At 50.7% G+C, this 121,896-nt stretch overlaps 13 protein-coding genes and 3 long non-coding RNA genes across 26 annotated transcripts; 7 read left to right on the top strand and 9 right to left on the bottom strand.

Annotated features, from left to right (window-relative positions):
* The first annotated feature begins 9,580 nt into the window (after nt 1–9,580).
* Arl2 (ADP ribosylation factor like GTPase 2) lies at nt 9,581–16,091 on the top strand. Of its 2 annotated transcripts, none has more exons than XM_021638342.2 (5): nt 9,581–9,738; nt 12,715–12,825; nt 12,913–13,075; nt 14,384–14,464; nt 15,660–16,091. In XM_021638342.2, the coding sequence occupies exons 1-5, from the start codon at nt 9,674–9,676 to the stop codon at nt 15,792–15,794; spliced, it is 555 nt and encodes a 184-aa protein (XP_021494017.1). In that variant the 5' UTR covers nt 9,581–9,673; the 3' UTR covers nt 15,795–16,091. The 2 variants fall into 2 exon arrangements, with proteins under 2 accessions (XP_021494017.1, XP_060241021.1); XM_060385038.1 differs by lacking the exon at nt 15,660–16,091 and adding an exon at nt 15,334–15,645.
* A 312-nt stretch (nt 16,092–16,403) lies between these two features.
* Nucleotides 16,404–29,828, top strand: Snx15 (sorting nexin 15). The gene is made up of 9 exons (XM_021638507.2): nt 16,404–16,681; nt 21,179–21,394; nt 24,841–24,876; nt 25,080–25,200; nt 26,256–26,371; nt 26,466–26,613; nt 26,874–27,017; nt 28,472–28,729; nt 29,259–29,828. Exons 2-9 carry the CDS (start codon nt 21,296–21,298, stop codon nt 29,348–29,350), a joined length of 1,014 nt encoding a protein of 337 aa, XP_021494182.1. The 5' UTR covers nt 16,404–16,681; nt 21,179–21,295; the 3' UTR covers nt 29,351–29,828.
* On the bottom strand, nt 18,370–21,185 carry LOC132654624 (uncharacterized). Its single transcript, XR_009592272.1, has 2 exons — nt 20,507–21,185; nt 18,370–18,557 (listed from the first exon to the last, which is right to left on the bottom strand). It is a non-coding gene; the product is annotated as an uncharacterized LOC132654624 (long non-coding RNA).
* A 2,496-nt stretch (nt 29,829–32,324) lies between the features above and the next one.
* Sac3d1 (SAC3 domain containing 1) lies at nt 32,325–35,422 on the top strand. The gene is made up of 2 exons (XM_021638518.2): nt 32,325–33,098; nt 34,824–35,422. The coding sequence occupies exons 1-2, from the start codon at nt 32,342–32,344 to the stop codon at nt 35,318–35,320; spliced, it is 1,254 nt and encodes a 417-aa protein (XP_021494193.1). The 5' UTR covers nt 32,325–32,341; the 3' UTR covers nt 35,321–35,422.
* Nucleotides 35,423–35,549: 127 nt separating this feature from the next.
* On the bottom strand, nt 35,550–47,408 carry Naaladl1 (N-acetylated alpha-linked acidic dipeptidase like 1). The gene is made up of 18 exons (XM_021638516.2): nt 47,209–47,408; nt 46,952–47,124; nt 46,753–46,874; nt 46,282–46,404; nt 40,786–41,069; nt 40,600–40,704; nt 39,789–39,874; nt 39,550–39,669; nt 39,167–39,252; nt 38,994–39,057; nt 38,839–38,906; nt 38,628–38,719; nt 38,449–38,539; nt 36,717–36,798; nt 36,457–36,630; nt 36,293–36,380; nt 36,098–36,190; nt 35,550–35,866 (listed from the first exon to the last, which is right to left on the bottom strand). Exons 1-18 carry the CDS (start codon nt 47,406–47,408, stop codon nt 35,680–35,682), a joined length of 2,238 nt encoding a protein of 745 aa, XP_021494191.1. The 3' UTR covers nt 35,550–35,679.
* Nucleotides 47,409–60,342: 12,934 nt separating this feature from the next.
* On the bottom strand, nt 60,343–67,550 carry Cdca5 (cell division cycle associated 5). Its single transcript, XM_021638457.2, has 6 exons — nt 67,397–67,550; nt 67,139–67,230; nt 66,986–67,051; nt 66,865–66,900; nt 61,653–62,075; nt 60,343–61,496 (listed from the first exon to the last, which is right to left on the bottom strand). The coding sequence occupies exons 1-6, from the start codon at nt 67,440–67,442 to the stop codon at nt 61,416–61,418; spliced, it is 744 nt and encodes a 247-aa protein (XP_021494132.1). The 5' UTR covers nt 67,443–67,550; the 3' UTR covers nt 60,343–61,415.
* A 72-nt stretch (nt 67,551–67,622) lies between these two features.
* Zfpl1 (zinc finger protein like 1) lies at nt 67,623–71,628 on the top strand. 3 transcript variants are annotated; one of them, XM_021638350.2, is made up of 8 exons: nt 67,623–67,747; nt 68,140–68,249; nt 68,526–68,637; nt 69,762–69,955; nt 70,069–70,141; nt 70,215–70,358; nt 70,596–70,713; nt 71,174–71,628. In XM_021638350.2, exons 2-8 carry the CDS (start codon nt 68,148–68,150, stop codon nt 71,358–71,360), a joined length of 930 nt encoding a protein of 309 aa, XP_021494025.1. In that variant the 5' UTR covers nt 67,623–67,747; nt 68,140–68,147; the 3' UTR covers nt 71,361–71,628. The 3 variants fall into 3 exon arrangements, with proteins under 3 accessions (XP_021494025.1, XP_021494024.1, XP_021494026.1); XM_021638349.2 differs by having other exon boundaries at nt 67,630–67,785; XM_021638351.2 differs by lacking the exon at nt 67,623–67,747 and adding an exon at nt 67,890–68,038.
* On the bottom strand, nt 71,604–72,783 carry Tmem262 (transmembrane protein 262). 2 transcript variants are annotated; one of them, XM_021638353.2, is made up of 3 exons: nt 72,069–72,783; nt 71,865–71,964; nt 71,604–71,761 (listed from the first exon to the last, which is right to left on the bottom strand). In XM_021638353.2, the coding sequence occupies exons 1-3, from the start codon at nt 72,240–72,242 to the stop codon at nt 71,685–71,687; spliced, it is 351 nt and encodes a 116-aa protein (XP_021494028.1). In that variant the 5' UTR covers nt 72,243–72,783; the 3' UTR covers nt 71,604–71,684. The 2 variants fall into 2 exon arrangements, with proteins under 2 accessions (XP_021494028.1, XP_060240984.1); XM_060385001.1 differs by having other exon boundaries at nt 71,897–71,964.
* A 1,231-nt stretch (nt 72,784–74,014) lies between these two features.
* LOC132654616 (uncharacterized) lies at nt 74,015–75,456 on the bottom strand. Its single transcript, XR_009592261.1, has 3 exons — nt 75,382–75,456; nt 74,470–74,615; nt 74,015–74,375 (listed from the first exon to the last, which is right to left on the bottom strand). It is a non-coding gene; the product is annotated as an uncharacterized LOC132654616 (long non-coding RNA).
* A 73-nt stretch (nt 75,457–75,529) lies between these two features.
* Vps51 (VPS51 subunit of GARP complex) lies at nt 75,530–84,551 on the top strand. The gene is made up of 10 exons (XM_021638379.2): nt 75,530–75,824; nt 76,284–76,413; nt 80,788–80,934; nt 81,011–81,230; nt 81,339–82,056; nt 82,419–82,634; nt 82,829–83,047; nt 83,387–83,508; nt 83,591–83,678; nt 84,164–84,551. Exons 1-10 carry the CDS (start codon nt 75,597–75,599, stop codon nt 84,422–84,424), a joined length of 2,349 nt encoding a protein of 782 aa, XP_021494054.1. The 5' UTR covers nt 75,530–75,596; the 3' UTR covers nt 84,425–84,551.
* On the bottom strand, nt 80,536–84,179 carry LOC132654614 (uncharacterized). Its single transcript, XR_009592260.1, has 2 exons — nt 84,047–84,179; nt 80,536–83,661 (listed from the first exon to the last, which is right to left on the bottom strand). It is a non-coding gene; the product is annotated as an uncharacterized LOC132654614 (long non-coding RNA).
* A 143-nt stretch (nt 84,552–84,694) lies between the features above and the next one.
* Nucleotides 84,695–89,106, top strand: Tm7sf2 (transmembrane 7 superfamily member 2). 3 transcript variants are annotated; one of them, XM_021638380.2, is made up of 10 exons: nt 84,695–84,880; nt 85,234–85,430; nt 85,519–85,573; nt 85,816–86,010; nt 86,090–86,193; nt 87,764–87,883; nt 87,971–88,139; nt 88,325–88,405; nt 88,481–88,603; nt 88,781–89,106. In XM_021638380.2, exons 1-10 carry the CDS (start codon nt 84,829–84,831, stop codon nt 88,939–88,941), a joined length of 1,257 nt encoding a protein of 418 aa, XP_021494055.1. In that variant the 5' UTR covers nt 84,695–84,828; the 3' UTR covers nt 88,942–89,106. The 3 variants fall into 3 exon arrangements, with proteins under 3 accessions (XP_021494055.1, XP_021494057.1, XP_021494056.1); XM_021638381.2 differs by having other exon boundaries at nt 84,725–84,934; XM_021638382.2 differs by lacking the exon at nt 85,519–85,573 and having other exon boundaries at nt 84,722–84,934.
* Nucleotides 89,107–89,489: 383 nt separating this feature from the next.
* Nucleotides 89,490–92,929, bottom strand: Znhit2 (zinc finger HIT-type containing 2). Its single transcript, XM_021638452.2, has one exon. It carries the CDS (start codon nt 90,850–90,852, stop codon nt 89,536–89,538), a length of 1,317 nt encoding a protein of 438 aa, XP_021494127.1. The 5' UTR covers nt 90,853–92,929; the 3' UTR covers nt 89,490–89,535.
* A 147-nt stretch (nt 92,930–93,076) lies between these two features.
* Fau (FAU ubiquitin like and ribosomal protein S30 fusion) lies at nt 93,077–94,715 on the bottom strand. 2 transcript variants are annotated; one of them, XM_021638344.2, is made up of 5 exons: nt 94,565–94,715; nt 94,242–94,324; nt 93,989–94,133; nt 93,395–93,450; nt 93,077–93,249 (listed from the first exon to the last, which is right to left on the bottom strand). In XM_021638344.2, exons 2-5 carry the CDS (start codon nt 94,314–94,316, stop codon nt 93,124–93,126), a joined length of 402 nt encoding a protein of 133 aa, XP_021494019.1. In that variant the 5' UTR covers nt 94,317–94,324; nt 94,565–94,715; the 3' UTR covers nt 93,077–93,123. The 2 variants fall into 2 exon arrangements, with proteins under 2 accessions (XP_021494019.1, XP_021494020.1); XM_021638345.2 differs by having other exon boundaries at nt 94,242–94,339; nt 94,565–94,648.
* Nucleotides 94,716–94,752: 37 nt separating this feature from the next.
* On the top strand, nt 94,753–98,316 carry Mrpl49 (mitochondrial ribosomal protein L49). Its single transcript, XM_021638396.2, has 4 exons — nt 94,753–94,905; nt 95,474–95,624; nt 97,075–97,199; nt 97,292–98,316. Exons 1-4 carry the CDS (start codon nt 94,828–94,830, stop codon nt 97,436–97,438), a joined length of 501 nt encoding a protein of 166 aa, XP_021494071.1. The 5' UTR covers nt 94,753–94,827; the 3' UTR covers nt 97,439–98,316.
* Nucleotides 98,224–105,367, bottom strand: Syvn1 (synoviolin 1). Of its 4 annotated transcripts, none has more exons than XM_060384902.1 (16): nt 105,229–105,367; nt 103,898–104,046; nt 103,592–103,684; nt 103,353–103,505; nt 103,211–103,259; nt 102,715–102,818; nt 102,029–102,155; nt 101,835–101,934; nt 101,689–101,754; nt 101,477–101,593; nt 101,232–101,395; nt 100,826–100,957; nt 100,592–100,747; nt 100,326–100,512; nt 99,445–99,596; nt 98,224–99,375 (listed from the first exon to the last, which is right to left on the bottom strand). In XM_060384902.1, exons 2-16 carry the CDS (start codon nt 104,027–104,029, stop codon nt 99,266–99,268), a joined length of 1,842 nt encoding a protein of 613 aa, XP_060240885.1. In that variant the 5' UTR covers nt 104,030–104,046; nt 105,229–105,367; the 3' UTR covers nt 98,224–99,265. The 4 variants fall into 4 exon arrangements, with proteins under 4 accessions (XP_060240885.1, XP_021494069.1, XP_021494070.1 ...); XM_021638394.2 differs by lacking the exon at nt 105,229–105,367 and adding an exon at nt 104,846–105,045; XM_021638395.2 differs by lacking the exon at nt 105,229–105,367 and adding an exon at nt 104,276–104,406.
* Nucleotides 105,368–121,896: the final 16,529 nt, after the last annotated feature.

The raw sequence follows: 121,896 nt of genomic DNA, 5'->3' as shown, positions 1-121,896 counted from the left end.
CTTAAATCACACGTATTTCTAGGAAGCTCACTGGAACTTCTGGAGGAGGGCAGGAAGTGTAAAGAGTAAACAGTGGAGCTGCGCGGGCAGCTGGGACCCCAGCTCCTACATTCTCCCAAAGCCTGTTGCCTTCGTGACCTTAGCCAATGGGCCTCACTTTGTCTATAAAACAAAAATCCCAGGCTGGACAGATGGCTCGGTCGTTTAGAGCACCAGCTGCTCTTCTGAAGGGCCCAGTTCAAATCCCAGAACCCACAAGGCAGTTCACAATGGTCTGTTACTCCAGTTCCAAGGGATCTGACACCCTCAAACAAACATAGGCGGAGGCACAAGATAAAATGATAATTTAGAACATTTTTTTTCTTTTTCTTTTTCTTCCAGAGCTGAGGACCAAACTGAGGGACTTGAGCTTGCTAGGCAAGCGCTCTACCACTGAGCTAAATCTCCAACCCTAAAACAATTAAAAAATAAAAATAAAAAGCCCGCTGGGCAGTGGTGGTGTACACCTTTGATCCCACCACTCAGAAGGCAGAGGCAGTTGGATCTTTGTGAGTTCAAGGTTAGCCTGGTCTACAGATTGACTTCCAGGACAGCTAATGCTACACAGAAAGACCCTGTCTCGAAAAACCAAAAAATATAAACAAATGAATGAATGAATGAATGAATGAATGAAGTGAAAATCACCTCTTTGCCAGAGCTATCATCATGACTAAAGCCACACATGGATGGTGGTCACTGGTGAGCTCAGGAAGGGTGAATCCCCTCGTTCTTGTCCTCTGAGAGCAGCCAGCAAGGGTTAAGGAGCAAGCACCCAGACACCTGACTGGGTTGGAGCAGAATGAAGACTGCCCATTCCAGGGAGGCCAGCAACTCACAGGCCCAACACGAGATGCTGCCAACCTAGCACCTCACAAGTGCCAAGAGGGTAAGAGATGGATGGGGAGCACCTGAGCCAGGCGGGTGGACAAGCGGTCAGAACCAGAGGACTCTAAAATTGTCTATCCAGTCTCCCGGCTTTATAATTGGGGAAGCTGGGGCTCAGTAAGAGGAGGGGAAAGTCAGGTCAAAGTGGCAAAGCCAAGGAGCCTCTGGTTCTGCCGCTCTCAGCGTGCTCTTTGTACGTGTGTGTGCAAATATGCAGAGGTCAGAGGTCGATCTCAGTGTCTTTCTCAGTCCTCTCCACCTTGTTCGGTTTATTTTATTTCACCCACCTTCCCCCATTGTGCGTGTATGTGCCATGTGTGCAGGTATGTTTGTGGAGACCAGAAGAGGGGTCAGCTCTCCCAGAGTTTGAGTCACGGGTGGTTGTGAGCCACCCAGCTTGGGTCCTGGGAACCAAACTCAGGTGCTCTGTGGGTGCAGTAAACACTCCTAACCACCGAGCCATCTCTCCAGCCACTTGACCTTGGGCCCAGGACAAGTCTCTCACGGAGCCTCGGCCTCATCTATCAGGCTGAGCTACAAGACCAGTGGGCCTTTGGCTAACGGTCACCAGGCCCTGTGTGAGTTTTGTTTGCTTGTCTGTTTGTTTTGTTTTGTTTCGGTGTTGTGGGTTGTGGGAGTCTAAGTCCTCATGCTTGCACCGAAAGCTCTGAGCTGTCCCCCAGCCCTCTTCTTGTCCCATGCTCTCTTCTTGTTCTTCACTGACCCAGCCCTCCCTGTTCCTTCTATCCCGTTCTTGTCACTAGGACACAAACCCTCTGTCCCTGGTCTTACTACTCAGCAGACTCTCTGAACACCTACACATGGCAGATCCTGTCTTGGGCAACTGGAAACATCTATTTAAGAATAATCCAAGGTCATCCTTGGCTACAGAGCAATTTGAAGACAAACTGGGTGACATGGAACCCTGTCTTTAAAAAAAAAAAAAAAACAGAACATGCAGGGACTGGAGAAATGGCTCAACGGTTGAGAGCATTGGCTCCTCTTCCAGGTGGACCCAGGTTCAGTTCCCAGCACCCACATGGCAACTCACAACTGTCTGTAACTCCAGCTCCAGGAGTTCCAACATCTTCATACAGATACACATGCAGGCAAAAAAAAAAATACCAGTGCACATAAAATTAAAAACAAAACAAAACATGCCTATAATCCCAGCACTTGAGGAGGCAGAGGCAGGAGCATCTCTGTGAGTTCGAGGCCAGTCTGGTCTACAACGCAAGTCCAGGACAGCCAAGGCAGCACAGAGAAACCCTGCCTCCTTTGTACAGAAACGGTAGGGCTGGAGCGATGCCTCAGCAATTAAGAGCACTTGCTGCCCTTCCGGAGGACCTAGTTAACTTCCTAGCACCCATGTAGGGCAGCTCACAACTGCCTGTAACCCCTGCTCCACAGGACTTAATGCCCTCTTCTAGCTTCCACAGGCACCCAGGCATACAGATGCTGCACAGATACATATACGGGACACGTAAAATAAAAACTATTTAATTTACTTTGGTTTTTTGCGACAGAGTCTCACTATGTGGTTCTGACTGTCCTGGAACTCACAGAGATCTGTCTCCCTCTGCGCCCCCACCCCCGACCCCCAGTGCTGGAATTAGAAGTGTGTGCCACCATATCCAACTAAAAAAAACTTCATGGAGTCATGTTGGGCTTGAGGATGTCGTTATTGTTTTTGGATGAGACTGAGTCTCCTGCAGCCTATTCTGGCCTCTTCCCTCAAAGCTGCTGTGTAGTTGACAATGACCTTGAATTTTTTTTTTTTCTAGACAGTTTCTCTGTGTAACTCTGGCTGTCCTGGAACTCAATTGACTTTGAACTCTTGAGCCTCCTGACTACGTTTCCCAACTGCCAGGATTACAGGTTTAAAGCACCATTCTCAAATCCTTTGATTAAGATACCGACTGGCTGATTGACTGACTGACTGACTGACTGATCACCTGGGATGCTGGAGACTTACCCCTGGGCCTTATGCATGGCAGGCAAGCACCAGATCACTGAGCCAAAGGCCAGGCAATGTCTGCACAAGAACATATAATTTAGGACATTGGACATCTGAGCAAAGAAAGGAGAGGCACTGGGCGGCAGGAAGAGCTGGCTAGTATAATCAAGGCCCATATGGCATTAACGTGGAGGGAGCAGTAGGCTAGGACTTAGCTAAGGGGCCAAACATTCAAGCTCTAGCAGATGTGCTTAAGCTCTGGAGACACAAACTGACAAGGTTAAAAGGAGCCTGTGGAGCCAGGCATGGTGGACACAGGTAATCCTGGCACTCAGGAGCAGCCACAGCTCTCTGGGTGATGCTGTGTGGGTGGAGACAAAAAACCGCTTCTGCCTCTCAAGTTGCCAAGTGAGGCTCGGCAAGGAGGGACACCTGGGACAAAGCCATTCCCACTCAGTCATCGGCCGGCCCTTAGGCGTCATCAGCAACTGTGACCCTGTGACAGCTTTGTTCTGGGTGGGGTGCTGTTGTTATTACTTTAAAGGCTATCTCTGTTGCTGGGTTTTAGATTTATGGGCTTTGTTTTTTTCTTTTCTTTTCTACGGCAGGGTCTGTGTAGCCCTGGCTGTCCTGAAACTCCCTATGGAGACCAGACTGACCTCAAACTCTCAGAGATCTCCCTGACCCTGTCTCTCAAGTGCTGTCCCTAAAGGTGCAGGCTGCCACGCCCAGCACGACCAGTTTGTTTTGAAACAGGGTCTCACTCTGTAGCCCAGGCTGGGTTGGGACTCACTATGTAGCTCAAGCTGGCCTCAAACTGGTGTCCATCCTCCTGCCTCAGCCTCCTGAGTGCTAGGATTACAGATACGAGAGATACTGCCCCTCTACAGTCTTGTTCTTAAGGGAAACACAGGTAACAGATGAACTGGGTGCAGAATTGGCTGCTGGCAAGGCTGAGGTTTGAGCACTTCCGAGCTCCGAAGGCTCTGGTGAGGCCTGAGGCTGGCATGTGCCTGCCAGTGTCTGGCTGAGGGTGAGTAAGCACTACTTTCGTCACCTGCAAGTTGGATCGGATGCTGCTTGTGCCGCCCACAAGACAGCTGGGCCGAGACCTGTTGTGAGGATGTTTGAGTGCTCTGACCTGTCTTCTGAGACACGTGACAGAGTCTTGGTGGTGCACACATCCGCTGAACAGTCAGGAACAAACCCTGGTGACAGGGTTTGCCCTCGGACACTGGGGACTCTCGGGAGATGAAGGGTGGAAGTCTTCGAGCAGGCCAGAACAGGACTGGTCCATATGCAGAAAGCGTTTCAACATGCAGGTTGCCCGTTCTACCTTCCAGCTCTCTGCTATATAACAGGACAAAGCCTGCGTTTGAGTGTGCTGCCACCAAGTGCTGGCTGGTGCCGACTTTATGGGCATGTGACATGAAAAATAAGACTCGCTCACATGTCTTACCAGAGAGGAGATCAGGTTTTCCTTCTTTTTTCGTCACTCCCTTACTCAATACTTATTTTGGTTCTGGTGGCTTAACACGAGGCTTTAACAGAGAAACTCCACCACTATGCAAGCCTGTCCCCAGCCCTTGTAGCTTTAAATATGCTAATATGAGCATCACTGTTCTCCCATCCAAGTACTAACCAGGCCAGACCCTGTTTAGCTTCCAGGTTCAGAAGAAATCAGACGTTCATGGAGGTCTTAGAATGAAATAGAAAACTTATTTAAGGTCACCTTAAAATCGGTGTTTAGAAGTCGGACATGGTGCATGCCTATAATCCCAGTACTTGAGGAGGCAGAAGCAGATGGATCTTGTGAGTTCAAGGCCAGCCCGGTCTACAAAGCCAGTCTAGGACAACCAGGGCTACACAGAGAAAGCCTGTCTCAGAAAACAACAACAACTGAGAGACCAAAAGATAAATTAGCAGCTATTATTAAGATCTGAAGTAGGTACCTAAAGAAGTCTAGTAATGCCCTGAGGGGAAGAGCCACCTCACTGCATTCTTTCCCCACCCACTAGAGATACAGTTGCTAGGAAACTGGACCCCACCCCCACCCCCAGGGAGGAACAACTGGTCATTAATGGTCTGGGAACCTTCCTATAGCCAATCGATTCAAAATGTAGCATTTTGACCAATAGATGCTTGCCAGGCAGGAATCGCCCCTGCCTTGGGCATGCTGGGATGGACCAGAATCTTTAAATCACCCAACTAACGGGGTGGGGGCGGCGCACTCAGCTCCCACGGCTTCGGCAGTGGGTGTGTGTGGGCCCAAGCTGCAGCTTATAATTTACAATAAAAAGACCCTCATGTATTTACAGCGGGGTCTAGTAATTTCTGGTCTTTTGGGGTTCGTGAACTGGGCAGAACACAACAAAACAAATAAATGAGTGAATAAATAAATGTTTAGATATAAAAAATTAATAAAAAAATTCAATGTACTTCTGATGCTTAGTGTTTAGCAATTTTCATTTAAACAGGGGTCCTTGAGTTCTGGTAGTTTTTATTTTCCAGAATAAAAGGTTGGTTATGTTCACTTCTGACCTCAGAGGTGACAGGGGAGAAGAGCAATCTTTGCTTTACCCATTTACAGTTTTGAGAGAAGTCGCACTCTGTCGTCCTGTCCTGCTGGTCCTGAAGTCCCGGCTCAGGCTACCTTCTAGCCACAGCAGCCCTTGAACTCCTTCCAGACACTCCAGCCCCAGCATGCACTAGCTACAGCATCCAGCACAGCTGTTTCCCTCCTCGGGGAACCAGAGCCCTGCTCAGAGCCTCAGGAACCCGGCCTCTGCCCACAGGCCACTTCCAGAGTCCTCCCTTCTTCAACACCGGCTGCTCCCAACTGTGGGGATTTGGTTACGCTGTTTTGTTCTGTGTTTTGAGACTAACTCTTAAATAGCCTGGGGTAGCTATTCACGCTCCTCTAAGTAGCTGAGGATGGACCCTGAAGTCCTCCTGATCCTGCATCCACCTCCAGAGTGCTGGGATTTGGGGCCTGAATTGTCACATTCCACTTGGCTATAAGAATTTCAAAATTTTAGCTGGGCAGTGGGGGCACCGTCTTTAATCCCGGCACTCTCTCTCTCAGAAAACCAAAAAAGAAAAAAAAATCCAACATTTTTTATTTTTCTTGTGGTAGACCCCTAAATACACACACACACACACACATTTGAGAACACATCTATGGTCACAATTAAATAGAACCCCGGCTCTGTATAGTTTCTTCCTGGTTCTCTAGGATGTTTTCCAAGGGTTCTGAGAACACCCTTTTCTCCTTTCAATGAGGCAAAGGGAAAGACCCAACCTTGGTCTTTTTCTTTTCTTTTTCTTTGGTAAGTTTATGCATACTACATTGAATTTCTACCCAATCCCCACACATGCTTCTTCAGCTCTTCCCAGACACTCCTCTTTAAAAGCTATTCTAGGTGTAGAGTGTAGCTCAGTTGTTAAGAGTGCTTGCCTAGCATTCATAAGGCCCTGGGTTCAACCCCCAGCACCCCATAAGCCTTAACTGGTAAGATACACATTTGCAATCCCAGATTTGGAAGGTGAAGAAAGAAGGATCAGGGAGGTCAAGGCCGGCATAGACTACAGGAGACCCCATCTTACAAAACAGAGGGAGAGATGGTGCCTCTGTTGACATCACTGACTGTCCCATTCTCAGCCCCTGCACGGGGATCATAAGTGACCATAACTTTAGTTCCAGGGGCTCTAATGTCCTCTGTGGCCTCCAGGGACACCAGGCACTCACATGACGCCCAGACAAACATGCAAGCAAACATTTACATATAAATAACTGAAACAGTAAATTAAAACAAAAATTTTCAAAAGCGAGCCCCATAAACATTGGGCCAGACACGATGGACCAGCCTATACTCCCAGCTCTTGGGAAGTGGGAGGAGGATCAAGAGTTCAAAGTTATCCTCAGCTGCACAGTGAGTTTAGCGCCAGCCTGGACTGCCTGAGACCCTATTGCAACAAAGCAGGAAGATAAGAAGGGGAGGGCACGGCTGAGAAGACTGACTCTTTGGGCCAGGGAGGAGTCTCAGCTGGTAAGAGCAGTTGGGGAGCAAGTCTGATGCTGAGCTCACTGCCTGGAACCCACATAAGTGTGTGAGGAGAGAATCAGCTCCCAAGCTGTTCCCTGGCCTCCAGTGGTGCGTGTACGCACAACACATGTGCGCAAACACACACACAGTGAACTGTAGTCGGTCTTTTACTACTTTGTGGCTTCTTCTTTCTTTCACCATTCTCCACCTGCCTTTTCTTCTTCCAGTTCAAGCCCCTAACGCTAGATTCAAGAGAAAAAAAGAAGAGGAAAGGGGACTATGTTATCACTAGCCTACTTCCTGCTGATTAGGGGCATCAAGCTCCTTGGGGCAAAATTTGATCTTCACTGTCAGAATATCTAATTTCTTGTTTCTTCTTTGCCCACGGCCAGGTAACAAACCACAACCAACAACAATCAATGACACCACTGTAACAGCATGGTCTGCTGCTTCATATTTGACGGTTAATTATTTTGCTCCCTGAGGTCTGCTTTCGAGCAGACACTCGCGTACCCCAAATGGCATCTGTAACCTTACCTGAGAAACTGTTCCTGATTGGCGGAATAAAAGGCGGAATAAAAGGAATAAAAGGAGGGCAGGGCAGAAGTGAGAAGAATGAAGGTTCTTGGGCTTTGGGGACGAAAGGATCACAGGAGGACAGGTACCGGAGAAGAAAGGAACATAGTCTCGATGAGATAGGTGAAGAGCCATGTGGTCTGAGGAATTGACTCTGAGGATCCGAAAGGAGAGAAGCGGCCCAGATGGAGAGCATAAGCGAGTATGTATGGAATTATAAAGGGGAAGTATCCATATGAGAATGAGGAGAGCAGAAGGCATGGGATGGGGGCTGGGAGATTACAAGATAGCTAAATGGAAATATCTGCCCAGCTCCAAGTAAAATAAGGTGTGTATTAAAATACAACAGGTGTCTGTGTTTTTATCGGTTAGGAGGGCAGGTTAGAGAATACCACTGTAATAATTATAGGCATTTATAATAAACATTAGCAGCTAATTTTATATTTTTTACAAAAAACAAAACAAAAAACCTATTGGGGCTCTAGCATTTATATTTATTATATAGCATTTATTTATATACTCTCTGAAAAGTCCCCAGAATTCCAAATGTCACACAATTGCAAAAGCTATCTGCAGCTGGCAAAACTACATCTCTGCTAGAGCACAAGGCAAATCACAGTTGCTTTGAAGGAGTCTCATATCACTTCATGTGGGATTAAAACGAAAAAAAATTTTTTTTTGAGACATGGTTTCTCTGTGTAGCCTTGGCTGTCCTGGACTGGCTTTGTAGACCAGACTGGCCTCAAACTCACAGAGATCCTCCAGCCTCCACCTCTCAAGGTGTTATGATTACAAGCAGGTGCCACCATGTCCAGCTGCAACATTATAATATTGCTGTGAGTTTTTTGTTGTTTTGTCTGGGATTTTTTGGTTATTATTTGTATTTTTTGGTTATTATTTGTTTTGGTTTTTCTGAGGGTTTCTCTGTAACTCTGGCTGTCCTGGAACTCACTTTGTAGACCAGGCTAGCCTTGAACTCACAGAGATCTACCTGCCTTTGGCTTCCCAAGAGCTGGGATTAAAGGTAAGTGTCACCATGCCTGGCTTGCTGTGTTTTTGTTTTTTGTTTTTTTTTTTAATAATTTATTTAATTTTATATGCATTAGTGTGAAGGTGTGAGATCCCTTGGAATTGGTGTTACAGTTTTGGGCTGCCATGTGGGTGCGGGGGAATTGAACCCGACTCATTTGGAGGAGCAGACGATGCTCTTAACCACTGAGTCATCTCTTCAGCCCTCGCTGTTTTGTATTTTTTTTTTTAAAGAAACCAAAATTCCAAAATTCTCACTACATACATACAATAATAATAATAATAGTTTTGTTTGTTGTTTTTTTTTTTGTTTTTTTTTTTTTTGCTTTTGTTTTTTGAGACAGGGTCTCGGTATATGTAGTCCTGGTTGGCCTACAACTCGATATTTGGCCAGAGTGGCCTCAAACCCACAGAGGTCCACTTGGCTCTGCTTCCTAGGGAGTTAAAGGTGTGTGCCACCTCAACCAGCCAGTTTTATTCTAACGGCTGGAATCGAGCTTCCCAACCCGATAGCATCCTGGACGGGGCAACCAATCCTTTGTGCGGGTCTGATCGCTGCAATGCGGGGAACTTAGAGCTCTAAACGACCGTGGTGCCACTGAACGACCCAAAGGCGCCCCTACTGCTCGCCCATTTCGAAAGGGCTCCTAGAGGGCATCGTCACCCTGGACTGAAAGCACGGAGCCATTTCCTTCAGAGCCCCGGACCAGGGTCCACCTGTTCTCTCTGTCACTAGCAAATGTGGATAATACAAGTCACAGGATGCGCGGGAACCGGGCCACGTTACGGTTCCCGAGTGATGCGTCAGCCCTTTGTGGAAGCAGGTTCGGGCTCCTGGCTCTCGGGTCTTCGCTACCCAAACGAGCTCCAGCTCGAGAAGGTCAGCTTCGCGTCCCCGACCGAGGCCGAGGTGTCTGAAGGCTCGGGGTCCGACGCCCTAGGCCACCAACCCTCAGCCGTTCGGAGGCGAAGGGTTAACGCAGCAGGCCGCAAAGTCACCGCCGCGCCGCTAGGGGGCGACGTCCCACCGCCGCGGTCACGTGACCTGGAGGGCGGAACCAAGCGCCCGGCTGGCCAATAGGAGTGGGGAGCGGGGTCCTGGGACTGGAAGAAACGGCGGCCCGGAGGGGGCTACGGGATCATGGGGCTTCTGACCATTCTGAAGAAGATGAAGCAGAAGGAGCGAGAGCTGCGGCTGCTCATGCTGTATCCTCCGAGCGCCCGAGCGGTCGCGAGGGTAGCGGGCCCCGCCGGGTGGGCGGAGTCGGGCGCGGGGGCGCGGCCGCCGTAGGCACCCGCTGCCGGTGGTGCGTCACGCACGCGGCGCTACCACTGCTCGTCGCGGTGCCGGGGTGGGCAGTACCACTCTGCGGGGCGGGGGGTGGCGTCCCAGGGCCGGCTCGGTGGTCTCAAGGCCAGGCCTAGACCGGGGACTCCAGTGTCATTGGCAGGCGCGACGCCGTGGGGGTGACTCGGACGTTAGGGTCCGAGCGTGGGCCCCGCTCCTCCCCGGCGCTGACCCCCACCCCTTTGTCCCCGGTGTTCGGCCCTGGCGGCTCCTGTAGGATCGGAATCCTGGGGGCGTAAGGACCGCCTAGGCCCCTGCAGCTAGTCGTGGACTCCGTTGGCCTCAGGTCCAACTGTCACTCAGCGTCCCAGCCGACCTACCATTGAATTAACTGGTGCCTGCATCACCCGCCGTCCGCTGTACCTGGCAGCCTAGACGTCAGCGAGCCACAGACTGGCAGAGGGAGAAGAGGGAAATTAATGTGCATTTAGAACTTTACGACTCCTGTCTGTTTTAGACAGTTCTGAGAAAGACACTCATTAGATGACTATGGAGCACCCACTATGTTAGGGAATGTGGCAAAAGAGGGAAACGAAGAAGCCTGTATTGTGGCTATGCTGCAGTGGAAGAGGAGGAAAAAATGTGATAACGCAAGTAAATGTGTAGTGTGGGTAAAGAAGAGTAGAGTCCACAGTGGTCAAAGAACATGCCAAGATGGTAATTGTTGATCGAACACTTGAGGGAGGTAGGGATAGGGAAAACTTAAGCAGGTGCGGGTGCAAAAGCTCTGGAGGAGGATGAGACTGCCATTATTCAAGAAAAGTCGGGAAGTAGAGCGTGGCTGGAGAGAGGGCGAGCCCATGGACTGAGACCATTTTGGCAGCTGTACTATGAAAGTGACATGGTGGCTTGGACCATGATGGAAGTAGTGAGGTCATGGAAGGAGGGTATTATGACAATAGTGCGGATAAGCCCCGCTGCTAGATTGGAGGAGAGGAGGTGAAGTTAAGCCTCAACTCCTATCTGGCCAGAGTAATCAGAAGAACCAGGAGTCCTTTGCTGGGATAGGAAGCTGTTCTAGGAGAGGAGCGGGTTCCTGGGAAGACACCAACCCTAACAGGGCAGGTAGGTGGCAGCCGTCAGCCTAGAAATGACTCTGAGATGAGGGGCACAGGGATCTGGGAGAGGACCAACAAGAGTGGCTGGCAGTGCTGGAGTGGAGTGCAACCCGGGCCACCTGAGCAACAGAGAGCAGTGAGGAGGTCGTTGGAGACCTAGCTGGCAAGGCGAGGCTCAGGAAGCAGCAGTCTGATAAGAGGAGACTTAAGAAAGCAAGAGGATAAGTAAAGATGGCTCAGTGGTTAAGAGCGCTTGTTGCTCTTACAGAGGGGGTTCAGTTCCCGGCATCCACTTGAGCCTCACAGCCCTCTAACTTCAGTCCTGGGGTCCTGATATCCTTAGTGGGCACTGTGCTCATATGCTGTACATGCATACATGCAGGTAAAACTCATAAAATATTAAAAATAAAAAACGGACATGGCATGGCATACCTTTAATCCCAGCACTCGGGAGGAAGAAGTAGGTAAATTTATGGGCTCAAGTCCAGCCTGGTCTACAGAGTGAGTTCCAGGACAGCCAGGGCTATGTAGACCTTATTCTTAAAACAAAAATGCAGGAAAGGTCCAACGTGGCAGTAAAGGCCTGGAATTCTAGCGCACAGGGGGGCAGAGTCTGGAGAACCTCCACAAGTTTGAGGCCAGATAGCAAGGCCCTGTGTGGGGGAGGGGGTGCAAAAGCAAGACGATGGAGGTTGGTGCGGATGAGTGTCAATGCCTGTTCTCAAGATGCTCTGTAGAGGCAAGCTGGGACTGACTCACTAGCTGATAGGGCAGTGAGTGAAGACAGGGTTCTGCTGCTGCGTGTGAGATGGGAGTTGTCCGCTAATGAGGAAGATACAGGAGAGAGACATCAGGAAGGGTGATCAGTGTAGGAAGGGACAAGATAGTCAGGGATAGCTTTCCAAAGCTAAAGTTGGGCAGCAGAAGACAAATACTCTGCTCACGCCCTCTCGCAGCTGGGTGTCACTGGGCAGGGTCCAGTGAGCAGGAAGAGGTCCTGACTGCAGAGCTTGTCTCTTCCCGTTCACCCTTCAGTTCAGGCTTTGGCTGCTGCTCCTAGTTCTCTCCTGCTGTTGAGCTCGCCCATTGGCTTGTTCTCTGCAGATCATTCCAGAAACAGGTGAAGGTGGTCGCCACCTCTAGATACTTGCACTTGGTTCTTCAAAAGGCTGGGTCCATCTATTTGGGGCCTCAACACCCCACAGGGCCTTATCTGGACCCTAAGCTGAAAATCACTCCTTCCCTCACTGGTTTCAGGTACCCAACTTTCTCTTCCGCTTTAGTCTTTAATATTTTTTAGACTTATTTATGCATGTGAGCACTTTGCCTTTATGTATGTACGTGCACCCTATTGAGTGCCTGGTCCCCAGAGGCCAGAGTTTGGTTGCGAACCACCGTGGGGGTGCTGGGACTGAACCCAGCTCCTCTTGACTGCTGAGCCATCTCTCCAGCCCCATTATTTAGTCTCTTGCTAGTGTTTAAGTTGCATGAGGGTGGAGACCCTGAGGGGCCTGGCACATGATAGGCCCTCAATATTTGTTGCATAAATTATGGTACTTTGCTAAACGCCTGGCTCCTAGCACAGGTTACTTTGAGTTGGCCAACATGATAAAATTCCATTTTCATGCGTCCACATTTGTCTCAAGCCAATTATGAGCCAGGCATATGCTCAACTTGTTTCAGTATACGGTAGGAAATAGTCCCCAAGAGGGTGGTCATGTGATGCCGAGTCCTCCAGCAGAGCTCAGGGACTTCTCCTTAGCCTTTGTGCCCTAGTGGCCTGGACAATGCTGGCAAAACAACCATCCTCAAGAAGTTCAACGGAGAAGATGTGGACACCATCTCCCCAACCCTGGGCTTCAACATCAAGACCCTGGAGCACCGAGGGTGAGAAGGGTCACTGAAGGCCACTAGGGGCTAGGGAAGGTAGGGAGGGCAGGACCAGCCTGACCTTCATTGCCCCTCCCTTCCCAGATTCAAGCTGAACATCTGGGATGTGGGTGGCCAGAAGTCTCTGCGCTCCTACTGGCGGAACTACTTTGAGAGCACGGATGGCCTCATCTGGGTGGTGGACAGTGCTGACCGCCAGCGCATGCAGGACTGCCAGAGAGAACTGCAGAGCCTGCTGGTGGAAGAGGTGTGCCCTGGGCTTCAGGAAGGCACAGAACCTCCCTCAGCCTCAACTTCCATATTCCTAAAATAATTAGGCTAGTCTTGCCATTTGTTATAAAAACTGAAAGATGTTTCGAGACAGGGTTTCTCTGTGTAGCTGTCCTGGACTCACTTTGTAGACCAGGTTGGCCTCCAACTCTGAGATTGGCCTGCCCCTGCCTGAGTGCTGGGATGACAAGCGTGCTCCACTTCACCTAGCTTAAAAGACTTTATGGTTTGACACAGGCTTTTACTCTGTATCTCAGACTGGCCTTAACTGGCTGAGGCTTGAACTGCTTATCCCCCTGCCTCGCCTTCCCAAATGATGTGCGTACAACATATCACAGGTGTATGCCACTATGCTCCATTATTGGCTATTTATTTTGACATGGTTTTTTGGGGGGAGGGGCAGTGGAGGGGTGTTTAAGATCAGGTTTTCTTAGGTAATTCGGGCTGGCTCCAAAACCATCCTCCTGCCCCAGCCTCGTAATCCTCATGCCAGGATTACAGCTGGCACCACCAATGCTGGGGAATGAGCAGCTCCTTAAGCTGCAGGCGCTACTTGGACACTGCCTTTTCCTTAGTGTGCTCCGACTGTCCCGGGGCCTGAAACTCGTTGCCACACTTCAGTTAGCTGAAGGCCAGGGCAGTTTTGAGAGGGTCCGAGGGAGCTGTGAACGGCTGTGCAGGAACCACAGGAATGCACGGGACTGTGAGGGTCACATAGACACATGCCGCTGGGATGACCTCGGCCCCTCCTGGAGTACCGAACAGGTCTAGAGAGGTCCCTTTGTTGTCGGAGGCTGAGCCAAGGCCCAGCAGGGCTAGGCCCCATTAGATTTCTCTTTGCACATGGAGAGATTCTACAAACGCACCAAGGGGAATAAGTAGATAGAGAGGCCAATGGGGCAGTCTGCTGAAGTACAATTGAAGGGTTCTGTGGACTGGGAGGAGGGGCAGGTGATTCTATACCAAAGTCCCCAGGGCAGGCCCCCAGCACTCTCATGCTATCTGTACATGGCCAGAGCTACAGAGGGCTTGGGGGTCATTGTGGGCAAACACTCTCTCCCTCATTAAGGAAGAGGAAACTGAGGCATGGAGGGAAGAGATGCCCCCTGGGTGGTAGCTAGCCTTAGTAGCCCTGCCCACTTTGCCTACCCCACCTGCCCCTCCCCTACAACCTGGAGCCCTGTTCCTGACCCTGCATGCTGACCACTGACCTTATGGCTTGTAGAGAAGGGATCAAGCGTACCCTAAGCCTCCTCTACCCCCAACCTGTCTTCTCTTTCCCCAGCGCCTGGCTGGAGCAACTCTCCTCATCTTTGCCAACAAGCAGGATCTGCCTGGAGCACTGTCCTCTAATGCTATTCAGGAGGTGAGTCAGGCCCCATTTGCAGGCTGGCCGAGTAAAGGGTCTTTTTAATTTTACTTATTTTTGGCCTTCTGAAACGGGATTTCAGTAGCCCTAGCAGGCTTCAGACTTACTAGGAAGCCAAGCGACCTTGAACTGCTCCTCCTCCTCCTCCTCCTCCTGCCACCTCTAGAGCTCTGGGATCACAGGTGTGCACCGCATGTCCGGTTCCTGCAGTGCTGGTGACTGTTCCCATAGCCTTGTGCACGCTAGGCAAAACCCTCTACTAACTGAGCCACATCCCCAGGCCTAGTAGGTATTTTTTTGAGGTGGGATTTCTGTAGCCTGAGCTGGTCTAGAACATACCATGTAGCCCAGGCTGGTCTCAAACTCAGCAGCAGTCCTCTTGCCTGGAATTCCAAACATTCGCCTCCGTGGCTGGCTAATAATTGGTATTAAAAGCAATTATTAGCTCCTACCGTGTGGCAGGACCTAAGCAGAGCCCTGGGAATCTGATGCTTAAGAGGGCAGAGCGGCCCACAGTCTGGGAGAAGGCAGACCTATAAAAATAGGTCATTTCACCGGGTTCTGGCAGCCAGACTGTAGTGAGTGCTCTCCATCTCGAGGTTACCTGCATGGACTCACAAGTTTCATTCTTCATTTGTACAACAATCACGTGAGGGTAAAGCAGACACAGGCTAAGTAACCTGTCCAATGTCACATAGTAGGTAAAACAAGCCAGGATTGTGTGTCATGCTGCCCCAGCCCTGGAGCACGCCTTAACTGTGACTCCAGCGGGCTTAGAATCTTGGTTTTTATCCCAGAGGGTTTGGTGTCACCCTTCCTGCCTCCACCTCCTCCCCCACCCCCCCACCCTGTGTGCTGTATTATAGGTGTGCCGCACCACACCTGGCTTTTGAGTCTGGCTGTCACCTTTTAACTGGCTGTGTGACATGGAAGGGTGCAGAGCCTCTGAGTTGGATTCCCTCCTTGGCAAAATGGACCACACCGTCCCTGGATTGGAAGGCCGTAGGCAAGAGATGAAATGGTTTCTGTAGTCCCTGCAAAATGCCTGGCTCCTAGCACACACTCAGAAAGCAGCCCAAGCTGGCTTTCTGTCACTGAGTAGCGCTGCTGTGTAGCTACAAAGGCACCTGCCGGGTGACTGGGAAAAGACAGGCCGAGGCCTGCTGGTACCACCAGTCCTTTATGCCCCCAGGCCCTGGACCTGGCCTCCATCCGCAGCCACCACTGGCGAATCCAGGGCTGCAGTGCTGTCACCGGCGAGGACCTGCTGCCTGGTATCGACTGGCTCCTTGATGACATCTCCAGTCGTATCTTCACTGCCGACTGAGCTGCTTCAGTGTCCCCAGCTCACTGTCTAGGCCCTTGTCTTCCTCAGCCACCAGCCAGGAGGGAAGAGCACCAGCCGGCCAGACTAACACTCCCTACCCCACCGTGACCTGCTGCTGCTACTGCTGCCCGCTGCTGCTCCCCCTGGGCGAGGGCTGTCACCCTGGTTCCCAGAGTGGCCTGCAGCTGCCATGCCAAAAGGAAAGGCTGGGAGGGACTCTGTGCTGCTACCAAGGTCCTGGGTATCGCCTCTGTCCGGCAGTAAGAATAAAGCACTCCTCGCCCAGTTCCTGCCTGAGCCAGTTGTGAGTCACTGACTGGAGCGCTCACCTGGGATGCCGGCTCTAGAGGGCCCAGATCGGAGCAGAGGGGTTAGCTTCAGTCCTATCAAATGAATATGCTCAGGGCTGGGCTGGCTGTTGCCATCTGCAAGAGGCCAAGCAGGCTTCCTAGAGGAGGTGACCTTAAAACAGGGACTCAAGGAGAAAGATGTTTCTGAGAAGGGAGTGCCAATTCCTGCCTTCATCAGTACGAGTTACAAAACACTTCCTCCCCGCCCCATCCTGGGGCTCACAGATAGCTTAGATTCAGTTCCTAGCTTGCCAGTGCAACCAGGAATACCGTGCGGTGGGCAGTCTGCACAGCTCTAGGAAGCTGGATCCGAAAGAGCTCCATAAAGGATTGCGGTGCAGAGGAGAGGGCACACAGGTGGCCGGAGCAGCCTGCAACTGCCAGAGCCTGATGTTGAGAGCACTGGAGGCTCCTAGCCAGGCTGTCCTCAGCCACTGATGGCTCCGTCCCAAGAGCTACCAGAGGCTAAGCGCAGGGTCAGCCCGACTCCACAGACTTACGTATTCCTTCCACAGGACGAGCTGAGCCTCTGGCAAGGTAAGTGGCTGGCTCAAAGCCTGCACATGGGACCTGAACCCAGCCACCTGGCACCAGCATTCTGCCACCTCTTGTTGCTCATGTTTGAAATCGAAATGCCCAGGGAAGAAGCTGGCTGGAGGTCCTGACGCCACCAAGCCCAGCAGACTGTGTCCTGGGGTCTGTAGGCACTATTTTTTAGTTCTATTTTATTTGGGGTTTCTTAATGCCGCTATCTCCCTTCCAGCGCCCCCACCCAACACTAAGGAGGAGAGAAAGAAGGTTAGAAGGGAAAGGGGACGTAGACTTCTCTAGACTTAGTTCCAACTGGTTAGGGTCACTGGGTCCTTGGGGAAAATACCAGTCTCGGTCATCAGGATACCCAGCAATCCAGCAATGGCAAACGCAAGATGAACAAGCAGCCTTCTTCCTCGAAACCCTTACCCCTTCGAGAGCTAGGCTCTCATATTTATACTCCCTGCCAATCCTTGGAATTAAACTCTCTACAGCTGGCAAAGATCATGTGCCTCTCTGAGCCCACACAAGGCTGTTACCAGCTGGCAAAGACCACGCCCCTCTCTGGGCCACATGAGGCAGTCATCAGCTGTGGACAAACTAAAAGTAGCTCCATACCCCATGCTTGGCACAAAAACGAAAACCTGTTTACATAACATAACTTGAGTTTTTAAAGAAACCAAAACTTCCACTACAGTTAACTAAAGGGAAGTGACACACTGGGCTTGCGCCCCACCCATGCCACCTCTAGAGAGGCAGGGGCCTGAGCAAAACCTGGGTCCTCGGGGAGGGAACACAGGCGTCTAGTCTTTCCAGACAGGCCTGATGTGGATCTGCCGAGGAATTTAAAGAGCCTTCCCTGCCCAGGTTCAGCTCTCCCAAGACAGGTTTCTGCCCCTCCCCTCCTTTTCTTCCTCTTCTGCCTCAAACCATTTGTTTTTTCAAGAAAGGGTTTCTCTGTAGCTCTAGCTGTCCTGGATCAGGCTGGCCTCGCTTCTCAGCCTGCCTCTGCTTCTGTCTGAGAATGCTGGGATTACAGCCATGCACACTGGGCCAGGCTTCAAAACTTTTTTTTGTGTGTGTGTAACCCAGGCTGGCCTAGAACTCATCTGCCTCAGTCTCCCCAGTGCTGGGATTACAGGTTTGTACCACCACTCCAAACACAGTTTTCTTTGTGTTGATTAAATTGCACAGCACCCAGGAACACACTGTTGTCTCAGGCTCTGGGGAGAGTCACCCAGGATGACAGCCAGAGCCTGGAACAGGCCCTGCCATACTAAAACTAGATACCAGCAGGCAGCCTTGTTTGGCTCAGTTGTTTTAGATTAGCACGATGCTCACCGTCCTTAGCCAGAGCAGCCTTAGCCAGGGCAACTTCTGGGAACCTTGTCTACTCTTGTCAAAATCCCAGAAGAGGCTTAAGTTTATGGTAGATTGCGATTCGAGCAATAAGCCCCCATCTTCCAAGCTGGCTTGTTATTTTAAAAAACACTCTGCTAACAGGGCAGGGGTGGTGCACGCCTTTAGTCCCAGCGCCTGGGAGGCAGAGGCAGGTGAATCTCGTTGAGTTTTAGGCCAGCCAGGTCTACAGAGTGAGTTCCAGGACAGCCACGGCTACAGAAAGAAACCCTGTCTGAAAAAACCAAAAAAGAAAAAAAACAAAACCCAAGAAGAACCACAAAAAACACTGTGTATGTGTGTTGAGATAAGGTCTCAAGTCATCAGCTTTATTGGGTGGCAGCGGCAGCTGTCCTTTTCTCCAGAACCTGAAGTCAGCGTGCTCTCGATCCCATCATGAACCCAGAGACAACCGTGGCTCTGCCACAGAACTCTCTGATACCTGGGCTTCTGTCCATCTGGTGAAAGATCATGTCAGCCCCTGCTAATAGGAATAAGCTGGCGTCAGATGCATCAGGAGCACCAGGTCAGTGTCAGCTCTGATTGTGATTTGAAACAATGGGAGCTTAAGCATTCATACCCTGAAGCAAAGGAGTCACTCTAGTACCAGCTCTCCTGGGCCCCAAGCAAGTAGGGAGAAGTGAATTAAGCACAGAGGACAGAAAACAGCATTATGGTCATCAAAGGACTGAGGAGAGAGCAAGTGCTGAGATGGAGCCTCATCTCACAGGCAATGGGCAGGAGCCATGGGCACAAAGCAGCTGCCACCTTTCCCTGCCACTTCTGCTGGCATCCGGTATACCTGGAGATCTGTGCAGGGCCAGGAACTATACTGCTCCAGACAAATAAGAGCTTAGCAAGGACAGGGAGAGGCAAAGAGAATCAGGAAGCTAGGCATAGCCATGCACACCTGTAATCCCAGCACTTGGGAGTGGAGGCAGGAGAACAAGGAGTTCAAAGACACTCTCAACTACACAGAGAACTCGAGGCTAGCTGGGGCTAGGTGAGATGCTGCCTCAGAGCTGAGAGAGAGAAGTGTGCCACACATATCTGAGGAGACTAGAAGAGGGTGTTGGATCGTCTGGAGCTCAGTTACAGGCAGTGTGAGCTGCCAGCCATGGGTCCTCTAGAGAAATAGCAAGCACTCTTTAGCCACTGAGTCTTGTCTTTAAGCCCCCTGACAATCCTTTCTGCTCCCATGAGGAATGGCTTAGTGAAATTCATTCTGATAATGTCAGTTGTCTCCAAGTACATGCTAAGCCAGGAGGGAGCATTCACACTCCCAAATCCTTCAAATTTATAGGTGCCACCAGCCACAGTCTGGGCATCACAGGTCATCCTGTGGGTGTGTGGCTGTGTGTGTGTGTTCGGGGGTGGGGGCCAGAGTGCTGCCCTGGCTCTGTATCCTGAGCACCAATGATGGTCATGAGGGATTTGCTCCTCTCTAATTCCCACAGGGGCGTATCACCCATGACAGTGGACCCACAGTCAGCATTCTATTTAAGAAGGTCCTGGGGCTCTGCCCATCTCAGTAGCCCTGTGGTGGTTTGAATAAGAATGGCCCCCACAGGCTCATATATTTAAATGCTTAGTCATCAGGGAGTAGCACTATTTGAGAAGGATTAGGAGGTGTGGCCTTGTTGGAGGAAGTGTATCGCTGTGGGTAGCCTTTGAGGTTTCAAAAGCCCAAGGCAGGCCCAGTATCTCTCTCTCTCTCTCTCTCTCTCCCTCTCTCTCTCTCTCCCTCTCTCCCTCTCTCCCTCTCTCCCTCTCTCCCTCTCCTGCCGGTTGATCCAGATGTAGAACTCTCAGGTACTTCTCCACACAGTGTCTGCCTTCATGCCACCATGGTGATCATGGACTAAACCTCAGAAACTGTAAGCAAGTCCCAATTAAATGGTTTGGAGTTTTTGTTTTTGTCTTGCATTTGTTTGTTTGTTTTTCAAGACAGGGTCTCTCTGTGTAGCCTTGGCTGTCCTGGAACTAGCTCTGTAGACTAGGCTGGCCTCAAAGTCATAGAGATCCATAAGCCTCTGCATCTCCAGTGCTAGGACTAAAGGCATACACCATCACACCCAGCACCTCCTCAGATTTTTCAATGGTTCTTTTATCTACTCTTTCCCATTTGAAGATGGGATTTCTGCTAGTGGTGGAATGTGCAGGAATCTACGTGTTTGGTGATAACATGTTGATATGACTTCCTCACCAATCTGGCTTTGACCTGGTGTTGGTTTTTCACCATACCTGTGTTCTGCCAGCATGACCCTTGGTCAGCTCTATTATAGTAGACACTGTTACAAGTCCCAATTTCCATAGATAAAAAACTAGGTGGAGCCAAGGCCATACAGAAGAAAGGAAAAAAAAAAAAAAAAAAAAAGGAAGAAAGAAAACTAGGTGCAAGCAGTTAAGGGAGGAAAATGTGGTGATGCTTACCTGTGATCTCAGCATTTGGGAAGTGGAGAAGGGAGGATCAGAAATTTAAGGCTAGCCCCAAGTCCATAGTGAGTCTGAGGCCAACCTGGGCTAACATGAGATCATCACAAGGTCCCACCTCCTGAAATTTAAAGCAGTAAAGGGGAATTCAGACAGCTGTAAGCCTTATGACTTGAGAGCCTCTGTCACTTTCCAGCTGTTTCAGCGTCAGAAAATGTCAGTCACCCAGCCAATCCCGCACAGGGATGCAGGGAACTTAACTTGGCTGTCTGGCCCATTGTGAACACAGTGAAAGTCGCGTGGGTCAGGCCCTGTGCCAAGCACCTGTAGATCCAGCTACTTAGCAAGCTGAGGAAGAAGGATATTTTTAAGCCCAGAAGTGCGACTGGGCAACACAGCCAAGACCGTAGCTCAAAAGAATTCATAAAATAAGTAAGAGGCGAGATAGACATAAAGAGAAGGAGGGGAGAAGTTTCGCAAGTCTTTAAGAAGTGTGTACGTTGGGGTAAGATGAACTCAATCACCCGCCCCGGCGTCAGCTGGTAAAACCTCCCCCAAACAACCAATCCTAATTCTCTACCCAGATCTCCGCTTTACCAATGACCTAGAACTTGTCAGACACTCCCTTAGCCACGCCCCTAGGCCAAGAACAGCTGTGTCACTTGCGACTAGGTCCCTGGGCCTGGAGGAGAAGAAGGGCTCGGGCCGGTTCCGGGCGGTGGCAGCGGGCTGAACGCGCGGAGCGGGGCCGGCGTGCAGGAGGAGGAGTCGGCGGCCAGCTCCGCTGTCATGTCGCGCCAGGCCAAGGACGACTTCCTGCGGCACTACACCGTCTCGGACCCCAGGACCCACCCCAAGGGTTACACGGAGTACAAAGTAACCGCGCAGGTGAGCGGGACCCGGCGAGGGGAGCGGTACCCGGGTAAGCGGCCCGGCGCCCACGGTGTCCCTTAAAGGCATAGAGCTGCTGGGAGGTCGCGGTTTGGCCTACAGAAGTGGGTTTCCCCTTTAAAAGGAGCCGGAGGCGGCCGCCTCACCACCCGGGGCGGGGCTGAGGGTCGTTTTTAAACGCGCGGACCACTGCTCTGCCGGGCGCCGGTGCCCCTGCCTCATTGACTGTGCTGGCAAATGCAGTCAGTCTTCAAGTTTCTTAAAGCAAGAAAACTCCGGGTTAGCCCAAATACTCCTTCTCTAATCGCTTGGAGTAACTTGATGATTAGCTCTGCTTCATCCGTAAAAACCCCTCTATCTTATTTATTTATATTTTTTTGGAGACAGGGTCTCTCCACTCAGCCCTGGCTGTCGTGGAACTCGCTCTGTACACCAGGCTGGCCTTGAACTCACAGATACCCCTGCCTCTGCCTCCCACGAGCTGGGATTAGAGGCCTAGGCTGCCATGCCCAGCTATGAAAAGGTCTTTCAAAGAGTTTTTCGTTAAAAATACATTTCTGTGGTTTAAAAAACTCAGGCAATTCAAAGAGTGAAGTCTGGCATCTTCAGAGCTCTCCAAGGAAGTCAATAAAAGCTGAAGCTGGTGTTTGTAACGATAAAACTTAAAATGAGCATGTAGAGAGAGACCTGGGAGAAACTGAAAATAAATCCGCACGAAAGAATGCTTTCAGAATTTTACTCGAGGCCTCCAGCGGGAGAAACAGGGTTGCTTCCGGAAGGCTGACTGTATTTTTTCTTGTACTTAAATTTTTTTCATTTTGTCACCTGTTAAAAGAAAGCAAACACATAAAAGTCCCTCTCAGAGGGTCTAAGCCAAAAGAATCCTACATGTCTCCAGTGTGCTCAGCCCAAAAACTTGCTTCTTCCCCATGCCAAAAAAATACAGAGTAACTGTCTCTAGAAAGATGGCCGGAGGGTAGGATGCAAAAGCATTTGTTAGCCTTTTGTATGTCTTTCTGTTAGCTTTTGAGACCTAGTCACATGCCTTACACATGCATTTTATTTCTTTTTTTCAGTGCTATGGTTGAACTCAGGCCCGTCCACGTGCTAGACAAGTGCAACACACACACACACACACCACTCTCAAACTCAATATGTAATTGAAGATGATCTGAACAGCCCCTCCCCTTGAGTGCTTGGGTCACATGTGCCAGAACATCCCATTGGATGATCCTTGTCTTTTATTTAAGAAAATTATTTACTTCTTCCCTACCCCCCCCCCCCCACACAGGATAGGGTTTCTCTGTGTAGCCCTGGCTGTCCTGGAACTCTCTGTTAGACCAGACTGGCCTGGAACTCACAGAGATCCTCCTGCCTCTGCCTCCTGAGTACTGGGATTAAAGCTGTGTACCACCATATTTTGTAATGTTTTAGTTTTTGTTGTTGTTGTTGTTGTTGTTTCGTTTTTTGTTTTTGTTTTTTTCCAGATACAGAGTTTCTCTGTAGCCTTGGCAGTCCTGGACTCTGTTTGTGACTAGGCCTCTGCCTCTGCTTCCCAAATGCTGGGATTAAAGGCATGTGCCACCACCGCCCAGCCAGATTCATTTACTTTTATTTTATATGTGTGAGTGTTTTGCCTGCGTGTATGTATGTACACCAGATACATGCCTGGTGACCCCAAAGGTCAGAAAAGGTTTTGAATCTCCTGGAATTGGAGTTAGACACTTTCAGTCTGCCATCTGAGTGCTGGGACCCGAGCCCAGGTCCTCTGCCACAGCAGCAAATGCTTTTAGCTGCTGAATCATCTCTCCAGCCCCCTTAGTTTTGATTTGTGTGTATGTTCGTGGGGATGTGTTTCCCAGCTTGCTTGGATGCCTGTGGAGGTCAGGAGAAGGAACATTAGATTGAATCCCTGGAGCTGGAGTTAAGGTTTTGAGCTACATACCATGGGTGCTGTTCTGGGCACTGACCTCTGGTCCTTGGACAATCTGGACAAGCTCTTAACTACTGAGCCATCTCTCCAGTCCCCACCCTTAACTCTTAAATAAGTATCTTAATCATGTTTGATTTGCTGGGGTCTAGAAAAAATTGTTTTGAAAACTGCTAATGATTACGAACTGTACAATCTTACTGTAAAACATCTATAAACGTAACAGTGAAAACCAAGTATTCCTTCTGTCTCGGGCCAATTCTGTTCTTCTAGAGTGCCCAACCCCAGTTGACTTCGTCTATCTTCTTGGTTCTGTGACCTCAGGGCTCCTCCCTTGAGGAACTGAATCCTGGGGCAGACTCTCACTTTTTTTTAATGATTTATTTTTCTTTTATGTGCATTGGTGTCTTGCCTGCACCATGTCTGAGTGATGTTGTTGGATTCCCTAGAACCAGAGTTACAGACATTCATGAGCCACCATGTGGGTGCTGGGAATTGAACCTGGGTCCCCTGGAAGAGCAGTGCTCATAACCACTGAGCCTTCTCTCCACCCCCAGACTTTCTTTAGAGAAGCGGAGCTTTTTGTTTTCTGAACATAGGAAATGGCCCTAGGAAGGAATTAGGAGAAAAGTTAAGTTGAGAGCCAGGCCTGATGGCACATGTCTTTACTCCCAAGCCCTCAAGAGGCAGAAGCAGGCAGATCTCTGTGAGTTTGAAGCCAACCTAATCTACACAGCAAGTTCTAGGCCTGCCAGAGCTACATAGGGAGACCTTGCCACCTCTCTAATAAATAGATAGATAGATAGATAGATAGATAGATAGATAGATAGATAGATAAAAGACCAACATTAAAAACATAATAAAGTTGACTATGGGGTTACCTAGATACATAGTCCATATCCTCACTTTATTTTTATTTTTTCCAAGACAGGGTTTCTCTATGCAGCGTTGGCTGTCCTGGGCTCAACTTTGTAGACCAGGCTGGCCTCGAACTCACAGAGATCCTCTTGCCTCTGCTTCCCTGAGTACAAGGATTACAGGCATGCGCCACCGCGCCCAGCTCAGTATCCTCAGCTTTATCAGGTGAAGATATGGGTGTACTATTGGAAAACTTCTCAAGGAGCTGAGGATGAAACTCAATGGCAGAGCGCTAGCTCAGATCTCAGGAAGTCCTGAGTTCAATTCTTAGTACCAAAAATAAACAATAAAATAGCTGAGCCTAGTTGTGCATGCTGTAATCCCAGCATTTGGGAGGCAGGTTGGCGGATTTGGAATACATAGCCAGCCTCTGCTACTAGGTGGTTTGAGGCCAGCCTGGGCTGCGTGAAACCCTGTGTCCAGAAACCCAAAAGAAAACTGGCTCCAAGCCTTAAATCCAGTAACTCTTCTAACAGCAGGCATTTTCCTTTGAGGGAAACTAGAAGGCCCTTGAGACTTACTCAGCTTTTCAGGGGCAATCCAGTGTTACGTATCAGGCTCTGGTCTAACCTGGCTCTTGCCTTTCCTTTCTCAGTTCATCTCAAAGAAGGACCCAGAGGATATCAAAGAGGTAAGGATCCTGGGAAAGAGGGGCCTGTTCCCATGTCCATATCCCAAATTACTAAGCTTGTAATAGCTTGTATCTTTAAGGACCTGCCTCCTTTCTTGGTGGAGAGGGTGTGTGCAGTCCTTCTTGGCCCCTAGGACACCCTGAGCATGGGAAGGCCACTTTCCCCACCTTGATGGCCCAGTCAAGTGTCACATGCCTCATAGGTAGTAGTCTGGAAGCGATACAGTGACTTCCGTAAGCTCCACGGGGACTTGGCCTATACTCACCGCAACCTCTTCCGCCGCCTAGAGGAGTTTCCGGCTTTCCCCCGAGCCCAGGTGTTTGGTGAGTACTGAACCTCTGGCCTCGGTGTGCAGGGAGATTTAGGCAAAGGGGCCTTGGACTGGTGGGGCTGGTGAAGTGTGATCTTGTACCCTGAACAGACACTTCAGGAAAACTGGATGAGCCTTCTGAGATGCTCTCCTTGAAATATGGGGAAACTGAGTCTCAAAGCAACCTACCCCTTATTGTGTGTTGGGCTATTAACATTCCCATCAAGATGAGGTTCAGCAAAAGGGCCTTTGTCTGAGCCTTAGTCTGTTTTCTGCTGCAATTAACACAATACCACACGCTTGAATGCATAGTTATTACAGAAAAAAGGCTTATTTTGACATAGGGCTCTGGTCCAAGGTTCAGAGGCCACATCTGCTGTTGGCTCTGTTGCTGGCAGAGCCCCAGGTTGGCAGGGAGCATCACATAGGCAGGGAGGACATGAGTGACAAAACTAAGCTAGTTTTTATAACAGAGAACCCAAGAGTCCATTAGGTCTACATAGCAGGTTCCAGGCCAGCCAGAATTATATAATGAGACATGGTAAAAGAAGGAAAGAAAGAGGGGCTGGAGAGATGGCTCAGAGGTTAAGAGCACTGCTTGCTCTTCCAGAGGTCTTAAGTTTAAATCCCAGCAACCACATGGTGGCTCACAACCATCTATAATGAAATCTGGTGCCTCTTCTGGTGTTCCGGTGTACATGCAGACAGAAAAATTGTATACAAAATAAAAAATAAATATTAAAAAAAAGAAAGACAGAGAGAAAGGAAGGAAGGAAAGAAAGAAGAAAAGAAAGGCATTTCTTGCTTCCCTGTCTATGTACCCTTGAGAACAGGGAGCTTGTTTCTCTCCCTGACCTGAAGCCAGCAGGAAGCAGGTTTCATTACATGTCTGGAGGAAGACTGAGATGAACAGGGAGGGAGATGCCTTTAGGAGGAGCCAGGGAAGGCTCGTGGGAGCATGGGGGGCCAGCAGGCTACTCGGCACTTGTCAGGCAGAACCAGGAAATGTGGGCTTGGGGACCAGAAGCCCCTGTTATCACGGCTGCTCTCCTGTCCCTGGGTCTGCAGGTCGGTTTGAAGCCTCCGTGATTGAGGAGCGGCGAAAGGGTGCAGAGGACTTGCTGCGCTTCACAGTGCCCATCCCTGCGCTCAACAACAGCCCCCAGCTCAAGGAATTTTTCCGGGTAAGGCCATCTGCTCTTCCCCTCGCTCCTCCATAGCTTCCCTCCCTCCCAGCATTCCTGACTCCTCTCCCCTCCTGGACCTTGTCTCCTGCAGGGTGGGGAGGTGACACGGCCCTCTGAGGTGTCCAGGGACCTTCGAATCCTGCCACCCCCTCTCATCCCTACCCCACTTCCTGGTGAGGCCCGACTACTCCAGCCACTGCCTGCAGAAAGGAGGGGCCAGGAGGAGTTGGAGGTGCCAGGTACAACAGGTTCAGCGAAGGGAGTGAGTCTCAGGGAAAAGCAGGGGTGGGCAGTTCTCCTGCCCACCTGTGGAATACCTCTGAGCAGGTCCTTTTTCTTTTCTGGGCTTCAGTTTGCTCATCTATCAAACAGTTCTAGACCTATTTGTGGCCATGTCTATATCCATGGTTGCTGCAAGGATTAAGCGAGATGGAGATTGTCTTTTGACAGCTGAGAAGGAGTAAGTGCAGGCATCAGTGTCCCCCTGGTCTCTCCTCAGTGGACCCCCTACCGTCCAGCCCTGCCCAAGAGGCCTTGGATCTTCTCTTCAACTGTGACAGCACCGAAGATGCATCCAGCTCTCCAGCTCGAGGTCCCCTCTCTGAGGCTGAACTTGCCCTTTTTGATCCTTACTCCAAAGAGGGTAAGGAGCAAGGGTGGGGTGAGAACAACTAAGGGGCAGGAAGGGAGTTCATGCCATCTTGTAGGCCCCTTGGCACTGCTGCCCTGAAGCCAGCTGGCAGCCTCCATGGCCACGAGAAGCTTTGAGCAGCTGTGGAGGGGGAGCGGAGCCCTCCTCTCTGCACACGCTCTGGGTAGCGCAGCATCACAGGGTCACATGCTCATGGACCTGCTGCAGCTGGCTGTGGCAGCATACACCCAGAATCCCAGCACTTGAGAGGCAGAAGCAGAGGCAGGAGGATCTCTATGAGTTTGAAGCTGTTGTGATCTTCATCACAGTCCAAGTCAGTGAGGGCTACATAGCCTCAAAGACAAAGCAAAGCAAACAGAAAACGAGGCCAGAGAGGACCCCCAGTCAATGGGGCAAGGTCTGGGCCTGAAGAGCAGCAGGCCCTGGGCTCCCACAGTGACCTGGGCCCATCAGAGTTAGGCTGGTTTCCCCATACAGGTCATGGCACTGAACTACTCACAAGTCCCCAGCAAAGAAACACTGAAGCTTGATCCACTCATGCTGCGCCTGCAGCTGGGGTGTTCGGTGGCTGAGCTGGCTGGGGACGCAGCTCAGCTGGTAGAATGTTTGGCTAGCATGCACGAAGCCCTGGCTTCAATTTCTAGTGCCACATCTAAAAACAGAAATAAGGGCCTTCAAGATGGCTCCACGGATAAAGCCAACAAGCCTGGAGACCTGCACTCACATGGTAGGACACAACAGGTTCTGGCAGTTGTCCTCCAACCTCTGTACACACACATGTACACACACATAGACACATACATATAGACCCACATATATACATACACACATTAAATGTAAACTTTTTTTTAATGGGCGGGCTAGATATGGTGGTTACACACCTTTCATCCTAGCACTCAGGAGAGGCAGGCAGATCTGTGAGTTCAAGATAAGCCTAGTCTATGTAGCAAATTACAGGATAGCCAGGGTATCTGTACAGGATAGTCTTTTATTAAAGACCCTGTCTTTAATAAAAACAAACAAAAATGGTTAGGTGACACACGTCTGTAATCCCAGCACTAGAAAGGCAGAAAGATCAGCAAGATGGCTCAGAGGGTGAAAGCACCCTCCTTGTGAGCCTGACAACCCAAGTTCCCTCCCTAGAACCCACCATAGATGAAAATACAACTCCCCAAACCTGTCCTCTGGCCTCCACCTGGGTGCCAGGGCACACCCTCACCCTCGCTCTCACGTGTGCAACAAGAACACACTAAGCCTTTCCAAAAAGCTCTGCCAAACCAATTGCGGTCACCGCTGCTCTGCTCTACTCAAGTGAGTTCTGGCTTGTCCAGGCTCTTCCATGGGGGCCAGTTTGGGTCCTGATAAACAAAATAAGCCTGGAATGGGCAACAGGCCCTGGGAAAGAGGGGGCCCAACTGGTCTAAATCCTCCCTGTTTTACTGCAGACAGGACAGGCCCCAGCCCCACCCACACAGGTGAGCTGGCAGCCGTGGAGGTGCAGTCCAAAAGGCTGGAGCAGGAGCCCTGGGAGCCAGGAGGACAGGCGGAGGAAGAGGCTGAGGCTGGAGCGCCTGCCCCAGCTTACCTAGGCCAGGCCACAGAGCTCATCACTCAAGCCCTGCGGAATGAAAAGGCTGGCGCCTATGCTGCTGCTCTCCAAGGCTACCAAGATGGGGTGCACATCCTGCTTCAGGGAGTCTCGGGTGAGTAGGGCGGTAAGGAGGAAGGGAAAGTGAAAAGCAAGGGGCCTGGGGAGATGGCACCACGGAGGAGGTGCCTGCTGTGCAAACATGAGGAACTGAATTAGAACCCAGAACCCACACGTGGCGTGCAAGAGCGCGCACTAAGGAAAGCAGGTGTTCCTATGGCATGATGGGAGACACATACAGGAGAATCCCTCAGAAACTCAAGGGCTGGTGAGCCTGGCATATGCAGCAGAGAACAACAAAGAGACCCCATCTCCGATACGGTGAAGGAGGAGACCTACAGCTAAGGTTGTCCCCGTATCTTCACATGTTCACTCTCACACACATGTGAAATATTTTAAAGGAAAAATAAGGATCAAGAGCCTTTGTTTCTCACAGGTCAGCTGGAGACGTTGGGCAGACTTCTTCCTTAATTTTCTTAATAGCTTCATAAAATGTAACAAAGACACACTAGGGCCCAGGGCAGGGCAAAGGGCACGTTACAGCCAGCGGTTCTGAAGGTAGCTGTGCCATCTGCTTTCTACAGGTGACCCATCCCCTGCCCGCCGGGAAGGTGTGAAAAAGAAGGCAGCGGAGTACCTGAAACGGGCAGAGACCCTTCAAGCGTACCTGCCCTGAGCGGGGACCCTTCCTGGGATGTCGGCTCCAGCACTGCCAGCCTCCTCCATGCCTCTCCTGGGGACCTTGCCTCGTCCGCTGCTCTTGTAACCCCAGGGCCGTATCTGTTAACTGGATCAAGTGTGAGAAAAGCTGAGGCTTATCACCTCTGACCTGCCTGCCTCCTTGGAGTCAGACGTGACCCTCTGGTCCTATCTGCCTGTTTCATGTGAGTGGCATCTGGGCCACTGATTTGTCAGTTCACCCTTTAGAGCCAGCATCTGTAGCCAGACCTGGCCCACTGCCTTTTTTCTAAGGCCCTCGAGATACAAGAGATTTTCCTTTTCTTTCTTTCTTTTCTCTCTCTCTCTCTCTCTCTCTCTCTCTCTTTCTCTTTCTTTGTTGTTGTTGTTAATGGTTGGAAGGAAAAGGATTCTTTGACAAGTGAAAAATTTATAAAATCTAAATGTGTGTGAATAAAAAATGTGTCAGAACACAACCAAGTCCGTTTGCTTACTATTGCCTATGGCTGAGTTTACTTAAACCAACAGAGTTGAATTAGCTGTGTCTAGCAAATCATACCTAACGTGTCACAGCCATCTCTAATGGGAACAGTAAAAGTCATAAAGGCAGCCCAGCAACCTCACAGAGATCCGGCAAAGCTAAGCAGAGTGAGGCAGTCGCTGTGTGCAATCTCCCACTCTTTTGGCCTTGATCTCTATGTGCCCCATGTTTAGGGGGCTTTCGTTATTTGTACAACTTGGGGATATTGTACTGATGGAAGTTTCCTTATGAATCTGAAAGAATCAGACTAACTTTGTAACCTATGTTTCTTTTAATTGCCTTGTAACTTATATTTGCAAGTTTTAGGCCCATGTTAATTAAAGCCTCTTAGTGCTTCTCCAGAGAACTGAGGAATGTAAAAGTTCCTGACATTACCCATCTGTGAGGGCAGAGATAAGGAAGAGAACAAGCAGAGATCTCTACTAAATGGAGAAAAAAATCACCGGCTGGTGCCGGTGAGATGGGCTTTGTTTGGAAACTAGGCCAAATGGCCCCAATCCTTCTCCTGACCTTTGATCCAAAGCCTGAAACCCCCACTCCTCAGAACAGACATGGGATGAGTTAATCACCCTCCCACATTTAACTGTGGATGGCAGGAAATTCCAAACTGACTTAAAGATCAGATATTTACGACAGGGCTGACTGGACCTAAGGGTGACCAGAACTGACCAATTATTTTAAAAGTTAAACACTTCTTCCAATCCTAAATTGCCAAGAAGTCCACCCCAGGAGATTCCCGCCTTGTGTCTTTTAAAAACCTAAGCTCTTTGTCTCCCGGTGCCACTCCTAGCTGATCAGCAGGGGTGACCCCATTGCAATGGTTAGGAAGAGTGAGTCTCTTGCGTTTTTGTATCGATGGATGATTAGTTTCCTGAGTTCTCTTCATACCTTCTTATATTTAGGCTCTTGCTGGGCCTAACAAATCATGCCTCCTCCCAGGACTACTGCTTCTACACTTCCCCAGGAATTTGCTGACCATAGTACCCCTCCTGCTTTAGGGCAGTTTCCTTATCTGGGCCTATTTGAAGGTCTTCCTTATGCCCTGGAGGTTGTGACTCCAGTAAATATGCCAGATACCTCCTTATGGGGCTCTGATTCCAAGATAGTTTTGGCACATCTTGTCCCTGCACTTACTCAGGAGCAGGATAATCAGAACAGAGTGAACTTTAAAAGGTAATATTAGGCAGACCAGAGAGGTTGGCAGCAGACCAAATTAAAAGCCTCTTCCTACTACTGATGGACAAAGAATGGTGTGGATAAATGGTAAAATAAATAAAGTATTAAGACCTCCCCTTCTTAGGACTGGAGAGATGATGGCTCAGAGGTTAAGAGCACTGGCTGCTCTTCCTAGAGGTCCTGAGTTCAATTCCCAGCAACCACATGGTGGCTCACAAACCATCTATAGTGAGATCTGGTACCTTCTTCTGCCTTGCAGGCACACAGGCAGGAAAAACACTGTATACATAAATCTTAAAAAAAAAAAAAAACAACCTCTTTTTCCTAGGAAAGTGAATTTGGACAGGACCACCGTGGTATCCTATGATTAAGGAACAAAAAAAAATAACAAAATTAGACATATAAGTTCTACAAATACATAAAGCATAAATATTGTATTATGGCAGAAAATAAATAATAACGAACAACAACTTGCATTTTGACCATTAAAAGTAGATAATAAACGCTTGGGACATGACAATCTGCCCAGGCTGGCTTGAAGATTTTCTTTCTGTCTAGCGTCCTTGAAACCACAAGAACTACCAGGCTGAGAATGCGCTGTCCTGCTTTAGCAAAATGTGCCCTTGAAACTACAGTATTGTTAAAAGCTGGGTTGTGGGGTTGATGAGGGAAAATGGCTGTAAGAGATTATTCTGTTCTGTCGTGGTTTATTAATAATAATAACTAAATTTACGACCAAGAGGAAGTTAAAGCACGTGTCCAGGGACAAAAATGATATGATCCATGTTTTGAAACAAACGTGCATCTATCTCTGCCTACTAAGTTCTGTATAAGTAAAGAAGCACCCAGACTGCCAGTGAGTCAGGATATAAAACTCCTCCTGATCCCCGTGCCCTACCCAGTCCTCCCTCACCGGCTCTTGCATCCACCCTTTTTCAGGCCCAGACCCCAACAGCACTTATGTGTGGCCCACGCCTTTAATCCGGGAACTGGAAGGTGGATCTCTATTGAGTTCAAAGTCCGCCTGGTCTATATAGTAACTTCCAGACCAGGCAGAGCTACATAGTTGTTTGTTTGTTTGTTTGTTTTAACTATTACGTTAAAGAGACGATGGGTAGATACGCAAAGCAGTACTACTTATTTGGAAAGCCCCAAGAGCAGAAAGCTAAAGTTCACCAAATCCTAGAACCGGGGAGGTGTGGCCTCATCCCTGGACTACAAACCGGTGCATCATGGGATGACTTAAAGGGGAAAAGCCAAGGCCCGGCGCGGATGACGATGGGAGGCGTTTCTAAAGCCCGCGGGAACAGCCGTGTACCTGCCTTCTCCAGTCTGGGAATATCGGGTGAGCCGGGGTGGGCCAGCCACACCGGGCCCCGCGCGTGTTCCCCGAGCCCACGGCAGGATGCAGCGCCGCGCGATGCTGAATGCGCGTCCTCTGCCCACAGCCCTGCCATGTCCGGCTGCAGATTGCCCACGGGCCTGTGCCCAGACATGTGCCCGGCCTCTGAGCGCGACCGACGGGAGCGCGAGCGCCGCCTGCACCGACTGGAGGTGGAGCCGGGCAGCCGAGGGAACGCGCCCAGAGCCGACCCGCGGCGCACGGTGAAGGAGTACAGCCGGCCGGCGGCGGGCAAGCCCCGGCCGCCGCCCAGCCTGCTGCGGCCGCCCCCGGTGCTCCTGGCCACCGTGCGCTACCTGGCCGGGGAGGTGGCCGGACGCGCCGACGCGTCGTGCGCGGAGGTGGCGGGCTTCGTGGCGGACCGCCTGCGCGCCGTGCGGCTGGATCTGTCGCTGCAGGGCGTGGGCGACGCGGAGGCGGCGGCGGTGCTGGAGGCCGCGCTGGCCACGCTGCTGGCGGTGGTGGCGCGGCTGCCGCCAGAAGAGGCGCGGGGAGCCGCGGACCCGGTGCTGCTGCAGAGGCAGGTGCAGGAGGCCTTCGGTTCGCTGAGGCGCTGCTACGCGCGGGGCGAGGCCCCGCACCCCCGCCAGGCCGCCTTTCAGGGCCTCTTTCTGCTCTACAACTTGGGTGAGTCGGGTCCCAGAGAGGGAAGGGTGAGGATCTGAGGATCTTCAGGGAGAAGCAGTCCTAGCTTTGGCTGCAAAGCGTAGCCAGGGCGTACGGACAGCTTCCATCCCTTAGCAATAGCTTCTCCTTGGGAAAGCCAGTTCGGAAGAGCTGTCGAGTCCCAAATCAGGTTGTTTTCTCCCTCATTGAGGTGGAGGGAGGTGGGATGGTACTGAGAGGGTTGGCCTAGAAAGCGCTTTCCAAAGTTTTTTAAACTACTGGCCCATGAATGAGTCTGACAGGAGTTGTTGAAAGGTTTATTTAAAGAAAATCCAATGGGCATGGTGGATGGTGCCTTTTATCTGAGTACTTCGGAGGCAGAGGCAGATTCTTTGGTGATTTTTATATGTGGATACAGTGTATTTGGATCATACACACACGCAGTGGCTTTTTGTTGTTTTTCTAGACAAGGTTTCTCTGTGTAGCCTTGGCTGTCCTGAACTCACTTTGTAGACCAGGCTGTCCTTGAACACACAGAGATCTGCCTGCCTCTCAGAGTGCTGAGATCACAAGCGTGTGCCGCCATGCCCCAGCTACACAGTGACTCTTAACTTCACTAATTTACAAAAGTAGCCTAAGGTTTCAGTGGCCAAAGGAGGCTAGGGCAGAAAGTCTTCCTCTAAAAATGACCTTTCTAGATAGAGAGGAAAGCCAGCACTGAAATCGTTTCGATACTCTATTGAATAATGATTATTAGTTGGGGCCTTTTTGTGTTTTCCATACAAGTTTCTCTGTGTAGCCTTGGCTGGCCTCAAACTCACAGAGATCCTGCCTCGGCCTCCAGACGACAGGTGTGTGCTCCCTGGGCTCTTTGGGGACTTTTTTAATACTCAACCCTACCTCCCAAATAATTGACACAGAGACCTATTTATTCAACAAGCTTTAACCACTATAACTGGGCAGATACTCATATTTCTGACCCAGTTATGCTAGTCTGGCTACTTCTCAGCCACAGGTCTGTTAACTTGCCATCTTGCCTGCTTCTGTTGTATCTCTCTGTCCTCATGCTGTCTTCTCCCTCTCTCTTACTTATCCTCCTCTCTCTTTCTCCCCTTCCCTCACTAGGATCAGAAGTTCAGCCTTCCTATCTCCTCCGTCCAGTCTTTGGCTCTTCAGCTTCTTTATTAACCAATCAGAGATAACTGGGGAACATTCTTTACACAACTTTGAGGCTGGAGATTCTTTAATAACTTGCCCGTGTCTGCTGTAACGCGATCTCAGTGCACAGAAATCAGCATCTGAATACACAGAGCACAAGACCAACCCCCGACAATACTTTACAGCAGTGGGAAACCCAAGTCAGAAATCTTAGGTTTGAGTCTAGCAGGAATAGCCTGTGCTCTAGGGCAGCCTCAGGCAAGCCTTTAAGTTCTTTTGGCCTATGTCCCCTGTAAATGTAAAACTTCTGCCTTGTAAGGGTTTAGACTGAAGGAGGTCTGGTCTTGTGGCACCTCAAAGAGACCAGAGAAGGGTGTGATGGCTGGAAGAAGGAGAGAGGAAGTAGATTAGCCCCTCCGAGGGGATACAGCCCGAGTTGGCAGGTGGATAGACCCAATTTCTGGAGCTGATCTTGTCTGGGGCTAGACGAGGTGTGCAGGGCTTGGGTCTGGACGGGTGGCATGTGCGGTAAGCCTAATCCGGGAAACATCAAGCATCTTTGTTTCTTTCTGCTTCTGGCCCTCCTAGGCTCTGTAGAAGCCCTGCAGGAGGTTCTACAGCTGCCTGCCGCCCTTCGAGCCTGCCCGCCCCTTCAGACCGCCCTGGCTGTTGACGCTGCCTTCCGTGAAGGCAACTATGCTCGGCTGTTCCGCCTGCTTCGCGCCTTGCCCTACCTGCAGAGCTGCGCAGTGCAGGGCCATATCGGCTCTGCCCGCCGCAGAGCCCTGGCCCGCCTGGCCCGTGCCCTGAGCACTCCTAAAGGACAGACCCTGCCTTTGGACTTCATAGTACAGCTTCTGGTCATGGATGGTCTCCGAGAAGCGCAGGACCTGTGTCAGGCCCACGGACTGACCTTGGATAAAGGCAGAGTTGTATTCCTGAGGGGCCACTACTCTGAGGAAGGACTCCCACCCCCGGGGACCTGCCACATGTTAGTGGAAAGCAAGCTGCAGGGACATACCCTGGAGGAGGTGGTCATGGCGGAGGAAGACAAAGACATGTACAGACCAGGATCTCCAGCTTGAGAGGATTTCCTCTCCCCAAGGACTGGATCAGAGCACTGTGGGTTCCTTTTCATGATTCCCAAGCAATAAAAGAACTTGTTTTATTATGATTCCCAAACAATATCAGGAACTCGTTTGACTTCATCTGTTTGAGGGTGAAGAGGGGAGATAGAGCAGGGAAAAGGAAAGCAGGCTGGGCAAAGGCCTCAACACTCTGCTTTGGGCCCATGTTTCACCCACTACCATAAGCAGTCGCCTCAAAAGCTTGAGAGTGTTTCCTGGTTGTATCTACTGGCCTCAGAAAGGACTGGGACATACCCCAAGCGAAACAGGTATAAGAGGTACAAGATAAAGAAAAAGCCCAAGCGACAGAGCTAGGGTCAGAGGTCAGCCACGGGTTCCAGGGTGGCTGCTGCACCCTCCAGGGCTGTCACTACGATGCTAAGCTGCCTCTGTACTTCAGCCCAAGCTTCAGATCCGGAGTTGATGTCCTGGGCCCTAGCAAAAGCATTGGCCAGACCTGGGAATGTGGCAGTGGAGCCTGTGTTGGGTGCCCAGAGCACGTGGCTGAGGAGAAATGACAAGCTGAGGGTCAGTGAGAGGTTGTCTGGAACTCGGCACTGTCCATAGGCACACATAGAAACTCCTGGTGATCTCTGAAAGCGAGGCCTCAAGCAGTGCAGGGTGGGCCTCGTTGCCCAGCCAGCAGTGAAGGGGCTCATGCAGTGAAGCAGGAAACATCTTCGGGTGTGGGGTCACTGTTCCAGCCCCCTCCCAGGTGCTTGGGCGAAAGCTCACCTATAGTATCGCTCCTCTGGGAAAGCCCGAGGGTTCAGGAACGCCCGTTCCAAGAGCATGAGCTGGTCATTGACCATCCGGACCTGCAAGGGACTGGAGACCATGTGGGTCACTATGCAAGCCAGCAGTCCAGCTGCTAGCGTCATGTGTCCCCGAGGGTCCTCTCCCAGACTCCTGCCCACTGCGGTTGCTCACTCGGGGCTGCTCTTCCTCAATGTCAAGATGCGCTGGTGCAAGGCCAAAGCTGCTGCCTCAAACCTCTGTACTGCGGTCTCCAAGGGCCCTGAGGGGGGAACATCTGGCTTAGCCCTGCCTGGAGATCCAGGGCTCCCCAAGCTTCCGTGCTGGAGTGTGCGTACCCAGGCTGATGTTGTGCTGCTGTAACAGAGAGCCGAGGTCCTTCTGGGCGGCCTGCAGGAAACTGTGTAGTGTCTCGCTATAGTCGCTGACATTGAGCGGCAGGAAGAGGCTGTCGCTGAGCCGGAGAAGCACACTGCCAGCAGTCCTGGCCACAGCTTGATGGCTGCTGAAACCTGTGGAGGGGACACAAGGCCAGGGTTGAATCTTCAGCCTATCCTCCTGTCAGCCTCAGAATGCCCTGTCCCTGTCCCCTCCTCACCAGGGTCCAGAAACTTCTCCACGTAATCAAATGTGTCAAAAGCCGTGTGGTAGGTAGGGTAGATCCGGGCTGAGGTCTTGCTCTAGAGGAATTAGGAAGAGGGGGTAGGCTTGGGGTGGGAAATGGGTACCCACAATGAGCTACACTGTGTGAGCTGTGTAAGCACAGCCTCAGTACTTATCACATCTGGGATGTGGGCTTCAGAGGAGGAACTGAGGCTCAGGAATTAACACCCCAGCTATCACCCAAGTAGAAAGGGGGAGGAGCCTGGGACTTTGGTGTCTGATAATGGGAATCCCAGCTCTACCACCCAGGGGCAGCAAAGGCAGGGGGAAAGGGGATTTAGAGCATCCACTTAAGACGAGCAGGCCAGATTCACTGTAGCTCTTACTTTAATCCCCACAAGTGTGAATCTTCTTAGTTCCCTAACATTTTTTGAGGGGGGAGGGGGTGGCGAGACAGAGTTTTTAGCTGCAGTCTTGGCTGTTCTGAACTCACTCTGTAGACCAGGCTGACCTCAAACTCAGAGATTCCCCTACGTCTTCTCCCAAGTGCTGGGATTAAAGGTGTGTGCCGCTACTGACTGGCTCCTAACGTTCCTGATTAGTGCTGATGACCACACAAGCATCTCCAAACTCAATTCTGCTGAGTCACTGCCGTCCTATAACTGACTGACAACGGTCTTTTCCTCCTCCTGAATAACCAAAACAAGTATTTGAGGAGTACAAACCTGCTCAGGGAGGGTAGGAAAGGCAGCCTGTGTTGCCCAGCGTGAACAGCTGGTTCTGATTGTCAACTTGATACAGACTAGAATCTCCCGATACAGACTAGAATCACCTGGGAGGAGTCCCAGTAAGGGACTCTCTAAATCAGGGCAGCCTGTGTGCATGTCTGTGAGAGTCTTGATTGTGTTTGTTGAGGTGGGAGGGCGGAAGAGACTGGCCAGCTTGAGTGTGGTGAGCATAGCTCTGGCAGGCCTTGCCCTTTCCCCACGGCCCTCCCTGTCTGCCTTGTTGAGAAATGGTTAGATTGCGTTCCTAAAGCTAGCCAAGGTCTGTTCCCTTACTTGGCCACTTCCTCCTCCTGAGGCTAACCACCAAGGTCCACCTATCAAAGTATTTAGGTCCAGCAAGCAAAAGCCCCCTTTGGCTGCCCTAATCAACATGCTCATTTAAAATTAAACACCTCATCCTAACATGGGGTTTCCCCTTTTGCCCTTCAGAACTGACATGGCCCTAGGTGTCTCGTCAGCCTCCTTCTTCCTTGTCCTCTGTCTCCTCTCTTTGTCTCTTATTCCCCACCCTCTGTTGCTCTGGGGCAAGTCTATTTTGCACTGAAAACTTGGTCTGGGGTCCTGGGCCAATACTTTTCCTTTCAAGGATCATACTGTGGGTAGCACCATTCCCTAGGTCAGGGATGGAAAAAGCACTAGTAATTGTGCTTTTACTCATTCCCTTCTGCTCATTAACTGTGAAGGTAATCAAGTCTCTGGAGCTCCTGCCTCTGTGACTTCCCTGCCGCCATGCACTAGGACCTGGATTTGTGCTAAAATAAGCCCTTCCTCCTCCCAGCTGCGTTGGTCAGGGTATTTTCTCACAGCAACAGGGGTGAAATCTAAGACACACGCCTGACAGCTGCTTAGTGAGCGAACCCGATCCGGTCTGCACTAGAGCCTCCCCTGAGGGGTGTTGGCAGAGGTACTGAGAGGGGAGTGGAATGGCGGAGTCCTCACCCGGTCGTAGGTGTAGGCCAGGTCCATGGAAGAGATGCCCAGGAAGTGAACGAATGAGGCGTAGTCGCTGCCTGCACCCAGTGTACCCATGCTAGAAGAGGGAGGAGGATAGCATTGGAGGGTGCCCGGTGGACATGCTGGGCCCGTGGTCCTCCTGCCTGTCCGGTTTCTGGGCTCACCTGGGAACCAGGCCGTACACTGGACTGCTGCGGTTGGTGTATCGGATCCAGTTGTCATAGATGCTGAGGCCGCTGGGACCTGGTGCACTGATCTGGCACAGAGAGAGTCATCTGCTGGCTCAGGAAAGCCAGCTTCAACAACCAGGCCCCAACCTCCAGATCAACTGTGATTCTTGGGCCCCGTCCTACTACCCCCCCCCCCCCCCCGCACCTCTTTGGTGGCAGAGAAGATCAGGCTTTGTACAGGCGGTGTTCCCTGTGCCCGGAGGGTAGCATTGGCTGTGAAAGGAAGCAAAGAGGCCTGTTCAGACCCAGCCCCTCCCTTCCTTTCCCAAGCCTACTCCCAGCTGCCTGAGCCTCCCATACCGAACACGGAGATGTCAACATTGATGTAGGTCACCGTGCGCTCCTGCAGCTTGCTGAGGAACTCCTGTGCAGAAGGAGGTGGACAAGGAGGTGGGGAGGCAGGAGGAGATGGCCTCGGCCCTTTGCTGCCTCCTCCAAGGACTCCTGCCTACTCCTTTGTGGGCCTCACTCACCTCTGTGAATTCCGTAGAGCCGATGAGCCCGAACTCCTCCGCCCCCCAGCTGGCGAATATGATGGTTCTGCGAGGTCGCCAGGTACCTGGAGAGAAGGCATGTGGGGTCTGAGGGCAGGGTCCTCTGACCCAGGGTGACTTAGGGAGTAGGCTGAGGACACAGGAGAGAGGGAGAAGCCTGTGGCTCCTGACTCCCAGGACACACAGGAGGCTCCTGGAGATGGCTGCATACATCAAAAATTTGTTCCTTGAGGGCAGGGGCTGGCACCCAGGTATTTATGTCCCCAGAGCTCATGGCCTGGCTCAAGTGAGGCCTGAAGATGAAGAGAACAGAAATGACTCTGGGGCTTCTGGGGAGTATCCAGGAGAGAGGATGGCCTCACCCTTCTTTAGCAAGGTCCCCAGAACTCGAGAGATCTCCAGGAGGACAGCGGTGCCGCTGCTGGGGTCCACTGCCCCGTGTACCCAGCTGTCTCGGTGGTTTCCGTAGATCACATAACGGTCTGACGGGAAGACCAGAGTCAGAGCGGCAGAGAAGGGACAAGAGAGGGCAGGCAGGCCAAGGTGGGCAAGGACCCAGGGAAACTTGAAGAGGGGCAGGATTTGGTGTAAACAGGCTCACCAGGTTCCACAGCCCCCTGGATGATTCCCAGGACATTGGAGGAGCTTCTCAGCTCCAGCTTGTTGTGGACATTCACTTTCACCTCACTAGGAGTGGGATGAAGGATGTGGTTAGAATTTAAGCCCTCCCCTGTCCCCATGTCACATTCAGTACAGGCAGTAAATATGGTCTGCTCAGGCTCTGCCTATAGGGTGCCATGCCTTTTAAGGCAAGTCTGTCTGTTCTGGTGATGCTCCAGCACTGAATCCTCAGGGGAAGGAGTGCTGGGTACTCAGGTAGGGCAAGAAGAGGTCATAGCTAGCTAGAGAGGGAGCTGAGCAGCCAGGGACAACCAGGGTAATGAGAGGAGCAGGCAGGAAGGAGGTTGAAGGTGTCCATCTCTGGGTTGGAAAGTGGGGCTAACAGAGGGAAGGCAGCACGTCAGTTAATTGCCCTGTAGGACTAAGAAAGGCAGTAAGCGAAGCTGTCCCTCCTTTGGCTGGGAGCCTCCTTGGCTTGGGAAGATGGGACACCTAGTGGCCAGGGATGCTCAGATGGGGAAGCTGACCATGGCCAGGAGTGCCCTGCACAGCACGCTCAAAGAAGGGAGTGGCTGAAGGGGGAAGTGGGTGGGAGGGGCAGGGAGACCCCATGGGTTCAGGTGGGTCACGGTCATTTTAATGAGCTTCTTCCAAAGACTAAGCCATTCTGGAGAGGGTTAGGAGACCACCTTCTTGAAGAGGGAAGAAGGAAAGTCAGGAAGAGGGTATCGGGTATCAAGGGGAAAAGGGGGGCTAGGGGGCAGGGAAGGAAGACAGAAGACCCGCCTCACCTGCCTGCTGAGAAGTTTCCATTCTGCTTGAAGCCTGGCCCCAGCTTGTAGTCACAGCCCAATGCTCCCTGCCAGGAGGCTGGGGCAGAGGTTCCGTTGAGGTTGCTGGGGAGGAGACAGTGCCTGTGAGGTTAGGTTTGGTATCTGCAGGTGTCCGGGGTCAGGACAGGCTAGGCACAGGCTCACCACAGCAGGTCTTTCGCATCCTCAAAGCCTATAGGCTGGGCGGGAATTGGGGGGAATCCAGAGATGTTGTGACGGTCCAGGCGGAAAGAAGAGCGGTGGGCTGGAAGGTAGGGAGTCAGAGGGTCCCCAAAATACTCATAGTAGGAGCCTCGCTCCACACCAGAGGGGGGCAGGCCCCAGGAGTTCGGAAAGGTTTCACTGGGCAAGCTCTTCCCGTCATTGATATCAGCAGGGTCCGTGTACACCAGCAGTCCTACCACTCCGTGTTTGGCAGCATTGATGGCCTGCAGAAGGCAGAGAAGGCTGTGTGACGGGTGAGGACAGGCTTGCCTCCTCCTCTCTTCTCTACATGGAAAGCAGAATTGCTCCGTCTTCCCATGAGCAAGATAATATTGGTGCAAGACACTTAGGTAGAACTACTTGGTCCAGAGGGGATATCCAGCTGGGAAAATGGGAGGCATCCTGTGATGGAATACTGTGCAGGCATATAAAAGAATGAGGTATAAGTCATTTGTGGTGGCTAAAGCCTGTAATCCCAATACTCAGAAGCAGAGGCACAGGACCGATGTGCAGTTGAGGCTAGCCTGGACTACAGAGTGATACTTAGTCTCACCAGTGCTTGAGATTATAGGCAAGTGCTACAAACTTTCCGGGCTGCTGGGAATAGGATTTAGAGCCTTGTACATGCTAGGCAATCATTCAACCTACTGAGCCACATCTCCAGTCCAACAATGGCAGGTTATTCTGCCTTGAAAAGGAATAAAGTCCTTATACAACCTCAAGGAACCTTGAAGTGTTAGGGTAGGTGACATAAGTCAAATACAAAAGAATCCATATTGCAAGTAGGGTTTCTGCACATCTTGGATCCCAGGATTCAAGAGACTAAGGCAGGCAGATCCTTGGGAGTCTAAGGTGAGCCTGGTCTATATAGAGTTCTTGGACAGCCAGGGATATAGAGAGAGACCCTGTCATAATAAACAAAAACAAAACAAAAAACCCATAAATGTTGTATGATTACATTTGTAACCCCATCACAAAGGGATGCCCTCTTCTGGCCATGGAAAGCACCTATACAACATACACATACATAGATAGATACATAAAAAACAAATGTCTGAAGTCCTTTGTCATTAAAAAAAAAATTAAAAGTTGGCAGGGCTGGAGAGATGGCTCTGTGGCTAAGAGCACTGGCTGCTCTTCCACAGGACCTGGGTTCACATGGGAACTCGTAATCTATAACTCCAGTTCCAGGGGACCTAATGCCCTTTCTGGCCTCTGTGGGCACTGCATTTACAAAACACTCATACACATCAATTAAAATTTCAAAAGAAAATGGAGGGTTGGAGAGATGGCTCAGAGGTTAAGAGCACTGGCTGTTCTTCCAAAGGTCCTGAGTTCAATTCCCAGCAACCACAGAACGGCTCACAACCATCTATAATGAGATCTGGTGCCCTCTTCTAGCATGTAGGCACACATACAGGCAGAATACTATATAAATAATAAAGAAAATGGAATTGAGGTTATCAGAGGCCTGTGGTGCAATGAGAGGAGAAATTGTTAAATAGAATTTAGCTTCAAAAATAAAAAGACTAAATTGTAGTGGCCCACAAATTTTATTTTATTATCATTTTTAAATTTTATGTCTGTGTGCGGGTGTCAGATCCCCTGGAACAGGAGGTACAGACAGTTGTGAGCAGCCATGTGAATGCCAGGATTTGAACCTGGGTCCTCTGGAAGAACAGCCAGTGCTCTCAACCACTGAGCCATCTCTCCAGGCCTGGTGAACCACACTTTTAATTCCAAAACTCAGATCTCTTTAAGTTTGAGGCCTGCCTCATCTGCAGATTGAGCTCTAGCCAGGGCTGTTGCACAGAAAAACCCTGTCTCAAAAACAAACAAACAAAAGAGAAAGAGAAAGAAAGAGAGAGAGAGAGAGAGAGAGAGAGAGAGAGAGGAAGGAAGGAAGGAAGGAAGGAAGGAAGGAAGGAAGAAAGAAAGAAAGAAAGAAAGAAAGAAAGAAAGAAAGAAAGAAAGAAAGGAAAGGAAGAGGGGGATTTTCCTTTCAGTTGTATCTGTGTATATGTGTCTGTGTGTCTGTATGTGAGTATGTACATATGAGTGCCAGTGTCTGAGGAGGCCAGAGCTGCCAGATCCCTCTGGAACTAGAGTTTTAGGTTGTTGTGAGCCCCTGACGTGGGATATGTGAACTGAACTCAGGCCCTCTGCAAGAGCAGTATGTACTTTTTAAAAAACACTAATTCCTTTTGTATAAGGTTCTTTTTGTTTGGTTGTTTCTGTCTCTGCAGTACTGGGATTTGAACCTAGGACTCTGTGCATGCCAGGCAAGCATTCTGCCACCAAGCTATAACCCTGACCCAAGCAGTATGTACTTTTAATAGCTGAGTTATCTCTAGAGCCCCTGGAATGTTGATTTTAAATAATCCTAAAGCTCAGAACATAGACAGTAATGATGGTGCACACCACCAGTGTTCTTAACACACTGTAGACTCTAAGATGGTGACAGAAAAACCAGGCATGGTGGCTCACAACTGTCATCCTGGCATTCAAAAGGCTGAAGCAGGAGGATCACGTTGAGTTGGAGGTAAGCCTGGGCTACATAGTGAATTCTAGGCTAGCCTGGTATAGCAGCATAAGACCTCAATCTTCCTACACACCATTTAGAAAAAAGATAAAGGTTGGGCGTGGTGGTGCACACCTGTAATCCCAGCACTCAGGGAGGCAGCGGCAGGTGGATCTGTGTGAGTTTGAGGCCAGCCTGGTCTACAAAGAAAGTCCAGAACAGTCAAGGCTCCACGGAGAAACCCTGTCTCAAAAAAAAAAAATAAATAAAAAAATAAAACTAAAAAAGAGAGCGATACTAGCAAGAATATAACTTTGTCGGTACAGCCCTTTCTGAGCATGGACAAAGCCTTCGGTTTGATCTCCAGCACCATATAAACCAAGCCTGACACACACCCGAAATGTCAGCCTGTGCTGTATGGAGGCAGCAGACAGCGGCTACTCAGGGTCATTCGTGAGCTACAGAGTAAACTCAGTGCTAGCCTATGCTACCCCAGACCCTGTCTCATAAACAAACACATAAATAAAAATGTAAAATGAAAAGCAGAGGCTGGAGTGTAGCTCAGTGGCAGAACGCTTTTGAAGAATGTTGTTTTCCAAGAAGATCTGGCCAAGAAAACAGAACTTCCAATGATCTCAGACAACAAACTATCTTACATTAGTAAGAAAAAAAGCAGGAGGCTCTGGAGAGATGGCTCAGAGGTTAAGAGCACTGGCTGTTCTTCCAAAGGTCCTGAGTTCAATTCCCAGCAACCACATGGTGGCTCATAACCATCTATAATGGGATCTGGTGCCCTCTTCTGGAGTGCAGACACACATGCAGGCAGGGTACTGTATACATAATAAATAGATAAATATTAAAAAGATAACACAGAATGCTAAAGAAAAAAAATTCTTTGCATGTAACCCTGTAATTCTAGTTTTACCTTCAAAAGGCACTGGACCCTGTGCTGGCTACGTTTTTGTGGACTTGACACAAGCTGGAGTCATCTGAGGAAAGGAACCTCAGCTGAGAAAATGCCTCTATCGGATCAGCTATGGGCAAGTGGGGGGGGATTCTTGCCTAGTGATTGATACGGAGGGTTCAGCACATGGTGGACTTCCATACTCCTGGTCATGTGATCCAGCTTTAAAAAAGCCACACGGAACAAGCCGGCCAGTGACATTCCTCCATGGTGTCTGATTCATCTCCTGCATCCAGGTTCCTGCCTTGAGTCCCTGACCTGACTTCCCTCGGTGATGGACTGTGACCTCAGAGTTGTCAGCTGAAATAAACCCTTCCTCCCTAAGTTGTTTTTGTCATGGTGTTTATCACAGCGATAGACAGAAATCCTGACTAGGGGGCTAGAGAGGTGGCTCAGAGGTTAAGGGCACCCTCTGCTCTTCCAGAGGTCCCAAGTTCAAGTCCCAGCAACCACATGGTGGCTCACAACCATCCATACTGAGATCTGGTGCCCTCTTCTGGAGTGCAGGTGTATATGTAGACAGAATTTTTGTATACATAATAAAGATTAAAAAAAGAAAAAAGAAAAAAAAACCCGAGTGCATGTGCGTGTGTGCGTGCGTGCGTGCGTGTGTGCGTGTGTGTGTGTGTGTGTGTGTGTGTTTATGCAAGAGTCTGTACACATGTACAGGAGGCCAGAGGTCAGTGCCAGGTGTCATCCTCTATCCCTTTCTACCTTCTCTCCCTGTAGACCAGGTTTGTCTCAAAGTCATGGAGAGGCTCCAGTCTGGGTTTAGAGGTGTAAGCCACCATGCCTGTTTTTTGTTTGTTTGTTTGTTTGTTTTGTTTTTGTTTTTTTCCTGACTTGGAAAACACTGTGTAGATCTGGCTGGCCTGGAACTCACAGAGATCTTTCTACCTCTTTAGGGACTTAATCCCCTCTTGGGGATTAAAAGTGTGCTTCACTTCAACCTTATTTTTTGAAATAGGCTCTCTCCCTGAAATCTAGAGCTCTCAATCCAGCTAGACGGGCTGGCTTGCCATCCAGTGAGCCCCAGGGTCCTATAGGACATGTTACTGATGGTCTGCTTTGGTTAACCCCACCCCAGGCCCAGGAGTACAAAAGTTGCTGTGAGCAGACACTAACTAGACTCTGGGCCTGAGCTCAGCACCCAGAAAAGGAGTGGACTTTACAAAGGATGAAAGGAGAGAGACACAAACAAAGCAGGGCTCAGGAAACATGGCTGGCTCCCTACTGAGCTCCGGAATGACTTCCTGCCTGTGTTTCTCCCCTTCTCATGGTATAATCTCCTGGCTGGGGAGGAAATGCCAGTTTTTAAGACATTAGCCTGCTGCTTTCATGGAACACCAAGTCTCTGAATAAAACACAACTTAGAGATTCAACTCCTGGACTGGTGAGGCGGCGTAGCAGGTCAAATGTGTTCACCACCAAGCCTGATGACCTGACCCTAGTACACACATAGTGGGGAGAGAGAGCTGACCCCTGAAAGTTGTCCTCTGTTTCCACACACAAGGAACATTCTTCCCTTCAAAAATATATAAATCAAATAAACAAATAAATAAAATAAAATGAATAAGCAAATGTAAAAAAAAAAAAAAAAGGTTAACAAAGATTTTTTTTAAACCTTTACACTTTCAGCAATGGGGGTGGGCAGGGAGGCACATTTTTAATCCTAGCACTCGGAGGGGGCAGAGGCAGGTGGATTTCTGTGTGATCGAGATCAGGCCGGTCTACATACTGAGTTCCAGGACAACCAGGGCTTTATGAGACAGAGAGAGAGGCTCCTGGGGCCCCCGGCAGTGTGACCGAAGGTGTTCAGGTGACAAGGATGACCGCACCTCACAGCTCCGCCTCTTCCCAGTGCTGCTTCCTATCTGCTCTCTCCCTCCTGTTTTCCTGTCCATCCCTGGCCCTTCTCCATCCAGACCTCAGCATAGTGAACGTTACTCACCTTGGCCCCACGCCCTACGCCTCCATAGCGAGTCAGGGCGATGGTGCCACTGAGGTTGATGCCCCGAGCCTCTAGTTCCTTGAAGTCCTCTTCGGAGCCTCGGTTGGCATAGACAAGGAGTCCCTAATCCCAAAAGGGGAGAGCTGTAGAGGCAGGCTTGGCCAAAGGCAGGTAGAAAGGGGTGCAAAGATGGAAGAGCAGCAACAAGAATTTTGGTTCTGTTTCTCCACCTTACCCAAAGCTGTATGCACCCTCTTCTCTATCCAGGGGTGCGATACAAGATTTTGGGCAGGGACTGCTAACTAGCGTGTGTTGATGGACTGACTGACTGACTGATGGAGGCTAGGAATAACAAGAACATGTGTAAGATTAAGGGCGGGGGGTTGGGGTTCCACTTGAAGCACACTCTGATGTCTAGGGGACCAAGAAGAGACAGAATATGGCGGCAGTGGCGAGGGGTTCCCGGCTCACCTTTGGGGTCCCAGGGGGAGCATAGGCAGCATAAGGTTGCAACACGCTGGGCCCCGCCTGCTCCCCAGTCAGGTTCTTCTCAAAGGGTTGGAAGGAATGCAAGACCGTTCCGCTGGGGCCCACTGTGCAGGAAAGGCAGAGTCCGTACCACGCCTAGCAGCAGCCCTCACCACCCCGCCATTCCTGGACAGGACCTCACCGACTTCCACGCTGTTAGGCTGCTCCTCGCTGGGGAAGGAGAGCAGGACCTCATACTCGTAGGTCTTGGCTACGTCCAGGCCAGTCAGGGTATCCTTCCAGCGCTCCAGCACCAGCTGCACCAGGGCCTCATCCCGAGGGCTGGTGGCCACATGTGGTTCCTTGGAGAGTTCTCTGCAGGGTGAGCCGGGGAGGTTAGTGTGTCTCAGGGGAGGCCTCTGGCTGTCAGCGGTTCCTTAGGGTCGATCCGCTTCTCACCGAAGGTTCTCTCGAATCCTGCTGGCATCCAGTTGTTTCATTATGGAGTCAAGGATCGCCAGGTCCAGGCCCTGGGAGTCTGAAGCACTGGGGGCCCGAGGGTCGGTTGCTTTGGGGATGGCAAAATGGCCCAGAATGATCCCTAGCCCCAAGAGGGCAGCAGCCCCAATGCCCACCCCCAGTATTTTCACCCAGTGCATCCTGTGGAAACAGCCTGACAATCCTGGCTGGGCTTCCTTATATATTTGGTGTTGGGCTGGTTAACCATTACTCAAGGGTGGTGCTGTTCTTTTGCCCCTGTGCTGACAAGCCAGGGGACATCTTGCAGTGCCAACAAGGAGTGGACACCTAGACCACATTTCGCACTGTTCTCTTGAAAGGGCCCTAGGAAGGAACCAGCACAATGCAGGGACACCACTACCGGCAAAGGGAATGGTCCTTCCAGTTTTGCAAAACTGAAGGTCAGTTTTGCACATCAGGCCTGGGAGTCAGGATCCCCAGTCTACACAGGGCTCTGCAGACTGCCCTGCTGTGAGCACCATTACCTTCTGTGTCCTCCCTGGGGATGTTCAGTACTGGTACCATGCTGGCTTGAGCAGATTTTTTATTTTATTTTATTCACTCATTTATTTATTTTTAGTTCAACTGATGTCACTTTGCTAGACAAGTTGTGAGATGTTAGACAACCCACTTAGCTTCTCAGAGCCCGTTTTCTTTGCTAGGAGATGGTGGCGATGGAGACCTTCTTTACAAAACCTTGCTGATGTCTCCTTGAAGCAAGATGCCATCCGTAGAGACGCTTAGCCCCGTGTCAGAGCATGAGAGGAGGGGAAGCTGGCAGGATTTTCTGTTTCTGCCCCTCAGTTTGTGAGAGGAGATGGCGATAGGTCTTCTCTGCCTACAAAATGAACCAATTCAAGCCAAATTAAAGTATAAAGGAAGGGGGTTGGGGATTAGGTCAGTGGTAGAGCGCTTGCCTAGCAAGCGCAAGGCCCTGGGTTCGGTCCTCAGCTCTGGGGAAAAAAAAAAAAAAAAAAATATATATATATATATATAAAGGAAGGTTTATTGGGAGCAGCTTTCACGAGGGTTCATAGTTCCCAAGGAACCGGGGTGAAGGAAATTGCCATGCAGAGGGAGACAGAAGTGGGGGCAGAGAGGGAAAGAAAGTGCTTGCGTAGAAAGAGGAGACAGAGGGAGAGAACCAAATACATAGTGAAGAGCCTCTGGGGGAAAGGAAGTCCCTGGGCTGGAAAGTTCTGGTAGGGACTGAGGGATGCTGGGAGAATCTGGAGGCCAGGTCTGCTTTGGTATGTCAAATTGGTGCCCCAGCTGCTTGTCCTGCCAAGGTCAGAATCCCAACTGAAGGGACCCACATCCCCAAGGCAAAGCAAGGTTCTCCATCCCTAGATGTGGAATGTACCCATCAGTCTTTCTTTTCAAAGACAGAATCTCATTGTGTAGCCCTGGCTGGCCTCTAGAGCAGGCTAGTCTCAAACTCACAGACATCTGCCAGCCTCTCCCCTTTCTGCTGGGATTAAAGGCTGCACCACCATGCTCTGTCCTCATTCATCCCATCTGTCCCTCCCCCAATCCATCTCCTCCTCCATCCTTTTACCCTCCCACCATCCCACCCGCCTCTTTACCCATCTTCTTCTCTAGCCTTCCACTTACACACTTATCCATCCACCCATCTTTATCCCCTCCTGTGCTTTCACCTTCACTTATGCAGCTCTAGGCCAGCTTCAAGGCAGGCCCTGGGGAAGCAAAGTCCAGCAGGGCTAGGAAAGATAGACAGGCTTGATGATTATCAGGGTCCAGGCTATGGCCTTGGGTCTTATCAGAAGATTGTTAATTTGGAGAGCACACAGCTTCCTTAAGAGGAATGGGGGGGAAGGGGGTGGAATGACAGTTGCTAAGGTTAGTTGATAAGCTGAGCCACAGAGGTCCTGATGACACCCGGGGCATAGCCACACCCTGTCCTGGAAAGATTTAGTTCTTTGAACACTTGAAGCCAGGGTGGACGCATAGACAAGAGTGAGTGTGTAGCTGTGCTTGGGTACGGCTTGTGCCTCAGAGCATGGTGGACCACATCTGTATTCGTCACATTTGAGAAACCAACTCAGGCCTGGCATGATGGGACCTGCAATCACAGCCCCTGGGGGGTGGAAGCAGGAGGACTGGAAGGTCAAGACCAGCCTAGAAAACAGTGAGTTTGAGGCTAGCCCCTGAGACCCTTCACAAAAAAAAAAAAAAGGGTTGGGAGGAGGGCTCAATCAGTGAGGTGCTTCTATTCCAGGGTGAGGAGCTGAATCCCATCTCCAGTACCTCTGTAGAAGGTTGAGTATAACCCTAACATGAGGACTGGGGGAGTGGGAGGGGAATCCTCAGGGTCTGCTGGCCAGCCAATGTAGCTGAATCTGGGAGCTCTGGGTTCAAGGAAAACCCCTATCTCAAAAAATAAGATAGAGGGACTGAAGAGCTGATTCAATTGGTGCAGGACCCAGGCTCAGCTCCCAGAACCAACATGGTGGCTCACAACCAATCCCCCCTAACGCCAGTTGCAGAGGATCCGACTCTCTTCTGACCTCTGCAGACGCCGGCATGCACACGGTGCGTAGACACGCATGCAGACAAAACACCCAGACAACAAAAATAAATCTTAACGGGCCAGGCAGTGGTGGCGCACGCCTCTGATCCCAGCACTCAGGAGGCAGAGGCAGGTGGATCTCTGTGAGTTCAAGGCCAGCCTGGACTACAGAGTAAGTTCCAGGAGAATCAAGTCCACCACATAGAAACCTAGTCTCAAAACAAACAAACAAACAAACAAACACCCCCCAAAACCAGTTATTTAGATGGAAGTCAGAGGACATCCTTTGGTATTTTTATCCTTTCATTTGGAGGTCAAAGGCAGGCCATCAGGCTTGGTAACAAGTCCATCACCACTAAGCTTCACTGGCAGCTCCTTCTCCCTTAAGCCCACAGACCATCTCCCCACCCAGCCCTCAGCAGACCAGGGCTTCCCAGATCACTGCTCTGACAGTCTCCTAGCCCTGGCCCATCCCCTTGTCCTGCCTCTTGGTATCAAGGCAGAACAGGCAGTCTCCATCTGAGGTCAGCCTCCACCCTGGGACCTGAAGCACAGCCTCTTATAACTCAAGGGTGTGTCCCGGCCCCAATTGTGCCCCAATCCTGTACACAAGCACCCACACATAGATGTTCAACCTGTGTGCATGTATACATGATACGAAAACACATATGTTCATCCTACACCCCCCCCACACACAAACAAAAGGAAACCCAAACCTACTTCTCCTGGGCCTCTCAAGCCAGGCAGAGGGCAGGTAATAACCAGAATTCAGTAGGAAACATCACACTGAATTCCAACAGGAGCCTCTGCCCTCAACTACGTTATAGATAAAGTCTGTCCAGTCGTGGCACCACAGCTGCAGAGGCCTCAGCTGTGATTAGAGCAGGAAGCCGGGGTGAGGCTGCAGCTCTGCTCACACTTAGCAGCTGTCCTGTCGCAGTCTCTAGGCAGGAAAGCACCAACCGGCTCTGTGCTTCCTGGGAGATGGCACCAGAGTGGACACAGGGCAGTTGGTCAGCCAGCCCGGTGTCTTGACGGGAGCAGTCTGGCCTTCCTTTGAGTACCATGTCTGGGGGAGCCCCATGTGACCTGAGGCCCTGCGGAGCTGTCACGGCGGGCTTCCCTGTGGGACTTGTGTTAGAAACGGACTTTTCGCCGGGTACTGCCTGCCTGGTGGTGTCAACAGGAGTGGCCACAGGGCTGAGTTTAGAAGAGTACAAGCAGAAGCTGAGGTCTGCAGGGCAGGTGGGTTACTGACATCTGTACCCCTGTGGCTGAGAGCTGGCTAGAGGCTCTCTTACTAGCAGCCTGGCCACCTTGGTAGTGCCTAGCAGCCCACTAAAAATCCCCAGTGTTTTCCTTATTTAGTTTATATTCACTCTGCTTTGAAAGGAAGTGGGGCACAGACCTCCTCAGTCTTATCTGTTTCTAAGTTCCATCTTGTCTCTTACTAGGTAAGGAAAGTAACTTTTAGCTGCCTAACAGGACAGTTTGGCTGTGAGTTTCTGGAGTGAGAGTTCCCACCCAATGGGAAATTGAGATATGCCATTAGCAATTACAAAAATGATGTCATGCTCAGAAAAAGAGGCCTGTTTACGTAGAAGTGGGATGGGACAATTGTTGCTGACAGTGAAATCCTGAGGAAGAGGATGTGGTGTGGACCACTCATGACTGAGGTGGCAAGAGCTTGGAATCACTGCTGGAGACAAATGTGTTTCTTTTGCATCAGGAATTGGCTGCAGGCTAGAAAGATGGCTCAGCTTGCCACGCGAGCCTGGGCTTCCTAAGCTCAATGCCTGGAGCCCACATAAAGGGGAACAGAGAGACCTCTGCGCCTAGTGCTCTCTGACCTCCGCAAGCATCGTGGCACACGTGCCTCCCCCTTATTGTTAAATATAATTTTAAAAATTACCCCTTATTAATGTCAACCAATCAAAGGGTCCAAAAGGCTTATGAGTATTTTATTATCTTGCCCAGAACCCAAGTATTTAGTCTTCAGTCCTATTGGATTATACTTCAAGACTGAGCCAATCTAAACTGAGTAACGTGGATGCAAGCGAGGTGGGAATATAATTATGAAAATTTTGTAGACATTGGGAAAATGTTTTGTATGCAATAAATGATAGCCTCTAATAAACGTGGGAGGATTAAAAAGTGAGTTATCATTTAGCTGTTGGACAAAACTTTCCTGGTCAACCTCAGCAGTGGGTCATTTTCTTAGGGAAAAATGCTAAGACTGCTCCTTGTACAGCTGGGCCACTGGTCAAGGACTGGCAGGAAGCAGGTGACCGGGGATGCCTGGGACCCCCTCCAACCAACAGGTGAAGATGGGGTCTCTGCAGAAATGTACTGTAGAATAAAGCTGACACAGGTTCAAGCTGCCTCTCAAGTGTGTCGCTCAGCTACTGTGCTTGGAGCAATGCCTAGGCTACTGCAATGTCAACCCGAGGGAGCAGGGGGCTGGGGGTGTGTGTCAGCAGTAAAGCACTTGCCTTGGCATAGTGAGGCCTTGGGTTTGGCTCCCAGCACTGGGCGTGGTGGGAGAGTACAGCCGATTAGAGGAGGAGCCACCTTCTGGAAGGTGTCTGCAGGCATGAATGTCACCTGACTCCCACCCCCCTCCTTTCTAGTTTTCTGTCCTCTTTAAGCTTTCTTAGAGGATTGGAGAGGAATTCCAGCTCAGGCTCCATAAAATTAGATTATTTACCTAAAGCGGATTAGGATGCAACTGACTTTTCAACTTTTCCCTCCCACAGCTATTCACTCTCCCTAGAACCCTACTAACCCTTGATTTGCTCTCTCTCTCCTCCTGCTTCACTCTGTTTTCTCTACCCTCCATCCCCTGCTAGCTTCCCCTCTCTTGCAGATGGTCCTGGCCATGTTCAGTCTACTTCTTTCTCTCTCTGCTCTGGACTCTTCCAATCGCCTCTGGCTGTTCTCTCGCTCATCTCCACAATAAAGCTTTTCTCTTAACCGCATCATGGCGTGATCATGTCAGTTTATACAGCTGTCTTTATTATTGTCCCACTCTGTAGGTCGGGCAGGTTAGCTGGCCTGAGAGCTTCTGGGATTCTTCTTTCTCTGCCTCATGCTGGGCGTGCTGGGATGCACAGCCACTCATGCTGTGCTTCCCACTGTTAGGTCAATTCTGGAAATCTGAATTCTGGTCCTCTGGTTTGAGTGACCAGGGTTTTTACTCCAGCCTCACCTCCCAAATCCAGCTTGGGAAATTAGGACTCCCTTCACAAGCACATTCTCTCTCTCACTTTAGGAATTGTGGGAGTCTAGTGAGGCCCCCAGGCTGGAGCATACTGAAGGGCAAAGATCTCAAGAAGCCACAGACCAAATCTAAGTGCATCTCCAGGCCCTTGGGAGTTCCTACCATCTTTCTGCTTCCCACCCATGATCTACAAAAGGGTGGTGACTTGTCCAAGGTCACAGGTGGGAAGGGGTTCTTCCCAGCCTCCTTAGAGTCTGTCTGCACCCTGAAATTACAGCCTTGATCCTCAGGGGTGAGAGTACAACCCCTTCTTGTTCCACCCCAGAACCTATCATAAGAACATCCTTGAGTGAGTCTGAGGGCCAGGCTGTCAGGGTTAGGAAGGTCCAGAGACCTAGCTCTCCTCAGAGCGGCTGGATGTCCACCCATCCAAGTGCCAGGCCCATGGATGCTTGATTCTGCAACTTAGTGGGGATCTTTATTGCTGGTGCTTAAAGAGGGGCTAACTGGTGGAGCAACCTCCTGAGGAGATGTCCATTCTCTGGCCTCAGGCCCAGCCAGGGTTGACTGACATTCCTGTGAGACACTATCTCCTGAGAATAGGGTGGCTGCTGGCAAAGGTATGGGAGGCTCAGTGGAGTTGTGCTGGGTGGAAGCCCTCTTCAGCTGCATAAGAGCCAGAGCTTCCTCCTGAATGCTCTGCTTCCTCTTGTGTGATCTCTATTTTCTCCTGGGTGTTCCTTCTTTCTCCTGGACGATCTCTGCTTTCTCCTGGGTGATCCCTGCTTTCTCCTGGGTGATCCCTGCTTTCTCCTGGGTGATCCTGCTTTCTCCTGGGTGATCTCTGCTTTCTCCTGGGTGATCCTTCTTTCTCCTGGGTGATCTCTGCTTTCTCCTGGGTGTTCCTTCTTTCTCCTGGGTGATCCTGCTTTCTCCTGGGTGATCTCTGCTTTCTCCTAAGTGATCCTGCTTTCTCCTGGGTGATCCCTGCTTTCTCCTGAGTGATCCCTGCTTTCTCCTGGGTGATCCCTGCTTTCTCCTGGGTGATCCCTACTTTCTCCTGGGTGATCTCTGCTATCTCCTGGGTGATCTCTGCTATCTCCTGGGTGATCCCTGCTTTTTCCTGAGTGATTCCTGCTTTCTCCTGGATGATCCCTGCTTTCTTCAGGATGTCTTTTGCTTCCTTCTGGTTGTCCTCTGCTTCCTCCTGGCTGTCCTCTGCTTCCTTTTGGGAGAGATTAGCTGCATTCTGGATAAGCGGAAGTGTCTCTGGAGTCAGAAGGTTGTCTGGAGTCCTCAGAGCCTCCCCCAGGTGCTCATACAATGAAGTAGGCTAGGACAAAGGGTTGCAGGGCCTGAGGTGGGTGGCTGACCAACAGGACTACCTTCCACCCCAGGAGCAAAGGGGTGAGGCTGGGTGTAGGGAAGAGCCAAGGCAAAGGTATGGCTCTGGGGCTGAGGTTCTCACCAAGTTTTCTAGCTTCTCTTGAAGGGCCAGGTGTGCCCTTTGGGTACTGTTCAGTGCCTCCTGAAGCCTAGGGTAAAGGAGAGGTTCCCTGAGTGTCAGGTTCTTTTCCCAGTCACCAGTCAACCCTCCTTTACATACACTTTCTGAATCTCTGTGGCTCGTGCCTCCATAGGAGGCCTGAGTTTTCCACATCACCATTACAGAGGAAACTGTTCCTCCCATATAACGTGCATCAGCAGCTCAGAGGGACCAGTCCTGCGTTTTCTCTTTCTCTCTCTTGTTGTTTTGTTTTTGAGACAGGGTCTCATTAGCTCTGCCTGGCCTGAAACTCACTGTGTAAACAAGACAGGCCTCAAGGACACAGAGAACTGCTTGCCTCATATCCCTGGTGCCTGGATTTAAAGGCATGGGCCACCATGCCCAGCATTCTCTATTTTCTTTAAGATTTACTTACTTCAGCCAGCCAGTGGTGGCACACACATTTAATCCCAGCAGAGGCAGGCAGTCCTCTGTAAATGCAAGGCCAGCCTGGTCTACAGAGTGAGTTCTGGGATAGCCAGGGCTACACAGAGAAAGCCTGTCTTGAAAAAAAAGTGTGTGGAGTGGAATTGCTTATTTCTAGTTTATGAATGCTTTGTCTGCTCCTGTGCCTGGTGTCCTCAGAAGCCAGAAAAGGGGGGCAGATCCCATGAAACTAGTTATAGGCAGTTGTACACCTCTGTGCAGATGCTGGGATCCAAAATTAGTCCTCTGCAAGAGCAGCCAGTGTTCTTAACTGCTGAACCATCTCTCCAGCCCCTTCTCTTTATTTTTATTTCATTTTAAGTAATTAATTAAATAGTTTTGAGGAAGTCTTATATCACCCAGGCTAACCTCATGCTTACTCCAGAGACAAGGATGCCCTTGAACTATTGGTCTTTCAACTTCCATCTCCCAGGGCTGAGTTTATGAGCACGCACCAGAACTCCTAGTTTATATAATATGGGGATTGGCACCACAGCTTCCTGAGCCACAGCAAGTGCCCAACCAACTGAGCTACATGCTCAACTCTTTATTCTTTTTGTCAATGAGCCACATATTAAAGATTTGTTATTTATACAGCATTCTACCTGCATGTGTGCCTGAACACCAGAAGAGGGCACCAGATCTCTTTATAGATGGTTACGAGCCACCGTATGGTTGCTGGGAATTGAACTCAGGACCCTTGGAAGAACAGCCAGTCCTCTTAACCTTTGAGCCATCTCCTTAGCCCTCATTCTTTATTCATAACAAAAAAAATCAAGTAGCCCACCTGGCCTAGAATTCTCAAAGAGAGGATGATGTTGAGCCCCTCGTCTTCTTGCTTCCACCTCTAAATGCTGAGACTGTAGCCACTCACCCACACCCAACTCTTCTTTAGCAACAGACAGGCTACTTATCAAACGTCGGCTGCAATCTCCATGGAGCAGGGCCAAAGGCTGGCCATCCCTTTGAGCTGTATCAGGGCTGGTTCAGGACTGAGTGTGGCTCCAGGTTGGTGAGAATTTCTAGTATGAATCAGCCTTGCTTGAGAGCTCAGTGCCAGCACTGTGAGTGGAAACTTGCATTGCTCAGATACAGGGCCAAAGGCAGGGGGCACTAGAAGAGGCATCACATCCATCCCTGGACCTTTGTTGCCAGGCAAAGTTCAACAGACCCCAAGCTTCACCGGCTGACATCACAGAACAGAACCCCTCCACTAGCTGGGCCAGCTACCTGTTTAGTTCCTCTACACTTAAAGAGTCTTCAATATGCTAGGCTCCTGCCACTCAGCCGTGGCTGTGGCCACTAGCCAGTGGGACAGATCCCGACCCTGTAAAATACTTCTGCTTTGGAGGTGAGGGACTTGACAGGATAAAGACAACAGAGAAGACAGGCAGAGGATTCGGGGCAAGTGAAGACCCAGAGCCACAGTGGCGGCCCCAACCCTCAACTAAGGCTTCAGCAGAACTGTCTTCATCATCCTGTCCTGCAAACTCTTCCCCACGTGTTCCCGAAGCTCACCTTTGGCACTCCATCTGCAAATTCTCCATTTCCTCTGTGGTCCGCCTAGGGCCCCAGTCTTCTTCACTCAGGTACCGGCTGTCCTCTAACTCTGTGTCCCTGGGGAGGTGAGAGTCAGACCTCAGGGTCTGGAGGTCAGGTGTGTGCTCCCAGCCTGGGATCCAGCCCCCCTCCCCCACCCATCTGCCCACCCCCATCCACAGAGTGGACTTTCCTGCTGTTCAGCCCAAAGCTTAATCCTAGCACAAGTTTGCATGGCCATGGGCAGGGGTTACCCTCCACTCCCCTCAGGTAATACCCACTCACAGACACACACCCGTTCAGGCAGCCTTACGTTTCCGAATCTTTGTGCTCAGGAGTGTTCAGGAGTGTGAACAGGAATGTGACGGTGGGTTCCAGCTCCGAGTCTGACTTTTGCTCTGAGGGTGGCTTTACAGAGAAGGTGCCTTGGTTGACTGAAATGGCATGAGGCTTCCAACCCAAGAGCCCAGCCCTCCTTCCCCTTCTTGCTCTTTCCATCTCTCTGCTTCATAAAGAATTGATCTCTGCACCCCTCAGCTTATGGGGAGAAAGCAGTAGAAAGGACAGAACAAATGAGATTTGTCTCCCAGGGGAGGCCCTCCAGCTGGTCAAGGACCCAAGATGGCCCACAGGGAGGAGTCTGAGGATCAGGAGTATGGGTTTTGGCCCAGGCTAAGAAGAATTTCTGTAGCCTGCCTCTCTCCCTTGCCTTCTGTCTTAGGGTCATCAGTAGATGGGGGAGCCCCCGGGGCTTGCTGTCACCTCCACGCTGGGCTCACTGGAGTCCCCAGGTTCTTCTACCTCCGACTCAGCAGGCTGCATTGCTGTTTTCAAGACCTGCTTGGAGTGGGCGCTCTGTCTGCCTGTAGGAGACTGAGGGAGACACAGACCTGGTTGGTGACCCACTTCCCCCGTCCCATTTGCTTGCCTTTTGTAACAAGCTTGGTTTTCTTGGGATAGTAACTGGTCTAGGTAGTAATATCTAGCACCCATTACCAGCTCTATCCAGCAAGCCAGAGCCCCCCAAAGCTAGTGTTGCCAGACCATAGCCCAGCCCAGGTGGTAAAGCCCTCAGCAAATACAATACAGGATGCCCAGTGTTGATGGTTCACCTTGACAATCTAGAATCACCTAGGAGACAACTCTCCCGGCATGTGTGTGAAGAAGATCCTAGAATGGGTTAACCAAGGGAGGAAGACCCACTCGAGGATGTGATGGCACCGTTCACGGGCTGGGGTCCTAGACAAAATGAAAAGCAGGGAGAAGTGAGCATCGGCCTTCATCTCTCCCTGCATCTCGAAAGCAGTAGCGGCGTGACCGGAGCCCTCAAGCTCCTGTTGCCATGACGCCCCTGCCACAGTGGACCGTCTCCTCAGACTGTGAGCCAAGATAAATCCTTTCCTTAAGCTGTTTTTTGTCAGGTATGTTGTCACAAGGAAAGAAGAAATCAATACACCCAGTTTTCAGTGTTTAAAAGAGTTTATTACCACATGGGCAAGCGCAGCAGGAAAAATGTGCACAGCCCACATGCGGAGGTCAGAAGACAACTCGCGGGAACCGGTTCTTTTTTTCCCACCGTTGACTTCAAGGAATAAACTTGGGGTGTTAGGTTTGCTTGGTAGAGGCTTTTACACTCTAGGTCATCTCCAGGAGCCACAACCATTCTCCAGGGTATAAATTCAATTATACCCACAAAGTGAATACTTTAGGCACAGCTGTAGTCTTAGTACTTAGCAGTGGAGGACGGAGGAGAAAGAATTTGAGGCGCCCTTCAGCTAAATAATGACTTAAGGCCACCTCAGGTTACTTGAGATCCTATCTGGGAAAACAAACAAAACGGCAAAACCAAAACAGGAAAAGAAGTGCTGTAACAGAGGATCTCAAATGCCACCTTTGACTTGCTTCTCAGTGCCCACCTGACACTCAAAGAAGGATTCTCTACAGAACTGTAGGATTCCTTTAAATATTATTGCTTCCTCCTCAACCTCTATATTCTGTTTTTTTGTTGTTCGGTTGTTTGGTTTTGCTTTTTTGAAGGGAGTTACCTGACAAAATTCTGTTTACCTGAAGCTTTGGTAAAATCACCAGATAAAATACAGGGTATTTGCAGGGCAGCAGTGGCACACGCACTTGGGAGGCAGAGGCAGGCAGATCTCTGTGAGTTGGAGGCCAGCCTGGTCTACAGAGTGAGTTCCAGGACAGCCAAGACCCTGTCTTGAAAAACAAAAAAAGAAAGAAAAAAAAAAAAAAAAAAAAGAAAAATGGGACATTGGAATTTCAGGTACTGAATCATTTCATGTAAGTGGTACTGGAGCTCCAACCCAAGGCCACGTGTGTTAGGCAAGCGCTCTCCCACTGAGCTACAGACCCTGAAGGATTTCTAAGCACACAAACACATCTCAAACAAGACAGCATTGCAGAGCATGCGCTTATATTTAAAAGGTTTGTGTTTGTTCTTGTCTTTGAGACAGTCTGGTGTAGCCCAGGTTGGTCCTCAACTCATCGCACAGTGGAGCATGGCCTGGAGCTCCTGCTCCTACCTCCCACCCCCCCCAGGTGCAGGGACTGCAAGGGTGCGCCACCACTGCTGGGTGAAACATTGTTTTCAACCCCATATCATTTTCTCACGCAGAACAGTTCCCTTTTTAAGGGATTGCAAACTTGTCCCCACTGCTGTTTTCCCATGAAGTTCCTCTAAGTTCCCTATCTACTCTGAGGGTGTTTCCTACTCTCACAGTATAGCATGTGATGTCCCATCTATTGGGATGGAAATAATAGCACTTTTCAAGGCACAAGTCTGAAGTTACCTGCCAACCCTGTTCTCCTTCAGTACTGCCATGATGGTACCCATGAATGTCCTGGCTGATTTCTCAAGAGAATCAAAAGCGTGGCCAATGCCAGGTCTTTACAGGTCATGCTCCAGTCAGGGGCCAGCTGTTTTTTGTTTGTTTTTTTTTTTTGTTGTAGTTTTGTTTTTTCTTCCAAGAAAGGGTTTCTCTGTGTAGCTCTGGGTGCCTGGAACTCTCTGTAGACCAGGGTAGCCTTGAACTCAGAGATCTGCCTGCCTCTGCCTCCTGAGTGCTGGGATTAAGGTGTGAACCACCAAGATACCCCTTGTTTTAAAGGATTAAAGGCATGTGCCACCACCTCCAGCCAGTGCCATTTTAAATCATGATGCAGATACACTTTGGTATACAACATGATAGGGCAAAGGACATAGCTCAGTGGGTAAAGTTCAGATCTCCAGAACCACATAAAAGCCAGCTGTGGGGGGTGGCATGTACCTGTAACCCTAGAAGCAGGGAAGGGGTGAGACAAACAGATGCAAGATCTTGTTGGCCCACAGGTCTAGCTGTGACAGTACTCTAGGTTCAGAAAGTACATTAGAGGAAATGTAATGACCTAGAATCCATCAGATGAACTAGGACACTCACATCTGCACAGCAGCCCTAGGAATCCCATCTTTGGTCTGCTTCTCAGAGGCACCATAACCCAGCTGCTAGGCTGCATTTAGGAGGGGCTATAACACCTGAGCCACAGGCACCTATGTTGGAGGGAGCCTGAGGAAAAGGGGAACTGGGCTAGAGGGGGCTGATTCCATATACTTCTGGAAAAGAGTGATTGACAGCTACTCCAATCCAAGTTCTCTCCTCCTGGGCCTCTTTCCAGAAGTCCTAGCTCAGGGAACAGAGTTATTGGAGGAAGGCCAGGCTGGCAGCTTGTACAGGTGACACAAGCCAAAGACAGGGATGGCATCCAGCGCTTCACCAGTGGCTCTGTGTTCAACCAAATAAAAAACAGTCTACAAAGAGATGGAAACTTCTAAAACGTTTATTTGAAATTAAACCACCTTTTCCTTAGGCTGTACATTAGTTCCTCAAAGACAGTAATTCAGCATGATGTAGCGCAGGGCCCACAGGAATCAGTAAGGACAAATCCTTCACAAGTGTTCTGCTAAAACCATCCTGGAATAACAGGTTGCTTGCCTGAAGCTTCTTTTCCTATGAACTTGTTGAAATTTCAAAGTCCAATGGTCTTTGAAACCGAATCTTTTACCATAATTGACAGTAGGTGGTAGGCAGAAAGGAATTCCCCACAGACCATGGTAAGTTCATTTTAGGTCCCAGCAACCCCCTTGGGAATGGTCTCACATCAACAGTGAAATAGCCAAGCTCACAGCAAAAGCTGCCATCAGTGTTATAGCTGTCTGGCACATGAGAAATGATTTCCAGAACTTTCTAAGTGTAGCTGCAAAAAGCCACATCACAGAGCCAAGACTTGTTTAAAAAGAAACAGATGTGGGTAAAGGGCGGGCAGTCAAAGTAGAGGCGGTAAAGCTTATGTTAGCGGCACCCAGAGGCCACACTCTGAAGTGTACCCACTTTGCCCTAAGCAGCAGTACCCCATTCACCAGTGTGTCAACAGAACAGACACAGAGCAGTCCCTATATGACAGACACGTGGGTTAAAAACCCCTACTGTGACTCCCTCCATCTTTCACATCTCAGGCTCCACAGACTCAATGTCCAGATCCTTGCTCATGAGTTTAACTGTCTCCCTGGCCTGTGAGTTCTCTGAACTTGACAGAACCAAACTAGAAAACAAAACCCCTTTACTGGTTGGTGGTTGGACTCCCAGCCACCAACAGAGAGCAGCAGCAGAGAGACAGCCCAGGACTGAACCTGTTTATGACAGAGCTGGCTCAGAGCAGATGTGGCTTCTCACCCCCACCACCGTGAAAGTAAAAGTCCAGGGTAACTAGTCACAAAATAAAAAGGCCAGTAAAGAGGGCTCTCATGTCTTGTTCGACTCAACAGGCAATATGTATAGGAAGAGAGGAGGACCTAGCCCATTCATCTTATTCAATAATTGGCATCCCAGTTCATCTCATTCAATCAGAAGATCAAACTGCTCAGCAGCTTCAAATTCAGCATTCATGGCCATAGCCCACTCATCCAGCTCTGATTTCTGGTGGAGAGAAATGAGGACACATGAGTGAGAAAAGCAGCCAGGCCGACATGCTACCCACAGCCTCATGCGTTGCCTTCCTTCCAGAGCCAGAGCTGAGTCCTGGCCCCACACACCCCGCTTGTACAGCTGCAGGAGGTCCTGCCCCTCACTCACCAGGATCTCAGGCACCTTCTTCCGCTTCACTTTCGTGACTGGGGGAGAGATTCCGGGGAGTGTTGTGTCCGGAACCACGGGCTTTGCAGGCTCGTCTGGAATCTTAATTAACTTTGAACCCACGACAGGTGAGAGTCCTTGCAAGGCTTCAGGTCCTTGCAAGCCAGGGAAGGACCGGCGGCCAGGGGTGGAGGTTGAGGCAGAGGTGCTGCTCCCAAGCCGACTGTATGAACGCCTGACTTTCTGAGACATCTCCAAGTCTCTGGCATCCAGCTCTCCTTCCCCAGAGTTAGACTCAGCATTCTCAGTGCGCAACACTAGGGTGTTGGCGGAAGCACCAGGGACAGCACAAATCTTAAGGAGTTCCTCTTCAGTGGCTACCGTGAGGGGAGGGCTGTTTTCTTTTTCCAACTTAAAAGAGATCTGTATCAGGACAAGAGACAGAACCATTGTCAGCTAGGGATTCAGGTTGTTTTTTTTGTTTTAGTTTTTTGAGACAGGGTTTCTCTGTGTGTAGACCTGGCTGCCCTGAAACTCACTCTGTAGACCAGGCTGTCCTTAAACTCAGAGATCCGCCTGCCTCTACTTCCCAAGTACTGGGATTAAAAGCGTGTGCGACCACACCTGCCTAGGGATTCAGGGTGGAAAGTCTGCCCACAGGACACTCATGTCTAGTTCTGAGTATTTCATGGAGCTAGGGATGGGGCACAGGGCCTTGCCCATGGTCAGCAAGTACTGTGCTGCAGAGCTCCATCCCCAGAGAGGCACAAGCCTTCGGCTCTATGCCCAGTGTTGGGAAGAAAGAGACAGCTATCATTGTTCCTGAGGAGCTGCACTTGCTGCGGCCGCCACTTGCTAGCTGACATAAAGTCTCAGCATATCTAAACGGCTTGGTGGCCTAATTGCTTTGCCTGCATCCAGCCTCGCCCTCTATGGGCCACAGCTGCCACATAGCTGCTAAAGATTTTTCTAAAATGTTCATTTGGCCAATAAATAGCTATTATTGATGGCCTGTCCTATACCAGGGAGTGCTTTGAGTACTGTGACTACATCAGGGAAAACAAAGTCACTGCTACTTCTGCTCTTCCATTGTAGCATTAAAAACTGGGGTTGTTAAAGTGGCGTACACCTTTAATGCCAGTGTTTGGAAGCAGGCAGATCTCTGATCTCCAGAGCAAGTGCCAGACCAGTCAAGGGCTACACAATAAAATATGGGGCAGGCTGGAATTGTAGTCTCACTGAGAAGAGGACATGAGGTACAATTTGAAGGTGAGAAGAGCTGTGTCGACATCTGAACAGCGCTCTAGGCGGTAGGAACGAAAGGTACAAAAGCCTTGAGGACATGGCACGCCAGCCAGGGTCAGGGAATAAAAGGGGCCAGTGTGGATGAGGTTGGGAAGCAATGATCAGAAACTGAAGATAAAGAATGGACGTGGTATTACAGCACACTGCAATACCTTTGTGTATGTGGGCCGCCACAGACTCTGACTCAAGGCAAAAAAAAGCCACAGCCAAGGTGTGCCCAGCCAAAGCTTCGCCTGACCTATGTACCTGGGGCTAATACGTTGGCTACTCACTCCCGCCCCCACTCTATGTTCCAATAGCTGCTCCTCAGATAGGCTGCTTTTGCCTGGCATCCAGATGAACCCAGACTCCCATCTGCAACTAGTACGCCACAATGTCCTTTTTTGTTTTGTTTTTTTGAAATGGGGTCTTGGCTGCCCTGGACTCTTTTTGTAGACCGGGCTAGCCCACAACTGTCCCTTTTCCTTAGTGCTGGCATTACAGGTGTGCACCACTGTGCCTGGCCACATGCCCCTCTTATGTCTAGTACACCAATACAGCTACCCGAAGTTGTCCTGCTTAACTTACCAGCCAGAAAGGGGAGCTGCTTGAGGATCAGGGGCTACCAGATAACTAGCTAACTTTGCCAATGCCCAGCATGTACAACAGAACCTGCACACCAGAGGCTCAATGAATTAATGGACAAGAAACTTGGCACCTAGTTTTCTAGAGGCCAAGACCTAAAAAAAAAAAAAGGAACTAATCCAAGGACATCTATGCTCTAATACAAGAAAGAATGTAAAGTAGTTATAATTAGAGTGGAGAAAGACATCAAACATGCAAGGAAGTACCGTAACAGGTATTGATAAAAATATTCCAGAGAAATGTGTCAGTGATGGCATCAGAGCAGCCAGGAAGATCTGTGGGAAGAGGTGTATAAATGGAAGCTTGTCCAGCCATTATCTTTTCAGGCCTTTAGCATCGTAACTCTGCCCCTTGTCTTAGGACTCCAATGAAATCACTCCCATAACCCCAGAAAAATCTTTCTTTTTAATAGTGGGGAAGGGAGGAGAGGGAGAAAGAGGTGGAGGGGAAGAGAGGAAGGAGAGAGCCAGAAATGTTTCTAAACCCTCCAGCTTTATTCTGTAGTACCTTGGTTAAAAGCTGGCTGGGAAGCTGGCTGTGGTGGTGCATGGCTTTTATCTTAGTATTCAGGAGAAAGAGGCAGGTAGATTTCTGAGTTTGAGGCTAGCCTGGTCTATAAAGGAAATTCCAGGATAGGGCTGTTACACAGAGAAACCTTTGTTGCGGGATATCTGATCCTACCGTGAACCCAATATTGTGAACTGTAAACCCTGTTTCTTTGGTATGGTTGAGCCCTATTACACACCCTTAACCCAAGAGCCTTCTGTACACAGGACTTAGTAAAGTTAACTCTAGGGAAAGAGGTAGAGCAAGAAAACAGCTGACAGAGAAAGTGGAGGGACTTTCAAGTTGAAGGGTATTTAAGACAGGGTGGAGAATGATTTATTAGTCCAAGATCTAGCTTTAGGTAAGGTTTCAGCTCCTCAGCTCCCTGGCTTTTCGGCTCTGAGTAACAAGCCTTTGGCCTTGTTTTGTTTTTTGTTTGTTTGTTTTTGGTCCTTTTGCTCCTGTGCTGTGAACTGAGCTAGTGGCTAGTGGGCCTTTTGTTTTTTTTCTATCCAGACCTGAGATAAGGTTAGCTTGTTACTTTCTCTGCCTCTTGAATCTTTATTGGTAAAATAGAAAAGTTGGGATTGTCCTTCTTTTAAACAAGAAAACCTTGTTTTAAAACCCTTCCCCCACAAAGGAAAACAACCAAAGGCTGGGTTATCTCAGCAGTAGGGGACCTGCTTAGCATGGACCTGAGACTGTGTCCTGGGATTGGCCTCCAGCACCACACATCAGAATAACACATCAAAGTGGGCACCATGCCTCACGTCTGCAATCCTAGTACTCTGGGGCTGAGAAAAGAAGACAGCCTTGACTAAGAGTACCAAGCCAGCCGGAGCAACACAACACAAGAACAAACTATCACTGGGTACAGTTGTGTACACCTGTAACTCCACTTGGGAAGTTGAAGTTCAGGAACTCAAAACCAGCTTTAACCACATACTAATATCAAGGCCAGGCTTGGCTACATGAGACCCTGTCTCAAAAACCAAGGTGTTTATGGGCAAACAGAAGTCCATAATAAGTTCTGTTAAAACTGTAAAAGCCCTACATATAACTAATCTTTTACTTTCGCTTCTTTGGCTTGGTTTTTTGAGACAGGGTTTCTCTGTGTAGCCCTGGCTGTTCTGAAACTTGCTCTGTAGACCAGGCCAGTCTCAAACTCAGAGACTGCCTGCCTCTACCGCAGCAGTGCTGGGATTAAAGGTACGTGTCACCACCACCCAGTCTCCCTTACATTTGTGTGCACTGTTGGGGGTTGGTCTGATGCTATGTATTCTAATGCTAAGTACTGACCTCCAAGATCTGCAGGCTACCCACAGGAGCACATTCTGACGTATTGACACAAGTGATGTTGTGTAAACCATGCCCCCCAGTTTAAAGTTGGTTGCTTAATAAAATTAGCTAAGAGCCTGTTAATGGGGCAAGAGGAGTGTGATGAAGCTTAGGTTCATGGACTTGGGGGTCAGAACAGGACCCCAAAGGACATTATAGCAGGGCAATATGGACCATGAACACAAAGCCATGAGGGCTGGCACGATGGAACAGAAGCTCCTCAGGCAAGAACAATTATAGCAAATATTTTGGGGTATGTGGCTGGGAAATAGCAAAAAAGCACAGAGGCTTGAGGTCTGCTCAGTTACTGTGCTTTAAAGCTTTTAGAAATCCAAAAGGTCTCTGTCTTGATTATTTGGAAACTAGCTGGGGTAGGAAAGCCCTCTAGAGTCTAAAATCCACTTCCACAACAATGTACATGCTCATGGAGGCTTGTGTAGGGCCTTGGATACTCTAGAACTCAAGCTACAGAAGTTTGGGATCCATCTGATGTAGGTACTGAAAACTACTCTCAACCACTGAGCCACCTTTCTAAGCCCCTAAACATAACATCCTACAACCATAAGTGCTGAAAGCAAAACATTTTTTTTTCTCTTTTGTTGCTGTTTTGTTTTTTTCCAATCAGGGTTTCTCTGTGTAGAACTTGCTCTGTACACCAGGCCTCTGCCTGTCCACCTCTGCCTCCCAAGTGCTGGGATTAAAGGCATGAACCACCTTGCACGGCTGTTGTTTTATGACACAAGGTTTTTCTGTGTAAACCCTGGCCATACTGGAATTGATTTGTAGGCTAGGCTAGCCTCAAACTCACAGATCTGCCTGCCTCTTAGCCAGGAGCTAAGGCATGTGTCACCACAATTGCCCGATGGCAAAATGATTTACAGAAGACCAATGGTTAAGGTATAACTCAACTTTTTAAGAAAAATAGTGAAAATGTCCAGAGCATAAAGAACGAACAATGAATGACATATGCAGACAGTAAACAAAAATGGTCATTATAGACAGTCCCGGTGGCATGCACATCTTTTAATCCTTGCTCCCATCACTAAGGTGACTGGTCTGTGGACCTCTGTGAGTTTGAGGGCAGTCTGGTCTATAGCAACATCCAATAAAGGACAACAGTATTACACAGTGAGACCCAAGATGACAACCCAGGCTTGTTTAGCTTAGTTCGCCTATCCTCTAAGGCGAACTGGATCTCACACCACAATTAAGCAAATGGAGCTGGGCACGGTGGCACACACCTTTAATCCCAGCACTCAGGGAAGCAGGAGGAGTCAGATCACTTTGAGTTTGAGGCCAGCCTGGTCTACAATGGGAATCCAGAATAGCCAAGGCTACACAGAGAAACCTTGTTTTGGAAAAAAAAAAAAAAAAATTAAGAAGATGGAACTGAACTCACCCTAGGACTCCTGCGAAGTGTGTGGAGAGCTGGGGCCTGTAAAGATAACATCAACTGATTAATCCAACAGCTTAGCTCAGTTGTTACATCTCTTTCCCAAATCCCTCTCTCAGCCCCTCACCTCTACTGAATGAGCTACGATCTTCTTCAAGACGATAGTCTTTCTGAGTGGAACCGAATGAGATGCCTGAAAAAGGGGGTGGGAGAGATTACCAATGAGCTTTGCATTAGTTCAAAGCAGTCCAGGTCAGTACCGGAGGACCTCGGATCTCACCTTCGGCCAGATTTCGGGTAAAATGTTCGGGAGATCAGAGCCAGATTTCCGCTGCAACCTCTTCGAAGGCTTAGTACGTGGAGTCCTGATCTCTGGAAACGGAGACATGTTTAAGTTAGGGTTGAACAGCGCCGAACGAAACAAGATGCTCGACGAGTTGGGAAAAGCGGAAGCCGTTTCTCAACAACCACTTTGGGGCGTCTTCTACCAGAGGCCACAAGTTTCGTTCCTCGTTGCTCCCGCGCGCCCTCCGCTCACCAGATCGCTGGGCGGCCCCTCCGGATCGCGTTCGCCGCTCGGACATATCTAAGTTCGGGCTCGCTCTTCGCTGCGGGCACCAACTCGGGCTCGCGCCAAACGAGAAACTTGCCGCCGCAAACGTTCAAACTACCCGCCTGTCGAGGGAGGAAGCGGAAGTGACGCCAGGTAGGGGGCGGATCCCGGAATACCCTTTGGTCATACAAGCGTTACGTCTGGCGTAAAGCAGAGGCGTGGCCGGGCAGCGCCGTGACGTCATCAGCGTGCGCCGCACCCGGAAGAGACGTGGCAGCGGAGGGATAATCCGAGCGGCCAGAGCCGACGCGAACAGAGCTACCGCTATCGGAGTGGGTGAGCGCAGTCCCCGGCTTTCCGCGCTTTCCACTACGGTACGCACTCGTCGCGGCCGGTATCTCAGAGGTTCCCTGAGACCCAGAACGGGGTTGGCCTGATGGGGGCGGAGTCAGGAGGAGGTGGGGCCTTGGGGGCGGGGCTGGTGGTATTAGAGTTGTTGATGGAGAGGTCTTCTAGGGGGCTAAGTCCTGATGGAATGAATGAGGGGTCGTTTGTGGTACGATCTGTGCAAGGGGGTGTGGCCTTACCCGTGGTGAGGCAGTAGGCTACAGTTTGGTGTTTGGACAGGTGTGGACTGGTCTGGGGGATTCAAAGAAGAAATGAACTGGGTTGTTGAGGACAAAGTGGCAGTCACCAGCACTTTCTGCTAACTCAGATCTCCTCCCTAGGATCGGTCATGGGACTTTGCAAGTGCCCGAAGAGGAAGGTGACGAACCTGTTCTGCTTCGAGCACCGTGTTAACGTCTGCGAGCATTGTCTGGTAGCCAATCACGCCAAGGTACAGCGTTTAGAGCAGTGGCTGTGCGGGGCACTGGGTGGACAGGCAAGATTGGCTACTTCCAAATCCATGAGGGGGCTCTAGGCTAGCTTGTAAGCTCCACAAGGACAAGGACTTGGTTTATGTTGCTCTCTGCTAGGCCTTCAGGCGGTGCTCAGTAAATGTTGAACAGATGAAATTATGAGTCTGATGAAAGAAGCAATGCAGTTGGGCCTTGGAGTGGTATGTTCATCGAAGAGCCTGGACATCAGTTGTGACATCTTTCTCCCACTCTAGTGCATCGTGCAGTCCTACTTGCAGTGGCTACAAGATAGTGACTACAATCCCAATTGCCGCCTGTGCAACACACCCCTGGCCAGTCGGGAGACAACCCGTCTTGTCTGCTATGGTGAGGCCTGGGAACTAGGAAGGGGCCTGGAAGCCAGAGCCTCAGATCCTGATTCTGTTGGGTCCTTTCCTGCTCTCTAAGCCTAGGCAAGCCTTTTCCCTTCCTAGGCCTTAGTGTCTTTCTTAATAAAGTTCCTACTATCCTGCTCAGCTAGCCTTGTAGTGCTGGGGATGACTATGAGCTGTGGCTATGAGTAAGATCCACTTTTTTGGGAACGTTACTGACTCATTTAAGACTGAAGGGAGAGGAAGCTTCCCAGATTACAGTTAACTAGAGAGAGTCAGTAGTCACAGCTTGGTGTAAAAGCTTAAGATTTTCAAGGTGCTAGTCCAAAAGGGGCAGCTTCACCTGTGTTTCTCTGTGTGAAATTGTGTGTACACTCATACAGACGTACACCTTGATTGATGCTTGTGGTTGAGGGAATGGGTGATGAACAGATATGAACACATGTGGAATGCATGATGACATGAGGGTGATGGTTTTTTAGTGTTAGTGGACATGAATGTACAGATCTGGATGTCTTATGTGTGTGACAACCAGTGTAGGTTGAGGGAATGACTTTTGGGTTTGTTTGTGTGTTTATAAGCATACATGTATTTGTGCCTCTCACTATCTGCATGTATCTGTGTATATGTTTGCAAAGCTTCCCTGAAAGTATTCTTGTATGTAGTATGTTTTTTTTTTCTTTGTTGTTTTTGAGACTGGGATCTCATGAGCTGACCTTGAATTCTCCTGCCTCCACCTCCTAAGTGCTAGGATTGTGGGAAGCTGCCACCACACCCAGCCTAAAACTATTACTGTTTAGCCATAAGCCCAAGGAGTATGACTTCAGTCCCAGAGAAGACTCTTGAAAGGGTAGAAGGCACTTTCTTCCCAGCCACACCTCCTCTCTATGGGCCAGCCGAGTGTGTAGAATCTACCTTGATTTAGTACAGTGGTGTTAAGAAGGCTGCTTAGGGGCCTGGGATGAGGAGGAAAAGGAATGATCCTAGGCATCCACATAGATGTCCTATCATTCCTGCAATGAACTTGGGGTCGGGGTTATGTGCATTGCTTGGCCTAGGCTAAGAGCCTAAAGCGTTGTGTCTCTCATGACTCTCCTTTCTTATTTCATGGGTCCTAAGATCTCTTTCACTGGGCCTGCATCAATGAACGTGCTGCCCAGCTGCCACGAAACACGGCGCCTGCAGGCTACCAGTGCCCCAGCTGTAATGGCCCCATCTTCCCCCCAGCCAACCTAGCTGGCCCAGTGGCTTCAGCACTGAGAGAGAAGCTAGCTACAGTCAACTGGGCTCGGGCAGGACTGGGCCTCCCTCTGGTGAGAGTCCCTCTGTCTGTCTGACCATTTGTTTGTAAGAGCCTCACCTGAGCCAGATTGGGTGGGTCGGCAGCAGGAGTGGACAGGCTACTGACTTAGGTTCCTCTCTCCAGATCGATGAGGTGATAAGCCCAGAGCCCGAGCCCCTCAATTCCTCAGACTTCTCTGACTGGTCCAGCTTTAATGGTAAGTGGTGGTCTCCATCTGCTGTCTGGACCTTGCCTCCATGCTCCAATGACAGTTCTCTCTCTTTTCACAGCCACCACCACCCCTGCGCAAGAGGAGACAGATAGCACTTCTGTTGCTCCAGCTTTCTACAGCCAGGTTCCCCACGCTTCTTCCCCAAAGTGTCCTGAGCAGCACACAGTCATACACATGGGTAGCACTGAAGCCCTGACACACGGTGAGCTGGGGAATTATCCCAGTCAGAGAATAGGGCGAAAAAAGTGGGTGATTTGTGTGGAGGGAGCTCAGGAGCCCCATGTGGAATGGCTCTTCCTCACTTCAGATATTGCCTCCCCACAATTGCCAAGATACTCTGTGAGGTGGGGAAGGGCAAGGGATCCTTCATGCCACCTGTCCCTGTGCCAGTGGACAAGTTTGTCTGAGCCCATTGATGCTGGTGTTTCTATCCCTATAGCCCCAAGGAAGGTATACGACACACGGGATGATGACCGAACAGTAGGCCTCCATGGAGATTGTGATGATGACAAATACCGTCGCCGGCCTGCTCTGGGCTGGCTGGCCCAACTGCTCAGGTATGCGGAAACACAGTGGTGGGGTGTCAGAAAGAAGAGGCCTCACGATGGACAATTTGATGACAGTGGCACTTGTTCTGGGCACCAACAGCACCTGGTACCAGGGCCTTAGTGAGGCCCTGGCTGGCAGGCAGCCTTAGTATACTGTGTCCTCTCCAGGGACTGTGCCCTTTTCTCCTCCAGGAGGTTTGGACTTGGGCTCTGAGGCCCCTGCATGCTGTGATGCCACCTCATTTATAAGTGTCCCTATTATAACTTATAAGTGTCCCTTTTGCTTAACATGTTCAAGCTTCAGGATGATTTGTGTCCCACTGGTTCAGGCTTCATAATAACCCGATATGATGGTGAATACAGGAGTACTGGATGACCATTCACAGTGCACAAAGATAGTGACTAAGGATTCTCTCTGTGCCAGGGCAGAGCCCTGGGCCTGACCTGACTTTCTCCTCATTCCTCTTAGGAGCCGGGCTGGGTCTCGGAAGCGGCCACTGACTCTGCTCCAGCGGGCAGGGCTGCTGCTCCTGCTGGGGTTGCTGGGCTTTCTGGCCCTCCTCGCCCTTATGTCTCGACTCGGCCGGGCTGCGGCTGACAGTGATCCCAATCTGGACCCGCTCATGAACCCTCACATCCGTGTAGGTCCTTCCTGAGCCCATGCTCGCTTTTAGGGCTAGGTCGGGACCTAGAGTCCTAGGGAGAGAAGGTGGGGAGGCCTAAGGGCTTTTCTCCACTCCTCTCCCTCAGTCCTGAGACACTAAGATCCCCTGGGCCAAGACAGATGGAGCCTGAGGCTACAGGCCAGGTCTGTAGCCCTATTCATCAAATTGGTCTTCACCTGCTTGCCCCTGGGTTTCCATCTGCCTGCTTCAACCCTCAAAGGAGCAGACAGGTGCAAATAAACAACAGACTTTATTAAAACATCTGAAGCAGCTTTTTCCATCTCCCTTCTTAGTCCCGTCCCCAGTCCCGAGGCCTCAGTGGCTCTCCTCTCGGTAATTGATGGCCAAAAACTCCAGGGACAGGCGGTTGAAGAACATGGCTCCATTGAGTACTGGGTGGAGGAGAGAGCCTATGAACTCAGCATTTTTGTCCCCTCCTTGCCACTTCTCAGGGTTTCAGAACGCCCCCTCCTTGTAGCACAGCCCTCCACTCACTCAGGATGGTCAAAGCAAAGCACCGAAGAAACTTGTCTGTGCTCATCTCTGCGTAGAGTGACCCCATGGCAGCCCAGCAGATGCTGATCACCTGGGAGAACTGGAAGACCGATCCAGTGGGAGAGTAGCCCCCCGACACAGCAGACAACTCCATCAGCCCCTTGGCTGTCCCCAGCCAGCCCGTGAGCCCCACCCCTGACCTACTGTCAGCACAACCGTGTATCGGAAGCTCATGCGGTCATAGTGGTGGGTGACACAGAAGTTGTGAACATCACTGGCAAAGACACCCATGTGTATGAAGAAGAGCATGAGTGCAGCTACACTGAGCATCAATCCTGGAGGGAAGAACAACACGGCGACGCGGTCCCGCCACCGCATCCTGGTCACGGCCTAGTTTCCTGTCAGGCCCCAGAACTGGAGTAAGTGGTCATTGTTCAGGCACAGCAAAATCCTGCTATTCTAGGGTGTTCTGTGTGAGGGAGGCATTGGAGAGGGCAAGGTTCTAGAACATCCTGATCCCAACAAATAGAATGTGTCTGGGTATTGAGGATGTTCCATTGTGGAGGGGTGGGCAAAATGTGCTGAGTGGCAGGAGCCTGTGGTGTAAGGAGGAGACAGCAGCACGCACCCACCATTCCATCCTCTGCACTTTGTGGGCAGCTCGCTGTCCCCAGGGGACACTGTACAGGGAAGAGGTGAGGGCTCAGCCAAGGTGTCGGAGCATGTCCCAGCTCCACAGCAAGTTTAAAGCAGGTGAGAGATTGGGGCCTAAATGACTAGAAGGCTCTCCCAAGTGAGGGAAGGCTTTGGCCACATCCCAGGCTCTCTGAGTTAACACCACTTGTCACCATCAACTTCAATGAGCAGAGACAGGAAGTGAATGGAAACTGCCCTTTCTTTAGATAATACACTTAACTCCCCCCACCCCTCCCAGAAAATCTGCCTCCCCCTCCCAGGCTGGCCACCAGCTATCAGAGGGAACCAGGAACAGAGCAAGATGGAGTCTTCCCGGTCCTTAAGATAGTCAGCCTTGTCTTTGAAGTTGCATGGTGTTGGTGCCTCCTGTCACCTGTGTGCAGTGCTAGTTTACATACTCCCATGGCCCATTTTTTCTATAGTATGAAGGACAAACACTTTTAAATAATACTAATTAACTTAGAGTTGGTTCCATTTGAGACAAGGTCTTACTAGGCAGCCCTGCTTACCCTGGAACCCATTTTTGTAGACCAGGCTGGTCTGGAACTCACGGAGATCTACCTGCCTGGATCAAAGGTGTGTGCCACCGTGCCCAGCCTCATTTATTTTAGTGGGTGTGGTACAAGGAGAGGGTTCACATGCCACAGTGCCTATATGAAGGTCAGAGAACAGCTTTCAGGAATCCTCTCGACTGCTGAGCCATCTCTCCAGCCCTTTGTATTGTTGCTTTATTCAGATTTGCTAGTTCTCATGTAGCCCAAGCTGGCCTCAAACTTAATATAAGGATGACCTTGACCTCCTCCTGATCCTGTACTCCTAAGTGTTGGGATGCTAGCTGGGTACACAGGTTATCACTATGCCTAGTTTGTTGGTTTGTTTGTTTCTCTTTCTTTTTTTTAAACTTTAATCTTTTTTAAATTTATTTTTCTGGGCGTGGTGGCTCATACCTTTAATCCTAGCACTCAGGAGGCAGATGGATCTCGGAATTCTAGGCCAGCCTGGTCTACAAAGAGTTCCAGGACAGTCAGGGCTCCACAGAGAAACCCACTCTTGAAAAACCCCCAAAAGATTTATTTTATTTTTTTCTGTATGTATGAGTGTTTTGCCTGAGTGCACATGCGTTTCTGTTCCTCATGGAGGCCAAAAGACATTGGATCCCATAGGACTAGAGTTACAGGCAGTTGTGAGCCTGGGAATCGAACCTGGGTCATCAGGAAGAGCAGCAAGTGCTTTTAACTGCGAAAACATCTCTCCAGCTCAAATTCACTTTCTTAAATTATAGTTTCATAGGCTGAATGAAATTTTTATATGTACAGTTTTTAAATATCCCACTGAATAAGAAGTCAAGAAAATGTTTTGGTCCAAGATCAAGTGAATAAATGCTTTAGGTTTTATAGGCCATTTAGACTGTGACAAAAGCAGCCATAAATGATATGTCAAAAAATGAAGCACTGGACATTTAAATTTATTTTGCTGGGCGTGGTGGCTCATACCTTTAATCCCAGCACTCAGGAGGCAGGGGAGCAGATCTCTGAGTTCGAGGCCAGCCTGATCTACAACAGTGAGTTCCAGGTCAGCCAAAGTTACATACTGAGACATTGTCTCAAAAGCAAAACAAAAACAAATGAGAGGTGGGGAAAGGGAAGGAGGGAGAGAGGGAGAGAGAGACAGAAGTAGAGAGGTGTATGGGTTGGAAAGACTCATGAGCTTGGTGGTGAAGTGTGAGTGTTGCTCTTCCAGTTTGACCCCCTTTAATAGTAGGAAGCTGAAGCAAGTAGCACTGAGGGGTCCATGGCCTCTTCTGGCCTCAAACATCTGGATACAGAAATACACATAATTAAAAACAAATAAATATGGGGGGCCGAACGGATGGTGTATTAATTTTAATGCCATTCAGAATTATTTTTACCTGGACGGCAGCTGTGATGGCTGTGGTATCGCATACCTCTAGTCCTAGCACTCAGGAGGCAGAGACAGGAAGATCTCTTGAGTTCAAACCAGCCTGGTCTACAGAGCCAGTTGCAGGACAGCCAGGGCTAAACAGAGAAATCCTGTCTGAAGAACAGGATTATATAGTAAAAAATTTTATATCATAAAAATTATATCATTTAGGGGCTACAGTGATGGCTTAGCGTGACTGCGCTAAGTGACTGCGCTTTCAGAGGACCGGAGTTCAATTCCCAGCAACCACATGGAAGCTCACAACTGTCTGTAACTTCAAGATCTGACACCGTCGCACAGACATACACTCAGACAAAACACTAATGCCCATAAAAATAAACCATAAAAATGTTATTATTTAGAATAAAAAAATCCTGGTTTACAGATTAAAAACAGATGGCAGTCAGTGTTGGGTCTTCAGGAAGTCCTGGCAGCCCACCACCCTATCAGTCCATCCTCAGTAACGTTTACATAGGAAATTGTGGGTAAAGTCTCAGTTTTTTCCATTTAACTATATCCTAATCTGACCTCATTCCCTCCTCTCTTGGTAGTGTCGCCTCTACATTTTTGTCTAAGTCAGAAACTCAGGAATTATCCTCAACCCCAACTCCTCACTTAACATCTTTCACCAACTACTTCATGTTTGTAAGATCTGTTCTGTAAGCGCCACAGAACAGAGGTTCTCATATTGAGCGAGAGCAGAACTCCTTGGAGACACGGTCGCTAAAGCCATAGTGCAGGCTACTGAATGGACACTTCATCCTTGCACCCCCTTCTGAAGCATATTCCCTATTTAGAGCCCGTCTAGTCAATGTGGGCACATATCCCCTGAGTGTCTTTCCTGTGGGGATGCAAGACTGGGATGCCACGACTCACCCACCTTCTAGCACAGCAGTCACAGCTGCTCAAGCAGCTGGAAGCCCAACGAAACCGCTACACTCCTAGGGGACAAGCGCAAGGCGGAACTTTAGTCCTACGCCTCCTACAGCTGCCGGGGGAACTTTTCATCTGAAGGACCGCCTTGTTTCACCAACTTTAGGGCTGCCGGAAGTGCCTCCCTTCCCAGCCTCACCCTCTTGTGTTGAGGTTGGAGCTATGGCAGCCGCAGCAGCTGTGGGAACTGGCCTGGAGTCTGGGCCTGGGGACTCCCCAGAAGGACTCGAGGCTGACGCTCCGGAGCGTCGGCGGAAGGCTCACGGGATGCTGAAGCTTTACTACGGCCTCTCGGAGGGGGAGGCGGCGGGGCACTCCGCGGGACCTGACCCCCTAGACCCGACAGATCTCAATGGGGCGCACTTCGACCCGGAAGTTTATCTGGACAAGGTGTGTACGGAGTGGGTCGAGTCCAGACCCCCAAATACAATGGACCCTACTTAAATCATGCCCCGGTTTTGTTGCTGTGGTACGGGGACCAAGAGGAGAACAGTCCTTACCACGCAATATCTGGAGGCTAAGGAAGTGGGTGCCAGTTAGGCCTGACCTGAGGTGATACGGGGTCTGAGGTCTTGATGCTAACGTTTTGATAAACCCGGGTTAGTGGGCGTGGCCATGCTCTGACAGGTGCAAGGCTGGGCTTAGCTGAGCTTGAAGACTTTGAAAACTGACATATCCCAAATTTACTCTGATCTAGAAACCCGTGAAGTATGCCACTTATAAGTTCCATATATGGAATTCCTGGTAAGGGTGGAATCCCGTGTCTTGCATGGAAAACAAACTAACCTAAGGCAAAGCAGGGGACATGGGCGAGCACTAACCACTGCATACTACTGCCTGCTTCTCTAGCTGCGTAGAGAGTGTCCTCTGGCCCAGCTGATGGACAGTGAGACGGACATGGTGCGGCAGATCCGGGCTCTAGACAGCGACATGCAGACCCTGGTCTATGAGAACTACAACAAGTTCATCTCAGCTACAGGTGATCCCACCGGGCATACTTTTCACAGTCTTACACCTTTCCCTGTGCTGAGAAAAGCAGGGATTAAAGGAGATCGTCCCAACATCAATCCACTGTCTTTGTGATCACATGATTATAGAAGTGATGGCTACTATGGGAGGGTTGCCCTAGGGACAAGAGGTGGAGGGAAAGGGTAAAGGAATTCCTGAAGCACTTAGGAAACACCAAGAAGTTTCAGTATGCTTTAGTTTTGTTTTGTTTTGCGTATGTGTGTGTACATGCAAGTGTGTGGGCCACAACATATGTGTGGAGGTCAGAAGACAACTTTCAGAAGTCAGTTCTCTCCTACCGTGTGGGTCCCAGGGACTGAACTCCAGTTAGCAGGCTTGATGGCAGGCATATTTACCTGCTGCTTAGGCATCTCAGAGGCAATTAAAAATTAAAAAAAAAAAAATGTTAGCATTAACTTTTGTTTCTGGTCTTTGCCTTGAAAGTGGAATTGTTACTCCCTTTCTCCAGCTATGTTTCTTAAGATTTGGTAGTAGTAGTATTTAATTATGGGGTGTGTGTGCAGTTCATGTGAAGGCAGGTATCCATGAAGGCCAGAGATCAGAAGTGTTGGATCCTCTGGAGCTGGAGTTACAGTCAGTTATGAGCCACCTGAAAAAGATGCTCAGTACTGACTCAGGTCCTCTACAAGATCAGCATGCACTCAGACACTGAGCCATCTCCCCAGCCCAAGTACCGGACAGGTGAGCTCTCCTCACAGTACCTTCTGTCTTGCTTTCAGGAGATACACTTGGGGTTTGTGTAGGAACACTAAACCACGTGTGCAGGAGGCAGACAATAGAGAATGTCACATCTTTGGGGTTGTGTCCTCTCCCAGTGTCACAGTGGTGGCTGTTCAGAGAGTAGGTACTCGTCTGCTAATTCGCTAATTCTAGCCTCAAGATAAAGAGAGATAGTGATTTCTTTTTGTTTTGTTGTTTTGGTTTTGGTTTTTGGTTTTTTGAGACAGGGTTTCTTTGTGTAGCCCTGGTTGTCCTGGACTTGATTTGTAGACCAGGCTGTTCTCAAACTCACAGAGATCTGTCTCCTTGAGTGCTGGGATTAAAGGCATTCGCCACCTCGCCCATCAAGATAGTGATTTCTGTGCAGAGAAATTTTCCATAGGAATTTTTCCAATATTGCATTTTCTCATTTGTTGACATATGTATAGTGTTTGACAGTTATCTGTTAGTAATAGAGATGGCTTGAGGTTTTTTTGAACTTTTTCTAAGGAAGGAGAAAAATCATAAAGTGTGTACTACAAGAGATGAGATTATTAATCTGCAAAGACTACAGAGTTTTACACTTATTCAAGAAGTATGCTTGTACCTGGGCCTGGTGACTTACATCTTTAATCCTAGCACTCAGCAGAGGCAGGCAGATCTCTGTGAGTTCAAGGTCAGCCTGGTCTACAAAGCCAGTTCAGGACAGCCAGGGCTACACAGAGAAAAAAAGAAAAAGAAAAAAATATGCTGTCACAGGCTACAGACACCTATAATCCCAGTATTTCAAAGGCTGAGGAAGGAAGAGTGTCATGAGTTTGAGGCCAGCCGAGCCTACATAGCAGTAAGTTTGAAATAGCAGATCTGAGTGTGTTAGTGCACGCCTTTAATCCTAGCACTCGGAGGCAGGCAGATCTCTGTGAGTTCTAGGCCAGCCCAGTCTTCAAAGGGATGACAGCCAGAGCTACGTGGAGAAACCTTGTTTCAAAAACCAAAGACAACAGCAGTAACAACGAAAACAAAAATGAAAAGAAGAAAATAGCAGAAGAATGAGCAAATCTGAAGATAGGTCCATTGAGATTATCCAGGATGAAGACTAGAACGTAAAAAAAAGGAAGTTGAACAAAGTGGGCATAATGAAATACACATGTGGCCTGGGGAGATGGCTCAGAGGTTAAGAGCACTGGTTGCTCTTCCAAAGGTCCTAGTTCAATTCCCATCAACCACATGGTGGCTCACATCCATCTATAATGAGATCTGGTGTCCTCTTCTGGAGTGCAGGCGTACATGCAGTCAGAACACTGTATACATAATAAATAAATCTTTAAAAAAAATGAAACACACATGTAATTCCAATACTATAGAGAAGTAGAGACAGGAAGTTTAAGGGCAGTCTGTGCTTCAAGAGACCGTCTCAAAAACAATATAAAACAAAACTCTCAATTGATTGGTTATGTGTAGATGTGTGCTGGGGATGTGCTTCAATAACAAACTACTTGCCTAACATGCAGAAATCCCTGGGTGTGGCTCCCTGACCTTGCTGTTTCAGGTACCCAGTTGGGATGGTTCAGCAGGTAAAGGTGCTTGTTGCTGTGCCTGACTACCTGAGTTCAATCCTTGTGACCCATGTGGTAGAGCAAGGGAACTGACTCCCTCAGGTTGTCCTCTGACTTCCACGTGAGTAATATGGTCTGCATAGGTACTCACGTGCACATGGCATCTTCCCATCTCTCCAGCCCCATGTTCTCCTTGTTTTTAAAGTAAAAAATAGTTGTTAAGGCCAAACATTATGGTATATACCTTTAGTCCCAGTACTTGCAGAGGCAGGAGGATTGCTGTGAGGTCAAGGCTGGCCTGGTCTACATAGTGAGTTCTAGGTCAGAACTACATAATGAGACCCTGTCTCAAAAAAAAAAAAAAAAAAAAAAGATAAATTGGGTATGGTGATGATAGACTGTAATTCCAGCATCTAGGAGACAGACACAGGCAGATCACCGCAAATTGGAGGCTTGCCTGGTCTGCATGGCAAGTTGCGGACCAGCCAGGGCTACATAGCAAAACCATGTCTCAAAAATCCAGAATAAAAAGAAATGTTAAACTTGGGTTGTGGTGGGGTTACAGAAGAGGGCAGGGCTTGGGGCAGTGTTGGTGATGGTCAAGAGACAGAAACGAGAGGCGGCAGAGGCAAGAATAGGGGGATTGACGAAGTGACATGTTACAAAGGTTCTTTTAAATTGTTGATGTCCAAGTAGTGATAGGAAGGGCACAAGAGGAGACCGAGAGGTGTGGCATAGTGGAGTTGGCAACTGAAAGGTGAGATTTGGTCTTCTAAGATGGGATTTGAAAAGAGACAGAGAGGCTATCTAGAAGCATTACGGAGCCACGCCTGAGGCATTTGCAAGGAAAAATGGCCTTCTCACACAGGTTTCAGTCTGGGTAAAAGGGAAAGGACTTTGTAGAAGGAATAGCCCAGTGACGATCTGGGCCATTTGGGAAGCAGGTCTGAGTGAGCATGTTTCTTGTCTATCCTGCTGTATGCAGGGATCACGGGAGTGAGCACTTAGGTGGTCCCTCGCCTTTGCAAAGCTGATGTTCTTTATTTTGGTTTTTCAAGACAGTGTTTTTCTGTGTAACCCTGGCTGTCCTGGTACTTGCTGTATAGACCAGGCTGGTCTTAAACTCACAGAGATCTGCCTGCCTCTGCTTCCCAAGTTCTGGGATTAAAGGCTGCTACCACCACCTCCTTTTTTTTTTTTTTTTTTTAAATGTGTATTGGTGTTTTGCCTGCATGTATGTCTATGTAAGAATGTCAGATCTTGGAGTTACAGACACTTCTGGGCTGCCATGTGGGTGCTGGGATGTGAACCTGAGTCCTCTGGAAAAGCAGTGCCCCCAACTGTTGAGCCATTTCTCCAGACCTGCACAACTTATGTTCTACTGAATCAGAGGTTCTGGCCAGTGAGAAGTGTCTCTGGCTGTTGGTGAGACCTGGCTACCGACTGATGGGAAAGATTGGTACTAGGTTCACTTCGGAGGGTTCTCAAAGAATAGTTCTGTGGGTCCATCATCCTGAGAGGATCAAAACAGAGAGGAAGGTGAAATGGGAATTTATTCTTCACTTGGCTAAGCTGGGGTTAGAGCTGGTCTTCCACATTTGAGTCCTAGTCAGTGACTCCAGGATTCTATATGAAAGGACAAAAGCAGGGAGCCAGGAGGTCTATGTAGCAACCTCTGTTAGGCTGAGAGGCCTGGAGCTTTGAGGTGTGTATATACATATAGGCTTGGATCTGGCACTGATGGTGCCAGGGACCAGTTCCCTCCCGGGGATGAAGCTGAAAAAGAAAAATGGAGAGCAAGTTTGGACAAAATGGAGTCAGTCAGGACAGTAGCTGGGTGCTTTTTATTTTTTTGTTTTTTGTTTTTTTTTAAAAACACGTTCCCTCCAATTTTAAGTAGTCTCAGCCTCTCCCTTCCATACCAGGGACAGGGGTAAGCAGGGCTTATTATACCAACAATAACATGCTGTGGCCAAGATCCAAGCCATTTCAGGCAAATCACTGGTACCAGTGAGAGCTGCTCCTCTCTGCTTTAGTCACTTCCGTTTCACTCTGTTGGCTCCTTTTAGACACCATTCGGAAGATGAAGAATGACTTCCGGAAGATGGAGGATGAGATGGACCGGCTGGCCACCAACATGGCAGTGATCACCAACTTCAGCGCACGCATCAGTGCCACACTACAGGACCGGCACGAGCGCATCACCAAGCTAGCAGGTAGGCGCTGTGCTGGCCAGGCCCTGCAGCCAGCCGCCCTGGGCTCTGCAGCTCACATGCCGTTCCTGTGCCCTAGGGGTGCACGCGCTGCTGCGAAAGCTGCAGTTCCTTTTCGAGCTGCCCTCGCGCCTCACCAAGTGCGTGGAGCTGGGTGCCTATGGACAGGCCGTGCGCTACCAGGGTCGTGCCAGGGCCGTGCTGCAGCAGTACCAGCACCTGCCCTCCTTCCGAGCTATCCAGGATGACTGCCAGGTCATCACAGCCCGCTTGGCCCAGCAGCTGCGGCAGCGCTTCAGGTGTGGTTTGTGGGCCTGGTTCTCGTGCTTCAGTCACATCAAGGGTGGCCCACATTCTGTCTCTCCTGTGGCCCACCAGCCGCCCTCACTGCATTTTCTATACCACAGGGAAGGTTGCTCGGGTGCCCCGGAGCAGGCCGAGTGCGTGGAGCTGCTGCTAGCCCTGGGTGAGCCGGCCGAGGAGCTGTGCGAGGAGTTCCTGGCAAATGCTCGGGGGCGGCTAGAAGAAGAACTGAGCAGCCTGGAGAACGAGCTTGGGCCCTCCCCTCCCGCCCCCGACGTGTTAGAGTTCACTGACCGTGGCGGCAGTGGCTTCGTGGGTGGCCTCTGCCAGGTGGCAGCGGCCTACCAGGAGCTGTTTGCTGCTCAGGGCCCTGCTGGTGCGGAGAAACTGGCAGCCTTTGCGCAGGAGTTGGGCGGCCGCTACTTTGCACTGGTGGAGCGGCGGCTGGCACAGGAACAGGGTGGCAGTGACAACTCGCTGCTGGTGCGGGCACTAGATCGCTTCCACCGGCGCCTGCGAGCACCAGGGGCCCTGCTGGCCGCTGCTGGCCTTTCAGAGTCAGCCACGGAGATTGTGGAGCGAGTGGCCCGGGAGCGCCTGAGCCACCATCTGCAGGGTCTGAGGGCTGCCTTCCTGAGCTGCCTGACAGATGTTCGCCAGGCCCTGGCGGCACCTCGCCTGGCTGGGAAGGAAGGCCCCAGCTTGGCTGAGTTGCTGGCCAATGTGTCCAGCTCCATCCTGAGCCACATCAAGGCTTCTCTGGCCTCTGTGCATCTCTTCACTGCCAAGGAGGTGTCCTTCTCCAATAAGCCCTACTTCAGGGTATGTCTGTGCTTGGGCTGTGATTATTCATTTGCTGACTGGCCCGCCAGCACCCTTTTACTAGGGCTTGGTGAACTAGGGACAAGTCACCAGAGCCCAGACAGCCCTGCCCAAGTACTCTGGATGTAGATTTACCTTCTCAGGGGGCAGTCTGGAGGAGGAGACACTATGCAGCTGGGTTAAAGACAGGGGTATCGGGGACCTCATGCCTGCCAGCCCTGCCACCTGCTGGGCAGGGAAGCAGGATGGGGTTATCCTTTAGAGGAGGGTTTCAGGCAAAGGGCAGGGACAGTCCCATGTCTGGCTTTGCTGAACTCTGTCCTAGGAGAGGACTGGCTATGGATCTGGGCCTCCCTTCACAGGGCGAGTTCTGCAGCCAGGGAGTCCGAGAGGGCCTCATCGTGGGTTTCATCCGCTCCATGTGCCAGACAGCCCAGAGCTTCTGTGACAGCCCTGGAGAAAAGGGAGGTGCCACTCCACCCGCCCTGCTCCTGCTGCTCTCTCGCCTCTGCCTGGATTATGAGACGGCCACCATCTCCTACATCCTCACACTCACTGATGAACAGTTTCTGGTGCAGGTGAAGTGGCTCAGGAGAGGAGAGAGGGAGCTGGGAACACAGGAGGCTGGAGAGTCTGGTTGCCAGAACCAGACTGGCAGTTTGTACCCATCTCAGCCTCCATCTTTCCCAAGATTTGCTCACCTCCTACCTGGCAGTGGCCTCTGTCCTGTCACTAGTTCTGACAACCTTTGTCCTGTGCTTTCCTGGCTTAGGATCAGTCTCCAGTTACACCTGTGAGTACACTGTGTGCGGAGGCCAGAGAGACAGCACGGCGGCTGCTGACTCACTATGTGAAGGTGCAGGGCCTAGTCATATCGCAGATGCTACGCAAGAGTGTGGAGACGCGGGACTGGCTCAGTACTCTGGAGCCCCGGAATGTGCGTGCCGTCATGAAGCGTGTTGTGGAGGACACCACAGCTATTGACGTTCAGGTGCTGCCTCAGGCTGGCTGGTGGAGCCTTGATGCATGCTGGGGTCCTGGATAACTGCTCCAAGACCCGAGACGAAAGGGGTCTGGCTGTACTTACGCTGTACCACTAGAACCCCCATTTCACACCTATAGGGATGTGGAGGCCCAATGTCGCCCAGAGAGTTGGAGCAAGGGTGGGCTGAGAATTGGGTTTCAAACTAATTCTTGCCCTGCCTGCGTTCGTTACACCTTAGGCAGGATGTAAGTTGTGACCATACGTATGGTTCTTTAACAAGTAGGTAAGGGCATTTTCTGCTAGTACCCCATGCTCTGGCCTGGCAGCACCTCTTTTCCTCACCAGGTGGGGCTCCTGTATGAAGAGGGTGTCCGCAAGGCCCAGAGCAGCGACTCCAGCAAAAGGACCTTCTCTGTGTACAGCAGCTCCCGGCAGCAGGGCCGCTATGCACCCAGCTATACTCCCAGGTCAGGCCAGGAGGGGAGCCTCCCTGAGAGAGGCGAAAGGGAGGGTGTGCAGAGTGGGCTCTGACTCCCCCCCACCTTCCAGTGCTCCGATGGACACCAACCTCTTGAGCAATATCCAGAAGCTGTTCTCGGAGCGGATTGATGTGTTCAGTCCTGTGGAATTCAATAAGGTCCGAAGAAGTTCCTTCTCATTTATATCCCAGGGAGCCCGAGGACCCCATCTGAGCTTAACTAAGGGTCACTCTGACCATCTAGTCTCTGTCTCTAGGGCTTCTAGCTAGTTGTCGACCCAGCCTAGATGCTGACTTCAAGGCTTCTTTGCCCTTATCTCCAGAATAGTCCTGAATCTCCGGGGATTCTCAGTCACGTTAAGACCCACACCCACAGCCCCACACCCCCAGCAGCCCAAGCTCAGGGACCGCTTTCCTCCATTTCTACTTTGTAGTCAGTGACTCCTGATCATACTCATGCCGCCCCCTTCTCTGATCTGACCACTGGGGCTTATAAGCCCCCATCCTTTATGGCGGCCCCTCCTTACCTGAGCCCTGGAAATTTCTGTCTTACTTTGTCTCCCTTGCTTACGCTCAGAATTTGGGTGTATGCCCCTCTGCGAAGGCCTGCAGTCACTGAACAGCATGCCCGTGTCTACCCGCAGGTGTCGGTGCTCACTGGCATCATTAAGATCAGCCTCAAGACGCTCCTGGAGTGTGTGCGGCTGCGCACCTTCGGGCGCTTCGGGCTGCAGCAGGTGCAGGTGGACTGCCACTTCCTGCAGCTGTACTTGTGGCGCTTTGTAGCTGATGAAGAGCTGGTGCACCTGCTGCTAGATGAGGTGGTGGCCTCGGCCGCCTTGCGCTGCCCTGACCCCGTGCCCATGGAGCCCAGTGTTGTTGAGGTCATCTGCGAGCGCGGCTAGGCCCTGCTGGCGCAGTCACGGGGCAGCCCCATCTCCCTGCCCTGCCCTCCCTGTGCTGTTCTCACCCTGGCGGCCCTCCCCGCTGGCGGGTTTGTGGACCATTCTAATAAACTTGTGCGCCCTCCTCCTCCCTCTTGCCTGCGGGAATGGGACCGGCTAGGGGTTGGGTCTCAGCTGCAAAGCTTCTGAAGCGCCAGCACGGGCCCCGCCTCCCAGCGCTGATTGGCTGCTGTGCTGGGCCCAGGATGGGCAGAGGGCGCGTCCCTTTAAAGACCGCTTGACAAGAGCAGCGGCTGTCCACCATAGAGTCCACACAGATGCGGACGCCTAACTGGGCTTTCGGGATGGGTCGGGCTGTGTCTCTTTGATCGACTTTTGTGAATCATCTCTCCCCGGCAAAGATCATGACTCTTCGTGAGGCCTCCCAGGCCCCTCTGGAATTCGGGGGGCCGTTGGGTAAATAGGAAGGTTCGGGGCGGAGGCTGAACCGATGCTCCTTAACGGGAGAGGGTAGGATACGAGCTGAAAGGCTTTGGGGAAGTCTGGCAAAGGGACTGGGGTGCACGGGCGGAGGAGTGTCTGCAGGAAAGGGGGGACTGGTGCTGACAGCTGCACAGTAGGGAGTTTGTGCAATGAACGACGAGCCGGAAGAGCAGGAGGATGGTCCTGGGGAGGGCAAGGGACCAATATGAAAATCAAGGTGGAGTATGGCGCTGGGAACCTGCGAAAGCAGGCAGGTAACCCGAGTCGCCTGTACACTTGAGAAAGCGCTGGGGAGCGGTCATGTGACGCAGTGGCCTCCTCCCCAGGCGTCGCAGCGATGCTGGTCCTGTTACCTGCCACTGTGTTCCACCTGCTCCTGGTGGCCCGCTCTGGCCCGGCGCGCCTCCTGGCCCCACCACCATACCTGCCTGGCCTGGAGGAGCTCTGGAGTCCACCTGCTCTGCTGCTATTGTTCATCTGGCTCGGCCTGCAGGTGGCGCTCTACCTGCTGCCTGCGCGCAAGGTGTGCGCTCTGTTCTAACTCTGCAGGGAGGGCTCAACCAGGCGGAAAGGCCTCCCCAACCCTTATAAGACCTGCCCTGTACCCGCAGGTGGCCGAAGGGCTGGAACTGAAGGACAAGAGTCGCCTGCGCTACCCTATTAATGGTGCTTGGGGCTTCCCCTCCTCCTCTTCCCTGAGTCGGAGTTTTCAGGGGTTGGGTTGGGTTCCAAGCATACCGGGAGGTTCCATGAAACAGCACTGACCACATGCTCCCCTGTGGGAATCTGGCTGTTTCCACCTCTTTTGCTGCTACTCAGCTCCAAGCCAGTGGCCTCCCAGAACTATGTGTGTGTGTGTTGGCTGTGGGAGTATGCAACCCCAAGGCTCATTCTATGTTGTCGTTCAGGCTTCCAGGCTCTGGTGCTAACAGCCCTGTTGGTGGGGCTGGGCCTGTTAGCTGGGCTGCCCCTGGGGGCACTCCCTGGAATGCTCCTGCCCTTGGCATTTGCGACCACCGTCACCAGCTTTATTTTCAGCTTTCTCCTCTATGCGAAGGCATTGGTAGCTCCTGCCTCGGCCCTGGCTCCTGGGGGAAACTCAGGTGAGAAGGGTCCCAGTGAGGTAGGGGTGAGGTGGACGGGATTCCACCTGTTGTGTCTTCACTCTCTGTCGTTCCCCAGGAAATCCCTTGTATGACTTCTTTCTGGGACGAGAGCTGAACCCTCGCCTTGGTTCCTTTGACTTCAAATATTTCTGTGAGCTGAGACCTGGCCTCATCGGCTGGGTATGGCAGGCATGCTGGGTTTAACAATGCTGGTCTTGAGCCAGGAGAAGAGCAGGGTGGGCTGGCATTGTTGGGTGGACAGCAATTGCCATTCATTCATTTGGCAGTGTGTTGCTATGAACCCATGTGTTTTGTTTTGTTTTGTTTTTGCTTTAGTATTAAGACCAAGAGGGGTGTGTGTGTGTGTGTGTGTGTCTCTCTCTCTCTCTAAGTTTTTCTCAAAACAGGATTTCTCTGTGTAGCCTTGGCTGTCCTGGACTCTTTTTGTAGACCAGGCTGGCCTTGAACTCACAGAAATCCTCCTGCCTCTGCCTCAGAGAGTGCTGGGATAACAGGCGTGCACCATCATGCCTGGCACCAAGATCTTAATACCACATCTTAAAAAAGGAGAGAGAGCATTTGGCTGGCATGCATAAAGCCACGTTCCACCCCTAGCTAGCACTACAAAACTAAATAGATGCAGAATGACAGTGATGATAGGCTGAGGGGGGAGTGAAGCAGGCAGGTTGCTGGGAGAGCAAATGCAGCTTTGGCTGGAGTGGTCAGGCACAAAACTGACTTCAAAGACAGTGACCAAGTGTTGCTTGAAGGGCAGCAGCTCAGTGCCCCCAGTGGATTGTCAGATTTAACAACTTGTCATTGGTGGCCCTGACAACACACCAGCTGTTCTTGTGTTAAGTGGATGGTGGTGGAGCCTTCCAAAGGGACTCAGCCTGGAGGAGATCCTACACAGAGGCAGCAGGGCCAAGGACCCTCTATGAACCTGAGTTTAGGTTTGGTTTGGTAATGAAACAGGTCTAGGATAGCCCAGGCTAGCTCAAAATCAATGTCCCCTCCACTTCCCTCAGCTACTCAAGTAACTAGGATTACAGTTACTGGAATCCCACCAGGCCTGGTCCCACCTTGGATCTGGAGGCTGGACTGCCCACATACGTACCAGACTCTAAGGTTATTTTTTCACTGGTGAAACAAGATGGAATGAAGTTTCCTTCTGAGATTACTGTGAGGGCTGGGTGTAGTGGCGCATACCTTTAATCCCAGCACTCAGGAGGCAGAGGCAGGCAGAGCTCTGTGAGTTTGAGGCCAGCCTTGTTCGTCTACATGGTTCTAGGCCAACAAAAGGCTACTTAATGAATGATACTCCTTCTTGCTTTTGTCTTTTTTTTTTTTTTTTTTCTGGTTAGGAGTACCCTTGAGGAAAAGAACCACGTCAGTATGTCAGTATTACTGTAGACTACACTACTTAGTCCACTGGAGCTACTGAAACGAGGGTGCAATGACAAGCTAATCCTTAGCTCTTCAAAACATAATACTGGTTTTCGTATAATCGGCAGGCCCCGATTATCCCCGTTTTTCACATGGCAGTGGGAAAGTGTTAGCAAAAACACACACTCTGCAAAGCTCAGACTCAAAAGCAGGAGTTTTAAGGCAGAATTGCAATCTAGTGTCCCTGAGTACAGGACCTAGATTCATCCGTGTGAACTGAGAGTTGGGAGAAGGGGAGAGATTGGCACTGTTCCGCTCAGATGCTCCCATTCAGAGACAATGGCTTTGTCCCCACTTCTGTCAGGTCTTCATTAACCTGGCCCTGCTAATGCAGGAGGTGGAGCTGCGGGGGAGTCCTTCACTGGCCATGTGTCTGGTCAATGGCTTCCAGTTGCTGTATGTGGGTGATGCCCTCTGGTATGAGGTGAGGCTGCATTGGGCAGGGAAGGCAAGAGGGGATCCTGAGAATGTCATCTGGCCTAAAGTAGAGTGTCTGGGTCCTTCCCTGCAGGAGTCTGTCCTCACCACCATGGACATAATACATGATGGTTTTGGCTTCATGCTGGCCTTTGGAGACCTAGCCTGGGTACCATTCACCTACAGCCTGCAGGCCCAGTTCCTGCTATACCATCCACAGCCTCTGGGGTTGCCCATGGCCTTGCTCATCTGCCTCATTAAGGGTCAGTAGGAGGGTCCTTCATTTCCCGTTTCATACTTTATTCAGTATCCATCAGGTAGGTCCAGGACCTGATGTTCCTCTAAAGCTGGGAGATGGCTCCCAGTTATCATAGTTGAGCTTGACAGGCTTTCGTCAGTTAGGCAAAAGGCTGACTTCTCATACCACTTGCTCATACTTTTCCCTCAGTTATTGGTTACTACATCTTCCGTGGGGCCAACTCCCAGAAAAACACATTCAGAAAGAATCCTTCTGACCCCAGTGTGGCAGGTAAGCTGGGTTTTTTGGAGGCCATGGGTGAGATGAACAACTTTGGTCCCCCGTTTCATTAGCTATCTTCCCCAGGTCTTGAGACCATCCCTACTGCCACAGGGAGGCAGCTGCTGGTGTCTGGGTGGTGGGGAATGGTTCGTCACCCCAACTACCTGGGAGATCTCATCATGGCTCTGGCCTGGTCCTTGCCCTGTGGTGAGTGGATTTGGGAATGGGTCAGGTGTGCCTGGTGGAGGGAATAATCAGTGAGATGGACCTAGTGCCTCACTACAGACACCGGGTCTCTTACCGATGAACCCGGACAGCCTGTGTTAGATGTGAACGCCCTTATAAGCTGGCATGGTGTCTGACCTTGCAGCCTACTCCCTACAGGGGTGTCCCACCTGCTGCCCTACTTCTACCTCTTCTACTTCACTGCCCTGCTGGTGCACCGGGAGGCCCGAGATGAGCAGCAGTGCCTCCATAAGTATGGCCATGCCTGGCAGGAATACTGCAAGCGTGTGCCTTACCGAATCATACCCTATGTCTACTGAAGCAGATCCATCGACCAGCTCTGGCCTGAACGCACTGGGAGAAGGGCCTGCACCCAATTTTACCCAGCAAGAATGACCAGCCTCAGAACAGAGGTTTAAAGCGACAGGGAGCCACTGATCCCAGAGGGAATTAGTTTTCCTTGTTGGATAAATGTTTTCAACCTTGCTGTGTTTTTCTTCTGTCCTGGGGTTAGTGACCTTCGGGGTACATGGAGGAGGCTAACTAACCAAGGAGAGCTGAACAAGCTGAAAAGTGGTGTGTAGGTCCAACGAGTCTGGCTGGGTGAAACAAACGGTTTGTCTCAGAAATGGGCCATCCAGACCTACCGGGTGTAGCTCAGTTTTAGAGTGCTTGCTTAGCATACATGAAGCTTTTGATTTTCAGCACTGCATAAATTAGCAAGGTGGCGAAAACCTGCAATCCTAGCACTGTCAAGGTTGGGGCAAGATCAGAAGTTCAAGGTCATCCTCAACTAGTAACTTCAAGAGAAGCGAGGACAGGGCCCCATTATACACCATCTTTAAAGAAAAGAAAGGTACCGCCAACGTTTGGGCAGACCAGTCACATTTTTATTAATGATATAGATACCCTGCTCAGCCAGGGAGCTCCTCAATGAGAGTCCTCGGAGCAGGTGGCACTGGGCCTCCCCACAGGCGCTCCAGCTCTCCAGTAAGGGACGCCATCTCCTCGGCTGTTACTGCATGGGCTCGGTGGGCCCTGGCACAGTCTAGAGCCAGGGGTGTGAGGGCGGCCTCATTTTCGTTGGTCCACGCTAGTAGGAACTGGCACTTTTTCCGGGCCCGGTAAAGTCGATCCCGCTCTTCGCCAACCACAGCCTGTTTCCGGGCTCGGCCCAGGGTCCGAGCCAGGTGACCCAGCGCTGTCAGCGTGTAGCCCTTCTGATTGATAGGACCCTCGCCCAGCAGGATACGGGCAACCTCTTGCATAGCACCCCGAGTGCCCAGCGGCCCAGGTGGGTGCTCGCCCGCTTCCAGCACGTGTGCTGCGGCCTGCAGGGCTTCCTCCGTAGAGTCAAAGATTTGCTGGGCTCCCAGGGCTCCGGAAACATCGAGCAGCGTGGCACAGAAGTCAGAGAGCAGCGCGTCGTCGTCCCCTCCATGATACAGGGCGAGGGTGTGCGCGTACGCGAACAGCACATTGGGCAGCTGGAAGCGCACGAGCGGCGAGGGCGGGCTGCGGCTCAGACTAGCCAGCGCTGGGATACGGTCGGGCACTGCGGGAGGCCTCGCGGCCCCAGAGTTTTCGGCAAGTGCTTCCTCGGCGGCGGCATCATCCACGGATCCCAGCGTGGTCCTCGCAGGGGCGGGCTCTGGCTCCGCAAGATCCCTGCCTGGGGCACCATCCAGCTCCTCCAGAAGACGCGGGCCGGCCCCGCGGTCCCACCACCAGGGCCGCCAAGGCGGCAGAAGACGTCCGGCTTCTCCACGGCTCAGCAGCCGCTCGAACGCCGCCTTCTCGGCTGGCGCCAAGCGTTCCCAGAGTCCAGAAAGGCCGCTCGGCCGGGTGCGGGGCCCGAGGCCTGCTTCCTCCGGCTCATCCTCGGTCTCGCGCTGTTCACGCAGCCGGCGTAGCGCGCCGGCCAGCCGGCTGGGCGAAGCGCTCCGGCCACGGAGCTCCCGCAGCACCTGGTCGCGGTAGAAGTCTTCCGCGCAGGCGCCGTGCGCTCGGTAGCAGCGCAGCGAGCAGTAGGGAGCGTTGCAGCGCGGGCAGGTGTAGCGCGCCGGCAGCGCTTCCCCGGCTGGGCAGAAGCCGCAGACCCCTGCGGGCTCCATGGCAACTGGCGCCGCATGTCCGGTACCACATAGCCGCGGCAGCTCCGCCACTTCCGGCGCTTCTTCGGTTATTTCCGCCTTTGTGCGTGGAGGTGACGTAGCCTTCTTTCGGCACATTCCCGAGTCTTCTCGGTAATTTTCGTAGCTCTTTGGGCAAGCGTACAAGTCCACTGAGCTCTTTCCAGCAAGTTGGCTCGCGAAATTCGGAAAAATTATTGTTCCCTGTGGTTGTACCAAATGGTACAAAAATAAACTACCTTTTAAGCAACAAAACCAACCACCAACAAAACAAAACAAAGACAAAACACCAGAGTCGTAGCAGGACGTAATAGCCTTTAATCCCAGAACTGGGTTGGCAGAGGCAGGATGGTTTCTGTGAGTTTGAGGTCCAGGATAGTCAAAGCTACTTAGTGATGCCCTGTCTAGAAAAATATTAAAATAATTTTATAATAATAAATCCACAAGAACCAAATAATAAACCAGTCATGGTATCAAACCTGGAGATCAAGATGAATTGTTATCAATATATCAAATTGAGAGGCCGGCCTGGGCCCATGTGAGACCCTCTTTCAAACAACTAAAACAAAAAATATTAACAAGCTTGTCCTGATGTCACACACCTTTAATCCTAGCACTGGGTAGTCAGAGGCAGGGGATCTCTGAGTATGAGGCCAGCCTGGTCTACAAAGCAAGTACCATATAGCCAGGACACGGAGAAACCCTGTCTTGAAAAACCAAACCAACACATAGGCAAAACAAATGCCCTCAAGTTGCGCTCAACTTCAATTCCTATTATGAGGTCTATTAAATAGATAGGTTGAGGGCTCTGCCTTACTGGATTGATGAATTAATGGATTATCTGTAGGGTGAGCCTGTGATAGAATTCAAACAAGCCTATACTTCATAGGCTGGTGTCCAGTCATAATGGAAAACGGACCAATACAAACCCAAAACCTGACTGACAAAGCCCCCAGGAGCCTGCATCTACCCAACACCACTTGTCCCATTTCTGCAGTCTGGTTCACCTCAGCTCTCCTTTGGCTTCTTTCCAGTCTCAATAATCATATCCTCACTGGGCCTTCTCTAGGCCTTTTTTTTTTTTCTTTTGACAGGGTCTCACGCTTAGGCTCCCTCAAACTGGCTCTGTAGCAGAGGACGATCTTGAATTCCTCATCTTCCTGCCTCAACCCCCCAAATGTGATTACAGGCATACACTTTTAAGCTTTTTCTAGGGTCTTTGTTTTTTCTGTGTGGCCTTGGCTATCCTGGCCTCACTTTGTAGATTACGGTGGCCTCAGAACTCAATTAAAAGTGTGTGCCACCACGCCTGGCTTCTAGGGCATTTTTAGGAAAACAAATGCAGCTCTCCCCTCCTGTACACCACTTGGGTTTTCAGTCACTACAGGATGTTTTTTTTTTTTTAGTTAGGGTTTTTCTGTATCTGGGACTGAGTGCTGGGATTAGATGCCGCTACAATCTGGCCATAAGCAGATTTTCACTGTGTAGTGATGGCTCAGCTGGAATTAACTATATAGACTGAACCAGCCTCACAGATCTACCTGCCTCTCTGTGCTGGGATTAAAGGTGTGTGCCACGGTGTCTGGCCCACCTCTACACTGCAAGTCTGGTATGCTCATCTACAGCAGCTACAACAGCACTTGGGAGTCTGGGGAGAGGGTCCCGAGTTCAGAACCAGTGGGCTGCTGCAGTTTGGACCTCAAGTCTCACCCCACAATACACCAGAAGGCTGTCTTAACTTTCACACAAATACAGGACATATCCACACCCATTATGGTACAAAAGCAAAAGGCTCAAAGAATCTAAGGCAAGTTGTCATTCACATTTCTCCAATGGCCTAGACACTGGCCTGAGAGCATTTTAGTTTGATCTGCACAACTCTTGGACAGCAGAGGTTTGAACAGAACAGATGGGAGTGCTGTCCAAACTCAGCCTTACTCCATGGCTACGCTGCATTCTAAGAAGCGGCAGATTCTAAACACAGAGGAGCAGAGTGGGCTCGGGTGCACTGGAAGTCCGTTCGTTTCTAGGGTGGAACCATTAATCAGCTGCTCTTCTGTGAAACTGCAGGGCACCATGTTCCTTGAGTTTTGGACTTTGGTTGGTTGAGACAGGGTCTCTATGTAGCCTGGGCTACCCTGAACTCACTTTGTAGACCAGGATGGCCTTGAACTCAGATCCACTTGCCTCTTCCGGACTATGCGTACTATCATCACCAGCAGCTGCTAACAGTCTAATTTACCCTTCCTGATGACCAAGAGTCACTTCACTAGCCTAAAAGTTGTATTTCTCTCCCAAAGCCTTAGAAATGAAAGCAGTAAGGTGCCTGGGGAAAGTGGCTTTATTAGAGTGCCAGAATCACAATAGGACTTAGGAATTAGCATTAGGGCCCTTCTTCTTGCCAAAGGTGGGCACGACATTGACAAAGCGACGGTTGTACTGCATTCGTCGCTTGGCCCGACCTGTCTTCTTCTTCTTCTTCTCCTGTTTGGCCACCTGGGAAAGGGAAGGACTGATGAGACACTGAGTGATCTTTCCCATGTCTGGCATCCTTCCCACCAGCTCCTCTCCATGAAAAGAGAACACAGGCAGGAAATTGTGATAGAAAAAGCAAAGTCCAAACATCTATCCTGTCACTCACCTTGGGAGTTTGACCTCTCACTTTTCCAGCTCGAGCCAGGGAACCATGAACTTTACCTGTGTGGGTAGTGGGAGAAAGGCAGCAGGTGAGTGCCACGCCCAGGACAGCCCTTCCTCCCTCAATCTTAACCTTTTAAATGATACGTTGGGCCTAATAAGTTGCAGAGCTATCCATGGTTGGCTCCCTCCTCAGTGTCACCAGGGCCAATTTATGTAGTGCTGCTGGGTGGTACACACGAAGGCAAGGATTCAACAAACCGAATTACATACTTAAGTAACATTCTATATAAGACAAAGACAGGAGCACCCTGAGAACCTAGTAACCAGAACTTTGATATATATATATCATATATGTAACTCCACCCCTCCTGGCAGGGTTTCTCTGTGTAGCCCTGGTTGGTCTCGATCAGCCTGCCTCTGCCTGCCAAGTGCTGGAATTAAAGGTGTGCTACCGCTACGTTTCACATTTCAATGGGGACACTGAGAACCTGTGGTTAGAGACTGTGAACTAAAGATCCTGGAAGGCACCAGTGAGAAACGAGCTGTCACAAGCTATAACGGTTTTTCTTTAGTTCCCGGTGAAAGCAGCACTCACCTCCCAGCATGCGGCCTGCTACTTCCAGAGTGGTCAGGGCCTCTACCCCACACTGGCCTAGGGTGGCCTCATCCTCCAGCGGCGAGCCTGCCAGAAGCACGACTTGATCTTCGGGGGCAATGCCTTCCAATAAGGCCACATGAGCCTACAGGCAAAAACAAAAAAACAAACCCCCACGATGTTTAAGGGTAGACAAATTTTCCCCGCAGGCCTGGGGATACAAGAGCAGTTGGGTGGAGCATCACACACTTACTTTGATCTGGGCGACCGTCTCCTGGCCGGTCACCTCGAGGGTGTGTAGATCCTGGGCGCGGACAAAGAGCTGCATGTTGGCGACTGAAGGAAGAAAGGCTTTTGAGAGAAGGAAAGAAGCAACCCAGGAGAAAAAGAGGTCAGGGGATGGGGAAGAGAGGCAGGCCACTGCGCCTCCTCACATGCTGGGCACGCTGGGGATCTGGACGAAGGCGGAGACAAGGCCCGCAGAACGGCCCTTGTCCACTGCCCACCCCACATCCTTTGAGCCCGCACACGGCTTGTTACCGAGCGCTCCAGGCCTAGCCGTCCCCCACGTCTCACCTAACTCACGGACACCACCGCTGCTACCGCGAAGATGGAGTCAAGAAAGAGGAAGAGGCTGGGCCGCGCACGTCCTCACCGCCTGCTGCGTGTTACGTCACTGCTGCGCGACCGCGCGGATGGCTGGTGTTTGTACCGCCCACCGCCGTTTTAGCCCGCCCCTTACGCTTTACGCAGGCGTTCGTTCCTCTTGGGTAGCGCGCAGGAGGGGGCGGGGCGGGGCCGGTTGCGCGCGCAGATGACTCTCGGTTGGGCAAGCCAAGATGGCGGCGGCTCTGTTTCGAGCTGCTCTGCGGGATTGGAGGAGCTGCGTCCCGTGGAGCTGCAGGAGACGGCAACTGGTGAGAGCTCAGAGCTGAGGGCAACAGGCTGTGTGTGAGCCTCACGGTTACTTATGACAACCCTGGACTTTGTATTCCCTCACGAGGCCTTAGTTTTCTTGTAGATTCCGGTTGACATTTGTCTCGAGGGTAGATGTAGGGTGGAGAGGGCAGGTGGCTGGGACGTCTGGGTTTCGGCCTGTGGCTGCCGCATAGCTCGAGTTGGTTAGGACCTATAGCAGCTGCACTTCCCGGCTCGGTGCCTGGTCGGCTCAAGCACCTCATACGGAGCTAAAGAGTTTCCACACCGTGTGCAGAGAGACATACTGAAGAATACTCTATTGCTCAGTCTTAAGATGAATTGACTTTTCAGGAATATGCACGTTTGTCATTTGAGTTCTGGAGACATCTTGGGATTCAGACCGTTTAAGCTGTTTTTTCAGTCCCCCCTGGTATCCTGCACGCTGGAAACCCCGAAGTCTGGTGCTTTCCCAGTTCAGCTCTTTTACTTAACGCTGTTCTGTCTGGTTCTCACCTAAAGTTCTTTAGTGTTGGGTAAACTAATGGAAAGATGGTTTGTTTTCGTTAGAGCCAGACCCAGGGGTCTCCTGATAAGCCCGGCTTTGTGGAGTCTGTGGACGAATTTCAGTTTGTGGAGCGCCTGTTTCCCCCTACCAAAATCCCAGAGCCACCAAAGCATAAGCATTATCCCACTCCCAGTGGCTGGCAGCCTCCTAGAGGTGAGTTGAGTGATGGGGATAGTTTGAGGGCTGCAGAGGAGGAAGGTCCTTTGCCCCAGCTGAGGCTTTGGACTTTCCAGTGGGCTTAGGAGTGCTGTTGAGATGCTTAGTATTGTCTCCTCCTGAGGGAAGGGCCTAAGAACAGAACCCTATTTGAATGGGGTGAAGTCTTCCCTTGTGAAAAAGCATAAAGAAAAAAAGACCCATGTGTTTGGATTTCTCTCCTCTCAGGCCAACTGACTGTGTATAATAGAGATTGCAGGTTAGCAAACAGGCAGTCATGGTTTGCATTCTGTCCTTCACTGTTGGTGTGACTTCATTAATTAGTCATTTAGCTTATCCTAACCTCAAATTCATCAAAGTGGGTATAATCTCCTCAGCGTGTAAAACCTTAGTACATAGTGCAGTGTGTGGTCACATTTGTGAAATCTCATTGCCAGTACAAAGTTTAGGTCAGCTGGAGCTACAGACAAAATTTGTTTCAAAGAAATCACACCCTCGAGATGACCGGCCATTGTCAGCCTCCAAAGGTCCAGGGAGATACACTGATAAATTGTTATGTTTTTGAGGAATGGTCTAGTTTTGTAACCCTGGCTAGCCTGGATTTACTTGGTAGAGCAGACTGGCTCCAGACTCAGAAATCCACCTGCCTTTCTCTGCTGGGATTAAAGGAATGTGCCTCCATGCCTAACATTTGTTTGGAGACAGGGTTTCTCTTTGTAGCCTTGGCTGTTCTGGAACTCACTTTGTAGACCAGGTTGGCCTCGAACTCACAACTACCTACCTACCTCTGCCTCCTAGAGCACTGGGATTAAAGATCCTACTACTACACCCAGCTTCTGGCTTTTCTTTTTGAGACAGTGTCTCATGTTGTCCAAACCAATCTTATACTAGCCTTCTTCTAGGCGTGGACAGACGTGTCCAGCTCTGCATTTTTTTGTTGTTTTTTGTTGTATTAGGGTTTCTCTGTATGTATCTGTGTAGCCTTGGCTGTCCTGGACTTGCTTTGTAGACCAGGCCGGCCTACAACTCACAAGAGATCCGCCTGTTGCTGGGATTACAGGCGTGTGCCACCACACCTGGCTTCTTCATTTCTTCTTGAGCACTTAAATGGTAACAGGTCTATTTGGGGCTCTACAATACCAAGGTGAAAATTCAGTCTAGACTCTATAAACTGAAGGAGAGAGAGGTCCTGACATGAAGTCTGGAGGCAGTCTTGTTCAGTATGATTTAATGACTAATGCAGGTGCAGTAAGCCTATAATCCTAGCACTTGGAAGGTGGAAACAGGATTACAAAGTCAAGGTCTTAGCTACATAGAGTTTGAGACCTTGTCTGCCTCAAAGTAGCAACAAAAACAACCCTTCCAGTTTTTGTGAGGGGAAAAAGCCTTGGTTTTGGTGGGATGAGACTTAGGTTACGCCTGTTTCTTACACTGCACACCTTTATAGATCCCCCTCCCAGCTTGCCCTACTTTGTTCGGCGTTCCCGGATGCACAGCATCCCTGTCTACAAGGACATCACACACGGCAACCGACAGATGACCGTGATTCGGAAGGTGGAAGGGGATATCTGGGTAAGTGGCCTGGGTCTGTACTGGTCCTTCCAGTGCTGAAGGGGTGGGACCCTGTAATTAGAAACTGTTGATTGGAGCTTATCTTTCCTCAGGCTCTACAGAAGGATGTGGAAGAATTTTTGAGCCCACTGCTGGGAAAGACACCTCTCACCCAGGTTAATGAGGTGACTGGTACTCTTCGAATCAAAGGCTACTTTGATGAGCAGCTTAAAGCCTGGCTTCTTGAGAAAGGCTTCTGAATGATGATCAGCCCATGAGGCAGTGCTCTCCACAGACTGGCATCCAGAGAGGAAGTGGATTTGGAGTCTCTGGAATGGGATGTAGTACCTAGGGCTTTGAGATAAAGCTTTGCTTTCAGAAAGGGGAAAAGGGCCTCTATGTGTTAAGGGTCTACTTGGGGAGAGCTGCCCAACGTCGGCATCCAAAAGCAAAAGGCACACTAGCAAGGGAGACAACATTAGCTGCTGTCCCTGTATACACTGTTGGGCGTTTCTTTGGGTCAGCCATTCTGGAAGCAATCACCAACTCTGTTCTGGGACCTTCATGAGGACAGACCCATCGGGAACATCCATCCTTGACCTTCTGAAGCTTTGCTATAAGCTAGACTGGGCCTGGTGGATAAGGAAATCATGTAACACAGATGACAGGGGCAATGACATGGACTGGAATAAACAAGGCAGGTAAGAATATCTTCGGTTCTGAGTGCTGTGCTAGGTAGGGTTAGGGAATCGGCCTGCTGACCTGGAATCAACTACAGGAGTTTGAAGAAGAAAAAAAAAAAACTTTTCACTCTTGCCACCCATCCTGCCATCAGCCCACATTAAACTGGCTAAGCAGTGTTTAAGAACCTGGCTACCCTGGTTGTCCTCAGACCTAAGGAAGAGGTACCAACCTCCCAGTGCTAAGTCTAGTTCAATAACCTCTAGTTGAATAATCCTCATTCTAGGAGAACCCCATTCCTAAACCTACAGGCCGGGCAAGGAAAAGGAGCCCAACCCTGGTCCTGGGTTCCAGGTCCCACCAGTCATTAATGCAAGTTTTTATTTGGCTGTATATACAATTTAAGCTATTAAAATTTGTACAATATTTACAAATTAAATAATCATCTGAAACTGTCTCCACAAACTCCTGTAACACAAAACCGAAGGGAGAAAGAAGCAGCTAGGCCTTGGCTCCATGGTCTCTGCCTGGCCCAGAGCCTGTTCTAAACTGGAAAGTCTGGGCACCTAGCCCCACACCGGCTCTTCCTTCCTGGGGTCAAGCATTCAAATTCAAAAGACAAAATTTAAGCCAAAAGCCACTAGGTGCAGAAACAGTCCCAATCCTGAACACGGGTCCCACAGGTTGGAGGTGGCCTGCCTTGAGTTCTGGGAAGCAGTGGTTAAGGAGCAGCACACCCTCAGCCAGGCCCACCAGGCAGTGGCTGCTGGGTGAGATGGGGAAAGAGCCTGGGAGGGGCAGGGCAGGGTCCCTCGGTGCTGCCCGCCTGTCCCCCACCCCCAGGCATTCCTTTCCCTGAGTTGTGTGGTTGCCAGTAAGACATGGAAATGCCACAGGGCTTAGGGGGCACAGCCACCATCACAAAGGGGTTTCTGGGAAGACCGGGTAGAGGAAGGAGACTGGTACCAGTCTTGGCAGGAGAGTGGGGCAAGGTCCTGGTCTGTCTTCAGGCCCTCTGGGTTTCCACACTAGGGAACAGAAGCTAATACTGTTCGGCACTGCAGCATGGTCCCATACTCACAAGCCGGGCTCGAAGGGGCTTCACCTTCTCCCAGAAAGCATGAGAGGGCTTCTCAGAGGTTCAGCTTCTTTCAAGGCCCCAGTAGAACATGAACATGGCAGAAGTGGAGGAGGAAGGTTAGAGCTGACCAATATCCCCATGGCCGCCAGGGGTGCTGAGGACGGATCAGCTGGGAACCCGGCCACTCCTCAGCCTCAAAGATCTTGCCACTTCTCTCTCAGCTGGGGTTTTTACTCCCTGGTGCAGGCAGAGAGGGAGCTGGCACTTGGTGGCAGGACGTGTTCCAGTGAGGGCCACTTGAGAGCAGGGCCAGGTTTGGGCAGTGTCAGTGGGCAACAGGGGACTCCAGCTTTTGCAGGCGACGCCGTCGGAGTTCTGCAGCATCAGGCTCTCCGTCCTCAGGAAGCTCCTCTGCGGCTCCGACTGACTCAGGAGCTGGGGAGAGAAGTCAAGAGTGAAACCAGAGAACCCTTCATCCCCACCCGAAGGGTCACTCACACCTACCAGGAGGCTTTTCAGCTTCAGGGACTGGTGGGGAGGCTCCTGGGGTTGGGGTAGGGACCTCGGAGCTGGGGGCGCTGGTAGAAGGGGCAGCAGGTGCCACTGTAGAAGCAGTCTCTTCAGTGGGGTTCACTGAAGTAGCTGGCCTCGGCGGCCTGGCAAGAGAAAAGACAAGAGGTTTGACCTTGGCATCTTGGGTCAGACAGATTCTCCTACTCCACCCCCCACGCCCCCCACCCCCTGGCTCCCCATCACCATGAGCCTGGAGGCAAGCTATTCTTGAACCCTTGTGAACAGCAGGCACAAGTGAACCTCTGTGCATTGGATTCTCAGGTGGGGCAACTCAAGGGTCAAGTGATTCAGCTGCATGCTACTTGCAGAGAGCTGGCACTGGCTTCTCTTCCGTCTCACTGAGAGCTGGGCACCTCAGAGGGTGTTTACTGAGTAGCCGCAGCATGCTCACACCCCAACCACAGCTCCCCCAGCCCCTTGCACCGTGACTAGGAATTTGATTTTTTATTCCAATGGAAAGGTCTTAAAGCATGCGAGTCATATTAGCACTTGACCATGGGGACAGGCTGGCTTCAAATAACTTCCTGTTATCTGCTCCCTCAGTGTCAGGAGTGTGTAGGTGATGAACTACGGTGGCGAACATCAGGAATTTATTTGAACTTAGAGTAGTAGATTTTAGAGTCAGCTCACTAATAAGTAAGTTGATCCTACACAGCTGTGGGTGCATTTGTTGGAATGAAGGATGAAAGCACCAGGTATGGCCAAGAGCCCCCGGACACACCTGTACAGGTGGTCCGAGGGTACAGGGGAAGACAAATGTAAAAGGCTACAAGGGACCTTTGAGGAGCTCTACTAGAATCTGGCATGCGTACCCCAAGGACGCCAGCACAGTGAGGTACTGGTTGATCTGCAGCATGGCAGCATCCAGGAGCGTGTGTATGTTACGCAGACTCTGCAGCCGGGCCTCCAGGTGCTGCCGCTCATGGCCCTCCAGTGCCCGCAGCTCCTCTGGGGTCAGGCCGGCAAAGCCCGCGGGGGGCACAGGCATCGGGGGAAAGGCTACCAAGAGGCAGAGGTCAGTCTGAGCTACCTGGGCCTGATCTCTTTACCCCAACATCCCAGAGAGGGACCAACTTACCAAAAGGTGGAGGCAGAGGCATACCCATCCAGGGAGGAGGGAAGGGGAAGCCAGGGGCAGGACCAGCCTCTGGGCCAGGTACAGAGCCAGATGCTGGGGCAGAGGTACTGGTGCCAGCAGCTGTGGTGGCAGCTGCTCCACTGGGCCGAGAAACAGCTGGCAGAAGCACAGAATCAAAGTCAGTCTCTGGGTCTCCAGAGCTGCCTGCTACCCAGCTGCCCTGGCAAAGCTCACCTGCGCTGGTGGACGGAGGGGCGGCGGCAGCTTCTCCTGAGCTTGGGGGAGGTGGGACAGGTGGAAAGGGGCCCATTGGGGGCCACAGTGGGAACATGCCTGGAGGAAAAGGAGGCAAGAGGCCCTGGGGGACTGCAGAGAAGAAATGGCAGTGAGAAGACAGAAGTGCTGACAGTTTCCACGCCCAGGCAGAATCTTGGCTAACAGGAGCTGTCTTCCACTTCTGCGGGCCCTGCTCACCACCGATCATTTGTCTATTTCTCATCTTCTTATCCCTTCCTGCCTAGAATGAGCTTCTAGAGGGCAGACATTTTGGATCCCCCCAGCATTGTTGGTACTCAGCCCAGGGCAAGTACCCGAAGGCAATGGAAGGTCATTCTCTGAGGGCAAACGAAAGATCACTTACAATTTGGGGGCTGTGGCAGCAGCTGTGGGGGATGAGGGGCAGGGGGTGGTCCTTGGTCAGCAGGCTCAGGGGGTGGTGGTGACTGGGCTGGCAACGATGCCCGCAGGACATCCATACGACATGTAGGGCAGGTCTGCTGTCGCTGGAACCAGGAGCGCAGGCAGCTGGAAGTAGGAGCAGGCAGTGGTGAGCAGGTCCCCCGGAGCCTGTACTCAAGATACAGGTCCCCCGGGGCCCTCTCCCACCTGGTATGAAAGATGTGGTTGCAGGGCAGTCTCTTAGCACCAGTCACCATTTCTTCTCGGCAGATGATACAGACATTGTCCATTGCCTGGAGCTCCTCCGGGGTGGCATCCGGGTACCTGGTTAAGATGGAAGAACACATGTCAGGACCAGAACTGGGAGCAAAGGAATCTAGGACAGAGTTTGGGAGAGTAACCAGGATAAGCCTACTTACAGTGTGTTCATATTGCGGATGGCTCGGCGAGACATGATGGCGTCTGTCACAGCTTTCTTGAACTGCCTGAAGAGACAAGGCCGTGAATGCAGGAAGACAGAGGGAGAGATCAGTCTGGGACAGTGAAGGGACAAGGCTGGACTCACCTCATGGCCAGGTACATGGGCCTAATGGCAAAGAGTGGGAAGGTGTGCACTTTGATCATGATGGTCATGAAGGCCATGTACAACAGGACCTTGATAAAGCCTGGGGAGGAAAGGTAGATTGCAGCAGGCTGCAGGGCTGGCAGGCATGCTGGGGGATGCTGGTGCAGATCACAAGAGCCTCAGGATCCCGTCACCTGTGAACAGCTCTGTGTAGAGCATGTATACAGCCTTATTGTCCCAGGGGTTCTCGCTCTGGAGGTCCACAGAGTGTAGCACGTACTTGATGAAGATGGTGAGTACCATGGTCATCAAAATGGCGTACTGGAGGTAGGGAAAGGAAATGAGGGTAAGCACTGGCTCCCCTCGCGCTAGCCAGGCCCAGACATCAGCACAGCAGCTACAGTGGCACCAACACAGGCTCGACACAGCTGGGGTGAAGCCTCTGACTCAAGCAGCTGGCTCAGTCTCTGGTTGCTCGTTCGTGAAAGGATGCGTTAACTGTCATCTATGGCAACACGGTTTTGTTGACTGTGAGACATAACTCATGAACATAGCAAGGCCTAGCACGTGGTAAGCACTCAGCAAACGTGAGCTGGGGCACGTCTCCTGGGTGATCTACCCAGCAACTTTCTCTTCCTCATCCACAGCCAGCTGTGGCATCAGCCTCCAGGAGAACTTGCTAAGGTGCCCAGGTCGGGAATCTCCTACACCAGCCTTTCTTTCTGCCCTTCTGCAATCGCCTAGGAGTGGATGACGGTGGCCAGGACTAAATGATGGAGGCTCCTTGGCGGAGACACACTGGGTGCCTGGGAAGCGCTTGTGGGATTGCTCACAGCACATGCAGTACCACCTCAGCTTTGTGCCCCCAAACCAGTTTTACCTCAAAGCCAAACACCAGCTGCACAGAAGCCCCACGGGTCAGGATGCTATGATAGGCGTGGCTGACGAAGAGGAAGTCCAGGATACCCAGGAGGAACATAAGAGCTGTGGGGACCCCCAAAAGGAGGGAAGTGAGGTCAGCACAGGCCTGACAATCACTGCTCTAGGATAGCCCCACCATCAAAATGTCCATCATGACCACAGACCCTGCCATCTTCTCAGATGTATACACCCAAGTGGAATCAGCCCTCTGGGAATTACTTCTGCCCAGGCAGGGTGTTGGGGCAACCCAGACCCAGGAGAGAAGGCAGAGGGCTGAGTGCCCAGGCAGTTAAGAAGCTATGGAGTGGAACACAGTAGAGACCATGCAAATGAACGTCTTAAATTATCTTTCCTGTGCAGCTGCGGGCAGCCAGGGCTCTGCGGTACTGGCTCACAGTTTTTTGACTTCTGCACATTCTACTCCTCAGTGGCATTTCCTCACAAGTCTCACTTACAGACGATGCGGCAGTGGAAGAGCCAGGAGATGTTGGGGCTGCGCTCCATCTGAGGTGGAGCAGAGAGAGACACCGTCATCATGGCTGGGGTTTGCCCCATGCCCCGATCCACCAGCGCACCCATCTTCCACTCCCAACTCACAAAGTCCACCCGGTCTTCCGCCAGCCAGTGGAAACATTTGAGGAAGAGGAGGAGAGTAAAGAGCGCCACAAAGCGAGGGCTGAAGTCATCCCGAAAGACGGTGAAGGCCAAGCAGGTCTCGGTGACGGCGTACCAGGACCGTTCCAGAAGGTGCTGTGGGTTGAACAGGAGATGATGGGGAATCCAGTCATTGACTGCCCGTCTCTGGACCCTGTCCTTCGGGGTCACCAACATATTACCTCCATCTCTGCTGCCCTCAGCTGCCCAAAGAACACCTTGCCCATCACCTTGCCCAAGAGGAAGACAAGGACAAAGGCCTGGATGTACAGGACCTAGGAGTGGGGAAAGGCCATGGTTTTAGGTCGTTTCTGCTTTCCTCTGCCTGGGCTCAACATTCCCACAGGTCCCCCAGACTGTCAAGGTAGGCAGCCTGTGGCTTCTCGCCTACTTCTCCAACATGTAGCCCCGCCTCTGCCCCGTGTAGACTCCTCCTTCCACCACCACCCCCCCTCCGGCAGTCCTCCCTCACTGAGCCTTGAACTCACTGCCATGCTGGGGCTGGACTTGGTCAAATACACCACAGTGGGGTAGAACTGGTGTTTGAGGTAGTAGGCATGAGCCACCACTGCCCCGGTCAGCGCCAGGCTGGCCGCCATCATCACTGCGGTGCGGAACATCGCCCTGGCCCAGAGACCTGCACAAGAAAAGTGAGGTTTGTGATGTCCATACCCTGCGAGCCTAGCAGTCCCTGGCAGGGCATCAATAATCGGGGTGAACTCTCACTTCACCTTGACAGTCATTAGATCCGAAACAGCACATCATGCCCGTTTCACAAACGAGAAATGGGACTCAGGGGTTAAAGGCTCACACTGATGCAAGGCCTGGAACTTGGGTCAGTCTCGTTTCAAATCTAGGGCTCTTACCACGCCGCCTCCTCTGGGGAGTCAGCGAGGCAAAGCAGCTACGTCGGGAGGAGGGGGGCCGCCACCGCTGACCCTCTGCAGGAGCTAGGCTAGGCTTCAGAGGCGGGAAACGCTGGGCCTGGCGTGGGGAAGGCAAGGCGCGGAGGGCACAGCCTGGGAAGGTGGCACCGCCAGTGACAGCTGTGGTAGGGTGTTCGGCGCAGACGCGCGCCCAACGGGGTACGTCAGCCTGGAACCCTGGCGCCCCCCTCCCAGCCCCCGGCAGTGTCCACTACGAGCACCGTAGAAACGGCCGACCAGCAGGGTGCAGCGGTGGGATCCGGGACCACCCGAGGCGCCTCGCGGCCGCGCACCTGTGAGTGCTAGGAGCTGCGAACCTTACAAGCGGCGCCCTGCCCCCGGAACGGTGGCTGGGTCCCCGCCTGAGGTCTACAGCCATCTGACAGGCCGAAAACTGGCGGCGGAGCGCAGAGGGGCGGGTTGATCTCAGTGACCCCAAAGGACAAGGTCCTGGGCTCCGACCCCCCCCCAATCCCACTGGCAATCTGGACCAGACCTCGGGCCACTCACCAGGAGCCCAGCGCCGCGAGCCCGCTCTATCACGGCGACTGCGGCAGCCGCTCCGGTTAACAACACTCCCCACCCCCTGCGAACCGGAACTCCGGGGATAAGACACCTCACTTCCGGCGGCGCGGGGCGCGGCGGAGCGGACCGTACCAAGTCGGCTTTGCGCGCCGCGGTGGCCCCGGCCCTTGTGGGGCCCGTGCGCACTAAGGCAGGGCGAGCCAGCGGGCGGCGGGCGAGGGCTGGGGTCCCCCACTCGTTAGCCACCGTTTTGGAACCTCTACCCTATATCCCTGCGTCACTCGGGCTCTCAGAGCGCCTGGAAGATGGGGCGTTCCGCGAGCCGTGCCATTGGGAAGGAGGCTGGGAGCGGACGAGCTAGACCTTACGTCAGGCATCCGAGAGAGAAAACGCGCCAGCGCTCTCACTCCAGGGTCGGGCACGCCACACTAAGAAGGAAAGTGCTTCCTGGGAAGAAGAAAACAAAAAACAAAAAACCAGGATGCAGAAAATAGATACATGGCTTCCTAGGTCACCTCCCCCCGGCGCAGGTTGTGTCGGAGTGAATTGGGTCCCGTGGCTGCCGCTGATTGGTTGCGGTAGAGTTACTTGGACCAATGAGAAAAAAGAAAGAAAAATTTTGGCCTATAGAGAGAGAACAGCAGGTGAGTGGTTGCTAGGGTCGGTAGGTAGGGATGCCCTGGGCTGGGTCCCACGGCAGCGGGCTGCCAGCCGGGAAAGCGCAGGGCATCCCTATCCTGCCTGGGGGAACGCGTGCTGCGTCTGCAAAACGAGCCCCGCTAGGGTGTGTTCCGACTGACACACAGCAGAGCCACAGTTCTCGCTGGGCTTCGGTGGAGAGTTGTGCGCCAAAGAGGTTGGCTTTTCAGCGCCCGAAAGCGCAGTCACGTTCATGCTCATGTTCGTGCCTGAGTTCCAAGCTGTCCTCTGTTTCAGTCTGTTGGGACTCAGGCAGTCAGTGTAGTCGCAAACAGAATGGATAACTTGTACCTTGGAATTTTTTTTCCCCCTTTGCCCGTCTATAAAACCGTTCATTACCCAAGCTTATCAGCCGGAAGGAGCTGGTCCCATTTTTAAAGCGGACTCACTGCGGATTCGGGGTCCTAACAAAACTGGGCCCTAACAAAACTGGGCCTGGGAGTCGTAACTCCTTCAGGAGCTGAATGATCCTGTATATCAGATATTTGCAGTACAGTTCATAACAGCAAAATTACAGTTATGAAGTAACAACAAAAATAATTTAATGGATGGGGTCACCACATCCTGAGGGACAGCGTTAAAGGGGCAGCGTTAGGGAGGCTGAGACCCACTGCCTTAGGATCAGTCTGCCCTTACGTCCCTGTGTTCTTGGTCGCAGCCATCTTCTCCACCACCTGTTGACTGGTTCAACAATTTGTGACTAGTTCTGAGTTTGCTCCCCACCCCTTCCTCCTTAAGGTTATCTCTGACCTTCTATAGACTCAGCTTCCCCTATTCTTGAAAATCTAAGCTTTTGTGGCAATCCCCCCTCACCCCCCAGGTATATATCTGTCTTGCTCCGTCTGCCCATCTTTTTATTTAAATTCTTTGTCCACGTTGGCCTCTCTTCTCACATCATTTCCTCTGCTCCTATGGATTCAGCTTCCCTGGCCCCAAGATGGTGAGGGCCTCCAGCTCAGATCTCCTCAACTTTTGAAATAATTTGGTGAGCAGAGCATAGTGGCCAACTCCTGTAATCCCAGAAGTTGGGAGGCTGAGGCAGGAAGATCAAAACAAACGAACAACACCAAAACAAGGGCCATCAAGGTAGCTCAGGGTTAAAGCACGTGCTGCAGTCTAAGGACCTGGCCCTAATCACCAGGATCTTCATAAGGTGGAAGGAAAGAACAGATTCCACCGAGAAGGAATCTGACCTCTACAGCCTATTTAACTACTTGCTACTCAAGTTTGTCAGCTAGGGGGTGCTCTTTCCATGTGTATGAGCAAACTCACACACGTAATCTTAAAAACAGTGCCAGTCATGACAGTGCAGTCTGTAATTCCAACTCCCGTAGATGCTGAAGCAGGACAATCAAATGTTCAAGGCCTGCCTGGGCAACTTACTATCAGTAATTCGAGTGAATTACCTAAACATTAGGAGGTAAGAAATGCTACTGCCTGGAAGGTAGTGGCACATGCCTTTAATCCCAACGTTCCAGAGACAGGCAGGCAGAGCTCTTGAGTTTGAGGCCAGCCTGGTCTATGGAGTGAGATCCAAGACCGCCAAGGCTGTAGAGTAATTTTTAATTCAGAACATGGCTGTCTGGCAAGAGATCACATCCAAAGACCTACGTCTGTGTGATCCGGCTGGAATACGGACATGCAGAAAGCTGAGAAACAGGGACCCAAGAGACAGAGACAAGCAAGTCTCTGAACTCAAGGCCATCCTGGTACAGAGCAAGGTTCAGGTAAAGAAATTTAACCCTGTGGAGCTATTCCCAAGACAGGGTTTCTCTGTGTAGCCTTGGCTGTCCTGGACTCACTTTGTAGACCAGGCCGGCCACGAACTCACAGCCATCTGCCTGCCTCTGCCTGCCTGAGTGCTGGGGTTACAGGTGTGCGCCACCTCGCCTGGCTAAAATCTCTGAGTTTGTTCTGGCAGTTCAGTTGAGTCAGTGAGTTGAGAGGCGATGCAGTAGAGAGGAGTTCATGGCAGTTCAGTCTGTGGAATTCAGAGGCAGTTCCTAACCAGAGAGTTTTACAGAGCCAGGTTGTAGAGAGACACACAAGTTAGACGCAGGTGAAGACAGAATGAGCCAGAGAATGAGAAGGAGCCAGAAGATTAGAACAGATTGTTTGAGTTAGTCTGAAGCCAAGCAGAGCAACTCAGTGAGAAAGTGGGAGAAGCCGGAGAGTGGAGAGGAGTTTGAGCCAGAACAACTGCGTTGAACCAGCCAGTCCAGAGCTCAGAAAGCACAAGAAAGGGTGAGCTTATTAAGTAGTAAGTCTCAGAGGCTGAAAACATTCTAGGCCTAGGTTAGATCATACGAGGCTAGAGGCTTCCAGGCCCAGGTTAACAGACAGAGGCAGTAAGCCTCCGAGATGACAATTAGATCAGGCGAATAAAAGCTACTTTTACACAGAGAAACCTTGCTTCAAAAGAACGAAGGAAGGAAGAACAAAAGAAAGAAATGCTGCTGGAGAACTAGGAGATGACTCAGCAAGTGAATGTGCATGCTGGGCGAGCCTGAGGACCTGAGTTCAAATCCTCAACACCCAATTAAACACCAGCGTGTGGTCACAAGCCTACAATCCTTGTAATGTGGGGGACAGAGACATGATGGCCTCTGGCTGCCCACCTTGCTCCGGGTTCAGTGAAGGACCCAGGGCTCAAGAAAATAAGTGCAGAATGACAGAGGAGAACAACGGATGTTCTGCTTCGGCCTCCATGTGCTCACACCGGTGTGAGCGCTTATACCACACAAGTAAAGAAAGATGGAAAGGGGGGTATCAGGAGTGTGGGAGTGCTGGACTCGGGGTGGGGTGAGCTGTGAGGATGATAGGGTAGGCCTCCTTGGGGAGGCAACACTTGAGGAAAGACCAGCAAACCCCGAGCATGTGAAGCCCACGGGTGTGTGGGTAGAGCTCTAGCTCGTTGAAGGAGGTGGGCGAGGCTAGAGAGGAGCTAGTGAGGAGTGATATGGGTGAGAGGTCGGCCCAGGGTCACCTCATAGTAGACATCATGGGCCTCTACTCTGAGTATCGTGAGAACCCACTGGAGGGTCCAGGGTGTGATGCCTTGACTTAGGTCTAAAGGGACCCCTCCAGGGCCTGTACGGGAATAAAGCCTGGTGGGGTGGGAGACAAATGTGGGAGCAGCTTGGGAGTTTTGAAATACATTAGATAAGAGAGGAAGTCCTTTTTTTTAACTTTTGAGACAGGGTTTCTCTGTGTAGCCTGCACTAATGTTGTAGACCAGGCTAGCCTTGAACTCACAGAGATCCACCTTCTTCTTCCTCCCCAAGTGCAGGGATTAAAGGTGTGCACCACGCTGCCCACCTCTTGATTGGCACTTTCAAAGGCCCCAGTCCCAGTAACATCACATCCACAGGCGTCAGGATAAAGACCTCAACGCTTCCTCCAGAAGACATAGTTTAACCCACAGTGGACAGAAGTCCTTTTGATGGTACTGCCTCAGCATCTGAAGAGTCACATTTTCTCTGCCATCTTCTCCACGGCCCACGCAGACCATCACCATCATCTCACGCCAGGCCAAATTCGACCCCCTCCTCTCCTGTAGTTGATGTGTTGTATTGCTTTTCCTGGGGAGGTGCTTGGAGATGCCCACTCAGCCCAGACGGGTCAACCACTGAGCAAAGAAACAATTCCTACCGGGCCCAGTTTGAACCCGTGAGTTTACTGAGGTTAATTGCTGGAGCGTGGGTGGGGCCGTTGCTCACTGGAGCACAGGTGGCTGTCGCTGAAGAGCCCACGGGTGAGAACTCACGGGTGACAGCGCGCCAAAGCTGCATCACAGCCGCTGCCAAAAGTGCTCTGATCAGCTATGGACTTCAGCCTGCCTTACCCAGACCCTGAACTCAAAATGGGAACCACAGCGGTTTTTTGTTTGTTTGTTTGTTTTCTGTTTTGTTTGCAAACAGAACCAACAAGTAGGTTTCTGAGTAAAGGGTGATACGTGTTGAAGAAGGCCATGTCGCAAGCTGAGAGGCGGCTCAGCGGTCAAGAGCACTCATTGCCCATGCAGAGGACTGGAGTTAGGACTGCAGCACCCACAGCTACAGCTCTGGGAGACGCAGTGCCTTTTTCTGGCCCCTGGAGGGCATCACACATGTATGTGGAACATACAGACACACGCACATAGTATGTGCGCTCCTGCAGGCCAACACCTATACAGGTAAAATAAAAATGAGTACGTGAGTGTGTGTGTCTGTGTGTGTATTTGTTTATGTTTTCAAACAGAGTCTCACTAAACAGCTCTGGCTGTCCTAGAACTCCCTGTAGACCAACCTGGCCTCAAACACAGAGATCTGCCTGCCTCTCTACCTCCTGAGTGCTGCTATTAAAATCTTGTGCCACCATAATGGACCAAAATAAGTGTGTGTGTGTATATATATACATATATATATATATATGTAAAAATGTGTTGGGCAGCGGCGGCTCATGCCTTTAGTCCCAGCACTCAAGAGGCAGAGGCAGTGGGATCTCTGTGAGTTCAAGGACAGCCTGGTCTACAGGGCAAGTTCCAAGATAGCCAGGGCTACACAGAGAAACCCTGTCTCAAAAAAAAAAAAAAAAAAGACTAAAAATGTCATAACAATCCTAAATATTTATTCACTTAAAAACAGAGCTTCAAACTATTAAAAAGCAAAACCGTGACTGAACTGGGAGGAAAAGCATACCAGTCTACAATAGCTAACTATTTCATAGTGCTTTTGCAATGACTGGTAAGAGAAACAGAAAATCAGCAGGGCTATATACTAGGTCCTAGCAACGCAGTGGGCGCGGCTTGCATTTATGCTATGCCCCACCCAACAGCAGCAGACTTTCTCATTTTTTAAAAATGCTTTCATCTATATAGTTGGTTGGTTGGTTGGTTGAAAACAGGGTTTCACTCTGTAGCCCTGTGTGGCCTTTCTGTAGTTTTGTCTGACCTTGAGCTCGACTCAGTCTTTCTTCAGCCGCATACAGGCCAGAGTACAGGCGCTCTGTTTTTCTTAAATGCACATGGAACAGTTGCTAAGATAAACCATATTCTGCACAGAAAACGATTATTATACATCGCGTTTGTGACTCCCAGCACTCAGGAGTCAGAGGCAGGCAGATCTCTGTAAATTCAAGGCTAGCCTGGTCTGCATAGTGGGTTCCAGGACAGCCAGTGAGACCTTGTTGCAAAACAAAAGGGAAAGAAAACCAATGAAGGAAATAGGGTTGCAGAGATGGTTCAGTGGTTCAGAGCACTGGCTGTTCTTCCAGAGGTCTTGAGTTCAACTCCCAGCAACCACATGGTGAGATCTGGTGCCCTCTTCTGGCCTGCAGGCGTACATGCAGCACAGAACACTGTAAACATAGTAAATATAAAAAAACATCAAAGTAAATAAATGAGTTTTTTTTTATAATAGCAATATAATGCACAACCCCTATACAGAATTGATCAGGGAAAAATGACAATGTCAAAAGTCACATCACCACAGATTCCACAGATACAAAGAAACTATTGTGCTTTTTTCTTTGTTTTTGAGAGAGAGCTGCTTACCTTATAGCCAAAGCTAACTCAAAATGTAGCCCAGGATGGCATCAAATTGACACAGCATATTCGTTGCAAAACAAAAAGGAAAGAAAACCGAGAAAGGAAATAGGGTTGCAGAGGTGGCTCAGTGGTTCAGAGCACTGGCTGCTCCTCCACAGGTCTTGAGTTCAGTTCCCAGCAATGACATGGTGGCTGGGACCCTCTATAATGAGATCTGCACTAGGAAGGCTGGGGCAGAGGTCCAGCCTGGGCTATATAGGGAGTTCCTGGCCAGCCTGAAATACAGAGTGAAGCCCTGTCTTAACTGCCCCTCTTTCCCCCCTCTACCCCCCAAAAAACCCATAAAAATTGACAAATAACAATCAAAATCAAATCCTTTCGCTATTCAAAAAAAAAAAATGCAGGGGGCTAGGGAGATGGCTCAGTGAAGAGATGTTTGTCATGGAAACACTCAGATATGAACACACACACAGAGAAGCTGTGTATGCCTGTAATCACCACTCTGGGGAGGAAGAGACAGGAGGATTGGGGGTTGTGGGTCAGCCTGAGCTACCTGAGATCCTGACTCAACAAAACAAAGTCTAGGGGCTTTGCAACTCAGTAGAGCCTCTACATGAGGCCACCTCTTAGTTGCCCTTTTGGTTTAATTTTTTTTTAAAGATTTATTTATTCATTATTTATACAGTATCCTGCCTGCATGTACACCTGCACGCCAGAAGAGGGCACCAGATCTCACTATAGATGGTTGTGAGCCCCCACGTGCTTGCTGTGAATTGAACTCAGGACCCTTTGGAAGAGCAGCCGGTGCTCTTAGCCTCTGAGCCATCTCTCCAGACCTAGTTTAATTTTTTATTGTGATAAAACACCACGACCAAAAGCAACTTAGACGGGAAAAGGGTTTATTTGGGTTACATATCTTCATCACATCCCATCACGAAGAGATGTCAGGGCAGGAGCAAACAGCAAACGCAGCAGCAGGGCGGACCAGCAGCAAGCAGTCTTCCTCTGGGCTGTCATCTTTATGCCCCTCAAAGTCCTCAAAATTCAGCTAATTCCAGCTGGCAAAGACCACGCTCCACACAAGCTACTTAACAGGAGTGGACAAACTAAAGTTTCCAACTTGGAGTTATAACAAAAACATGTTCTCATATCACAAACCAGAACGTCGGCAACACTTCCGCCTCAGTCCGCTTCTCCTCCCCGAGCCCCTCCCCATCCAAAGTACAGTAGCTTGCCCTCCTTCTCCACTGGCCTGGGAAACCAACGGGCCAATGGGAGCCACAGGCATTTCATCGTTAGGCCTGAACTCAGCTGAGTGAGCCCAAGCGCTTGGCGTTTGACCCAGTGCAAACACAGGCCTGTGTGACCAGGTGTTTTAACCACTTCTGTGTGTGGTCTCCGAAGGGCGGAGCTTGAACCAATAAAAACGCCTCCCACTTGCTGTAAACAGAGGAGTCTCCCAGCGCGCTGTGCTCGTGCGCCAGGCACGGTTTCAGTCCTCGGGGCAGTTTTATGAGCCAGGTGCTGTGATTCGGCTTGCTTCACAGGTGAATAGAGCGGGGGTTAAGCAATGCCCAGGTTTGTGGAACAGCACATGCCCAGCAGGAGCAAGACTCAGTTCTCCGTCCCCAGCCCCCCAAAGGAAACGAGAACAGTAAGGCTGGGTGTGGGAACTAGAGAGGTGTCAGTCAAGGCTGCTCTTCCGGGGGACCTGGCTTCGGTTCCCTGCACACACAGAATGGCTCACAGCCGTCCATAACTCCCGTTCCAGGGCATCAGACGCCCTCTTCTGACCTCCGAAGGCAACAGGCATGTCCACGGTGCACAAATATACATTCAGGTAAACAAGATAAACAAATCTGAAGTTTTTTTCCAGTGCCTTAATTTAAAATATAAAGGTAAAAATAAGGGTAGTGGATGTAGCTGAGAGGTGATGGAGTGCCATTGCCTGGCCCCAGGTTCAGTTCCCAGGGTAGCGTGAGGCAGGTGTAATGTGATGGTAACTTGCTAGTAATCCCAGCACTCAGGGAAGCAGAGGCAGGTGGATCTCTGTGAGTTCAAGGCCAGCCTGGTCTACAATGTGAGTCCAGAGCAGCCAAGACTACATAGAGAAACCCTGTCTTTAAATAAACAAACAAACAAACAAAAATAAGCAACCCAAGAGATGGCTTATCAAATAAGGGCATGTGCCAATGGGGCTGACAGCCTTTGTCATTCTTGGGATTCATACGGCAGAAGGAGAGAACTCACTCCCACAGGTTACCCTCTGACCTCCACATCTCTCTCTCTCTCTTTCTCCCTTTCTCTCTCATACACACTAAATATAAAAGGTTTTAAATAAACAAAACTGAACACATAGCAAAAATAAACATGCAGGGCAAGTGAGCTGCTCGGCAGGTGAGGGTGCTTGCTGCCGGGGCTGAGTGGTGGTGGAAGGAGAGAGCCAGCCCCTGCAGGTTGTCCTTGGATGTCCGTGTGTTCGAGGCCAGCCCAGGCCCACCACAAACATACATATGCAACCACAAACGAATAGGTGAATAAAATGTAATACAAAAACCAATGCAAATAAAAAGACAGAAAGCGAGCGTGGCGTCACACACGTGTAGTCTGAACAACTCGGGCAAGGGGGGGGATGGTCAGTTCTAGGTCATTCTTAACTATATGGTGATTTTGGGGCCAACTTTGGCTCTTTGAAACCTGCCAAAATACAAAGAAATAAAAATAAAACGAGATAGGGACAGCACCTGCCTGGCATACGGCAGGACCTGGGTTCAATCCCCAGTATGAAGTGTTTAAGTGAGTCCAAGCAGAATGGCCCATGGCTCTGCTCTCTGCTCTGTCCTGTGCAGCTGTCTGCTTCCTCTATCCAAAGTCAGACGGCCATTTTACTGATCAGGAATCAGATGCTCAGAGGCTTCAGCCATGTGCTGGAGGATGGTGGACCTGGGATGCCGTCTAGTTCTCTGGCGCCTTGGGGACCTCGGTGAGGGTCTCCAGCAAGTTCCTCTCAGGCCTATGGTAGCATCTTGGGACCAAATAATTCCTGGCAGTTTCTGGGCGAAGCCAGGTGAGAGGCATGTCAGGCACCCCAGCAGGCTGCCTATGTTAGAGGTCACTGGGCCTGAGTGTCTTTGTACAGCAGGGCAGGGACAGGGAGCATATTTCCCCAGTGTAGCAGAGAGCTAGGCCAGCTGGCCAAGCAGGTCTGGGCATCTGGGAGAGGAAGCAGGACACAGGGTAGATGCACATTAAGAGTTTGTTTGTGCAGACAAGGGACAGAAGACAGTGGGGAGGAAGGCATGCCAGCTGAACAAGAAGACAGCTTCTGCCCTCAGGAGATTTCCCTTTGTTTGTTGTTGTTTGAAACAGGCTTTCACACAGTCCCAGGAATCCTGGACCTCTCTCTGTAGACCAGGCTGGCCTCTCATGAGACATTCTTACCTGTGAAGGTATTTGGACCTCGTACATCTGCCCCCGCCTCCTCATTCTCCCTTCTTTCTGAATGGGCAGTTTCTCTCCTCTCACTGATTCCCTGACTTATTCACCCAGCAGTCATTCCCAGCATGCCCATAGTACCTTGCTGTGTGGGAAAAACTCATTGGCTAATGAAGTAAAAGAAAAAAAAAAAAAAAAGCAAGCCAGGCAGTGGTGGCGCACGCCTTTAATCCCAGCACTCGGGAGGCAGAGGCAGGAGGATCTCTGTGAGTTCAAGGTCAGCCTGGTCTACAAAGAGAGTTCCAAGACAGCCAAGGCTACACAGAGAAACCCTGTCTTGAAAAACCAAACCAAACAAAACAAAACCCAGAAAATCCTGCCACCTGGCTGGAGAGAAGGCTTGGAGGTCAAGAGCACTTGTTTCTTCCTCATGCAGAGGCCCCAGATGCTTCCAAGCACCGACAAAGTGGCTCATAGTCATCTGTAACTCCAAGGTCTCTGACACCCTCTCTACAGGCACTGCACACATATGAGACACAGACTTACATGCATACAAACACTCATACACATAAAATCAAATAATAACAATAAAACCTAGTCTCCATAGAATTTAGGTCTATAAAAGACAAAGAAATCAACATGAAAATACACAGAAAAGGGATGACTGAATGCCAAAGTGGGGAGAAGCTGGGTCAGGCTATGAGGAACCAGAAGCTTTGAAGAAAAGGAAAGATGGGCTGTTTGTGGTGGTACACACCTTCAGTGGCAGCGCTCAGGAGGAAGAGAGAGAATCTCTGTGAGTTCGAGGCCAGCCTCGTCTACATAATGAGTTCCAGCACAGACAGAGTGCTATGCAGAGAAACCCTGTCTCAAAAAACAAAGGAAGGCGATTCCATATCAGCAGGAGAGAAGACAGAGGGTAGGATGAGATGTAGACATGGGAGCAGGGAAAGGTGGGGCTAGAGGCTTGCTGAGCAACAGAACGGGTGATTACTTGCCCCAGGAAGCAGGACTGGTGAACTGGAGATGTAGGTCAGTTGGTAGAGAGCTTATTAGCATGCAGAAAGCCTGGAGTTAATCCTCAGCATTACATAGATTGGGCATGGTGGTACATGGCTATTAATCCCATCATTTAGGAGGTGAACACAGGAAGATCAGGACCCATCCTTGGCTACACAGTAAGTTTGAGGCTAACCTGAGCTACCTATCAAACAGAACAAAAACACCAGGCTCAGAGAATTAAACTCCAATGATCCCACAAATGGTCCTTGTTAAACCAAAATGGATGTCTACATGTGTATGTGTTGGGGAGCTCAGAGGTCAAAGGACAACTTGTAAATGTCAGTATTCTGTAGCACTCGTTTTTCAACTCCATTTTGTTTGTTTTTTTTAGACCTTTACCTCTCTTCCAACCTCCCAACTCTACGTAGGAGAGCGGAGGTCAGCGGGGAGAGGGTGCGCAGACTTCTGCTGTTTAGGGCCGGAGGGTTCTTGTAGGGCTATACCAAACGCCGTCACCAGCAAATGCAGCCATCAGCCTCCTCCAAGTCACTGCGCCCCGAAGCCTTTCTCGCCGTCTGTCTGCTCCAAAGCGCCACACTCTCTGTCCCTGGTCTCTTCAAAACACTACATGCCACACGCCACACGCCAACACCACACACCTCTCTCCCTTCCACACACGGCAGGCAAAAGCCACGCCCCCCATGAGACAATTAACATCTACAGACAAACTAGAGCCCAGCTAAAATCCCACACTTGGGATTAAAACAAAAACATATTTACATAACATAACTGAGTTTACAAAGAAACTAAAACTTCCATCACAAATCTCCTTCCATCGTGTGGGGCCCAAGTATCAAACACAGGTTGCCAGGCAGGGAGGCAGCCAGCACCCTTACTTGATGAGCCATCTCCTCAGCCCTCACTATTTTTCCTTTTAAAAATATTTATCTATTTTGGGGGTAGAAAGATGGATCAGTCAGTAAAGAGCACTGAATGCTCTTCCAGAGGCCAAGGTTTGATTCCCAGCACCTGACTTGGGGGCTTACAACTGCCCATCCAAGGGGACCTGGCCCCCAAGGTGCCAGCCATGCCCTTGGTATACATACACTCACACAGGCAAAACATTCATACACATAGAAACTAAAAACACGAAAGATTTATTTATTTCTGTATATGACTGTTTTATTTGCATGTTTGTGTATGCCCCATATAAAGCCAGAAGGGATTGCTGGATCCCCTGGGGCTGAAACCAGACACCAGAGTGGTGCTGGCAACTCTCTGTCGGAGCAGCCAATGCTCTTACCACTGAGCCATCTCTCCAGCCCCTCTCCAAAGTCTTTTAATGCTGACATCATCGGATACCCACAGGACAGTCGTCAAAACCAAGAACTTTACATTGATTAAAAAAAAAAAAAATTAGCCAGGGGTTGGGAGAGATGGCTCAGAGCACTGGCTGCTCGTGCAGAGGACAGGGGTTTGATTCCCAGTGCCCATGAATGCGTCCCTCAGCCTTTGGGAGGCCAGAAGTCCGGAATCAAGCTGTCAGCGAGGTCACATGCTTTCTTGCAGGGTCCGTGGTCTCTGCAGCATTACTCTCCTCCTCCCTGGTCACTCAGGATGTTCCTCAGTGCTGGTGTCTTTACTCGGTGTTCTCTTTGTGTATTTATTCCTGTCTTCTCTCGTCCTGGAAGGACTCCATATTGAATTATAACCCACACTTGGTAAGATGAATATGAGAAAGAGAAGAGGAAAAAACAGATGAATGAAGCAAGATGTGATGGGCAGTCCACGCCTTTAATCCCAGCAGACAGAAGCAGGAGGATCTCTGCTGCTCGCCCTCATTCCTGAGGTAGGTCACTGGTCCTCGGGAACAAGGGAGCAGAGGTGACAACCTGGTGGTTCAGTAGTCCGTGAACACAAATGGAAATAGCCTTCCGGGATCAGCTTTGGGGCGGGGGGGGGGAGCAAATCAGTTTTATTCGGGGTGAAGGAGGGTTATACAGAACTTTGGGGAGGGGATGGGGAGACCCAGGGCGGGCTAATGTCATTGGCTGAAGGGCTGAAGGTACTGAGAAGCCTCATCAACATGGAGAGGCATTCCAGGAGTCCCAGGTGCTTGCTGAACAGCTTCCATCGGGAGAAAGGGAACTGGACATGGAATTCCTCTAAGGGTTATGTGATATTCCTCAGGTAGAGGGTGTGGGGTCCAGGAGTCCCCCAGAAAGAGAAGAGGAAGCCTCACTGACGAAGGGAGTCTGCCATTTTGCGCTGAGCTCAGGGCCTTCTGGTAATGTCAGGCTTCAACCTTAGCTGCAGGGTTTCCCAACAGATCTCTGTGAGTTGAAGTTTGAAGCCAGACTGTAAACACTAGTTTTGGTTTTGTTTTGAGATAGGGTTTCTCTGTGTAGCCTTCGCTATCCTGGACTCACTTTGTAGACCAGGCTGACCTCGAACTCACAGAGATCCTCCTGCCTCTGTCTCCCTAGTGCTAGGCACCACCATACCCAGTTTACTGCTTAGGTTCTTGAAATGACAAGACTGAGGAGACAAATGGCTTGGGACGGGAGTGGATGTCCCTGTGTCTGTAAAGGGCAATATGAGGAAGTTTCTCTGGGGCGATGACTGTCTTGATTGAAATGGTGGCTCCAGGGAGCTATGCAGTAATAAAAGATCATAAAAGCAGGCCTGGCATGGTGACACAGGCCTGTAATCACAGCACAAGAGAGGAGGAAGCCAGAGGACAGAGCTGGAAGCTGGCCTGAGCTATACGGCGAGACCCGCCCCAACCCTTTCTCAAAAACAAAAACAAGTGGGGAGTGATGGCACACACTTCTACCCTAAATCTTGGGAGGCAGAGGCAGGCAGACCTCTGAGTTCCGGGCCTGCCTTTGCCTCCTGAGTGCTGGGATTAAAGGCTGTACCACTATGCCAGCTGATCCTCTTTTTTTTTTAATTATTTTTATTTTCTGTGCATTGTGCTTTGCCTGCACGTAAGTCTGTGTGATGGTGTCAGAGCTCCTGGAACTGGAGCTACAGACAGCATGAGCTGCTGGGAATTGAACCCTGGGCCTAGTCTAGAAGAGCAGCCAGTGCTTTTAACTGCTGAGCCATCTCTCCGGTCCCAAGCTAACCCTGACTTAAAAAAGAAAGGCTGGGGAGACGGCACAACAGATAATGAGAACCTGAGTTCAAACCCATAACCATGTGAAAAGCTGGCGTGGCCATGCTCTCCCCTGTAAGCCCAGCGCGGCAGAGAGCAAATCCAAGAGGGTTCCCAGGGCTTGCTGGCCTAGTGAGGGGACTTGTCTCAAGGGACTAAGGCAGACAGTGATAGAGCAGGACACCACACACACACACACACACACACACAGGTATAAAACATAAAATAAGAAAAATACATTAAAAACCTAAAAGAATTATGGAATATAGAAGCAGACCCCAAACACAGAAACAAAATGGAAATGAGAGCACACACTAACTCTGAACAAAGTCCTAGGCTCCATTTTGCGATCAGCTTTCTGGCACTATTGTAATGTAGTTGTAAAAGGTGTCATCCCAGGGCTGCTGAGATGGTTCAGTGGATAAGAACTCTGTCAGCTCCTCCTAGAGGTCCTGAGTTCAATTCCCAAAAACCACTTGGTGGCTCACAGCCATCAATACCCTCTACTGCCCTCTTCTGGCATGCAGGTGTACATGTAGATAGAGCATTCAAAATAAATCAATAAAATGTAAACAGAAAAAAGTCACCCCAGAGGAAGCTGGGAGAACAGGATGTAAATTTGCTTTTTACATTTTTTTTTTTTTTTTTTTGCTTTTTACATTTCTAAGTGAAAACATTTGTGTGAGGGCTGGAGAAATGGCTCAGAGGTTAAGAGCACTGGTTGCTCTTCCAGAGGTCCTGAGTGGCTCACAGCCATCTATAATGAGATCTGGTGCTCTCTTCTGGTGTGCAAGCACACATGCAGACAGAACACTGTATAAATAATAAATAAGTAAATCTAAAAACAAAACAAAACAGAAAAGGTGTGTGAGTCTAAATTGTTTCCACCGTGCTTAGCAGGTAAGGGTGTTTTCTGCCAAGCCTGGCCACCTGAGTTCAATCCCCAGGGCCCGCAGAATAGAGAAAAGCAACTCCCTACCCCCCACCACACACACTAAGCCAATTTTTAAAATGTGATTAAGAATTAGTTTAAGCCAGGAAGTGCTGGTGAATGCCTTTGATCCAAGCACTTGGGAGGCAGAGGCAGGTGGATATCTGAGCTCGAGGCCAGCCTGGTCTACAGAACAAGTTCCAAGACAGCCAGGGCTACACCGAGGAACCCTGTCTGGAAAAAAAACAAAAACCCACCAAACAAACTCCAATTATTTTTGGGCCATGGCCTGCACCAGCAGAGAGTGGCCATGGTGTGTGCCACAGCCTGCCGGGCCCTGGGAGAGTCTTGCTGACCCCTGCTCATGTTTATGGTGGGCAAGACACAAAAACGGACACAGGGAGTCTGGGGGCTCCCTCAGTTTTACGTAGCACCTTCTCTGTGTCAAACTCTTCTACTTAGTTTTAAACGTCTTTATTAAGTGGCACGTGTGTACATGTAGACACGTACCATGGAGTACTAACACGTATGCACACGCATGCGTTTGGAGGTCAGAGGATGACTTGCAATAAGCAGCTCTTTCCTCCTGCCACGTGGTTCCTGGGGGTTGGCAGCAGGTGCCTTTGCCTGCTGGACTGCAGTCCGTAGGCCCCGTCCCAGGCTTTGTTTAGAAGCAGCCTCGGGTGAGGCAGCCAGACCCCGGCATCACCAGCTGGCCCCTCTGTGGAGGCTCAACCTGACACTTACTGGCTGGGTGGTTAGCAGAAAGTTACGTGGTCTCTCTGGTTTAAAAAAAAAATCAAATCAAATCAAAAAAATCAAAACTCTGGAGAATAAGTGACTGTTAAGTGCTCAGCACTAAAGGAGACACCTATATAAGCCCCTCTAAAGCTCAGGGAGCATGGAGGAGAAGAGGCATGGAGGAGAAGAGGCATGGAGGAAAAGAGGCATGGAGAAGAGGCATGGAGAAGAGGGTTGAAAGAATCTCAAGTGCCGGAGGACGCGAGTGTGGTTCCTTCCAACATGGCAGTTAACACCAGAACCCAAGGCAGTGGCTGTTGCTTGCACAGGACGGGGCCTGGAAAGGTAGCTCAACAGTTCAAAGCCCTCGTTGCTCTTTCAGAAGATCCGGATTCAGTCCTCAGCACCCGCACGGGGCTCACAACCACCCCTGACTCCAGTTCCATGTTTCACTCCCTCCCCTCTGACCTCTGCAGCTATGAGGCAAATGTGTGGCGCACATCCACGCCGGCAAAACGCTCATATGCACAAACATGAAATAAAGCAACGCTGCAATAAAAGGGGCTGGAGAGATGGCTCAGCGGTAAAGAGCACTTTCTGCTCTTCCAAAGGACCTGGGTTCGATTTCCAGCACCCACATGGCAGCTCACAACTGCCTGTAACTCCAGATCCGAGGGACCTGACACCTTCACACTAATGCACATAAAATAAAATTAAATAAATTATTTTTTAAAAAAAGAAACAGGTTTGTTTTGTTGTGGATGGGGGAAAAGTTTGTGGGGCCCAATTTTGTCTGTGAAGGTATAGACTTTAATGATTACTAGGGAAGAGGGACTCATAGTCCTCAGTGCAGAAAATAACCCACCACTGCCCTCAGCAAGCAACCCTGATTAAGCGAAATGGAGCACACACAAAAGACAAGGAAGTAAGAGTGGGGATTGCTGTGAATAAAGGGGTTCATGCGTTAGTATTTAGGCACCTGCTTCTGGGTTGCCTAGCAACCTATGCTGTTCATATGTTGCCAGCCAGATGGCCACACCTGGCAGGCGTGGTTACTTTGCCCTTAAAAGGATCAACCCATTACGTTGTCTCTCTCTTGGCCTCTCTTGCCTTCTTGCCCTCTTCCCTTTCTCTGTAGGGGCACCCCCCCTTCCCCTATTATGTCTCCCTCTCTCTCCTTCTCTCTCTCTCTCTCCATCCCCATCTAATAAACCTCTTTCATATAAAATCTGTTGTGTGCCTCGTCATTATTTAATTTGTCCCAGCATCATGGGAAGAGGGGGTGAGGGAGAGGAATGGGGGATGTGACTAAGGTGCATTGTATATGTATGAACTTGTGAATGGATAAAGCGAACAAGAAGACAAAAACCAAATTCTGTTTCAGTGTTGTTGTTTTCTTTTTTCTTTGTAAAATGAGGCTGCTAAACATTGCCCACGACGCCCTTCTCAGCTCATGGCCAAGGAGCCAGTGCCTTGGGCCCAGTGCTACACCAGCTCCATGTTGAAAGCGGCTGCTCTGGGGTCAGGAGCCCCTCCCCCTG

The sequence above is a fragment of the Meriones unguiculatus genome, chromosome 1, assembly GCF_030254825.1.
Source record: "Meriones unguiculatus strain TT.TT164.6M chromosome 1, Bangor_MerUng_6.1, whole genome shotgun sequence".
NCBI lineage: Eukaryota > Metazoa > Chordata > Mammalia > Rodentia > Muridae > Meriones > Meriones unguiculatus.
This window is presented reverse-complemented; position numbering and strand designations above follow the sequence as displayed.

Bases quoted from the DNA above. Each gene is read 5' to 3' on its own strand.
- Cdca5 (XM_021638457.2), bottom strand. From the start codon at position 67,442: ATGTCCGAGCGGCGAACGCGATCCGGAGGGGCCGCCCAGCGATCTG. The intron at 67,052-67,138 runs GTGAGATCCGAG...CCCCTTTTTCAG, and splicing joins TACCCGAAATCTGGCCGAAG to GCATCTCATTCGGTTCCACT. The intron at 66,901-66,985 runs GTGAGGGGCTGA...TTATCTTTACAG, and splicing joins TCGTAGCTCATTCAGTAGAG to GCCCCAGCTCTCCACACACT.
- Syvn1 (XM_060384902.1), bottom strand. From the start codon at position 104,029: ATGTTCCGCACCGCAGTGATGATGGCGGCCAGCCTGGCGCTGACCGGG. The intron at 102,156-102,714 runs GTAAAACTGGTT...CCCTACCTCCAG, and splicing joins AGCTGGTGTTTGGCTTTGAG to TACGCCATTTTGATGACCAT. The intron at 101,935-102,028 runs GTGACGGGATCC...TTTCCTCCCCAG, and splicing joins CTACACAGAGCTGTTCACAG to GCTTTATCAAGGTCCTGTTG.
- Tm7sf2 (XM_021638380.2), top strand. From the start codon at position 84,829: ATGACTCTTCGTGAGGCCTCCCAGGCCCCTCTGGAATTCGGGGGGCCG. The intron at 85,431-85,518 runs GTGTGCGCTCTG...CTGTACCCGCAG, and splicing joins ACCTGCTGCCTGCGCGCAAG to GTGGCCGAAGGGCTGGAACT. The intron at 87,884-87,970 runs GTGAGGCTGCAT...CCTTCCCTGCAG, and splicing joins GTGATGCCCTCTGGTATGAG to GAGTCTGTCCTCACCACCAT.
- Mrpl49 (XM_021638396.2), top strand. From the start codon at position 94,828: ATGGCGGCGGCTCTGTTTCGAGCTGCTCTGCGGGATTGGAGGAGCTGC. The intron at 95,625-97,074 runs GTGAGTTGAGTG...ACACCTTTATAG, and splicing joins TGGCTGGCAGCCTCCTAGAG to ATCCCCCTCCCAGCTTGCCC. The intron at 97,200-97,291 runs GTAAGTGGCCTG...ATCTTTCCTCAG, and splicing joins AGGTGGAAGGGGATATCTGG to GCTCTACAGAAGGATGTGGA.
- Vps51 (XM_021638379.2), top strand. From the start codon at position 75,597: ATGGCAGCCGCAGCAGCTGTGGGAACTGGCCTGGAGTCTGGGCCTGGG. The intron at 75,825-76,283 runs GTGTGTACGGAG...CTGCTTCTCTAG, and splicing joins CGGAAGTTTATCTGGACAAG to CTGCGTAGAGAGTGTCCTCT. The intron at 83,048-83,386 runs GTGCTGCCTCAG...TTTCCTCACCAG, and splicing joins CCACAGCTATTGACGTTCAG to GTGGGGCTCCTGTATGAAGA.
- Snx15 (XM_021638507.2), top strand. From the start codon at position 21,296: ATGTCGCGCCAGGCCAAGGACGACTTCCTGCGGCACTACACCGTCTCG. The intron at 21,395-24,840 runs GTGAGCGGGACC...TTCCTTTCTCAG, and splicing joins AGTACAAAGTAACCGCGCAG to TTCATCTCAAAGAAGGACCC. The intron at 25,201-26,255 runs GTGAGTACTGAA...CTGGGTCTGCAG, and splicing joins CCCCCGAGCCCAGGTGTTTG to GTCGGTTTGAAGCCTCCGTG.
- Arl2 (XM_021638342.2), top strand. From the start codon at position 9,674: ATGGGGCTTCTGACCATTCTGAAGAAGATGAAGCAGAAGGAGCGAGAG. The intron at 9,739-12,714 runs GTATCCTCCGAG...TTTGTGCCCTAG, and splicing joins GAGCTGCGGCTGCTCATGCT to TGGCCTGGACAATGCTGGCA. The intron at 12,826-12,912 runs GTGAGAAGGGTC...CTCCCTTCCCAG, and splicing joins AAGACCCTGGAGCACCGAGG to ATTCAAGCTGAACATCTGGG.
- Zfpl1 (XM_021638350.2), top strand. From the start codon at position 68,148: ATGGGACTTTGCAAGTGCCCGAAGAGGAAGGTGACGAACCTGTTCTGC. The intron at 69,956-70,068 runs GTGAGAGTCCCT...TCCTCTCTCCAG, and splicing joins CAGGACTGGGCCTCCCTCTG to ATCGATGAGGTGATAAGCCC. The intron at 70,142-70,214 runs GTAAGTGGTGGT...CTCTTTTCACAG, and splicing joins TGACTGGTCCAGCTTTAATG to CCACCACCACCCCTGCGCAA.
- Tmem262 (XM_021638353.2), bottom strand. From the start codon at position 72,242: ATGCGGTGGCGGGACCGCGTCGCCGTGTTGTTCTTCCCTCCAGGATTG. The intron at 71,965-72,068 runs GTAGGTCAGGGG...TCGGTCTTCCAG, and splicing joins GATACACGGTTGTGCTGACA to TTCTCCCAGGTGATCAGCAT. The intron at 71,762-71,864 runs GTGAGTGGAGGG...TCCTCCACCCAG, and splicing joins CTTTGCTTTGACCATCCTGA to TACTCAATGGAGCCATGTTC.
- Naaladl1 (XM_021638516.2), bottom strand. From the start codon at position 47,408: ATGCACTGGGTGAAAATACTGGGGGTGGGCATTGGGGCTGCTGCCCTC. The intron at 39,253-39,549 runs GTGAGGCCATCC...CCTTCTCTCCAG, and splicing joins GGGGACCTTGCTAAAGAAGG to GTACCTGGCGACCTCGCAGA. The intron at 36,799-38,448 runs GTGAGGACTCCG...TAATTCCTCTAG, and splicing joins TGGCCTACACCTACGACCGG to AGCAAGACCTCAGCCCGGAT.
- Znhit2 (XM_021638452.2), bottom strand. From the start codon at position 90,852: ATGTGCCGAAAGAAGGCTACGTCACCTCCACGCACAAAGGCGGAAATA.
- Sac3d1 (XM_021638518.2), top strand. From the start codon at position 32,342: ATGACGATGGGAGGCGTTTCTAAAGCCCGCGGGAACAGCCGTGTACCT. The intron at 33,099-34,823 runs GTGAGTCGGGTC...TGGCCCTCCTAG, and splicing joins CTTTCTGCTCTACAACTTGG to GCTCTGTAGAAGCCCTGCAG.
- Fau (XM_021638344.2), bottom strand. From the start codon at position 94,316: ATGCAGCTCTTTGTCCGCGCCCAGGATCTACACACCCTCGAGGTGACC. The intron at 94,134-94,241 runs GTAAGTGTGTGA...TTTTGCCTGTAG, and splicing joins AGACGGTCGCCCAGATCAAA to GCTCATGTGGCCTTATTGGA. The intron at 93,451-93,988 runs GTGAGTGCTGCT...CTACCCACACAG, and splicing joins AGCAGGCCGCATGCTGGGAG to GTAAAGTTCATGGTTCCCTG.